General features: G+C 34.2%; 6 protein-coding genes across 6 annotated transcripts; 4 read left to right on the top strand and 2 right to left on the bottom strand.

The window, feature by feature from the left end:
- Nucleotides 1-22,429: 22,429 nt before the first annotated feature.
- LOC123562781 (uncharacterized) lies at nucleotides 22,430-24,653 on the bottom strand. The gene is made up of 3 exons (XM_045355412.2): nucleotides 23,908-24,653; nucleotides 23,365-23,519; nucleotides 22,430-23,137 (listed from the first exon to the last, which is right to left on the bottom strand). The coding sequence occupies exons 1-3, from the start codon at nucleotides 24,014-24,016 to the stop codon at nucleotides 23,087-23,089; spliced, it is 315 nt and encodes a 104-aa protein (XP_045211347.2). The 5' UTR covers nucleotides 24,017-24,653; the 3' UTR covers nucleotides 22,430-23,086.
- Nucleotides 24,654-45,231: 20,578 nt separating this feature from the next.
- LOC123562881 (uncharacterized) lies at nucleotides 45,232-52,067 on the bottom strand. Its single transcript, XM_053524224.1, has 4 exons — nucleotides 51,919-52,067; nucleotides 47,058-47,141; nucleotides 46,624-46,838; nucleotides 45,232-45,383 (listed from the first exon to the last, which is right to left on the bottom strand). The coding sequence occupies exons 1-4, from the start codon at nucleotides 52,065-52,067 to the stop codon at nucleotides 45,346-45,348; spliced, it is 486 nt and encodes a 161-aa protein (XP_053380199.1). The 3' UTR covers nucleotides 45,232-45,345.
- A 5,889-nt stretch (nucleotides 52,068-57,956) lies between these two features.
- On the top strand, nucleotides 57,957-68,482 carry LOC123553733 (uncharacterized). Its single transcript, XM_045343336.2, has 5 exons — nucleotides 57,957-58,066; nucleotides 62,296-62,847; nucleotides 64,327-64,485; nucleotides 64,949-65,468; nucleotides 66,798-68,482. Exons 2-5 carry the CDS (start codon nucleotides 62,317-62,319, stop codon nucleotides 68,480-68,482), a joined length of 2,895 nt encoding a protein of 964 aa, XP_045199271.2. The 5' UTR covers nucleotides 57,957-58,066; nucleotides 62,296-62,316.
- Nucleotides 68,483-82,032: 13,550 nt separating this feature from the next.
- On the top strand, nucleotides 82,033-100,175 carry LOC123562987 (geranylgeranyl transferase type-2 subunit beta-like). Its single transcript, XM_053525167.1, has 9 exons — nucleotides 82,033-82,132; nucleotides 84,061-84,168; nucleotides 86,902-87,099; nucleotides 88,084-88,189; nucleotides 90,199-90,362; nucleotides 91,665-91,776; nucleotides 93,000-93,088; nucleotides 94,385-94,459; nucleotides 95,251-100,175. Exons 1-9 carry the CDS (start codon nucleotides 82,130-82,132, stop codon nucleotides 95,386-95,388), a joined length of 993 nt encoding a protein of 330 aa, XP_053381142.1. The 5' UTR covers nucleotides 82,033-82,129; the 3' UTR covers nucleotides 95,389-100,175.
- A 6,467-nt stretch (nucleotides 100,176-106,642) lies between these two features.
- On the top strand, nucleotides 106,643-120,129 carry LOC128549069 (monocarboxylate transporter 12-like). The gene is made up of 7 exons (XM_053525168.1): nucleotides 106,643-107,359; nucleotides 108,941-109,057; nucleotides 111,354-111,497; nucleotides 116,079-116,213; nucleotides 116,759-116,897; nucleotides 117,378-118,108; nucleotides 119,183-120,129. The coding sequence occupies exons 1-7, from the start codon at nucleotides 106,999-107,001 to the stop codon at nucleotides 119,344-119,346; spliced, it is 1,791 nt and encodes a 596-aa protein (XP_053381143.1). The 5' UTR covers nucleotides 106,643-106,998; the 3' UTR covers nucleotides 119,347-120,129.
- Nucleotides 120,130-131,458: 11,329 nt separating this feature from the next.
- On the top strand, nucleotides 131,459-137,142 carry LOC123561755 (perlucin-like protein). Its single transcript, XM_053524354.1, has 4 exons — nucleotides 131,459-132,332; nucleotides 134,035-134,111; nucleotides 135,561-135,651; nucleotides 135,945-137,142. Exons 1-4 carry the CDS (start codon nucleotides 132,020-132,022, stop codon nucleotides 136,166-136,168), a joined length of 705 nt encoding a protein of 234 aa, XP_053380329.1. The 5' UTR covers nucleotides 131,459-132,019; the 3' UTR covers nucleotides 136,169-137,142.
- The last annotated feature ends 7,037 nt before the right edge of the window (nucleotides 137,143-144,179 follow it).

Below are 144,179 nucleotides of genomic sequence, written 5' to 3' on the forward strand. Positions count from 1 at the left end.
GACATGTAATAGCTAAAAGTTCTACAGAAAGACAATATCGTGTTTTCGTCAACATTACTTATGGAAGCATTTTGCAACATCATAGGCAATACATGACTTTGACAATGATACATAAATAAGCGTAACGCGACGTTCTAGCACACTCTTAATTTAGCAACGTCAGAACGCTCACGGATGCCTCCTACGCCTTATCTTAATAAATAAATCTGAGCAAAATTAAAACCTGTTTGTGATCACACTTACTGTATCACAAGACTTTCTGCCTTAATGTCTCAGTTATTTATGCATATATGATCAATCTTAAAATTCGCAGAGACATTCAGGGAAAAATTATATCCAATATAATGCATTACGTCTTCATCTCGTACATACAGCTGAACATAGATATATCTCATTCAAAAGGATCGAGGTATCGTAAATTTAACTTAAATACGACTTAAAATGATTTTTTTCGGCGACGCCGTCTAAATTCGTTTTCGTTACCTATGCCACGTGACTTCAGTTTGCAAATCAAACTACTCGATAACGTATTCTAGATAATTTATCAAAATGGAAGATTTATGTAACGCTCTGCCTGATTGGACGAGAGTGTCAATTTCTTTCACTCTGTTGATTGTGCTACGCTGAGTGAAATGTAGACAAAGCGTTTATCCTAAACGACGCTGTTTACAGTTTTAAAGCTAACTTTGGCTCAGTATATTTAGCAAGAATATTGATATATCTCAAAATGATAAGTAAGTTTAATAAATATGATAAAAACCTGTTCAAATACCAACATATATCAAATTAAAGAAAGAGCTGAATACGGTCTGTGTATCACATGAATAAGGGTGTGATAAGAGTCTTTTATGTAGAGAAGTGTTTTTTAAAAGATTTTCCTTGTTACAATTGTCGTCTGTATATGAAAAGGTTTCTTGCTTTTGTGACTTATTCAGATTGCATATTAAAATGAGTACTTGTTTACTTTGATATATTTGTTATAAATTATTTAACTGATTTATTATATATGAATATTTTTCTTTAGTATGGTATGCAAATATTGAACTCAGTTGAAATCTGTTTTATTATATATATGCTATATAATGACTGAATCTCATTACACTGAAATGAAGGTACGCTGCATACAGTTTATCTATGTGATATGACTACGGTCAAACTTTGTTCAAGAAACGGAAATATTGAAATAATTACAATTGTATGTTTTGCTTGACCTTCAATTTTATAGGTGTGACGTCATTGTCCAAAGATTCATGAATAGCGAATATGCATTTGTTAAAACGGGATCAGTTGGCCTATTTTAGAAATAAATAAAAATAATAAATAAAACAATCCTTTAATTGATTTTTTCTCATGTATTCTAATCAAACTTGATTTGTAGCATCATTATTAGGCCCGCAGCCAACTTTGTTCAGCTGGGACATTTGACCCCTTTTAGGGGCAGTTAGAGCTAAAGTTAGAAATGCCTTTATACAGCGTCTCATGAACAGCTTGGTGGATCTTTGTCATACTTGGTCTGCAGCATCATTATAAGGTCCTCTTCCAAATTTATTTATATAGGAACTTGGGCCCTATTAGGGACCACTATAGCTAAAAGTAGATATGCCTCTCTTTGCATTAACAACTAAAATGTAATGGATTTTTATCAAATTCGATGTGTAACAATATCATAAGGTCTCCTGCTATTTTGTTACAAATGGGGATAGGGACCATATTAGCTAAAAATATAAACACGTTTAATGACCTCTTCTTTTGAACCGCTTCATGAATCTTCATCAAACTACTGCTGTAATTATTCGTCTAAGGATACACGAAACAAAATTGCAACCCTACGAAACCTTTGCGAAAAATTAAAAGAGAACCATTTAAATTGTTAAAGTGCGGTGTTTAGTTTTGTAATTTGAAAAATGTTAGATGAAAGATGAATGTTAGATGAAAAATTCATAAACTTCTTTCCTTATTACAATTCGCCGACCATCATTTTTAAAGATATTTCTTGTTGTGCACGTGTTTTCGGGACGGGACTTAAAATGTCTCCGAGATAGCCGGAAGTTTGAGATAAGCGTGTTCGAGATATAAAGGTTCAACTGTCCTCATTACTCTTACAGGTGAAAAATACAACTGCTATAGGTTGATAAAAGACATACTGACCCAATGACCAAATTACTTCTATATCCTGAAACGCCCATTGATTTTGATGCACAAAAAATCTGAAATAAAGTCGATCATGCTTGCATTACCTTCAACGAATATTTCAAGTAATCTCGAACAGTGTCTTGCCTAAGTCCCTCCCAGTCCAGATGCTCTAATGCCAGTCTAGGAATCGAAAGTAACACCTTCTTGGCACAAGCTGTAATGACCGGACGTTCCTAATGAAAACAGCAGTGCACATATATGATTTATAATATTAGTACTTTAAAAAGATATTACCGTAGTCTTTGCACTTCTTTTGTTCAACATACTTTTTAAATTATGTACAAACGGAAATTAAACCTTGAATAAAATTCATAAAATACTTTACAGTGACGTCTACAAATGTTTAATATAACTCGATAAGACAGTAAATCAAATTTTAAGTACATATATCTCTTTCATTCCTCAATCGTGTTTTACATGTAAAATTATTGGTGGACGTATGGTGTTACAGTCATAACGTATATGTAAAGGTTTGAAATGTTCCTGTCACTACACAAGCTCTGAAATTAAGTTTGATGTCTTGCATACTATATCATTATAATTTTATACGTAATTGCAAGGTATCATAACTGATCCTACATTACTACGGTAATAATGATTTCTACTTTACCTTGATATCAGTAGTTACTCCAGCTGTTGTCCTCGTTGGCTGAAACGTTAGTATATAACTTCCGTTAATATACCTCCTTATGGCTCTAACATGACGATTATAGTAGAAACTGTGCCTGGAAGATTGTTTGTTTATAGTGAAAAAGAAGCACAACTAGAATGTTTTTGCTGCTATCATTGCCTTTGTTTATGCTACTGAACAAAACTCAGGGGACGAAATAAACATAAGAATACACATGTTCTCAGACTTAGAATTGTATGCGATTCATTTCTCTTATAAACTTCTGGGGACAATGTTTCCTTAACTACAAAAGAAATCAGTGCCACTAAAAATTCAGAAAAAGGTCTGTTTTGCTAGACTAATTATACTATTAAAACATGACATTTGATACAACAAAGACTAACTTATCTTCTCCAGCGGTATAAAGTAATATAGCCCTACCTCCAAGTCAAGCGTAACATTAAAAAAAACAAAAACAAATAGAATACCCTACTTATCACTAGCTTGAAGGAATTGTCCAATCAACCCTTCAGGAAGAGCCTAGAGTCCCTTTTTCACAGTTTTCACAGCTTTACGGCCTGACTGCATGGACGGATTAATCGGACCACTACCTGCAGCAACATCTGGACTATGTCCGCTGAGGAAACTGCCACTGTCCCTGATATAATGTGTAGTTTCCGTGTCAAGATATTTTGCCATAAATAGATCTCGACTGAAAGAATGAATTACAAGTGAATCAAAACGGTGTGTTTGCATCTTGTTAAGATTAATAAAGCATTTTGAAAAGGAGAAATAATTACTCCATCTAAAAATCATCTTGTGAGAAATAAAAGTTTTTAAAAAAATGCAAAAGAAGTTTATGTGAAAAATACCGATTTCGAGGTAATAAATATGCCAGTTAATAACTTACTACTGACTGATATCATGATAGATTTACACTATCTATTAAGAGCTTTTGTTTAACCTCACCATGATTCTACAATTTTCATTGGTTAAAATGTGGTCACGTGGTGATCCCTATTATTTCTGTGGAGGGTCAGTAGATTTGAGGCTAAAATTAAGAGGTCGATAAAACAGTCAATAATAGGGTTTGTTAGTGTCCCTCCACGGAAAATGTGGGGTCAGTATGATAAATGGGGGCAAGACGTTAGCTGAGTCCCCATATAATATATATATAATAGGGTTTGTTAGTGTCCCTCCACGGAAAATGTGGGGTCAGTATGATAAATGGGGATAAGACGTTAGCTGAGTCCCCATATTTATCATACTGACTCCACATATTTCCATGGATGTGTCACTAACAAACCCGATAATTAATAACAGAGTTTGAGGGATCAACAGGTCCTGCTAAAAGGGCAATTTCCAAGACCATTATTGTCGGAAAACCTTTCATAAAAGAAAGTTTTTGCAAAAGAAATCTACCATTTACGGAATAAGTATATTTATTCTATACCTATTTTATCTATCCAATCGCGAACGTTCATTTGCAACACGTGACCAAACAATATATTACGGTATTTGGATGCACGTGCGTACAAAAAATTCTGTATTTTCTGTATTTGGACGCACGCGCGTACATTAATTCCTGTATTTTCTGTATTTGGACGGTTCAACAGTCCCATGTTAAACATACGATAAAGCCCGAAACGCGTGAAAATGTTCCGAATGTAAATCGGACGAAGTAGGCGCTCTATGTACAGAGTTTGATTATGCATCTTGAAATTTGGATTTAATTTGAGTTTTTGTTGTTTACAACACACAAACAATGCTATCTGATTTAGATATTAAAACGTTCGTTAATAATAAAAAACTTAAAAATACAGTAAAAAGGATCATCAGATGTTCGAATATTTGAAAAGTCGCTAAAAGAAGCCGTTCCGAACGAAACCTAGAAATTGGTATCAGCCCTGACTGTCTGAATAGCTACCTCAGCAGTTTTTATTAAACGGTTAAGAAACAAAATGGAGAAGATTATGAATGGCAGCGGACGGGCGGTCAGCATCCAGAACATGTCTGCTCTATAATTCAGTTTTCGTCGGATCTTCACTAAACTTGCTGACAATGTTTGTGGGTATTACATCTCGGCCAGTTTCGAAAACCAGCCAAATTGTACCAGGCACTCTTTGATTATAGTCCTTGAATTACTCGAAAAACGGGGAATTTAACATTGTCCGCCCTTTTAAGTCGAACAGTTTTCATCCGATCTTCACCAAACTTGCTGACAATGTTTGTGGGCATAATATCTCAGCCAAGTATTATTACCACCCAAATCGCCAAATGGCTGTTGTAGGGAGGTTGCACCATATACTTTTTTAATGATGATACGCTGAAAAAACAACATTCAATGAATTACGTATATTATGTATGAAGTGAAATAAATATAGAATAAAAAGGTTATTTAAGGTCTAACATTGTTCTGTATAATATATATTTGCACTCATACCAAGCTGGGAAAAACTAGAAAAGGCAGGAATACAATATTCAGTGAAACATTTTTAATTTAAACTATTATTATAGTAAGATAATACAGATACAGAATAAAAAGGTTATTTAACATTGTACTATATTTAGACTCGTACACAGTTGAGAAAACCATATTGAACTCGCCTAGCGGCTCGTCCAATATGGTTTTCTCAGCTGGGTACTCGTCCAAATATATCTCCGTTTTGTACAGAACAATGTTAAATAACCTGATATTAAAATAAGGTACTATTAAATTTTCATACTCATTAGAAACAAAAATTGTAACAAATAAATAGATAATTATGTGTTTTGTATGAATGTGTAGAGATAACACATATCTGATTTAGGAATTAGTTCATACTTTACATGTGTGACGTTACCATTTCTGTAAACTTCATTCATTTACCAATATGGTTTTAGAAAGAGTATAACATAATTCCTTAAAAAAAACACTTTGGTATAATGTCTGTGTTAATTGCTGATACACGTTTCAAATTGATTGATTGTGTATCAAACGTCATTTTTATCTTTAATTTATGTCTTCATATCAATTAATTCCTTGGAAAAGACTTTTATTAAAATTGTCTTGTGTCGTACATGTAAGTTGCAATACTTCATTCAAAATGTGAAACAATATTACTGTTATATTCGATTATCTTCTTGCCAATTAAAATTTATACAAGTTAAAAGCCAATGTGTCATTTGACAGATTAACAGATCGGCAGATCGAGAAGATGATCGGTCAACAGGTCAACATGTTGGCAGGTTGTCCTGCTGTCCTGCTAAAAGGAACATGAATTCCAGAAAACCAAGATATAAAGCGGCTTACAAGAGTAACTTTGAATAAACGTGTTTTATATCGTGTTAGACTGATTATCTAACAACATTTTCCCTGTCCTGTGGACAGGTCCACTGGTCAAAGATTTAACCTGCTAACTTCTGTCCTTTGTCAATGTTTGATAGCCTTAGAGACCTTTGTGACAAGTATATTCTTCAGAGTAGGTTATAAAGCAATATGTAATTAATGAAAGCTAACCAATGTTTGAAGTAATTCAGCAAGCGACTGACGAACTTAAGTTTGGACAAGATAGACTATATGTATAAAAATCAATTGGTTATAAGTTCAACTTATAACTCATTGAAACAATTATTCAACCGTATGCATGTATATATGTAACTTAGCTTGCTGCTGATCTCTTATGAAGTTTCAGATCCCAGGAATAGCACAGGAGAAGTAGTCCGGACAAATCTAATACAAAAATGACATTTACGGTGCAAAATCTCTGCACAAGTTATTTCAAGTGGGACGTGCAAACGAAATGCACAACTATGCTTCACGTCAATTACTCCTTTGAAGTGTTACTGAAATCCGGCCAGATGCGCAGACGAGGATCTCTATAGTATAGTATAGGAAAGTAGCCCGGAAAAGGTTTATTCAAAAGCTATATTTAAAGGACCAGAACTCAATAATCCGAGCGGGACGTGCCGACATATGCACAACTAGGGCTCCTAATCCGGTGGGAGGTATTTTAAGATAAATCGTGGACAAACTGATTTCCAACGGACCGGACAGACAGTCTGAAGGCGCATAAAATCTATAAAAGATACACAAATGTAGAACGCAACCAAATAAAATAATAGCGGAGTCGCTTTGATCGAGTCTGTTCACGAGAATAAATAAAATATGCAACACCCCTCCTGCCCCTAACACCGGCTTAAGCGGAATTCTGTTACGTAGAAGAATTGAATATATGCTATGAACCAAAAGACCAGAAAATATAATAACACTGAGTCAGAAGGCAAATATAAAATGTCTCACATGAAACGGCGAGGCATAGTTGGTCATTTGAGCGAATATGCAAATTTTCATGCATACTTTTGCCTATATAAGTCAACTCCATCAAGCGATTTAACGACGTCTCCAGTTTGTGATGAATCAGTGAAATTCGCAAACATAATTCTGTAACGATTTGAGAAACAAAATAGTGACAAAAATATTTAAAAATATCTTATATATCTAAAACTAAAACAGAAACTATATTGGAATATCAAAATAAATAATACCTTAAATATGGTGGCATATTTCTGCCACGAGATAGCTAGGTAGCCATCGCGATAAGTAAAAGAATTATCGTGAAAAGCGAAGATTTCTAAAATGATTATCTCAATAGTTGAACGTTTTCTGCAAATATTATTGCTATAATTTACATTATTACCTTAATACGTTTTGTGTCAGTGCCCAAAATTGCCATTTATTACATAGAAAAAGAAATCTTAATATTTCGAACTTTTCTGAAAAGTTTCCTGGAAATATTTTTGACCATATTTGTTTTGCATTTAGTGCCCAGAGCTGCCATTTTGATATCTATAAATAGAACCCTACTGAATGAATGGAACACTGTTGAACTCCTGTAATTTAACACTGAATATACCAGCATCATGCCGTATGAGATACTGTGGACTACGAACTTAAAAGTCTGGCGCCAATGATTGATATAATCGTGTTCTATTTATAGCCATGTAGCAGCTGTGGCGTTGCAGTAACGGAATTTTGCACTTAAAATTATTTGGAAAACAATAAAAATATCTGGAAAAAATAAATCATTGCGATAATATTTTCAGAAAATTGCACAACTTTCCTGGAAAGTTTAGAATATTATGGCAATTGCTACCACGCATCTCGTAGCAGTTTCGAGCATTTACGCGAAATTTTACCCTGAAATATTTTCACAAAATATTATTTATTGCGGAGTTTTTTTCAGAAAAAATAAAACACACATTTCCTCGAAAGTTTACATTATTATCGCGGTAGCTACCTAGCTATCTCGTGGCAGAAATATGCCACCATACTTAAGATTTAATAAAAATACAATGTGGTCATTTTCCGAGAGTGTGACTTTTACACAACCTGTCAAGTTCTTTAGGATCAATGCGGTTTTCTGGCGGAAGATTGTAAGGTGCTTGTGTCGGGAGCTCGTTGTATTTCATGTGCTTTCCTCTAAGATAGTACAACGAATCGTTACTCGGTCCTACCCCTAGTTCAAAATCCACCACTTCTAGTCCTATGTCGGGAATGGTCTTGTTTGTTAATGGATGCGCTGAAACATAAGGAAAATAATTCAAAGAGTAGTAAATTGAAATTTATGAAATTTCTAACGTCTTCTTTTGTCTTTGCGTTATGTGAACTGCTAGAAGGTGAGTGTGCTAGATATTCCATTGCGCTATATGAGCCGCTCGATCGCTACTTTGTAAGACTTACCTTTTTGCCTTTGCGTTATGTGAGAGGCAGGATCTTATTTGTATAAAGTATTTCTTTCTTGTGTTTGCGTTACATGAACCGCTCAACCTCTACTGTATAAGGTATTTTTTTCTTATCTTTGCCTTTTATGAGGCGCCTGGTGTCCTCTGTTTAAGCTTTTCCATCTTGTCTTTGCCTTATATAAGAATGGGGCACTCGAACTCCTTTGTATCTCTTTCTTGTCTTAGCGTTATATTAGCCGCTCAGTTTAAATTGAATAAGGTATTTCTTTCTTGTCTTTGCGTTATAAAATGTGCTTAACCTCATCTGTATAAGTTATTTTTTTCTGGTCTTTGCGTTATATGTTGCGTTCAATCGCATCTTTAAAAGTTATACCTTTCTGGTCTTTGCGTTACATGATGCGTTCAATCGCATCTTTATAAGTTATACCTTTCTGGTGTTTGCGTTATATGATGCCTTCAATCGCATCTTTATAAGTTATACCTTTCTGGTGTTTGCGTTACATGATGCGTTCAATCGCATCTTTATAAGTTATACCTTTCTGGACTTTGCGTTATATGATGCGTTCAATTGCATCTTTTTAAGTTATACCTTTCTGGTCTTTTAGAGACCGTACCGGAGATTTTTTCATACTTCGATTTTTCAAAATATAGTGGTTTTAACAAGTGCACCGGTTACGATTAAAAATATAAACAACGGACTCTGTCTATGGATCATTGGAATAAATGAATGACAGTCGATCTTAGTCATAATTCTGATTGACAGTGCATGCTAATGACCTCGTGTGTTGCTAAAAGGTATTTAGTTTGTAACTGACATTTCCTATCTATTGAAATTCTCTCGAAACTGGTACATGTAAAATGATTGCTTCAATTTGGACAAGGATCACTGTCTTTGCCGTTCGCCAGCTGCTAAAAGGGCAAATATAAAAGATTAAGTATATGTTATATTTCACCGGTACTACCAGTTATTAAACACGTCAGAGAAATTTGGGCAGTTTTGACGGATAAAATTGTTGGCAAAATTAGATTATATTTTTTCTTTACAAGAAAATTGTCAGCGAATACGCTGATTATCACATGTTATTGTAACAAAATTGTTCAAGTTTACGTAATAAAATCGGGAGGAGAATAGGGGTGCACTTAAACAACTGCATAGCTATAGCTAATGCTGTTATAGGAAAGTGGTAAAGTGCCTGCCTTAGGTGTGAGAGGTCCTGGGTTCGAATCCCGGTCAGAGCTTTTAAATATTTGCATTCTGCTACAGCATTTTTTGCTGTTATCAGACTGTGTCAGATATTCTATAATTTTAGCGAACAGTATCATTGATCATTATTCAGCAATCCAGATCTCAGCTGAATGTTAAATCAAATGCACCCAAATAGAAAATATTCAGCATATATTGTCCCTTTGGGGTTTCTGCTCTCCATGTTCAAGAAGAGTTACATTTCCTTGATCACAAAATTTTCTTTTATATGAAAATACTAAATGCTCATAACTCTACGCTTCTGGTTAAATATTGTCAATATATCTATTTTTGAGAAATATATGGACATTTGCCTCCATTTCAAAGCTTTTTAAATTCATACCTATGAATTGGAAAAATTAGGTTCTATTTCTAGGTCTTTGTGTTATCTGATGCGTTTAATCTCATCTTTATAAATTATTTCTTTCTTGTCATTGCCGTATATGAGATGCTCTTGAAAGATATATCCTTTAGCCTTAGCACTATTAGACACCCGATCCATCTCCTTCATGCCTTTAGGTTATATGAGCGTCTCGATCTACACTTTGCAAGATATCTTCTTCTTGTCTTTGTTTTATATGAAATGCTCGCTCTCCAATGTAAAGGTTATCGCCGTTCTGTCCGTTATATGAGCCGCTGTATCTGTACTGTTTACAATATTTACTCTATTCCGAATACAATACTAGTACTGTATAACAGCGGGTGTTCATTTGTAATATCAAAATTTAATGATTAATAATATCATTGTATAATATATGGTTATATACGCTGTGACATGTTTACATTGTAATGTTATGTTCTTTTAACAAGTACATGATGTGAGGCTATGAATAAGCCACAATTACAAATCTGAACTTTTTTCTTTTGGAATGAACGTCGCACCAACACAATTATGAATGGCTACTTTCCAGCTTTTATGGTGGAGGAAGACCCAAGGTGCCTCTCCGTGCATTTTTTCATCAAGGGCGGGCACCTGGGTAGAACCACCGACACTTCCGTAAGCTAGCTGGATGGCTCCCTCACATGAGGAATCACACCCCGAGTGAGGCTGGAACCCACATAGGTGAGGGGCAAATGATTCGAAGCCAGCGGCCTTAACCGCCCGTCCCCTAAATCTGAACTAGCAGGTACAACTAAATTCCAGGTCTACTATACTTACCGCTAATAAAATGTTCTTAATGTTTTTACATAAACTGCATACTACATTTTAATGGTCCCATGAATGAAGACTTCTCAGTTTCCAAACATGATACATGCATTTTTAGACATGTCCCCATGGAACTGATTTTCCAAAATATATTTTCCCCATTGGTTTCGGATTTCTTAGTCGTTCTTCTCTTGACTTAATCAAAAGAAATGTTTTCGGAAATAGACTGATACATATCTAGGTACAAAATGTCTGTACAAAGTAACGACAACATCGGAATCAGAATGTTTTCAAGTTGTTTCCTTTGATCACAAAAACAAGAAACGTAGCTTCACTTGACTATAGTTTGTTTACAAATGTTTTCTACAATAAACCAACACTTTAATTTGGCCTATAATCCATTTTGACATACACACTTTACATATGAACTAACAGTAATAAAATTGTCTTTTCACAACGTTTTCAGGGTTTTCTAACTTCATGTATGATATAAATGTAATGAAATTTTACGGATTTCTCTAAACAAAAATTAATGTTTATTTAATTGCTTTATTTCCATGTACACATTACAACAATACATCTTACACAGCAATGACACAGTAATGTTATGATACAGCTAATTATAGTTTTTGCTTTTTTAAGAGTTTCCGGTCAAAATAAAAAAAATCAATAAGATCTAAATCGGTCTAATTTTAAAGGGGAAAAATGAAAACACATCGAAAATAATTTAAAATTGTACCAAATGATAAACAAATATATTTCGCACGGTGCAAATCCACATTCAATCTCCAATGATCTCTCAATTTGTATTTTGGGATCTTATCCTTTCTCTACTTAAAAAATTAGCAATATAATAATATGCATATGCAAAGCTTCAATTGTTCTTTAAATTATTTTATATAGAACTTACCGTCTGGTAAAAACCTCATTGCTCCCATTTCAACATTCACATCCGGTATGCCCGGAAGTTGTACTGTGAAACAATGTCCGCCAATGCGATCCGAGTACTCGTACATTGATATTTTTAGATTCCTCTGACGTAGTCGCCACGCAGCATAACTTCCGGTAACCCCCGCTCCAATTATTGCGATATCATCACAGTGATCTCCTATAAACAGATAGAAGTATCAGGGTGGAATAAATGCAATTCTAATACGACTACCAAACAAAAAAAAGTTGAAAATTGTGTGTTATTAAACAATAATTTATTTTTCTGACGTCACAATTATTACGTCATAGCGTCAAACGGCATAGAGGCGCGCTGGAAAAGAAACCAACTGAAAACAGGCAAATATTTAATGGATGTCGTTAAGGATGTAGTTTGAAATCCTTGGTAACGTGTTAGAATCGAAATAATTTTTTTGAATAAAATCATTGTTTGTCGTTCAGATGCGTATTATTATATTACTCAGGTTGCGCCCTCGTGATATAATTCCTTCGCATCTGAACTCCAAAGAATGGTTTTATTCAGCGACAAATCACTAAATGAGATATTATTTCTTATATAAAGCACAATATTTGCCGTTGTTTTACATTCCAAGTGTCGTTTTTTTTTTCAATTATTTTTTTCTATTGATTGCACTCATTGTTTTGCGCACATGACCATCACTTTATACCAAAGTAAGAAAACAATGTAAAATAATACATAAACTTTAACCTGAATAGACTGGGATTCATATGAAAATATAATATACTGTAACAGTAGATGTATTGAAGGTGGCTGAAATATACCAGTCTACTAGACTGATGGATTATTTAAAAGGGGATTAAATACACCTAACGCTTTGGGTATGTAAGTCTTTTCTAAGATTTGGGAGACATTAAAAACGTAAACCTTACAAGAAATACAATATACCTTTGATAAAACAAGGAGTCTTAGACATTTCTACTGACCTTTCGGTCTTAACCTTTAGCCTGCTGGTGGCATATGAATTTGCCTTTTTGCTGGTGGCATATGATTTTGCACGTTCGTGCAGGCTGATCATGGTCTGCACTGTTTGCTATTCAATCATTAAAACTTTAGTAAACACCCTTTCTAATATTAAATGGCACTGTCCAAATTGAATGATAGACCAGTTCATTTTAGAAATTTAGGAGGGTAAATGTTTAAGAGAATCACACCCTACAGCGTTTCGGTCACGCAGAATCGATAAAAATATGTTTAAACTTTCACAAAAAAGTTATTGTTCTCATTGTTATTAAAAAAAAACACAACGTATAGCGGTTTTAAAATAATTAAATCAATTTAATGTTGTTAATATATGTGAGCATGTACAGGTTTAATTGTTACCGATTTGGAAAGTTTATAACATGCATGCACGGATTTAAATAATTCACCAATTATACAATATTGAAACGCGCTCGACCTTAAAACCAACTTAGATATTATAAGTGCGAGCTTACTGTTATATTTGAATATTAAATAAATCAAGTGTAATTTGATAGTAAAATTAATAAAATTCGTCTTCTACAAACGCTAAGCACTTTTATTCATTTTCTTTCGTTCTCGAAATTTCATACGCCTTACCTATGACCACCATGCCCAACAAAGACGTGTAATATTTCGCCATTACCCACACCGAAACTTTGTAAAACGTGTTGGAAATGGTTTGAATCAAGTTAGAGATATTACTTATTTTGATATTTTAAAATAGAACGAAATATTTTATAGTTTTATATGAAAATTAGATTGTTAGAAAGAATTTAAACATTCGTTACGGCGCGTCAAGTATGTTCCCTGTTGCAAAATTTTATCATCTAAATGATAAAAATGTAGTAATATTTTAGAATAATTAAAATCTTTATTGAATACTACTATTTTTTAAAAATGATTACCGACTTTGTAATCAATTAGTTAACCTTTCAGACATATCGACAACTTTCGTGTACGTTTCTATGAGTATTTACGAAATCACATTTTCGTATGTATTTGTGTACATGACAAGTTACGAACTGCTTTCTGTTATTTACGTCAGTTTCAAATCCGATAATCGAGCACGGGATGATTTCTTGGCCCATTCAGTTTTTTTTCGTGAAGGCATGTTAGGCACACTCTATAGAGATGCAAGATTAGCAATGACGCAACCCATACCTTGCACTTTGGATAAAAACCAAGCTATCCGGGTGACATTTCGAGATTGACTTAAGACTACAGTTATTTTAACTATATGCTCTGTGAAAAGATTGTACATTGTTGCAATTTTGCATTCTAAACAGAACTAAAAGACTTAGTATATCTGCATTAAAAGACATATTCAAGAGCAAAAACAGTAGCCACACTAACATTTAGTTTTCGGGCTCTTCTTTTCCATATCGGACCAAATAACACGCGTATGAAGAATTACCTCTAAACGGTCGCAAACAGGTAGAACTGGCTCTATCAGAAAGATATGATATGTATAAAATTATTGTGACATTCTTATTCTATCAAATTTTACATATACCTACCGTCTTCTGTCTCCTCTCATAAATTATGTCTTTTATTGCATATCTTTCACTTAAAACCCTTCAACATTCACAATCAAACAGATAAACTGTTTTCCGCATAACCACTTCCGTATTGTGGTAAACGAAGAGCAAATAGCTATGGTTCTGGCTGCATTTACTATCTGATATTTTTTTTATTTATTGTGCATGTTTAAACACTAGAATAATTGATTCTCGAATGTAAATACCGTTTCGTTTTTGAGACGATGCTAGAAATAATTAAGAAATAATCCATGTTTTGAGATATCGAAACAATACGATGAGGTTATTATAATGCCTGCGGAATAATTTCACGAGGGCGTAGACACATGTATGGCGCCAAATATAGCAGATCGACGTGACGCCAACGCGTAAACACGGGATGTAACACGTGCCGCTGAATAGTTTAGATGTATAGCTTAATATGTCTAGTGAGTTATTCTGCGCGACTAATAATCAATACAGTGTGTGTGAATGAAGTGTAACAAAATTCCGTTCATTTCGATTCTGAAACGTCTTTAATATAAAATAATAAGTGAAATATCGTAGAACTCTTTCTCGGCGCCTGCGTGTCTCCATATAATACTTCGATGTGACGTCAGACAGTTCTTATAATCATTGTACGACATCATATACACAACACATGTAGATTTCAAGGATATAACTCACATATAATATAGTATTGTAGAAACAAACAATGTACGACTCTGACTTCATATATATTTGAACTACTTTTTCCTAGCACTTTATTAATAGGTTTTCGTGATCAACAATTTTCCTGACATCGTAAATATGTACCATATTCTCCTAACAGTTCCTACCTTTCAGTGTCATGCTTTATACGATAATAAAATTTGAAAATAAATAATAATTTATTGCGGTATGAATACCTAATTATGTTGTTAAACCTCATGAATAATTTAAGTTACACAAATTGTAAAACTTTTGGGCGTTAATTGTAACTGTAAATCTGAAACGTCTGACGGTGTACGTAAGACATTAATTTTAAACTTTCAAATAGCAGTATGCGTTACCATATTCTTAGTCTGCACATATCTATGTCTTTTTGTTTGTTTGTTATTGTTAATTGATTATATAATTATAAAGCTTTGTTATGGTGGATTAATACATTCGACGAAATCTTATTCGCAAAACTATTCAAATCGAAACTGACTGTGTTGGATTTCCGTTTGCGATGATTAGGCTTCGACTCTTGAAGAAGGAAGAGTTTTTTTCCATATCGCTTATTATTCCTATACCTAGTCATTGTTGGCATTCTTTGAAGTTCTTTTATATCAAGCATAAAAAGGAATGTATTTTTTCTTTCAAAATAGACATAAAAGTCTTTTATATAAAAATTCAAAGACTAGTATTATTTTGTCTGGTATGTTTTAGTTAGGCCTAAAATTGTTTGTTTCTGGTATCCCGTCCTACCCTAAATTTTTGGCCCGACCCTAAATGTTTTAATGGCCTTGGAGATTTATTTTCACAATTTTTTAACAAAAAGTTGCAAAACTGCACTTTCTATGCTTTAAACATGATCATAGATGTATTTTATATGTATTCATTTTTGACACAAAAATAATTTCCGAAAAGTCCCACTTAATAAAAAAATTCCAAAACCAAAAATATTACCGACAATTTATATTACCCTAATTTTTTTTAGCATGTTACCTGAAACAAACATTTTTTTGGTTAGGCCTTAGAGTTGATGATGATGTTTTATCAAGCTCGTTTATCAACTATGTCTGCTTACGATACAGTACGAGCAATATTGATGATGATTTTTTGTTGTTGTTGTTGTTGGTGGTGGTGGTGGTGATGATGAGTGTGTATTTGATAAAACTTATAACAATACATATGTAAATGTTGTAACCGTTCGAATGCAATTATTTTGAATATGATATGTAGGTGTTTTACATTTGTTTTAACATAAAGCTGTATAACCTTCTTTCTTTTATATTTCAGCAGATTTTGTAAAAATATGTGGCATGGGTAAAGAAAACATACATATGGGCGAAAAATGTTTACATGTACTGGTATTTGTTATACATGTAAATAAGTTGTTTGGTAGCAATGCCTGAAGGTAAGTATACAGGTTAATAGTGAACAAAAAAAATATTTTGTTATTCAACTATTGACATTAGTTCGTTTAAAAGTTGTTGTTTTTGTCCTTTGATATACGGTAGGGTACAAACTATACATTTGTTTATGACCAAGGCATGTTTTGTTAATATGGACGTCAAGTCGTCAATGCTAGTGACAGAACTATCTTGCTGCAGCGTTTGTATACTACGGATAGAACCGAATTGAATGGCGTATTAGTTTATGTCGGGTTTATAATTTATGTTTTACGGCGACTTTTATTCCAGCTTTTAATTATGGAGGAAAGCACCTGGTGCCCTTTCGGGCATTACTTTAGGCGCAAGCGTGCACCTGGGTATAACCAAAGACCTTTCGTAAGTCAGTTAGATGGCTTCCTCACATGAAAAAATTATATACCACATGCGAAGTTTCGAACACACAGCATTGACAAGGGTCGAATGTGTTTGGGTCCGTTGAAATTTTAAGCGAGAACAAAAGGTTAGTTAAGACAAAATGGCGGATATAATCGAAAGTGAAAGTAGGTAAGTACACATTTTAACTATTTTATCTCAAGTCTGCTAATTTAAAGAATACAGTCGTCCGCACATCGTGCGACGGCTACATTGGAGAGTATGTTACAAGTTATAACAACGCGCGATGAAGCGACTTAGAAAAGTTATTGAACGCATAAGTTGTTGTGTTTGTAAACAACACGTGGACATGCCTTCTGAAATGAAATATTACCGTTAAATGACACATAGGGATTATGATTTAGTGAAGAAATGCTGCAATAAGCTGTAGGAATAACAAGCAAATAATTTACATTTCAACATATATCTGGTAATATCGTTTACCGTTTTAAATACTGATGCAGAATTTATATAAAAAAAACTCCCAAGTTTTATATCTAGCTCCCGTACTTCTCAAGAAAAAACTTAGTTTATGATATATATAGTTTATGATAATAAATACTAAAATGATAATAATACTATATATATGAAAACAAGACATTGTGTCTGAACTCATTCGTCCTCCACCTCTGATCCATGCGGAGATGCTAATAGTTACGTACAGGGAAAAGGAAGTACAGAATCCAGAAACACTGGTTAGGTTATCAGCCCGCCAAACTGTTGCATATATTTGTATAATTGTATACTAATCAGACTGCAATCATATCTCTTCTGTATATTTTATGTCCACACACTCGGCGGGCTTTTCAAACTAAAATGGTATTTTTGGTTGTGTGCATTTTAGAATTTTAATTTATATGATTACTCGCTTACCTGAAAATTTGATAATACAAATGGTAAAAATTGTTGGTAAATCTAAGGCCTTAATCGTTTTGTCAGTTGTATCATTTGTAATTGGGTTCAAATTTTTCCTAAAAGGCCAGTTGGTTTTGGAAATATTATTAACTACCTTTAAAGGTATACTAGACTCAAATTACATCTCTAAAAATACGGAAAATCACTATATAATGTTTATGCAGTTTATATGTATTAACGGTGTTATGAATTATGTTTAAAATAGTAGACACTCGGAAATCTATATAGCAAAACAAAGGCTAAATGTGCACTCACACTAAAAAGCGACGGTTTTTAACGATATACCATTTCTGCATAACATTTATTTATATAGAGGATATTGCATGAGTGTCTTTTCATACTGATTTTTCAACGAGTTAAATAAAAAAATAAAATGCGAGACTCTGTCGAGCATTTTATCAGTTTTATTCAACAAGTTTAATAAATTCAATGCGGATAGTCACAAATGTAATATTCTTTTATCACATGTTAGTTTTTCCTGCCGAATTTTTAAAAAAAATATCTTCTTTCTTTAGCTATTAAAACAAGTCAATTTGACCAACGTTTCCTATACTTTAAACGACATTGACGTGATGTATTTTAGATGAAGAAGATGAACTGTGTGTTGAGGAGATTTGTTTTAGCATAGACGTTTTGTTGGTTTAAATGGAGAAGTTTTTGAAGGTGAAGATGATAAGTCCTTTCATTTCCGTTGACTTTTCAAGTATAGTGTGACTCTAGACTTTTCTTGTAACGTGGCATATTTGAACTAAAAAAAGAAACAAACCAAAAACCATACAAAAAAATTACAAATAAAGTAAGAGGCAAAACTAAAACAGAATGGTATACATGTAACAAAGGAACATATAATTGAAGCTGACTCAATATAAATTGACTGTGGTATCATTCCACTTCCAATAGATGTTTTAAAATCCCACGAGTCTCAACAAATAAATATTCTCAATACGTAAAATAAACCCGGTAGTGCAAAATAAAAGTACACAATTAATCTAAAACCAACCCTTTTGAGCGTACATTAAGTTTTACTAAATATTTTGCATTCGTACGCCACATTTGTTTGGCGATGCGGCTGCTTAATGCATCTATGACTAATAAAATTAGGTCACACGCTTCCAGTTAAGTATTACATGATGTAAAATATAAAAAGCAAAGATTACCTCACTTTAGATGCTCGCTTAGATTTCCTTAAATAATAGAAAAGTCACAAACTAGTTTCGCCGTGAATGGCTCATCAGTGTAGCAACAATTATTTTCGTGCGAGAAAGTATCACTGTACGGTAATGGCCGTCATTTATAAGTGAGGTATGAATTTATTTTGCTTCATTGAAGCTAAAAAATTGTAGCTGTGAATAAGTAAAGATAATTCGAGAATTGGTCCAACGAGGTCATGTAGTCCGAATGTTTGTTTTGTTGGGTTTAACGTCGCACCGACACACTTATAGGTCATATGGCGACTTTCCAGCTTTGATGGTGAAGGAAGACCCCAGGTGTCCCTCCGTGCATTATTTCACCTTTTGACCTGGGTAGAACCACCGACCTTCCGAATGAATTAGCTGGTCAGCACTAAACAAATGCCATAAGTATTAGGCCAATTAAGCTTAAATAATGTTCATTACCATTTTACAAGAAAACGTGTTTTTTTTTTGTTTCAGATGAATGAAAACATGGACCATATAAATAATGGTTTAGATTTGAGAAGTGTTAGAACCTGTGCTTAGAGAGCCGCTGTGTGTTCCAGTGCTTGCATATTTCTTATTTAGCAGGGAATGTATGATGACGAGTAACAAAAGAGAAAGGTAAATCAATAATTTTAAACAATATCTCTAAGTAAACAAAACTTACCTGGAAGAAGAGAGATATTTTTGTTTGCCTCCAATACCATTGACTTTAGATACTGTGACATATACTTGAAATGGAACTAGCAGTCAGCTGAAGTGCATGTACATTGATTTTTTATATTCTCTTTAAAGAGAGTTTAATTTCAATTGTTGTGAATTGATGAAATAACTTTTAAGGGAATCGATTTTATTATTGTGAATACTTCTGTTGGATTTCAGCAGAATCAAAGCGTTTCCAGTTGCTCAGAAAGAAAATTACAGAAAGTTTGACAAATTTATGGGTATGTTTAGTCAATATTAGGACAAGGGTATTGAAATATTGCACTATTAATACTACATTTCAAACATGTAATTACATTTTACCCAAGTGATACATGCAGTTTTTGATGTCTCCTTAAAATCTGAATTTTCGCGTAGAGTAGGACAGAAGGAGGGGTAGTTTGTTGGGTAAATGTATAAAATTATTTTTAGGACATACTCAACTGGTTATGGTTCAATAAAGAGTTTTTGACAAGATGGGATAAAAACCATGAAATGACAGAGTGGTTATTGATGAAAACTAATAAAAGTAGGACATAATTTTTGCTTTGTTTGTTTGTTTTGGGTTTAACGCCGTTTTTCAACAATATTTCAGTTATGTTACTGTGGGTAGTTAACCAAACCATTGTTCCTGGTACCAGTACAAACCCGTTCTCCACAAGTAACTTCCAACTTCCAAACACAACCTTTGGCATCTTATATTGAAACTTTTTCTCTTTTCCTCGAAGGAACGAGAGTCTGCGGGACACCACTACTCCTTATACCTTTGTGACTACTAATAATACTTGATTAATTTCAGATGTTTAGCTACTGAGTCAGTTGCTCAAAAGCCCAACCGGAAGCAAAAATAACATTGATATTAAAATTTTAAAAAGGAATTTTTTAAAAAGTTTTTTGTTGAAATTAATTGTCAGAAACGTACATGAAAGAACACACGAGTTTGTACTTTAAGCTTAAGAAGGAAAACACTGCATTAGAATCACTAATTTAGAAAAATGGAGCTGTTTCTGTAGTTCAGTTTGAAGACATGAGTTATCTCACTTGAATCGTTTTAGTTATTCAGCCTCAAGTTTTATTATTTAAGCATTCTGAGGATCATTCAGTAGTCTATGGTGCACTGTTTTGTTGGATAGAGAAGGAAAAGCATTTGTCACAGAAAACAAAATTATTTCTGGATATGTTTATTCACATCTAATGTACTTTCCATTATAATGTATTATATGTTTTATATCATATTTTCAGCGCTGTTGTTATTCAGGTTTTCAGAAAGATGCCAAAAATTGAACCAAGGAATTATCAGAATTGAAACAGTGGAACATATTAGAAGTAAATTATTTCCCTTTTACTGTTTATAGTTCTTATATTTTAGTTTTTAAATGTTTTCAGTTAGGTATTTTGGGCTTGACAGTACAATTTTCATGCAAAGGTAGTTTGGCGGGCATTCGGAATTGCAATTTTATTTCTGGATATGTTCATATCTAAATTTTCTTTCTAGCATGATCATGATGTACATGTTTTATATCTTATTTTCAGTGTTGTTCTTAGTCCGTTTGTAAGGCAAAAGCCAAAATTGAACCAGGCAATTACCAGAAGTGAATTATTTCCCATTAATTATTTATCATTCTTGTATTTAAGTTTTTAACTGTTTTGCTTAGGTATTTTGGGATTGACAGTACTATTTTCATGCACGGGTAGTTTGACAGTCATTATCAATTGCAAAATATGTATTTAAGCTTTCATGAGTTAAAGTTTTGTACGTGGCCGAGTGTTTAAGGTCGTTGACTTCAAACCACTTGCCCCTCACCAATGTTGGTTCGAGTCTCACTCGGGGCGTTGAAATCTTCATGTGAGGAAGCAATCCAGGTGGCTTATGGACGGTCGGTGGTTCTACCCTGTTGCCCGTCCGTGATGAATTAATGCACGTATGAGCAGTTGGGGGTCTTCCCCCACCATCAAAGCTGGAAAATCGCCATATGACCTATAATTGTGTCGGTGTGACGTTAAACCCAACAAAAACAAAACTATAAGTTGTGTAAAAATGACCCCGAGATGTTTGACTGTCATTTCTTTAAGAGTAAATCATTTCTTAAGAGATTTTCTTGGCAAGCTTAGGCTTCCCCTTATTTACAGTTGTATAATATTTTTGGACGTTTTACTGTCTTTAATAGTAATAGAAGCTTGCATCTATGACCCAGTGGTAGAAATCTGATAAAAAAATGCAGAAGAACCAGTTAGATATTCGAAGTTTGTAATCTCTGTATAAATATAATTTTGTGTTTAGGTTCTGTCTATTTATGTCAAAGTCACTTTCAGTAATTCCCTAAGATGAGAAAATGTGAAAGACTTGTTTTGTGTTGAGTAATGTATGTAAACAGCACCCAGCTGCAGCATAATATTATATGCTTAATAGAGTATCTAATTAGTATTTCTTTAAAGAGGACATACGAAGTTATCACAAAAAGAGTTGTACACATGTTGCCTCAACATTGACTCCATTGTAGTCTTTTAATAAGGAAATACCGTTTTCTTTCATATTTGCAGCACTGTTGACGAAAGATACCGTGACATATTATACATGAAATAGAACAAGAGTCTTGGAATTTGGATGTGAGTAGAAATTACACATATGTTGATTTGGTGAGTGACTTAAAGAGACTTAAAGTTCAGTTGTGAATTAAAGAAAAATAACTGATAAAGAAAAAAGATTTTGAGATTTTACATTGTATAAATATATGTCTGAGTAATATGGCCGCCGTTATGCCTTAACGCCCTTATATGTTAATGAGTTATCATAAATAGGAACAATATGACGGCGATTACGTAAGATTACGTAATGTTTGTTTACCGTCATAGACACCCATGTACTACTGGAAATCAATAACAAAAAGAAATGAAAAAATATTCTTGACATTTTAAGTTTAAAAAGCTCTGGATAACACCATAATGTATTTAATCAGCATATTTGATGCATACATGTTTTGTTTCTGTAATACTCACAGGGGATATTAGATGAATGTCTTTTCACATTGAATTTATTAAACGAGTATGTTGAATAATATAACAAAATGCGAGTTTATTTCACTCCCGCGACGTCAAACATGTACATGTAATAAAAATAAATAAAAATACCTCAAAAGTAATGATCAATTATATTTTCCATCTATGAAATATAATTTTTCGAATCAAACTATTATATACTACTTTGTTTTAGAAAGAACATTAACATATACGTTTTAAGTGAAATATTCAAATCTTTTATTGTAGATACTTTAGAACTTTCTCGACTATTTCCATTCCGCCCTCTATCCATCCAGAACGCCCACTACTTGAGAAAACATTTGATGTAATATATATGTCATCACTCGCGGACGGTTTGATCATGCTTGATTCCACTTCGTCCCACTTGTACCCTGGTGCCTATGAGTACCACGAAACACCGATTGGATTCTGGTCCCAGACAGACATTACCTTAAATAGAAAATCGGAAGTATGTTAAGCGAACAAAACATCCTCAATTGCTTCTATTAAAAAGGTGTGGCTAAAAATGATCACGTTCTTCAGTTTGCAAGTAAGAATAAATTGTTCAGTACCAAAGCTATTTACATTGTTAACCCTCTGTATGAAAGATATCATAAATGGCATGACAGCTGCAACAAATTATACCATGCAAATTTGTATTACTCATATAGGCTTACAGCAGAATTTGGTTCCGGAACATCGGCTAAGTTGAATATTTCCGCGTAATATTTCCTTGCTAGATACACGCTCAGATTGGTCATAGCAATAGAGTTGTCACCGATTCCTGTTACTAGTTTTCCGGAACATAGTGCTTCCCGCCACAGTCTGGTATCTATGAATATACAACTGTATTTCTCTTATAATTCTCAAGAAATAATGAATGACTAAGTTGCATTTTCATTAAAACATCAAAAACAAGTAAATCCGTTCCTTGAGCGTAAAATATGCGCTTTTTAAAACTCCATTCATTAAAATTATGTCATAAAATAATTTTGATGGTTTAAAATGTATTTCTTTTTTCTTTGTAATGTAATCAAGTACATGTATATAACTGTATCATTATTTTATTAAATCCATAGCTACATGAGTTTTTGAGTATATGTTATTATGTACATAATACACTTGAAATATTTTAAAAATCTGTAACGTGACCCAGGTTTTCTGTACATATTGAAACATTCCTAAAATGGAAACTGTCTCTTAAATGTATACATTTGTACTTCCATCTGAGTATCCCGTATTCAAAACACCTTTTGAATTTGTTTTCGATACGCCAAAATCGTATGTTTGCATCAAAGGTGTCATCGACACAGCATATTTCGTTGCCATAGCAATGTTTCGCCACCAAGCATTGTCGTATCCAAAATAAATTTTAGCGGCATGGATTTCCTGTGAGAAAAGCCACAATTTTATAATACATTTTTGCTACACATATTTTAGTGATTTTTGTATGCAAACCAAACTGGATACTACATATAATAACAATTAAGTAAAAATTAAAAATTATGAAACAGGATATGAGCTTAGAATTCGAAACAGGATCTGCTTACAAGTGCATCAAGCTATACAACATTTACTTTACTTCTGTATTCACAGTTGTAATCGTATATGGCTAGTCTACTTACAATTTCTTATGAACTCACATAAATAGAGAGATGAAACTGTGAGGCTTAAGAAGCAGTATCCGAATTGTTAGTTTCATTAACTGGGATAAACAGTATCCAACAGATAATCAAACAACGGATTACCCATATTAAAAATCGTGAAGATAGATGTATTGCATGAAATACAATAATAATGTCTAACTTCATATTTGCAGAAAGGCACAACATGAAGATCTCTGTTTTTCACAACAATATAGAAATAAATCTGGAAAAAGGGGTGCACAATAAGATTTGTTCCAAGGAAATACTAATTACTTGTCTGAAAAATTCATTCCCAAAGCAGACATAAGTTTTTAGTCCCATCTCATACAATATTTGATGGGACTACAAACTTATTCACAACTCCAAATAGTGACATTTTTAAAACAAGAAAATTTAGAAACAAAAAGGTTTCATAAAATTTGGGCATACAAGAAAAATAGCTTTTCTCCCCAAACAAAAGAGGGCTTTATTTGGTTTTTTAAAGGGTCAGGGACGTCTTGACCAAAAAAAAGTTCCCCTTTTATTGGTTTTATGGTCAGACATCTTTAACCTAAAACAACGTTTTTTAAAAAAGCTTTTTAAAAGCCGCCAAAAAACTTTTGGGCCTATGAAAAACCTGCTTTTCCCTCCCTAAGTTTCAAATAACTTTAAAAACAAAAACCCTTTGGGAAAAAAAATTTTTGATAATTTAAGATATACCGGTTTTTTTGGTTGGGAAATTTAAAATAATTTCCTAACTTCAAAAATAAACGGGGGGAATTAAAAATTACAGGCATTTACTTTTAAAAAAATTTGATAAAAATGGAAAAAAAAATTTGAAAATTGATTTTTTTTTCTATTTCCCGAAAATTTTCCCAAATTTGGGGATTATTATTAATTGTTTTCTTTGGGCTTTTTTCAAAATTGTGTAAGGGTTTTTTAATAAGAATATTATTCATACATTTTAAAATACTAAAGGTTTAATGAAATTAAACTGAAATTTTTTTGGAAACATTTATTTTAAAAGTTTTGAAACCCATGGTAATTTGGGGTCTCTCTCTTTTTCAGGGATTATCAACTTTGCCGGGCCCGTATCCGGTTTTTTTGGCAAACCCCAAATTTTCATTTAATTTGAAGGGGTTTTAACTGAAGACGAACAAGTTATACTTTTTGTAAAAAAGGGTTTTGAAGAAAATGAGTAAAATTTTTTTTAAAACATTTTTTTAAACCCCAAATTTAATTTATATTATTCAATAAAAATTAAAATTTAAAAAAAGACGGCAAATTTAAAAAATTTTAAAAGGGGCCCCCGCGTTTTGGGTTCCCCCGTGCAAACTTTAAAAACCCCTTGCGTGGCACCATTCATAAACTTTTCCTTTTCCCCTTTGGGGTTAATCGTGCAGCCAATAAAATTATTTTAAAAACCGTGTAAGCGTGGGGAAAAGCGGGAGCAATTTTTTCCCCCTTTTATAGCATGCCCCCCCCCAAGCGTGTAGTTTTGGGATGGGAAAAACGCATGCTAAGCCGCGCCCCGTCTCCCATGATCCTGTTTTGTTCAAGGGAAAATTTTTTAATTTTTTGTTTTTTTTTTTTGGAAATTAAAACAAATTTTCAAATTTGGGTCTTAATAATTAGATTAAATTTTTGTTTTTAAAAAAACAATAAAAAAGGGTTTTTTTTTTTTTTTTTTTTAGTAAAATTCTTTTCCCTTTCAAACAAGTTTTAAAAATATTTTTTTAATTCCTTTCAGTGAATTTCCTATTTTTTCAAACCCGCTTTTTTTACGAAAGCCCTTAATTTGGAAAAGGGTAAAAATTAGTTTAAACAGTTTTTTTATAAAGGGCATAAAAGATACAATTTTTCTAAAGATAAAATGAGGATTAGGAAAAAAAGTTTTGAAAATTTAAATTGTGCCCCTTCCCCTCCTAAATTACTATACATATTAAAAACTTTTTAGACAGATGAACTTACAAGGCACAACAAAAATGAAATTTAAAAAGAAAACATACTGTAAAAACAGTTAATAAAAAGAAGTATAAGGTGAAATTACCCCCTTTTAATTTCCAAAGGGCCTCGGGAGGGATCTTTTTCTTTTTTAAAGGGTTTTTTCCTCCCTTTTTTTCCCCCCTGTTAAAAGGGATGAGTTATCCCAAGTTTTCATAATTTTTTTGTATAAATTTTTAAATAACTTTTGGGGTGAATAATTTTAAATTAAATTTTCGCCTGAGAGTAAACTCTGCCCCAACGAATACAGGTTGATTTAGGGGGGGTATGATTTGATTTGTTTGATTATTCCCATTGGGGGGCAAAATACAGTTTTTTTGGGGACGGCGTATATTAGAAAGAAACTTTTTCTTCCTAGAAAGTACTAAAAACTTCACTGTCTAAAAATCAACAAAAAAGAAGGGAAATGCGTAACTTTATAAATATGAAATTTTTATTATTCAACTAAAAATTTTAAAACGAAAATCAAAAATTTATCAAAAGGGAATGTCTCTAAAAATATCGTAAAAAAAAAAAAAACAAATTTTCTTTTCGCAAAATTTTTCATAAAAGATTTGAAAAGGGAATACTTATTTAAACAGCCCCAAAACACTCCCGTTTAAAAAATTAATAAAAACCCGGATGACACAATTCCTTTCCTGCCAGTCGGGTTCAAAGGGAAATTACCGTTTTGGCGGAAACGTTACGTGCTGTTTGGGGCTACCAAATTCAGAAGGAAGTCTCACAATTAGTATTTTTTTTGCCCTCAAATTTAGCTTGGGGCAATATCTCTAAAATCGCAAAAGGGGGGAAATTTGGAAAACTTTTCCGATAGGGCCAGCTGTTTAAAACTATCTTAAATGCATTTAAAAAATTGAACCCTTCTAATAGAAAAAACGCACTTTTTTTTTAAATAAAATTTAAAAAAAAAATTTTTTTTTGAAATTTAAAAGGGATGTTCATGCGGTGCACTCTGTCATTTATTTGGGGAAAGGAATGAATTATTGAAAGAATGGAAAATTTTGCGATAAGTCATGTCAAATCGGACCAAATATTTTTTTAAACTTTTTGTGTTCGTTTTAAAGGGGCCCCTTTTCATTCTCGTGTGGGGAAAAATTTTTATAAAAATCCCCTTTTTTTATTCGTGGGCCCACATTTATTTTATTAATGGTTTTAAATAAAAACGGTATATTTTCCTGTACTGAACTCGAAATTTAAAGGGGAAATTTTTTCTGACCTGATGCAATTGAAACTTGTTGGATCGTTTCCCGGGAAAAAAAAAGGGGGAAAAATTTTCCCCGAGGTCCGAAAAAGTCTTCTTTAAAAATTTCAAAAAAAATTGTTTTTTTTTGAGTTTTTTAACTTTTTATAAATTTTTCTTTTTTAAACTACAATAAAAATTTTTCTTCAAACATTATTTAAAACGGGGGGATAAGGGATTTTTCCCCGGTCAAAAAAGCTTTACGGGCTTAAAAAAATTTTAAACGTATTCCCACATTTTGACTTTTATATTTCCAAAAATTTTCAAATTTTTGGGTGGGCCCAAATTTCTGCAATACAGATTAATGTACTTTTTCCGTTTGATAAAAAAAATGGGGGGGGAACCGAAATAATTCGGCCACAGAAAATTCCCTTACCATTTGTTTTTTCCATCTAAATTCCCTTTTCAAAGTTCTGAAATTGGGCGCAAAAACGAAAAATTTTTCCCCAGAAACAAAAGGTTCGTTAAAAATTAGATTTCATTTTCCTTTGAGATTTCTTTTAGAATTTACGCCCTTAAAAAGATGTTATTGTGCAAAAAAAAAGGGCTAAATCAAATGATATGTACGTGGGGTTGCCCACCTGGAGAATATCTGTCTTTTTCCCCGGGGGGGCTTTCCCCTAAAAATTTCTACTTTTTGGGGTATCCCCAAAAGCATCATTTTTTGACGTCAACGACCAAACCCACTGGGCCACAAGCCCCCCCCCGCCCCTGCACAAAAATTCTGATAACCCAAAATTTATTGCACTAGGAAATTAAAATATTTTGTTTGGGTGATTTTAACTTGAATACTATTTTTCTTTGGTTTATCAAAAAATTTAAAGGGGCATAAAACTGTTTTTTTACCGGGTCAAGGGGGAAAAAATCGTATAAAAAATTGGGGGCTTTTAGCTTAAATACAATCCGCATTTTTAAACCCCCAAGACTGACACCCGGCGGGCAACCCCCCCAAAAACAATATTCTTCCCGTTTTTGGGAAAAACAAAAAAAAACGGGTTTCAGTTTTTGACCTAAATTGAGTAAAAGATTCTTTTGCAATTTACTTGTCTCAACGATTTCAACTTATTACCTTTTTTGGGAAAAATAAAGCATTGGACGGAAAAAAAGCCCAAAATGGAAAATTTTAAATGCATTCAACTTTGGAAATTTTTCTTGGGGGACTGCTCGCACCATGTAATTAAACTGTCCGAAATTTCTTATATTTTTTGGACAAAAAAAATTTTAGCACAAAAATTGGAAATAATCCGAAAAAATTTCCCAAACAGACATCGGGGTTCTTGAAAGGGGATGAAATTCTTTCCTCAACGATTTTAATGTGACTTTATTTAAATTTAAAAATGTCGGCTGTACATTACGAACTTTTTGTAACACGATCTGTCGGAAAATCGAAAAATTTTTGCCTATTAAGCAATTTTTTTTTTCTTATTTTTAAAATTTAAGCATAATTTTAAATTTTTTTTTAAAGGGGGGAAAAAATTGCGTTATTAGTTTTTTTTTAGTCCAAAGATTGCAAAAATTTTAAAAATTTAAAATTTTAAATTGAAATTTGTTTTAAAATTCCCCTTTGATTTTAATGTTTTTTAAAAAAATTTTTGCCTGGGGGTAAAAAAAATACCCGGGTCAGTGTTTTTCAAAGGGGGTCTTTAAAAAAAAATGTTACCCCCCAATTTCTTCAAGTGAAACTTTTGGGTTTTTTTTGGGTTTTTGCTTTTGAATGTTTATATTTCACTTTTTTTCTGTTTTTCTGTAGTTTTTTCCCCTTTCCAGGGGGATTTTATTTTTAAAATTTTCCCCCCTTTTTATTTTTTAATTATAAACCAGTGGGAAATTTAGAATTCCAGAAATTATTATACTTGCCCAAACTAAAAATTTTAGTTTATCCCTAAATCGTTAATAGATGGGTTCCGTAAAAATTTACTAATTTAAAGATCCGGGCCCCCCAAATTTCAAAAAAAAACTTAATAATTACATTTAACCCCCGCTATTCTAAAATTGGCAAATTGCTGAATTTTATTGTTATTTTTTGTTTTTTTTTTTTAATGTTTTTTGGGGTTTAAAAAAAACTATTTTTGGTATTTGCCCAGCAATTTTTCAAGTCACGTTTCACGCAGAATTGATTTTTTCTATTTAAGAACGATATAAAAAAATTTTAAAATCCTTACCATGCAAATTTTCATTTTGAATTTCCCCCTATCTTTAAATTTTTGCCCGTACTATAAATTTTAAAAAGGGGTGCTTCCAAAAAAATTTACGGGGCTGAAGGGCCAAACGGGGCTTTTTGATCAGTCTCCCAGGGTTGGGGCGGGCTGTCATCCCCACATGATCGTAAAATATGTGTTAGTTTTAAAAAAAATGTTTCCCTTTTTTTAAAATACTTTAGGGGCCATACAACGGGGAATTTTAAATTTTTTTTTTTCAACTGTTTCTTGGAGGGAATTTTTTCGGTTTTTTTTTTTTAAATATTTTATATTTTTTAAACATGAGGGTTTAAAGTTTTGAAAAAAGGGAAATTTTTTGTGTTTGATGTTAAAATTAACGATTTCTAATTTTTTAATAACATTTTCGTATTTTATTTATCACTTTTATTTGAAAAAAATGAAAAAGTTTTTTTTAAAAATTTTTTTCGACACATTAATTTATTAAAATTTCCATTCAAGTAAAACTTTCGCAAACCGCCCGCCAGAAAATGCTAAAAAAATTTTCCCCAAAGTGTTTTTTAAATTACCCCAATCCCCGTTTACTACAACAACAAAAATTAATAGGGAAATCGACGAATGCTTCTGGAAGCGCGGATACGGGAAATTAAATTTGTTTTCCCGTGATAGTTTTGACCCTGCCCCGTTTTAAATCGGTTTAGAGATGTTTCTAAAAGTTTAATGCATCTTAGCAAAACGTGAGAAAGGTCGAAAAAATAGAAAAAGCAGAAAAAAAATTTAAAATTAAACTTTAAAATTAAATAAACTTTTTTGGAAATATAAAATTTTATTAACCCAAAAAAGAAAATACAGTAAGAAGAAAAATTTTAAACGGAAAAAAATACCTTTAAAAATTTTTAAAAAACCCCGTAAAGGTGTTTTAAAAACCCGATGATCCCCTATCCAAAAAAACACAAAATTTTTTAAAAAGTTTTAATTTTTTAAAAAAAAAATTATTTTTTTTCGAAATAAAAACCCTAGGGGTTTGTTTTTTTAAATTTTACAAAAAAAAACCCGGGGGCCTGAGGGCCCTGTATCGCCACCGGGAGTACAATTGTCAAAATGATATGATCAAGTTTTGACAAAGGGGGCCCTTTTCCTTTTACATTATTTTATATATTTTTTTTACAAAAAAAATAAAGGGGGGTAAATTTTTTAAAAATTCGTAAAAATTACTACCCTGATTGTCCAAAGCCACTGAGGGGAAAAATTTTGACATTTCAAATCAGTGTCTTCAGGGGGTTCCCGAGATACAACCTTTTTAAAATTTGAAACAAATGGGGGAAATTTTTACAAAAAATCATCCAACTATTCCCTGGTTGCCTCACCCAAAATAAAAAACAATAATAAAATTTTCCAAATAGTTCCATAAAAAATCCATTTTTATTAAAATCGGGGGAAGGGTAAGATGAAATTGGGGTATGCTTTGTAAAATTACGATACAAGCCTTTTTACGAAATTATTAGTAAAAGTATTCATTTGTTTAAATGTTCTTTTAAAGAGTTCCCTTTTTTTCAAAATTTTTCTTACCAGAAAGACAAAAAATTAACTTTTTAAAAACAAATCTCATTTAAAGTTTTAAGGGTGAAAATTCTTTTTAGAAAAAAAAAAAGGGGGGTTTAATTTGGGCAAAAATTTTCAGTCAAAAAGATCTTCACTGATTTTTCCAAGGCCCTTCTTTTTGACAAAAATCCCAATTTTCAGATCATATCTTTCGGGGTTAGGGAAACATATATCCTTTAAAAATTTTTTTAAAAAGGAAGGAAATTTTAAAATCAGTCCATTTTTTCCCTCCCCGGGTTTTCCCTCGGGCCACTAAGGAAAAATTTTAAAATTTAAAAATTTAAGCCCTAAAAGTACTTACGATAAAAAATCCTTTTTTATTCCCTTTCAGATTTTAAAATTAAACTCTTTGGAATCCAAAAAATTTATTGTTGTTGAAGATTTTTGGAATTTTCCGTATAAAGTAAAACCATAAAAAAATCTCTATAGGTTTTGCAAGGGCCCAACAAACCCCAATTTTTTTGGAAATTTTGGGGGGCCCAAAAAACCTAAAAACCCATGAAGGTATGCCCGTTCAAAAAAAGGAAAAAAAACCAAGATCTTGTGGTATACTTTTTGGTCCCCAAATTTTTTGGGTTTACGTAAAAACAAAAAATGAACTGTATTGTGCAGACAAGGCCCAAAACAGCTTTTTTTTGGGCCCCTTTATCGGGGGCCTTTTTACTCCTGGGTCCCCCATAGGAATTTTGGAAATTCAAAAAAGGGACCCAAGATTTTTGGTTGGGGGATCCGGGGGTTGTGGTGCGCGCGGGGGAAAAAGTTAAATCATTAAATGGACCCTGTATTTGCTGACGGGGGGTAAAAAAAAGGGCCTAAAATTTTGGGCCTTTCAAGGGCCAAAAACCTCCAACCCTCAGGGGGATCGGGCCCAGTTAAAAAAAAAACCCAAAGACTTTAGGTGACAAAAGTTGTTGCAACTTGAAAAATTAAAAATTCATAAATAAAACTGCTTTTGGGCAGACAGGGTAAAAAAAAGCTAATTCGGGCCCTCTTTCGGGGGGCCATCACCGGGAAACCCCTTATCCCATTTGGGCCCCGGTTCAAGAAAGAAACTTTCACCTTAGGGTTTGATAAAAGTTTTGGGGCAAGTTTGTTTAAAAAAAAATTCAAAAATAAGCTCCAGGTCCAGAAAAGGGTAAAAAAAGCAAATTTTTGGGGTCCTTTTAAAGGGGCCAAAACTCTAAACCCTTTTAACGGTTTTGGGCCATTAAAGAAAGGAATCAGGGTTTTTAAAGGTTTTAAATTTTATGTCAAGTTTTTTTAAAATAAAATAAATTAATGAAACCTTTTCGTGCAATAAGAAATTGTTAAAGTACCACGGACGCAGGGACAAAATAAAAAAAAAAAAAAAGGGGGTGGGGGGGTGGATAAGGGGAAAAAAAAAAAAAAAAGGGGGGGAAAAAAAAAAAAAAAAAAAAAAAAAAAAAACGTTGAAAAAAAAAAAAAAAAAAAAAAAAAAAAAAAAAAAAAAAAAAGAAAAAACCAAAATTTAAAAAAAAGGGAAAAAAAAAAAAAACCAAAACAAGCCCCCCAAAAAAAAAAAAATTTGAAAAAAAAAAAACCAAAAAAAAAAAACAAAAAAAAAAACCAAAAAAATTCAAAAAAAAAAGTTTAAAAATTTCCCAAAACCCCAACAACAAAATTTTTAAAAAGGGAAAACAAACAAAAAAAAAAAAGAAACAAAAAAAAACCAAAAAAAAGAAAAACCCGAAAAAAAAAACTTAAAAAAAGTTAAATAAGTTTACGACCTTTTAAATGGCCCCCCGGTGTGTCATTGTTTTAAATGCGCGCTGCAGCAGCTCCCAAAAACCCCCTTTTTTTCATAAGGGTATTTTGAATCCAAAACCTCACAAAATGTCTCTTGGGTTTTCCTTAGCGCGAAGTGGGTATGTATTGTTTTTCTCGGGTTTTTGTCTCGCTTCCAATAAAATTGTCGTCTGCAGCCCGTGGGGGCCGGGGCCTTTTAAATTTTAAAAGAATTTAGTAAAAAGCTTTCTTTATAAAAACGCTAGTATGCCCACCGGTTTTCTGGGCCCTTTAAAGGCGTTTAAAAATTTTTTTAACATTTTTTTAAAATTTTGTTTTAAAATTTAACCAATCCCAAAAAAATGTTAAAAGGAAACGTGTGCCATGTAGCTCAGTCGTAGGGTCCCCCCAGGATCGAGAGCCCCGGAGGTTTTTGCAAACCCCCGGGGAGGGGACAGGAAAAAAAAAAGGTCCGTTTGCAAGTACCGGGCCCCGCGAAAAGACTTTACCGGAAAATACTATCTTTAGATGATTTGGGATAAAATGCAGCTGGGCCCGGGCCGTGCTTTCTTTTCCCGGGGTGTATTCCACAGCTTTTGGGTTTTACGCAAGGTTTTTTTCTTTAGCGGAAAAATCAAATCGAGTTTTTTCCTCCACAAGCGAGAATTTTGGGCTTTTTAAAGCGATTTTTGTTTAAAAAAAAACTATCGTAAAAACCGGCCCCCCAAAGCGGGGCCCAAAACCGTTTTAGGCTTCAAAAACTAATATAAAAGGGGTTTCCTGTTGGGGGTTCGCAGCTGCCCCCGAAAAAATGCTTTCAAAAAAAAACATTTTCCCCGTCATGCAGAAGTTAAAATTTCCTTTTTCACACTGCCAAAAGGGGTTGCTTCTTTTTGTTACCCGGGAAAAGCATCATTTGAATGCCCTACGTAAATAATTTTACACGTTCCTACAAGACACAACTTTTTACTTTGCCAAACAAAGAAATTCGCGTTTATTTTTCCCCGTTTTTTTAAATTATATCCTGAAGATTTTAAACTTCCCAAACGTCTGTGTCACATTTTGGGTGGGCCATTCGCAGGGCTTTTTGTTACGTTTACAGGGCCTGTAAAAAGAATAACAATGTCAAAAAATTGTTTTGTAGACCTGCCCCCGGAAATGAAATAAAAGAAAATTTAAAAAAAAGTAAATACAAACTTACACGAGATAATTAAAACATTTATAGGGCGAATTATTTAAATACTTTTTAAAAAAAACAACATGGTTTATATGACCGGGTCGGCCCCCCTAAGTAAAATGAGCCACATGTTTAAAAAAAGGCAAACTGATTTCTAAAGTTTTAAAAATTGGGCATAAGTTTACATTTAGGTCCCCTGAAATTTTTTTTAAGATCAGTTTTCAAAAAAAGTACATTTATCCAAATTTTAAGGGTGCATCTTTTAAAAAAAAAGGAATAGGGCAGTAAGTCAAGGCACTTCGTGACCCCCTTTAAACTCCGGGTTTATTGGAATTTTAAAATTAAAAAGTGTTGGGGAAAAATGATTGATAATTTTTTAAGTTCTATTCCTTTTAAAAAACTCATTAAAAAGTGACCCCATGGGGGTCCCCTTTTTAAACCCGGGGAAAAATTTTTAACAATTTTTGTTAGAGATCCCCTTGGAAATGCTTTCATACCAAAAATCAAAAAGGGGTAAGCCCTTTAAATTTTAAAAAAAAATTTTTTTGTCCCCTTTTTAAAATTTTATACTTTTTATTTTTAAAGCGGAAACAAATAATGCGCACTTTCATTTTTGGGGTTCGAGTTACAGCTTCGTTAAAATTTTAGAAATCTTTTCTTTCCGAAATTGGGGTACGACTTTTTGACATAAATTTTTTTAAATAAAAGTGGCAAATTGGGAAAATTTCACTAAATGTACAATTGGGATGAAAAATATCTTTATCTTTTTCAGTAAAAACTTAGCCGGGAAAAAATTTTCAAGTGGCCCTTCCCGTCGAACCCCCCCCGCAAGGGCCTTTGCAAAATTTATGTACTTTTTGGCGGCAAAATTACTGCTTTTGCGACCAATGCAGGCCCAAAACTCGGGCCGATCATGGGCGGGATTGTTTGCTTTTTGGGCCCGTAAATTTTGAGTGGTACACCCCCTTTTAAAAAAATGACACTCCCAAACTTTGACAGGAAAGTCCATTTTAGAATTTTTCAGGGGTAAAAGGGGTTTAAAAATATATTTTTAAAAACAGGGAAAAACCGCATAATTTTAAAAAAAAAGAAGGGCCCTTTGTTTTAAAGGCCCTTTTTTTTTGTACCATTGGGGGACTGACGTAATGAAATTAAAGATTTTTGGGTTTTAAATTTTCTTAATCCCAAAACCCAAATGGGTTTACACATTTCCTTAGTTTTTTAATGAGTTGACTAATTTTCCAAAACTGAAATTCCGAACTACGTATTCACGTATATTTTCTTTATTTTTGTAAAATCTATTTTCCGGGAGAAAAAAATAAATTTTAAAAAAACCAAAAAACGTTTTTAACATAATTTTGGTTTTAAAAGTCCGAATAAAAAATCCCAAATTTTCCAAAAAAGATTTCAAAACCCGAATTTTTTGGCTTTTCATTCTTTATATTCTTTAAGTTAAAGTCTTATTTTAGTTTTGCACAACTTTAACACCGCAAAAACCCATTAACATTATAAGGGGGTCCCGTTAAAATACACTTATTGGAAACTTGCAAGGGGTAACAGTCAAAGGTTTTTGCCCCAGGGCTCACTGGAAGAAACACAGTTTTTGACTATTACTGGGAAAATCAAATTTAGTAAATTTTATAAAAGCTTCAAAAACAAAGGCTCAAGCGGGCCTTTGTCGCTCAACGAAGCCCCAAAATTTTACCAATTTGATCTTCCCTTTTGACAAGGGATTTCATTTAAAAAAAGTTTTTAATTTAAAAAGCTGTCCCAAAACAGCGCGTCCACTATTCAGGATTTGCCGTAAAAAAAAAATATATTCTTAAAAAGAAACCCCCTACTTTTTAAAAAGGGAAATACATAAGGGGGATTTAAAATTTTGCCAAAACACAAATTTGGGCTTAATTTGGGTTGTTTTCCCCGACAGGGATATGACGATGGGAAAGATTATTTTGGGGTTTCAAAACTTTTCTTATAAAGTTTCCCAAAAATTTTCCCCGGGAAAACCAAAAATTTTTTTAAAAAAAATTTAAATATGAAAGGGGCATTAAAATTTGGGAAAAAAAAGCAAATTTAAGTTTTGGGGATTGGTTTCCACACATGCAGATGAGGAAAGATAAAAAACTTAAGTTTCAAATCTTTTTTCTTATGTTGAAGTAAAATTAAAATCCACAACGAAATTCCCCAAAAAACTGTAAAAAAAACAAAAAGCTATGAAGAATGGGAACTACACTGCAGATGATAATAATAAAAAAAATATTTTTTAAATTTTAAGCAACTAAAAAAATATACTATTAAAAGAACTTTTTAAAAAAATAACATGAAAAAAAACCCCGTTTTAACAAATTTTTACCTTGACCTTGGATAATGGGACCAGCCCCCGCCATCTTTGGGTTTTTTTGGGACAATTTTTAATGTTTAAATTTAAATAATTTAATAAAAGTTTTAAAAAAAATGACAGAAAAAAAAAAAATTGCCCCAAAACCCTTTTTCCTTAAAAAAAAAACTAAAACCCCTTTATGACCTTGACTTTGGGGCAAGGGGGCCGCTGTTTGTATCCCGTGTGCTAGCTATTTTTATTGAAAATTAAAGTTTAAATAAGTAACATTTAAAAAAGTTTTACAGAAAAACAAAGGCTGTCCCAAAAAATTTAACCTTAAAAAAACCTAAGTATAACCCTTGGTGACCTTGACCTTAGGATAATTGGGCCCAAAAACTGGACATACTTTTCTTGTATGTTGGAAAATGGTTTTGTAAGTTACGTAGATATAAAACAATAGTTTTTTTAAAAAATGACAGAAAAAAAAAAGGTTGCCAAAAAAATTTACCTTAAAAATAACCCAAGTATAACACCTTTGGGGACCTTGTCCTTATTTATAATGGTCCCTGTTCCCCTGCACAACTTTACTTTGCTTGCATGCTGGACAATTTTATGTTAAGTTACGTAAAAAAGCAGGATAAAATAAATAAAAAGATATATTATACCCTTTTTTAGTATGATGTCAGATTGAGGGCACAGCACAAGATCCATTTGAAAATTTTTCCCTTTTTTTTGCTGCCAGACCTTAAGTGCTCAAATGTGGATAGCACACCCCATCTGTAACAAAAAAAAACAACAACAAAAAAGGGACAAAAAATACATTTAACCCCTTGGTTTTTCCCAAAAATTTTTTTGTCAATACCAAAATGTTTTTTTATTCAGTCAAAAAAAATCACTGTTTCTCATGACTTTTAAAAGGTAGTTACAAAACCCTTAAAATGAGTTTTAGATTTTATCTATCATCTGTAACAAGTATTAGGCTTTAAAACAGAATTTTTTTATTTTCCTTTTTCACTGAAGGGCTTTTTTTTCTTTATTCAATTTTAAATTTTTTTCCCGTATAAATTTTTTATTTTTTAAATAACTTTTTTAAAACCCGAGCGAGAGCTAATGTTTTTTTGATGAAAAAAAATTTTTTAAAAAAAACCCGAATGCAATTCTATGAAACAGTCATAACTATTTCTATACAGCAATTACTTTAATTTTTGGGGTTTTTGGGAAACGGTCAAAAGGGGTTTGAAATAATGCAGTCAACCGGGATTTAAACCCAGAGCCTCGGAATACCCTTCAGATGCCTACCAACTGAGCAAACCCCCGGGCCCCACACTTTCTCCCGTTTTAAATTCAAGTCCCATACCGTGATATATTTCCCCACCATTTTGAAATTTTGGGGCCCGGGTTTTTTTTTGTTATAGGGTTCTTAAGTTTATATAAGCAATTACAGGGATAGGAGCCCAGCCGTGTAATACCACACCCTCCAAAGCGGGCGCCAATTTTCAAAGGGGAAAAAATGTCAGCCAGACCGGGGAACCCCAAAAACCCCCGGGGGCGTTAAAACGGGTTTTGTGCCTATTGACTGGCTTCCGGCCCCTCTACATAATTTTCCCTGTTTTAAAAATTCAAGGGCCTATTCCATGTATACAATTCCGGAATTCCGGTTTTAGAGTAGGGGATCCGGGGGTATCCAATTTGTTTTGATCCCTAGGGAAAAATTTTAGATACTTTTTGGGAAAAATTTGGGCGGTCACACAATTTAGCAATCTGCCCGGCCCCCTAAAGGTTTTTACCCAAAAGAAAATGAGTCACTCGACCTTTAAACTATTTCCGGAAGAAAAGAAAAGGGAAAAGGGGAAAAACTAAAATTGGGAAAAAAAACCAATTTATTCGTTTTGATAGTCAGGGGGCACGCGCAGGGGGCCCCCCCGCTGGCGTCATGGACTTTTGTTTTTTTTTTTTTTTTTTTTTGGGTATTGGGGATTTTAAATTTTTAACACTTTCTAACAAACTGGGAAAATGAGAAATACCTGAGCTTTAACACATGTCAGCTTTCATCTAAAAAAGGTATTGAGCTCCAAAAAAAAACAAATCCCAAATGGGTCTGTCACGAACCCAAGGGGCACTGAAAAAATTTTGGAACTTTTACAAATCCTCAAAGGTTTTTTTTTTGATTTGTCTGAGAGTTTTCAGTATATGCCTTGGATGAAAAAAAAAACCATATTTGAGGGAAATGCAGACCCAGACATTTTAGAAATTTTTCCAAAATTTAATTTTTTGTAATTTAAAGGGGTTTATTCAGGGGCGGGTGAAATGGGGCATAGATGCTAATATGTTTTTTTTACGTTAAAGGGTGTGGAAAAAGGGTATGGGCAAAACCCCCCTTTATTGTTTTTGTAAAATAAACTCATTAGCATATCTGTATTAAACCACATTCGCATGTTTTTTCAGTTTCAAATGCTTTAAAAAAGGGCAAAAAAACTTATTTTAACTAAATAGCGAAATTCTTTTTCCCTTTCTTTTCGGGGGTGAAGGTCCCCTGAATGACTGGTTTTCAACATGACATTCAATTTCTCACAGCTTTTTAAACTTAAAATAAATGATGGAAAAGTACCAAATCAACTTTAAAATCTTCCCGGGGAATTTTAAAGAAAGGCAAAAAAATGAATTGTCGACTTTTTTGGGGGGATATTTTAAACCCTTTAAAATACGGCACTTGTATATTCTTTGAAAACTTCCCCAAAGCAAAATTCGCAGCATTCGACGGGTTTAAACTTCAAAAAATTTTTGTGCTGGTGTAATCAAAAATAAACCCCCAGAAAGTGCGGTTTTTTAAAGGGGGTTTATTTGGGCTGTGAATTTTTTCTAAACCAAGGGGTCCAAAAATTTTTTTTTGGGCCCAAAGATATTTTCTCAACTTTTTTTTTGTGAATGATAAAAAGGTTTAAAAACTGAAACTGACTACAATAATTTTTCTCTTGAAAATTTTTTTAAAAGTGAAAAAACCCGAAATCAGTTTTATAAACATATTTATTGGGTGTAAACCCAGCATTTTTTTTGCAGTTTAGTTTTCAATTCATCATTTTAAATTAAAATTTTTTTTCTCTTTTTTCCCCGGGGTGGTTTTGGGTTTTACACTCGCTACCGAAAAAAAGAATATTCCCAAAAACCTTTTGCTTGTTTTGGGGGGTCAATTTTTTTTGGTTTAAAGGGAAAGCATAGAGTGTTTTTTCACTTTTTATAAATTTTTAAAATAGACATTTTTTTTATTCCCCACCGGAAATTTTTTATTTTAAATCGCAAACCCCTTTTTAAAAAACACTACCGTACCCTCAATATTAATTCCCAACTATTTTATATACACGATATTGAGTGTAAAAATAGTTTAACCAGGGTTTTAGAGTTTCCATTCCAATGCTTTTGTTTGTTCAATGTGGGGGGAATTGGGTGCCGACTGTGCTCTGTTACATAAAGATTTGGACGATTCGTAAATTTTTTTTTACGCCATTAAAAAATCTTTTTGGGGCGTTTCGGGGTTTTTTCATTAAATTAACGTTTTTTTTATCTTTAAAAAATTTTCAACATGCGCGGGTAGCATTTTTTCAAAGCGTAATTTAGCTAAAACACCCTCTATCTTGAGCCCGGGAAACAATTTTACTTATCGAAAAATTGATTAAAAAATGTGTTTGATATGAATTTTCAGGCGGGTATATGGGTTTAAAATATATTGTTAATTTTCTGTGAGTGCCCAATGGGTTAAGCTGTTTAAAAAAGGGTTCCCTTGACACTTTTGAAATTTTGGGGTATAAAATCTACGCCCCTGTTAGCACTGGTATTTCATTAGGGGGCTTAGCATAATGAAAAATTTGGGAAAACATACATTGAAAAAGAAAATGAGGTACAGTACCTACCGGAAAAATAGTAAAACCAAAAGAAATTTTCAATTTTTTAACAAAGGGTGACAACAAAAACATTCGTTGGGCAGCAAATGGTGGAAAAAATTTTTAAAGGGGAAATCACCATGTTTTGTCAGTTTGATTTAAACATTTGCGCCCACAATATAATCTTTTAAATGCGCAAATTATGAGAGATACAGTGAAATAATTTTTACTTTTTGGGGTTTTAAAAACAGGGCATAGTGCTCAATAAAACAAGCAACTATAGTAAAATTTTTAACCCCTTACTGAGGAAAGGGGAATCCAAATTACTCAGTGCGCCCCCTTTTTTATGCTGGGAACGGGCCCTCCCCTTTTTTTCTGTAGGGCAAAAATCTACTAGATCCTGGGCTGCCTACTTTTTCCGGGTATACTGTTTACAAAAAATTCTTTACGGAAATGATCAAAAAGTTAAATTTCAAATAAAAATAAAATTTGAAAGAAATATCATCTTTCAAACTAGAACCGTAAGACGATGAATCCATATACTTTTTAAAACACTTAAATCCATTGCACGCTGAGCATGCGCATTTAACCTGCTCGGGTTTGCACGCTGGGCATGCGCATTTAACCTTCTCGGTTTGGCACGCTGGGCATGCGCAGGAGAACATTTATATGCGCGGCAGCGCACGCTGCACGCTGAGCATGCGCAATAACTATTTCTCGTTTATGCACGCGTTTCTAACCGTGCAACACGTTTCACTTTTCGCCTTCAACACGCGAGTTGCTCGCGTTATCCCGCAAACTCGGGGAACAAACACGAAGGCGCCACTGTATATATTTTAACATCATTAGCTTGTTTTAAATCTGAATTTTTTAAACAAAATAAAATGTATCTCATACTTACAAAGTCAAAGAGGACATTTTAATCAGAAAATGTTGATAATAGTTTAAATGCTTCCATTAACTGTTTTATTAGTACTTTATTTATCAAAACTGTTTTTGCATTTTTATGTAATTAACGGGAAAATGATAAACACTTGAATTTAATATATTTCAGGTGATACCAGGTCCAGTGTTTTTGCCGTGATGGAGATTTTAACTAAGCTATTAAATTGTTTCTGACTTATTCGATTACCTATTGGACTTACTATGTTACTAAATGAAACACGATCACAGATATATGAAATAAAGATCAGAAAATACATGCTGATTACAAGTGCTAGATTAGCAAAAAAATCAATCCCTAAAATACTAGTTCTTTATCCGTTGGATGATGGTTGCAATTCACATCTCAAACAGATGATGTCTTATTTTTTTCTTTCATAAAGACATCATTATAATGCACGACAAAAATGTCTTTAAAGAGACGTCATAAAGACGTCTCTAAAAGACGTGATCGCACCTTTCAAAAACAACAGAAAAAGAACGGAAAAAAGCTGTCTCCAAAAGGACGTTAAAAGACGCCTCCAAAAAGACGACTTTAAGACGTCTCTTAAAGACTGAATGCACCTTTCAAAACAACAGAAAAAAGACGTCATAAAGACGTCTCAAAAGACGTCATAACAACCAAAAAGACGTTTTTTTGTTTGCTGGGCTCCCTGGCACCAACATACCCTTCCCCTATCCCCTCACCTTTTGGTTCTGAAAGCTTTGTTTTCAAAATAAACACTATAAATAGAGGTACAGATCTTTTTTTAAACCCATTTTGAAAAAAAGATATTTCAAAGTTTAATTGATTTGAAAAGAAATGTTTCTGCTGGTTGCTCAATCATTTCTGGGTCCTGATAAGCCTTTGATTCATGCCCAGCCCCCACCCCGCCCGATATAATATACGCTACGATGTCTGTGATGTTATAAGGAATACTAAGTACGTATCTACAAAACTATAACTTCAACATAACAAACCTCTATCAATTAATCAATATGGTAATTTTTAAATTACTATTTCCATTCAACGATTTACAAAAGCATTGTAGACCCGTATGCTTCCAGGTCAAATATTTATGCCTTAGCACTGCACGTGCACCAATGAAAAATAATTGCTAATATTTCATGCAAGAGCCAGAAGGACACATTCGTGATTTTGACAACTGACACACTCGTGATTTTGACAACAGACACACTCATGATATTGACAACGGTGCCTAAATAAGCGCAAGGCGTTACACTGGTTAGTCTCCGACGCCTGTAATTGCTTATATATAAAGTGCCCTCTGAAATTCGCGGACGAATTTCAAAATGGTAGGGATATATGTCACGATATATAACTTGAATATATAAACAGGGAGAAAGTGAATAGGCGGCCGGGTAGCTCAGTCGGTAGAGCACCGGAACGGTATTCCAATGCCCCGGGTTCGAGTCCCAGTCTGGTTGCACATTTTTCTCACCCTGTGTCATATGAAAAATCTCTAAATTCTTATAGTTATATCAAATATATGCATTATGCTCTCGGGTCGTATATAATTACTAACGATGATACACCTTCAATAGGGTTGAAAGAGTCTCCGTAGCCGAGTGGTTCAGTTAAAATCACTTCAAATCGCTTGCCCCTCATCGATGTGAATTCGATCCTCACTCGGGGCGTTGAGTTCTTCATATGAGGAAGCCATTCAGCTGGCTTACAGAAGGTTAGTTGCTCGCCAGTGATGAAATAATGTAAGGAGGGGCTTCTGGGATCTTCCTCCACCACCGAAGCAAATTTGCCATATGACCTAAAACTGTGTCGGTGCGACGTTAAACCCAACCAAACAAACAAATCAATAGGGTGGTAACAGACACTCTGTCCAATGCAGACAGAAACGTCGTTCTTTTTTTATATATTAAACTTTATGAACATGTTAAATCGGTCTAGATGGCTTTACCTTTAGCGAATGTTTCAGGTAATCAAGAACTATCTCCTCTCGAAGTCCCTCCCAGTCCAGATGTTCTAAAGCTAATCTAGGAATTGAAAGCACAAGTTTTAACGGCTGGACGTTTCTGTTGAAAAAGCAATTGCACTTGTTTCAATAGTTTACATGTACGTTTCAAAATATTAGTACTACCTAAGCACAGGGCATAATGCAAGAAGGGACTAAGTCACATTTTGACCAAAAGTGAGATATCGGTACCAATATTTTCTATGGAGAATTCCCTGTCTTGAATATATCACTAACGATATCACTAGATATCACAAGAATTTACAAAATCTCGTAGAATCCATAGTAAAACTCCTTTATAAACTATACATGATCCGGCAATGAAAAAAGTACGCTAAAATTCATCAAATATTTTTGTATATATTTAATCCCTTTATGGACAGCTATATTGAATTCAAAACCCCACTGCAATTAGGTAAAAATATGAATATTTTATGAACTTGACACCCTTCTAGTACATACTTGCATACACATAATTCTGAAAAATGGGTCTCTTGTAAAAACTATTCAAAACTTGACAGGCATTTAATTTCATATGAAATAAACACATTACTCCTCACTTTTGATATTCACATTACCGACGTGTAGTAGAAAATGTTCTGTATCTGTATAATATACGTAGTAGAAGTCCAATTCTGGCACATTAACTACGGGTTTGCGCGAAGGGAATTTAGTCCCTTTTCTGTACGGCACATTTAAAGCCGTTTAGTGTCTCTGCACGTATTTGATTGTCATTAAGGGCTTTCCAGTCGGGTATTGTTTTTAAAAAGAAACTATTTCTGTGTACTTCAGTTTTGGCAAGTTCAACTTTAGAGCACTGAGAGTTATTTGTTTGGAATTTGGTCACAATATTGCTGGTTTTCAAATCGTCAAATGTTTTCTCTTTGATTTGCCTTTTAGCTGGAATTGTTTGAAGGAACTCGTCAGCATTGATTGCTGGTACCATACCCCTAGCGATCTTGAATAGCATTATAAGTCGTATTCTTTCCTTCTATCTTGAATAGGTGGTAAATCAAGTTCATTTAGCATTTCAATTACACAACCATCGTGTCGAGATTTATAATCATTTTTAATAAACCTAGCTTCTTGTCGTTGATTTTTTTCAAGATTAGTAATATCACTTTGTTTATAAGGGTCCCATACAATAGCCGCATTTTCAAGCGTTGACCTAATTAATGCAACATATGCTAATCTTTTACTATCTTTAGGAGCATGCTTCAAGTTTCTTTTTAAGAACCCAAGGGTTGAATTTGCTTTCTTAGAGATGTTTCTTATATGTGTGCATCACTGTAAGTCATTTGAGATTGTAATTCCTAAATACGGGTTTGTTTCGACCTCTTTCAGAATTGTATTGTCAAGTTGATAGAAAAATGAAGAGAGTGACTTTACACTTAGTAAAGAGCACTTTTTAGCATTAAAACGCATTCCCCAATCTTTTGCCCAGTTCTCTAGGTTGGATAGATCGTTCTGTAGGGATATTATACGCTTGTCTTCCGAGGTTTTCTCAAATCAATCAAAATATGACATGACACCTTTCCTGCACTATGCCCTTCAAATGTTTTGTTTTTTTCTCCAATATTTCTTATTTACTAAATAAATAAAACTGATGTAAATGTACTTTTCAGTGTGATTAACACTGCAATATTTTAAATAACTTAATAAGACTTGATATCACACTGATTTATCCCTGAAATTTATAATTTCCTATAGATACACATTCTTCAACTGTGAAATTGTTATTGGACAAACAATCAAGTGTTGCGTATATGTAACTACATTCTATCTGTTTTAATCTTGTAATTAAATGAGCTGTTGAACTTTGAAGTGTTGCTTACAATGTCATTATACATATGGCATTGTAAAATATCATAACTTTTTTACCTGAAGGAATCACAATGCTACGGCATGAACATATCCAATTAACCTTGTCATCCGTAGTTACTCCAGCTGTTGTCACCGTTGGCTGAAACGTGAGTATATAATTTCCGTTAACATTCCTCCTTATGGCTTTAAGATGACGATTATAGTAGAAACTGTGTCTGAAAAATGGTACGCTTAAAGAAGAGAGGCAAACCAGAGTGATTTTGTTTTTTCTTTATGTACACTACTGAACAAACCTTAAGTGACCCAGTATTTTTTTAATATCTATAAGCTAAGAGCACAATTAATTTCTGTAATAAACTTCTTAGAATGAAATTTTCTTAACGAGAAGAGAAGTTAGCACAAAACTAGTACCGTTTAGCTAAATATCCGTTTAAAGTTATTAAATGATGTGGTATACACCCTCTTCGGGGTATACCAAAATCTATTGAAAACAAGTAATAATATTCATAGTACTTCTTGTATTAGTACTACTAAAAACTTCATTGTGCTTGGACTTTCAAGGATACAGTTTAAAACGAGCAGCCGCGTTTTCAAAACGCAAAAACATGCCCCAACGGGTGTATGAGCGAAGTTTTTTAAAAGGTTTTATAGTAATATCTATATAGTTCTTTTTAGTATCAATGAAAATCGAAAAATAGGTATAACAAATAAAACTGCAAATATTATTTGAAAAAATGTTTTGATTATTTACTTTGCACCCGCCTGTGATCCCCACAAAATCTGTCATCAACCATTTCCTTAACTTCAGCAAGCTATTTCAATAATAGCACTTACGCGCTGCAACCTTTTAAGGAATCATTCAAAAGGGAATATTCAGCAAATACAGGTTGCTCAAAAATAATTTAATTTCCGTATTAAAGCTACTAATCTAGCGCTGTAACTAAAACGTGACGTCATGACGTTAAATAAGCACAATTATGACCTTCCAAGGCGGTGCCTCACTGAGTTCTTTTATTTGTTCGTTTTGTCCTCGTGTGTTTGCTTTTTATGCGAGTGTTTGTGTGTTTGTAGTGTGCACGTCCGCGTGCTCTTGGTTTCGTTTGGGAAGGCTGCGTTTTTGGAACATGGCATTCCCTGTTTGATATTTGTCCTCGTATTTTTTATTTTGCCGACGGTAATTTATCAACTTTGTTCAGCGTTATTTCCCATATAGCAGCTACATTAGGTAGGAAAATGCAATTTCCCGGAAGGATGAATGTAAAAACATTTAGTTTGTCGTAAATGCTGTCGTAAGTTCTTAACCTCTGCTTCCGGTTGGACATGCACAAATTCAAACTTTATAGTATACCATTTCCTTAAAAGAAAAAAAATTCCCCGCGATGACAAATGATACATCTTTACCTTCATTCCTCTCAAGTCAAACATAACATTAACAACCAATCAAAAATAACTTACTTATCACAGGCTTGGAGAAATTGTCTAACCAGTCCCTCGGGAATAGACTGAAATCCTTTTTCACTGTTTTCACAACTGTTTTGCCAGAAGGCAAAAGCAGATCAACCGGATCACTATGAAGTGCTGCAACATCTGGTCCAAACTCGGCAAGGAAACTTGCACTATCTCTGAGATAATGTGTAGTTTCCGTGTCCAGGTATTTTGCCATAAATCGACTAAAAGAATACCAGAGATGTACAAGTGAAGCATATTATCGATAGAACACTTAAAGATGACACTTTGAGATGTTGATACGACCAAGATAAATAAACGATACAGGTAGAGTGTAGATTGTAGATAATGATTTTGTTCGTTTATTAAATATTTCTGTGTTTTGATAAAATACGCCTAAACCTTAAACTATCACACTCGAAAATGCATAATCTTAGACTTACCTTTGCATATACAGGTCCACACCATCAAGCGATTTAATGACGTCCCCTTTTTTAGAAGAAACAGTGAAATTCTCATACAAATACCTACAACGATTCAAGAACCAAAACAGTAAGAACTAGAGCTATCACTAAAGGTGATGAGTGTACCCTCAGCATGCACTGACACAGTACATTGCAATTTGACGCATACAAGATTGCATAATTATGTGGACTGTATGTATATAGACTGTATGTATACAATATAGTAACAAAAAACAAAGTCCCATAACTATGCAGAATATTTGTCTAAAAGAAAGTAACATGCACCATGCACAACTAGGGTTGGTACTGATCACTTGTGTGAAGTTTCATTAAATTGTGTGCAAGGGTTCGGAAGATTAGGCGCGCACAAGATTGCATATGCAGACTGTATGTACATAGTATGTTAACAAGAAACAAAGTCCCATAACTCTTTTTGTTGTTGAAAGAACCTAACATGCCCCATGCACAACTACTGTTGTTACTGATCACTTGTGTGAAGTTTCATTAAAACGTGTCAAAGGGGATGAGGAGAGATGGTGTGCACAAAATTGTGTCTATGTATATAGCATAGTAACAAAAAACAAAGTCCCGTAACTCTGCAATTTTTTCCTGAAAGAACCTAACATGCCCCATGCACAACTACTGTTGTTACTGATCACTTGTGTGAAGTTTCATTAAATTGTGTCAAGGGGATGAGGAGAGATGGTGCGCACAAAATTGGGTCTATGTATATAGTATAGTAACAAAAAACAAAGTCCCGTAACTCTGCAATTTTTTTTTTCTGAAAGAACCTAACATGCCCCATGCACAACTACTGTTGTTACTGATCACTTGTGTGAAGTTTCATTAAATTGTGTCAAGGGGATGAGGAGAGATGGTGCGCACAAGATTGTGTCTACGGACAGACGGACAGACAGACAGACAAACAACCTGAAACCAGTATACCCCCTCCCCCATACCCTTACAACTTTGTTGTCGTGGGGTACAAAAATATTTTAGCACGTCTTAAATATCTAAAACAAGAGAGGTACTATAATAATAGAATGTCAAAATACAAAAGAAATATTCGAAGATTTAATAGAAATATAATGAGGTCGTTATTCCGAGAAAAATTAGTCTTACAAAAATTTAAGCAACAAACCTATTAAGCGTTTTACGATCAATACGGTTTTCAGGTGAAAAGTTATAAGGTGCTTTTGTCGGCAGCTCACTGTATTTCATGTGCTTCCCTCTTATTAAATTAGATAGTACAAAGAGTCGCTACTAGGGTCCGCCCCAAGTTTAAAATCTACCATTTCTATTCCTAATTGGTGGACGGTCTTGACCACTAGAGGATGCTCTGAAACACAATGAAGAATATAGACTTCTCAAAAGAATATTTATTGAAATAGAGGTATATATTGTAACATTTCTTTTCTGTCTTTGCATTATGTAGGCCGCTACAGTCTGTGTATTAGATATTTTCTTCTTGTTTTTGCGTTTAATTAGCAAGTTCATCTCCACTGTATAAGATATTCCCATCTAGTCTTTGCATTATATGAGCTGCTGAATCATATCTGCAGAGTGTGTTACATTCTTTTCTTTGCGTTATATTAGGCCTTCGATGTTCTACTTTTTTCCCTTCTTGTCTTTGAGTTACAATTTATATGATCTGCTTGATCTTAAATGTAGACGGTATCTCTTTTTGTCTTTGCGTTAAGTCTTAACATGGCAACGGCTTATCTTAGAGTTATAGGCCTATGTGCCGCTGGTGCGCGCCTTTTTGTCGTTGCGTTACATGTGTCATTCGTTCTTCTCTTAATAAGGTACCTCATTGCCTTTGCGCTATATGAGGTTCTCTGTCTTCACTTAATATTTTAAGTATTTCCTTGTCTTTGCGTTTTATGTGCCACTCGTTCTTCATATACTAAGGCACCTCCTTGCTTTTGCTTTCAGCTGCTTGATCTTTACTGTTAAAGACATCTTCTTGTTTCTGCATTATGTGAACTGCTTGATCTCCATTTTATATGTTGCTGTCTCCTTCTTGCGTTTACAATATATGAATTTCTCAATATCGGCTGTTCAGTACCTACTTCTTGCCTTTGAGGTATATGAGACGTTCGAGGGCTAGAGCTGCAAGATCTTGCATTATGTCACATTGTGTTTTAGCACTTGTTTCTTCACTGGTTCAACCTTCCCTGTATAAGATATTGCATTTTGTCTTTCAATTTTATATCAGCTGCTGTGAAGAAGAGATCTTTTTCCTGTATTTGTGTTATATGAACTTCTCGGTCGCCATTGTACAGCATGTCTCGTTCTTGCCTTTGTGTTATTTGAGCCGATCGCTCTTCACTTTATAATCTTCTTCTAATCTTCTGCTCGAACTTCACTGTTCAAGATATTTTCCTGTCGTTCCGTTATATGAACTGCTCGATCTCCAATGTATAGGGAGGCTCCTTCTTGGCTTTTAGCTCTTTGAGACATTCGATCCTCATCTTACAAGATATTTGATTTAATTCGAACACAATACGGTGAAAGCAAGAGTTCATTTGAAATATATATGGCGGCAAAATAGTTTTGACATATTTTTTGTTTTTATGTCACTGGCCGTTCTTGAGCAGTGCCCTACGTATACTGTGTTGTTTAGTCCTACTTGTCTGTGGTTTGCTCTGTCTATGAGTGTGTGTGCGCGCGCATGCGTGTTTGTGTGCGTGCATGTATGTGTGTTGGTCCAGGGAGACTGCGTGCATATGCGTGCACATCTTGTGCGTGTGTGTGCGTGTGCGTGTGCGTGTGTGTGTTGGTCCAGGGAGGAGCGTGGCTTTAGCTACCATATACTCATTTTTGTATCTCGAATATAATTAAAATATACCTGCTGTTGGATTTTTAAAGCAAACTGTCTACTACGTCTCAGCTAATAAAACAAAACATATCCTTGCAAATTTTGGAAACAGATTTTCAAAAAATATTTATTACGTTCTGCATATAAAGAAAGGTTTACTGGTTTAGTTTTTGACTACATTTATTTGTCACCAATATAAAAAAAGGTAATTTTCAAATTCTCTAATGATATAAGGGGCTTCCCTAGGTGAGAAAGCCATCCAGCTTGCTTACGGATCGAAGGTCGGAGCATCTTCCAACGTACCAGCATGTGATGAAATAATACCAGGGGGTTGGGGGCATCTGGACTATTCCTTCAGCATCAAACATCGGAATGTCGCCTTTTAACCTTTAATTGTGTCGATATGACGTTAATCGCAACAAAACAAAACAAAATTCTAATACATGTACTTAAACATGTCTATCAGTTATTATTAATGCAAAAATAAGGAAATATATCTAAATGAAAAGAAATATTTACTGTTTATGAAAACAAATATATTTTGTTGTTAACGGTGTGAAATTTCAAATCTGATATAAAGAATACAACCAAATGTGAGACCGCATGACACAGTAGTCTCCGCCCCCCCCCCCCCCCTCATCACACACACACTACTATCACTGTACATGGTTTCATGACTCTAAGTGAAATATTTATTTAGATATATGAAACACGAATTTTTAATCACTTTATGGTTATTTTTCACTAAGTGAAGGACCCTAACTCTGATCTAGCTTGGGAAGATCCCAAAGAGAATACAAGGAGTACTACTTTACATGCTATTTAATAAACATTAATCGTTTCATGACTCTAGGTCAAGTACATTTTGAGATACATGGGGTACAAACTTTTATGTTTTTACTTAGTCAAGGACCATAACACTGACTATACAAAATGGAATGAAAACAGGTGCCCCAAATCACATGCAGGATAATATTCCTACATGGATTCATGTCTTTAGGTGAAATACTTCTTACGATATATGCAACACAAACTCTAGGCACTTTATGCGTATTTTTCACTAAGTCAAAAGACATAATTCTGGTCAGGTAGAGTGAAATCCAGCCACAAAAATCAGGTGCACAACTTTACATGATATATAACAATTCCCCAATTATTTATGATTCTAGGTCAAATGCTCTTTGGGACACTACTTATATGCCTCTAATGCCTATTTTTTACACTCAAGGGTCATAACCTTAGTCTGACTGACAGAAAGCTGGAAGAAAATCCCAGGTGCACAACTAATATTTCTATCATATTTCATGACCCTAGGTCTTTTTGAGATAGATATGTTCTACACAAACTTTTATGCACTTTTATGCATATTTTGACTAAGTCAAGGGCCATAACTCTAGTCTTGCTGAGAGATATCTCCAACAAAACCCAAGGTTCAAATTAACATGCTGAAATTAACATCCTGTAGTGTTTCATAATCCTGGGTCAAATACTTTTTGAGAGATTTGCGACAAAACCTTAGTACCTTTTTATGCATATTTTGACTAAGTAAATAGCCAAAACTCTGGTCTGGCTGTGTGAGCTCCCACTTAAAAGGTGCACAACCTTCCGTGCTGAATAACAATCATGTTAGGTTTAATGACTCTGGGTCAAGTACTTTCTGAGATAATTATGCATTACACAAATTCGGATTGACGTATTGGCGGACAGACAGACGAACGGACAAGGCCAACTCTAAGTGCCGCCCCCTACCCCAAAACAAAGAAATTTAGGGGTGGGGGCACAAATATCGTCTCTGCTAGAAATTTTAATAATAAATATGTGTGTTGTTTAAAAGTACAAAATATATACACGAAAACAACAGAATATCAATGTCAAATATCTATCTTTTGAGATGATAGGAGGAGTTTAGCACCGTATTAGCACATTACAATTTTTGTGTTACATCTAAATTACGAATGTGCTTGTCACAAGATCTGGCAGGCTTTTGTTTTTCTATAGACGTTTCTGATATTCGTTAGCCTGTTCTGCTTTCCAGCAGCTAAATAGTCCATCAAGCTAGCATAACTTGGGTCATCTCCACCTAAAGTATCTAAATATTTGAACCAAGTAACATTTCTTGAATCATCCCTGTCTGCAGCATCTATATGTTGTCTTGATACAGACTTCATTCTGGTATTCTTATAGTTATAGCTATCTTTTTATATCTGCAATAATCTTAATGTCTGGGTGAGTGATAAAAGGTTAGGCAATAGACAAAACGTTTCAGCGGGGAGAAGATCAAGATGATCAGTTGATTAGATGATCAATCATCATCCCATTCCCGGTAACTTTCTTCTATCATGTAAGCAGGAACGAGATCACATAGATATATCGTTTTTCGCCTGAAACGTTATGGTAAATGAATTGTAACATAGATGCTGAACCATGTTCATCCACATATCCATCAAAACGAAGTAGCCTATTCCGATGCAGATTTTCATTACGAGAAAAATACAATAAATTCCCACAGTTTCTATCAGTTGCAGTTCGAATAATAGCACGTGCAGTACCGTCTGGGTTGACATTCACATCTAAATCTGGTTTCTGTTTCGCTTGAAAAGGTAGAAAAATGAAGTCAAACTCGTCTGGGAAATAGTTCTTTGTTTCTGCGTAAAAGCTTCCGACTTTAATGATGGAATGTTTTGAAGTTTTCACGTCTGCAATTCCTATTAGTCTACATTCGATTTTTATTGGGAAATAAACTTCGACCAGAGACTTTTGAAGCTCTTTACTTCTTTGTTGTTATAGTGTAATAAAAGTTTTTCAACTTTTTTATTTACAGAAAAGTCCTCAAGTGCAAGATGAACTATTCTCTGAATAAGAGTTTCTATTCCTGTCTTAATAAAATCTATTTCCTCTTTTTCTGCTTTCATCACACACTCCCTTTCATATACATCATTCAAATATAATTCAAGATTATTTTTTGTGTAGTAATTCTGTCTTTCAACCTCTTGAAAATGATCGTCAAATTTGTCAGTCACCCCATCAAAGTTTAAATCTGTACTTTGTATTTTAGTCTCGGTTCTCACTCCTGCAAAACATCTTAATATATTCCCCATCGTTAATCCATGGCCGTTTCTAGTTTCGGAAAGAATGGTTTATGTCATAACAATTAAGTCATTCTACAATTCATAATCAGATTCCGTGTCTTAACTGAGCTTTTAACTATCATACTTTTAAGGAGACAAATCTTCATCATCTTTGATGTTTACATTAAATCCAGAGTATTATTTAATACCTGTGCGTATTTAGGTGATTGTCCCAAGTTTTACAAATCGAAGCATTGCTTCAAAGGGTTTAGTAGAAACATGTGAAATAACACCTTTTAGCTGTTTCCCGTGCAACTACGTGCAAAGTTTACATTGCCCGTTAGAATGATAATAAAGATAAAACAGTGCCCGGATAATCATGTAGAAAAGTCGGCCATATCTGTATCTGCATCTGTATCTAAGTCATGCCTCCTATAAAGGAAAACCGTCTATGTACTAGACGTCGTTGTATTTCCTTCCGATATGGAATAATATATAGACCCTTATCATCAGAGAAAAACTCCTGTCATAAAAGTTAGTCATTTATCGAAACAGTCTGTATTTCGATGCTGTAGTAGAAAGTAGCAAAACTAATATCTAATTCGGTCTCAAAACGTCAGCGTTTGGTGTCTGTACACTTTAAAAAGTAACTAGAGCTATCACTAAAGGTGACGATTGTATCCCCGCATGCACTGACACGGTACCTTGCAATTTGACGCACACAAGATTGCATAATTATGTGGACTACATGTATATAGACTGTATGTATACAGTAAAGTAACAAAAACAAAGTCCCATAACTATCCAGAATACTTATCTAAAAGAACGTAACATGCACCATTGGTTAGTATTGATCACTTGTGTGAAGTTTCATTAAATTGTGTGCAAGGGTTCGGAAGATTAGGCGCGCACAAGATTGCATATGCAGAATGTATGTAGATAGTGTGTTAACAAGAAACAAATCCCATAACACTGCAATTTTTGCTGTTGAAAGAACCTAACATGCCCCATGCACAACTACTGTTGTTACTGTTCACTTGTGTGAAGTTTCATTAAACTGTGTCAAGGGGATGAGGAGAGATGGTGCGCACAAGATTGTGTCTATGTATACAGTATAGTAACAAAAAAAAAAACAAAGTCCCGTAACTCTGCAATTTTTTTTTAAAGAACCTGACATGTCCCATGCACAACTACTGTTGTTACTGATCACTTGTGTGAAGTTTCATTAAATTGTGTTAAGGGGATGAGGAGAGATGGTGCGCACAAGATTGTGTCCACGGACAGACAGACAGACAATCTAAAACCAGTATACCCCCCCTCCCTTACAACTTTGTTGTCGGGGTACACAATATGACCACCTTGTCTCACCTCACAGCTTGACGTTCGTAGTTCCTAACCAGTAAACGAACAGGTAACTGAATAATAATGTTTCCTCGAGAGTCACTTAGTTATAATCACATTTATCACGATAGAAACAGTGTCATTTGTGTTCCAAGTTTACAATTTTAAGAAAAATCTAAGTACAAAGGTATTCCTCATATCACCGTGTTCCGCCTTCCACCAAGACTTGAATATTATTGAATATTACTCTTCTGTTAATTTTTAAACCATTTAAAGTTAAACCAGTTTAAAGCAGTTTAATTTTATAGAATTTGTAAAATTCTCACTACCATAAAAACACGTCAGCTCTTCCTCAACCTAACCAGTATTATACATAGCCTTTACCAGGGCGTAGCAATCCTTTGTTATCTTAAGTACACTGTGCGTTTCATCGTCGTAATAAAATTAAAATGGATATTTCAAGTGATATGACTAATGTCTATATATGCATTGAAAATATTTTCACTGTGGTTTACCTACTCGGACTTTTTTCGATCAAATCAGCGTACCCCGACTATTTATGATCAAGCGACGAAATATTTTTGATTTCTATTTAGCCGAACATTTGATAAGGTGTTGAAAAACGAAAACCTAATTTACCCAGTGTAAGTTTGCGAAATATGTAAGTCATGGAATGATGAAATATATCAGCAATTTGTACATGCCATGGTATACCGTTTTAGTTGAAGAATGAATGTATGATTCTGTGAAAAGGAAGATAGGTTTCAGTAATGTGTTGCAAGTGTGTCGACATTTCCCTCTATTGCAACAATACTACATCGATTTTCAAGGTTTTAACTATGTTGTGCTGTACAAATGTTTCATAACTTTGCCTCAGTAACTGTGTAAGCTTCCGATCTAAAATAATTGTTTTGGTCATTGCATTAGTTTTTACTGAAAAAGGACTATTTATGAATATAGGTTTTAACTCATTTTTCGGGCACAGGACAAATTTTGATCAAATATCACAGGACTGCATTACAAAAAAAAGAAACGCCATATAACATTTATCGCATATTACTTAAAGAACGTAGTTTGAGGATGGGAATAACAAGATGTAAATTTAATCAGTTTGGAATGATTAGCTTACTATTTCTTTGCATAAATAGATAATGGATTATAAAACGCTGTCTTTGTACTAACATTGTGAACAGACTGTTATGATTGTGCTCATACTTTTTCAGGGCGTGTGTCTGGGAAGAAAATCTTCCGGTTGATGAGAAAGCCGAACAATTAGATCAACGTCTGCTACAGAAATACAAACTCCATGTCGATAAGGAGGTTATACCAGGTCTGTTTTCATTGTCAGTCGGTTGGAAAGAAGAGTATTTCACATATATCTCGACATATCTGAACTGCTCTACTCCAAAAAGAAGCAGGCTGTCGTATCTTAAACGAGTACAGACAGGGAAAATTATTTTCTAGGTACTTTAAAAAGTGGGTAAAAGATATGTTTGTAAATGAAATTTGAGATAATAGTGACAACTGTATATTAAAGACCAGGTTGACTCCGTTTATGTCATTAAAAAGCAAGGCGTATGATGTATGGGCTGTTAAAAGGAAAAACACGCTGAAAACACCTGGTGGGGAAATACTGTCAGCGTATTGTGCATGCACTGCCGGAATGTTGCAGGAATGCTTTCCAAAGTTTAACATTCGACAAACAGCCGAACCGTCAAAGACATGTACAAACCATGACCGTGATGAGCGGCTAAATTATATTTATAACCGGAAGTAAAAAGAAATTGACCTTCACGGTCACGTTACTTCCATTAGAAGCACAATGCTCCAGTTTTCTCTTTCGATGCAAAGTCGGACGTTTTCGTATTCGGTCTTATTTTTATTTATTGTTTGGTGTTTGCAGATTGCAGGTGTTAGTGTTTCGTGTCTGAGGATGACTGAGTTATAGCTCAAACGTTGTAGGATGTAAATAACTCCTCGGAAACTGATACGCTGTCAGTACGGTATAAAAATGACAACATGTTCACAGAAGAATTTTCTAATGACAATCAGCAGTTGTCACGAACAACCAAACCGTATTTGTACTACTGGTTTGGCGAAAATGCTTCGGTCAAGGATAATGTCAAACAAGAGGGCATTTACCTTGATGCTTCTCAAAAGGAAGTGATAGAAAACAGCTATTTGTCAAAGACACCTGGATGTTTATCTTCGTTTGCAGTAGAAAACTATGAACTGTTTCTAGTTGACGAAGAAACAAAATGAATCTCTTCACGTGCTTCCTCTAGATTCCCTTATTGAAAGTTGTTTAGGTAAGCGGCGTGGACCTAAGGTTTCCTTCAGTAAATCTGAGTTTCGAGATGATTCCTTTGGCGAAAAAGCTATGAAATAAGTAAATGAAATAATCGCAATGACAACTATATTCCTAGATCAGATAGGCAGGTATTGTGCTTACCACCATGTTATTCGTCGTACTGTAGCCATGACGGATTCTGCTTTCTTTGAGTTAAAATATTCAAATGAGCTGGCAAATCTTCTTCTGTCAGGAAAATGTATCTCAGGTAAGTAAAATTCACGAGATTGCTGCATATTTTACACATATTTAGGTAATTAAACGTGTAAAATAATGTTATTAGTTTACAAATGTATAGATTTTAATAGGAATCAGAGCTTGAGAATATATTTTTGAAATTTCATGTCAATTTGTAGTTTCGTTTTCGTTTTATTTTGTATTACGTAATTCTTTTTTTCTATGGAGATGTTGGAGCTCCCTATGCAACTTTCTCATGTTGGATTTTTCAATAAACAGATGTTAACATTTCATTTGTAAAAGGTTATGTATTTCCAAATCTACATGTTCTTTGTCTAATTATTTATGAAGTAATATTCAGGAAGTGATACATATTACTTCGGGTATGATTTATCTTTTTTATTTGCACAGGAGTGTCGTAACTGCACACAATACAGTTGCACCTGCCTTAGCGACACCTGCATAAACTTAACTTTCCAAGCAGACGTTTTGTTTTAGTTTCATCTTTTCTTAAACAGACAACCTCTTAATACATGTTTAACTGAATAACAGACCGTCAGTTTTCATGCGATTTGAGGATTCATATATGACCAACTTCGTTTTAAAAGAATCTGTATAATTCACTTAATATTTTTTTTATTTATTTATTTATTTTTGTTGTTGTTGAAAGCAGCACAATATTTGGATCAAGGGTTAACACACAGTTCTGAAAACTTGCTGTGATGGTTCCCAAGAAAGAAAACAAAGAATTGCACTAGCAGTTTTGGATAAAACTTGGAAAAATTATGGGAATTGGACAGTCGTCTGTACTGAGAAATAACGAGAACATAGCAATATATGAGCCGTGCCATGAGAAAATCAACATAGTGGGTTTGCGACCAGCATGGATCCAGACCAGCCTGCGCATCCGCGCAGTCTGGTCAGGATCCATGCTGTTCGCTAATGGTTTCTCTAATTGCAGTAGGCTTTAAAAGCGAACAGCATGGAGCCTGACCAGACTGCGCGGATGCGCAGGCTGGTCTGCATCCATGCTGGTCGCACACCCACTATGTTGGTTTTCTCATGGCACGGCTATATATATAAAATTTTACACCCTGACAAAATGTATAGAATCTGATTCCTTTATCTTTATAGGTATAATCAAGTCAGACTAGCCATTCTGAATGCTGTACTTCTGACAATTCGTTTGGACCAGACAGCAGCTCTATATCAACACATTATAGCTATAATGGTAGGTACAGAACCTTACATTTTTTAAAGAAAGGCATGTGTCTTTAAATCTTATATTTAAAAACTGGTTATTTTTCAGCATGACTTCTTTGTTCGGTTTAATTCTTTCAATAAATATGTTATCCTTGTTAAGCAAAGTGGCCGTATTTCTCTGGATTTGTTGATTTTCGCTGCAGAAAATAAATGTCCCGAGAAAAACTACTTCATTGCTAGTATTTTTTTAATTTAAGTTGGAAAGAATGGCAGCAAATGTTAAAATCAAAATATCTTCCCACAAGAGAGCAATAATAGAATCTTGAGAGAAGACAATTTTAAACTTTAAGGAATTGTGAAAATATATGAATTTGTATATTAAACTGGTTAAACTTGTTAGCATTTTTTATTATTATACACTCTTTTTTATTTATGGAGAAGAAAATCGTAGGTATTGTTTAGAAACCCCTGCCCTTAATAATACAACTTAGGTAAACATTTACTTTTGAACATCTTGAGATCATGATCAGTTTATTCCAACAAAGTTCAAGCATCAATTTTAATTACTGGAGCCAGGACGTGTTCTACAGTTATAGATCAATTATAGTACGACAGGATGTAATCATTGCTCAAAACACATTAGTTCTAAATAATGATACAAAGCTTGAGCTCAATGGCAGTTCAAAGTCAGTTTACTCGATTTATTTCCAGCAATTCATTAAGGAAATTAATTGGTACTGACCTTAGAAATCTAAAATACTAGTAGTTGCATGGAGAAGTATTTAAAAATCCGATGAGTTTGGATTTTTAAGCCAATATAAAGTTAGGACTATGGTTCGATTTTGTCCATCTTTCTCCAATGAGTGGTCAAGAGATAATGTAACGGATCTTAAGTTATCAGAGAAAGTTCTATGCACCCTGTGCCTTTAGAAAAAAATGTGTACACCATTTTTTAATAAATTTCATAAAGAAAAAAGCTTTTAAATGGGGATCATACCTACATGATAAACAAGCCACATTCTACAATCTGCTGGCTTGTATAGGGTCTTTAGTCAAGTTTTGTAGTTGGCTTTTTCTAAACACCTTTTTTGTCATTTGTTTCAGAAGTTTCCCTATTTAAAATGCAAATGCTTCATAGCAAATCTGTTGTTCGAGATCTACTGAATTGAACATTTAAATATACCGCTATAGAATGACAGGATTTTAAATTCCTTTTTTCCCATTATTTTTGGAGACATTTTTGAGTTATATACATTGTATATCTTATGGTGGCTGATTTCGGCCATTTCGTGTCTTTAATATTTACGGCTTCATTATGTTGTGGGCCTACAAATGCGTGGCTCTGAGGCTGTGTTTGTGGTGCTCTGTGCTTCCGATTCCGAGAAATCTACCCTAACCTATTATCTTTTTAGCCAATGGCATCCTGGCATGGTTAAACATGGTTCATCTTTTTAGATGAAAAAGTAAAAACCAAATAACAACTTTTTTCTCATGAACTGCTCGATCTGTAGCATTATTATAAGGTACCTTCCATATCTTATTCAAATGGGGGCAGTTTGTTCCTTTAAGGGGTCGCTAGAGCTAAAATCAGATGTACCTTCAAACGACTTCATCTCATGATTTGCTATATGGATCTTCGTCAAACTTAGCCTGAAGCATCACTATAACGTTCTCAAGGACCGAATTTCCTTAAAATGGGAACATTTAGTCATTTAAGGTGCCGTAAGAACTAAAATCAGAAATAACTTTAATCGACTTCTTCTCATGAAACGCTTGACTGATCTTCATCAAACTGGGTCTGTAGCATCATGATAAGGTCCTCTTCCAATATTATGCAAATGGGGGATGTCGATCTAGGGGCCGATGGAGCTAAAATTAGTAAATTTGACTGTTATTCTAACGTCCTCTCCCAATTTTGTTCAAATTTGGGCACTTTGTCCCTTTTAGGGGGTGGTAGAGCTAAACTTAAAAGTATATTTAAACGACTTCTTTTCATGAATCGCTAAATGGACCTTCATCAAACTTGCTGGGTAGCATCATTATTTTGATTTAGTACAAATTGAGACTTTCGGTCTCTTTTAGGGGCAGTATGTGCTAAAATGTTAAAAACGACTTAAAGGACTTCTTTTAATGAACTGCTAGATAGATCTTCATCAAACTTAGTCTGTAGCATCATGATAAGGTCCTCTCCCAGCTTTATTCAGATTGAGGAACTTGGTCCCGTTAAGGAGCCATTTAAGGTGAAATTAGAAATACTGTTAAATGACTTCCTCTCTTGAACTACTAGATGGATTTTCATCAAACTTGGTCTGAATCATTATGAGATCTTCTCCTAAATTTGTTTCAGATAAGAGAGACATGCCCCTTGAAGAAGCGACTAGATTTAAAAATCGTAATACCAATAAACGACTTCTTCTCATTAACGGCTTAATAGAGCATCATCACACTCGGTTTGTTGTATCGTTATAATGGTTATTCTTTTTCCCTTTTATGGAATACCAACGCTAAAATCAGAACATTATCAACAACTTCCTCACATGAAATTTGTTCTACTGTTTACGCTTGTTTGGGCGTCAATAGGAAACGTAGAAATACCTTTAAATACTAGTATTATTTTCAATGAACTGCTTAAAAGGATTTTCACTAGCCTGTTAAGAAGCAAGGTCAGATAGTCAAGGTCCTCTCAGGTAAACGAATAAGGCTCATGTGGGCCTCTGGTTAAATTTAAGTTGGAAAGAATGTCGGCAAATGTTAACATCTCTTCCCCCCAAAAAACACAAAAAAATATTATAGCACAAGAAAATCCTTTAGTGTATGACGAAGAAAATTGGACGTATCATTTGCAAAACCCTGCAATGGGAGACATTCTCCTACTCGTTATATTGCAACTTAGGCAACGTTTTAGCTATGAACATAGGTCTTTTCCCAGCAAAATTCAAGCCCCAATTTAACCACTTGTTTCAGTACTTGTTCACCCGAAGCGGCTGTTGATTAAATTCAGTATCACAGTACAGAGATGTATATGATAATTTCTAAATTTCAACCACATTAGTTATAAAATATGGTATAAATATCGAGCTCTATGAACTTGATATCAAAAGCAGTGCTTCTCGCAATAATGACCATAGAGGGTCCGTAAAATTCATATACATTCCTTTAGTAACTCATTGTCTGACAAAAATACTTATTCTTCTGAAGTTGTTTCTTTCGAATTTATAGGAGCTGAAAATTTATTTAAATTTCAATAGAAGAAAAGGAGTAATAATTGAAAACACCTTCTATGCTTTTGAAGAAATTAAAAGAGGTCTTCGGCACAACAGTCCACATTTTGCAATAAGCGGTTAACAGATCGGTGAAGCAAAATATAAGTAAATAAGGAAAGAAAACTGTGTGGACCGTGTGCATGTGGGAAATATTTAAATAAAGCAAAATCACCAAAAATAAAAATATATTCATATGCATCAACCAGATTTTTGTGCTGTTTTTTTTCTCTCTCTCTTTTTTAATTATTGTTTTTGTGATTAAACAATTTTTAAAAGGAGCAGATCAATTGTTGGCAATTATACTTATGTGAAAAAAAGAAGTCATATCCCACAATAAGCTGTCATATATGGGTATCTATGTTTACTTTCAGTTAATTTTCTTTCGTCAAGTAATATTTCAGCATCTTCCTTAAGTCAGATATTTGGTCATTTGATAAAGGAAGTTCAAGAAGAAAGGTTATTAAACGCGTGTATGTTCGGGTTTAGCGTCTTTTTCAGCAACGGTTCGGTCATATAAACGACGGTGTCTACTTGTAGCAATGAACACAATACCCAGCTTAATAGTGCTGTCTCACTGGAAATTACCCCAAAGACACGTGACATGATATCCCAGCCAATCAAATCATACTGACATCGGGCTGACAAGTACTAGAAATATCCTCTTAATGTAGAGTGCCACGCAATGGAGCTACCATTACCATTGTCACGTCTTTTTATGACGCAGCCAGGGAGCGAACCCACGACTAACCGCACTCGGTGCGGGCTCTCTACCACGAAGCTAATACTGAATGCATTTTATGTATTTAGTATATTAATTTAGTGGATTGCGTTTAGGTATGATGAACTTCTTTCCACTCGGTTTCACTTATATTTTTCATAATGTTCATTCACCCATAAAATTGCATTACCCGATTCATACTTTTACAATTTTCTGTAATAGATATCGGTCATTGTTACTTATTAACGATTCCTTTATTGATTATTATTGTTTCAGTTCTACTGAAAAGAAAAAACAATGGACAACTTAGCAGATCCTCTGTACAGAAATTGGGTGAAGGGTTCTTTGGGACTGAAGTACTTGAAACAAGGTCTCCAATGTCCCGTGGATCGCCTTGTTCAGACGCAATATAACAAACTTCTACGCAAGGTTGAAATTTATACAGGGTCCCCAGCCATCAAGTGCACAGAGTGCACGCTAGACAATCTACTTCCAGAACATCCAAGAAAAAAATGCATTCATGGATACAAGTCTAAATGTTTATGTAATCAAAAACATGCTGGGCGTAGAAAATGCCCAAATAATTTCTGCAGTTATTTTTATGATCTGATTATTTTTGACCATGATGAGAGAAATCCAACTTGGTCTAACACTGACCCAAGGCGATGGCACAGTGATCATTGGTCTTTTGCACAGTGCTTTGTGTCAACAAGTGGGTATTTGGATAAACCTTCAGCAGCAGAGACTGACGCAGCTGGTCTTCTTTCAGTCATTCTCAATAACATAGAGATTAGAAGTTTTGTTGGCAATGTTGATAATTTCACAAAAGTAAGTGATACAAACAGTGGGTTTATTTGAAATTAGGGAAATTGAAACTTTTGAAAGTTCGTAATATTTTGTATTATTCATTAAGATCATTTGTACATGGGGATAGTGTATTGTTTTAGTTAAACACAGATTGGCAATTACATTTGAACCTGATAAAGGTGTTAAAAACGGTAAAAGGTGTATGCCATGCCAACATCATTATTCCATTTTAGTGATTGTGACGTCAAAACGTTCTTCTAATTATACTAACTGTATACTTTTGGGGAATTACATTGAATTTAATAGGTCTAATTTAATTTTTTTTTTACACATTTAGAGATACAATCTTAAAATCATAATAAAATCAAGTGGTACAAAGTCATCATCTCATTTATTTTTCTACCTCTATCCATTTTTCTCAAAATACTAAAAAAGATAAAGATACAAGTAGTGATTTTATAAAACAAACAAATATCATTTATAGGGATATATACATATGTACTTATTGACTTTTCAATGATATATAGTGGAATATCTACGGTGGTATGTTTAGGACATGCAATTATTTTTTTTAGGATTACATTATCTTGAGCGATCAACATCTTATCTCGTGAGCACGGCATCTTATCTTGAGCGATCAACATCTTATCTCGTGCGCACAACATCTTATCTTGAGCGATCAACATATCATCTCGAGCGATCAACATATTATCTTGAGCGATCAACATTTTATCTCGAGCGATCAACATATTATCAAGAGCGATCAACAACTTATCTTGAGCGATCAACATTTTATCTCGAGCGATCAACATATTATCAAGAGCGATCAACATCTTATCTCGAGCGATCAATATATTATCTTGAGCGATCAGCATCGTATTCCCGCCCGAGTGTATAAATAGTGTTAAAACCCGGGTTTTCTATAAACTATTTCGATTCTAATACGCCTTCTTAATCTAAAACAGTAGATAAAATATAGTTGCGCTCTTTCTTGATCGCAACAAAAACATAACGTCACCGCACGTTAATGTGACGTCATTTTAGCGTTATTGTGTTTTAACAGAGACAATCATATTAGAATCTATAATAAATGGCATTTCCCCGTTGAGAAATCTGTGTACATGTGTAGTTTTGTAACATTTTGAAAATTGGTAAACTCGAAAAATGAGTAAAGTGATGTCTGGATAAATGCCTTAGCAATGGCATAACTGTACTTGTCTTGTATTCTTTAATTATAATAACGTAAATTTTGATATTTGGAGAAATTCTTTTTAGATTCATTAACCTATTTCCTGTGTTTTCATTTTGCATTGGCCGTTAAAATGTTAAAATCGATAAACGCAATGACAACTTAAGATTTTAATACCAAACATACATATCTCTCTCAATTTTTGAATACTTTGAAGTATGTCAAGAAAACAAGTTTACTAATTTGTATGAATTATTAGCAGTAAGCATATTCTACTAGCATTATGTATCTAAACCTACTTAAAATTTCAGGCACGTGATTGTCGTAACGCTCTCATGCATTCTACCAATTTTGAGGTTCAAGATGATCAGTTGGAGCAATATATTGATACAATGATACAAGTGCTTAAGGATGCGACTTTACTAGCGCAAGAGTCAGAAGCTAAAGCTGCTGTAGAGGAACTAAATAAGGTAAGACATGAATTCTTGGTTTAATGTATGACCACGACACTGAAGACTGCTTTCGTCATCTACACATGTAAACAAAACTATATCCCAGTCGTTTTATCTTGATGTCTAAGAAAACAGCTACACTTTTCAGAATTATCTAAAACCGTTTGCAACAGTCTCTGTCATTTTAGAGCTTTAAAATATGAAAATAAACTAAATGTTGATCTGTGACCACTTGCTATGTCCAGAATACAGATTCATATCATAGTACAATTTATGATTACTTTATGATACATGTATATGTTATAGTCTTGCAGTATATATGCAATCTATTGTGCACATGAGTAAGTGATGATTTTCAGATAAGCACCCAGCATTTCTGATTTAATTTATAAAAAGAAAACAAATAAATAAAAAGAGAAAATATTTAATTTGTTACTGATCTGACCAGGTTCACTGTTTACTAATTTCCTTTTCTTCACAGCTGAAAGAAAATCACTTAATAATTACTACTGGAGATATCACAAGTGTCCTGAAACGTGTCATTGAAGAGAACACGAGAAGAGCTCAATCTGAAATTGAAAAGAGTAAACAACAAGTTATTCAAACATGTATAGAACGGCTGAAAATCTTTAAGGACTCGATATCTACAGTGGAAAGTACATGCATCAGTTCAATAATGCAGACAAACAATAACGCAGTTGTCGATATCAATGATACTGCAAGGTCTGCTCAAAATCAATTAATAGCTCTGGCAAGAAGTCAGGAGGAAAAAATGGTGGCTGGAGCAAAGCATCAACTTGATTGTCACACAAGTGGTAATGGACGGAGACTTGCGAAAAGAGCAAAACAGCTGGAAAAAGGAATGATTCAGAAAGCAAAAAGGTGTCGCTCGGACATTGCCGAGGCCGCAAGTAAAGAGGTTATAAACATACAGACATCAAGTACAGAGAGTGACAATGTGCACTCTTATTCTTCTGAAAAATATGAACAGATGAAAACAGGTAGGCTGTTAAAGCAGATATAATAAGCATATATGTTAAAATTTTACATTATGAAATACATTAAAAGTAGGTTTGGTATCAAGGAATCCATTCAATATATATATATAAAATCCACTTAAGCTGAATGCTATTTGGTATGAGGGGTGTTGCATATTTTATTACCAACCGAGTGTTCCTTTATTCAGCTTGGTTACATTCCTTGCTTCCAAAGTATGTTTAAAGAATTTATTAACTTTCACAACATTAGTCATTAAGTGCCGCGTGGTGGCCGTAAAAAAGTCACCCCGTACTTAGACACTGCGTTGTTATATTTTCTGGTCCTTTGGAATCATGGTGTCCATTCAATATATGTTTATGATACAGTTCGCTCAAGCCAGTTCTAGAAGGTATGAAAGGTGTTTCACATTTCATTATGTCTCATGTACAGACGGATTTGGTCAAACTGAGTCTACCATTATTCTGCCTTGTTGCGTTCATTACTTTCAAATGATGTTCTTATAGATTTATTTAACTGTTATAACAGCAGATTTTATGTTCTATTTTCTGGTCCTTTGGAATTATGGAGTTTATCCGATATACATGTACATGTATGAGTTACACTTGATCCCGTGCTAGGAAGCGTTAGTGGTGTTGTACATTCTATTACCTCTCATTAACAGACACGTTCTTGAAAACCGTTTGCATTTTATGCTTCCAGAGGATCTTCGTATAGACTTTATTTCGTATCTTCATTTCTTTTACTGAAATTGCTTTTACAGAAATGAATGGTTGCAAAAATTTCATTCACCTGTACGTATCATTTGATTTCTATATGAAAAGCGTCTGTGACACCTTTGAATTGATAACGAAAATAAATATTCTATTCTTCACCTGCTTTCAGAAATATTTAATACCATTTTTACTTTTTTGATTACTAAAACACATTTCATGAAGCATCCTAAGTGCGAATCAACGCCTCAACTCCTGCAGCAGATGAAGTTACATCATTTTCAGGGTGTGATGTTGATATACCTGTATTATGAATATAGTCCATATGGAGTGAGGCTGTCACTTATAATGATGATTTATAAATATCATTTTTATTCGTCGATAGTAATGCAAACAGTATCGTTCAATTATACAGAACTGAACATTAAACAAAAGACTCAAAATAAGTTTTCTTTTGAACGTATATTCCTGGTATCGGTATATGTTCAAAAAGATTTATATATATTTCTATTACTGTAGAGTTCACAAATCGAACGAGAGAATACAGTGCGATCCACGCCAATCCATACGATTTTAAGTCGATTTACTACTAGTATTATGATTTTCTGTTTTTTATTTCAGATTTACGGTCTGATTTGATTACATTCTATCGAAAAAGACATAGTTCACTGCCACTGTCTCCACTTCAAGAAGAGCAAGATGCTCCGCTAATTGATTTCTATGTATCACCAACGTTGAAAGCTGTACACGGCAAAACGAGAGGGACAGAATACAAAACCACAGTATCATACCCGGGTGTATTTACTCATGATTCGAGAAAGTGCATGGATATATATTTGACGTCACCCGTTGGAACAGGAAAGACTGCCTTTACCAAACGTATGGCTATTACATGGTGTCAAGCTCAACAACCTACAGATGATTTCAAGGAATATTTTTCAGAGTTTCAAACAGACATTGATGTTATGAAAACATTTCCATTCCTTTTTCTTATTATGTTAAGGGACGTCAGAAAAGAACACTGTGACGTTGACTCAATGATTCGTAATGAAATTCTCACAGACTTGTCTGGAAAGTATACAGATGAGTTTATGATACGCCTACTTCGGGATGAAAAAGTTGTGATTATTCTTGATGGTCTAGATGAGTGGTCACACACAACCGCGGATAATGCAATATGCAAAAAGATATCGGATATTCCACACAGAAAAGCAAGAGAAAATTGCACCATTTTAACAACGACAAGATCTTGGAAGCTTGATGTGTTGCGAATATCATCTAGCCAGATGGATCATAAAATCGAAATTTTACCACTTGACAGAGTAGATTCTAAATGCTTAGTGAAACGAGCTACTAACTATTTTAATAACAAATACAAGGAGAAAAAATGTTATGAAGACTTTAGGGAAATAAGTGAAAAGAAACCTTTAGATAGACTTATACGTATTCCCTTGATTTTGATGCAATTACTTTGTTTGTGGTATGACGGGGAACCAATTGGTCAGTCTCTTTGTCAAATTTTCACCAACATTTTAGAATTCTTGTTCAAAAGAGCTGTTAAAAAGTCGCCAAGAATTGGAAGTAGCTCGACTCATAGAAGGACTATTCATTTACAGCTTCCAAAATGCTTTGAACAAACGGTACTCTGTAAGGAACATGAGCAGCTTCTTTTATCTCTAGGAAAGTTGGCTTTCAAGCAATTGTTTTGTGCCGATCGAAGTTCAATGTTAGCATTTGACTACATCGATGCAGAAAATATCTTATCCAAACAGGACTTAAATGTTGCATTAGAAACCGGGATCTTAACAGGGAATAAGGTACAAACTTTAACCTCCAGACGTTACGTTTTATCATTTATTCACAAAACATACCAGGAGTTTCTGGCAGCTTTATATATTTCTGCATACGACGTGTTCCCAACTGAAATATTTACTTTCTGCGAATCCGTCACTAGGCTTCTTGATATATCCTACATGTTTGTGTTTCTTAGTGGATTAAACGGATCGAAAATGAACGAAATGTGCCCTGCCATTACTGATGTTATCTCCGACGATATTGAAAAGTACAGACGAACATATAAAATTAAATCTCCTATAAAACAAATACAGCGTATCTTTATTGATTGCTTTGACGAAAACAATAAATGCGGAGGTCAAGGACTTCAACTTCCTCTTGCGGATATTCTAGTTGACGACTGGTGTGACGACTTTGATAAATTAAATGCACATTTATTAAGGGATGAGTTAAGAAATATAAATCATTACATCTTGCATGCTTTCCGGAAAATGACATTTCAGCACTTCTAAAGAAATTGCAGACTCTGTATAATTTACAAAAGTTAAGTGTACATTATGCAGATCCCCGTGAAGTAGACAGTATGATAAGGGGGTCCTCTGAAACATTAAGCGTGCTCAATATTCACCATGTTGAACGACTAAGTGACAAAACGTTAAATACGTTAACCCATATTGAAAACCTACATGCCCTGTCATTAAAGGGAATAAAACTAACCTGTATACAAATATCAAAGCTTTATGCGTACATTTCTCGATGTACTTTTATGAAAGAGCTGAGGTTAGAGAAACTTTCATGTCCAGATGACTTTGATGTATTGCCTTGTCTGAATTTAACTGACCTTACGAAGCTTGAGATATTGAGAATAGTAAACCTACCAGCGAGCATTGAAATATCTCAAAGGAATGTGTCTTGTCTAAAAGAAGTAAAATGTGATATCTCTGTAGATTTTAGATTCCTTTTAGGTTCAAAACAACTACAAATGTTGCATATCACTGGATGCACTGATTATGGAAATGCTGATAATCTGGATCATCTTACCAAGGTATTACTGCAGTTGCCATCTTTGAAAAATCTAAAAATTAAACACTGTTCCCTGAAGAAACTGCATTTTGAACGATGTTCTAAACGTCTTGAATTGATCGAGCTTAAATTTGTCAAAATGAGCAGTGCATCATTTAAAAAAACTGTTCTCTCACTGACACACCTGCCACAAGCTATTCAGGTGCGTTTAATAGCAGCTCATACATGTATGTCCAAGGCTACTGAAGAATATTTCAGAAAGTCGAAACTTTTTCTTGTGTACGGGATAATACCTGTGGTCATATTGAAGAAGAGTATAACGTAAACTATACAGCAACCAAAACAGGCAACATGAATTTTCATTTGTTATTCATACAAGGAATTCATTACAAGACTTTTCCAATTGATAAAAAACCTCTGTTTAGAATTGAGCTAAAACTTCATGTGGCACAGAAAAAAATGATTGTGTAATTTGAGCAAAATCTACCACTAGTATTAATATCGTATTAAGAAGAAACTTTTAAAAGGATATCTTTTGTTGAATGTTGTATCTTTTATTTATCTTTTCCGAAATTTAAAGCAGGCTGTTTGTTATAAAAGCACAAACTTCGCCGGTTTATATTTCTTATTCATACCATCAGATACTTTGAAACCATCATGGAGGCTAATTTTCATAGATCACATGGTTGTATAAATCCCAACGAAAGAGCAAACATTTTATTAATTTACTTTGACAAGTGGAAATGCATTAATTCTTATCCCCACGAAAAAGTCATTTTGAGCGATACCAAGAAACTGTATTACCACGAAATTAAATGATTTCACAGTAATTGTTTTATTTTTAACCAATTTATGACTATTGAAGGCTACTGATGACCAAACAGAGTAGATAAAATATTAAACAATTGTTTGGATACATCTATTATTACTTTTATGGCTATAAAAATCTTTCTTATCGTCTGAAAACATTTAATTGATAACTTTCAATATTGTGGAATAATTTGCAATATTTATAGATTTACAATACAATATATGCAATGAATGTAGTCGATTTTTTATGAACGATCACTTACATAATTTACATATTTTTTTTTATTCACTAAACATGCGAGACATACAAGATATTCTCTCGAAATAATTTTACTCATCCTATGTTATTGTTTTCAGCACCAGTTATGACAAATAATAACACATAATATTGCAATGAAAAAAAATAATCCCTGACGTACCCCATTTCCATCGTGGTAAATTACATATAGACGATAAACCACAAGAAAGCCTTTATTGATTTCATTTTGACATGCTCACTGAAATATTTCAAATAAAATATTTCCGAGCAGTACTGAGCCTGACGTAATGTGGCAATTTGAAGTCATTTATATTATGTTTTAAAAAATGATAACTCAATATTATTTTACATGCACTATATAATATTTGTTTTAACTCTGGTACTTTACCATCTATTTGGAGCAAATGCATCATAACTCCAATACCTAAGTCTTCTACAACATCTAAGAGACCTTCGTTCATACAAAAAAATAGCTGTAGCCCCTGCTATGTACAAGCTGTTTTGTTTTATATTAAATGATAGATTGACTTCTTGGTGTAATGTAAATGACAAGATTGTGGATGAACAGAATGGCTTTAGGAAGAATCGTAGTACAGTTAATCAAATTTATCGTCCCTTACGTCAATTATTGAGACTCATAAGGCTCTCGGGTAATCGACGTTCTGTGCGTTCATTGATTTTCGTAAGGCGTTCTTTCGCCACTTTTATTTAATCTGTATATAAATGACCTTGCTACATATATAAAAGCTTTGAATGTTGGTGTAACTATTGATAATGAGAAAGTTTGCCTACTTATGTATGCTGATGATATAATTCTTATGGCAGAGTCAGTCAATGATTTGCAACTTTTATTGAATGTCTTGCATGATTGGTGTGGTACAAATGATATGGCTATCAATGTTAACAAAGTAATGTTGTGCATTTAAGAAAACAATCTGTTAAGAGGTCTTCTCTCAATTTTATGTGTGGTAATCAAACATTAGATATAGTTCATAGATACACTTACCTTGGTTTAGTTAATTGGCAGGCGGTTTCCCACGTTTGTTTTTTCAAGAAATTATATGATTCATTGGTGCGGCCTGTTATTGAGTATGGTTCTAGCATTTGGGGCGTCAAGGCCCGCTCCTGTATAAACACAGTCCAGAATAGGACAATGCGCTTTTTCTGGGAGTAGGCAAGTACTCACCTACTATGGGTTTATACGGTGAGCTTGCTTGGGATTCTCCGCAGGTCCGTCAGTTAGTCTCTGTTTACCGGCTTTTGGTGCGTCTTTCCCGCACCAATGAATCTCGTTTGAATAAACGAGTTGCGCTTTGGTCTATGGCCTTGGCTGGCAGTCGTTGTAAGAACTGGTTCTTTACTGGTATGTTAAATACATGCATAAATTCACCAATTATATCTTCCAATGTACAGAAACTTAAAGATCTTGCTATGTGTAAATTTAAACAAGATTGGTTAACAAAAATAAATAGTAATACTGGTCCATCTAGAAATGGTGGTAACAAATTTCGTACTTATTGCACTTTTAAATCAGAATATGTTGCAGAAAAATATTGTTCAATGATTTTACCGCCTTCACATACATCAGCATTTTGTACATTTAGACTAGATGTTGCTCCTCTCAGAATAGAAACTATGCGCTATGAAGGTCTCAGATATAGTGATAGAATTTGTCCTTTCTGTAATGTTAATCTGTTCATTTCAGATCTGATCTGAGGTGATACTTGGTTTCTTAATTCCATTTTTTTTTCTAGCGCGTTAGTGTATAACTTCCTTGTCAGTGTCCTAGTTCTAGAATTCTTTTGTGGCAGATTTTAGTCTTGATTAGCAGTGATAGTCTACATTTTATCATGTAGATATTAATACTCAATGATATTGTTGAAATGTATAATATGTTTGACATCATGTAGTCTCTTGTAGTTCTTTGTAATTATATATTAAGTAAGGTGTCATATGTTAAACTGTTCTAATATTTGATTTAATGTCTATTACAAATCTTTAAAGATTGGCCATGCATGTATTTTATTGAATTTGTTTCATGTATTATATATAAGCATGTGATTGGATAGACAATAAACTTTGATAAACTAAACTAAACTTTATAAGTGACGTCATGATGCTCTCTTACTGCTCAACATGTCAGCTTTAAAAATTTGTTTATCGCATCTTGATTTATTCTTTGTTTAACAGGCAATTAAATCGAACCTATTAGACTGTCAGGCTAAGGATTTTGGAGCTTGGTTCAGGCACATTTTGTTGAATGAAAAAAATTACATTTAACCAAAATTTTAAAGATACTCTTCAAGGGTTAGAACAGATTAAGACTGGAAACAAGACGGGGCTCATTTTTTTCTTTTTTTCCTTTTAGTAAGGACCTTTGTCTTTCCATGTGCAAGGAACGGACCTAGCGATGACAGCTTTTATTTACATTAACCCGTAGCTTTGGCTTTGGAACCTGTTAGAATTTATATACCAATAACTCTCCAGGGGTGTTAATGACATCGGTTTTTCTCTATGTTCTTATAAATGTTTGTCTTCATGTTTACATTGTCCATTGTTAAACATGTACACATCCTTACATATATGAACAGTGCTAAACTGCTGTGGTTAGGTTTGAAGTGGATGGCTGCTTTCTTGGGAAATGGCTGTTCCTGAAGGATTTTATCATTGTCCTTTTATACATTCGAAAAACAACAAAATACCAATTTTAACGTCTGGAATTAATACAGTTCAGCCTATCCAGAGCAGTCATCTCTTAAGCAAAAACTTCTCTATAACAACATCCTCAAAATTTCCCTATGCTGAAATATACTATCAAATTTACCTCTCAAGAAAAGCAACCTCTATATAACAGTCAATACATGTATTTGTATATCCCAAAGGGTGTTGCTCTACAGAGATTACACCAGTTGTATTATGATAATTTTGACTTAGAACAAAATTTAAACATTACTTAATAAAAGGGAGTTAAATCAAATTATTTGTCGCTAATACTAAAATGCTACCTCATGTAGTAGTAATTTAAATACCTTTTTATGTTCTATAAATCCTATTATAGGACTATATAGAACATACAAATGATTTAGTTACTAGCACCTGTGGTTCTCCTAGTCTATGAAATATACATACGTCACTCACTACGTGTTCCTTTGATAAATACAAGGAAAGAAGACTTAATACTATTATTAGCAAAGCAATTTGGTGAAAACCCCAAAATATGAACATCAACTTAGTGCCGATACTTTCCTGATATTGTTTGTTTGCCAGTTGCCGACTGACACACCAAATTGTCTCTTTTTAATGTTCGGGACATATAAATGTAACTGTTTTATTTACAAGTTTCCTTCTTTAAGTCACTATGACTTTAATTAATAGCAGCTATTGCTTAACTTCTGAAATAGGCCGTGAAAATGTAAGGATGAATTTATTATTATCTGTAATGTAACTTCAGACATATATTTTATTATCATTTCGAAAAGGTTAATAAACATGGAGCAGACACGATCGTGTGACAGACGAACGACTGGACCAGCACTATTCCCTCACTTCATCTGAAGAAACATCAGTATCATATTATAATGCAAACATCCGTGATTAACTAGAAACACGTGCGGGTACTTTGGACCGGACGTCATTTTCAAATCGTTATCAATTAAGAATTTGCAAGTTAATTGTCTTAGTCTACCTGCTCAGCGTTGAAAGTGTTATGATTAAAAAGAATGCCGTATCGGGAAGTAGGCCTATTGCGCGCACATTCTTTTGATGTGTATTAGCGCCCCTAAACATGGCGCAACATCAAAAATTTTAATTCGATTGATTCTTTTATGTAATTAACGTATAGAAGTCAATGCAATGCAATACCCTTTTTATGTCATGGACAATTTACGATGCTTATTGTACACAATAAACGTTGAAACATTTAATATGTATTATAAGAACTATCAGATGCTTCACAAGGGACGTAAATTAGACCTGTTTTTAATTTTAATCCATATTTATAAATTACATCTTGGAAAATATTACATTACGTACGATTATTCGAAGAGGCCTGTGTCTTCTACCGTGTTTTATTGCGTTGGAAAAGAAACGAGCAAAAAGCAGACATACAGATCTATTTAATAGATGGTGTCTAGGATGTACTTTAAAATCCTTGGTAACGTGTTAGAATCGAAATAATATATTCGTTTAGTGATTTGCTCTTGAATAAAATCATTGTTCGTCGTTCAGATGCGTATTATTATATCACTTGGGCTGCACTTCCTTCGCATCTGAACTCCAAACAATAATTTTATTCAGTGACAAATCACTGAATGAGATAGATCTACATTATTTCTTAATTAATAAATTAGGCGAATGAGCAACGGCCTATGGAATGAGATTTCAACCTGCAAATGCGACATGATTGTCCTATCAAGAAATCAACTCTTACCCATCAGTATTGCTTAAATATAAAAAACACCAATGGAACTACAATATGCATGTATTAACTTCAATAAACATTCATATGACCTCAACTAAAAAGACATATTTTGGAAACTGCTCGTAAAACAGCTTTCAGAATTTCAATTGTTTTTGAAAATACATGCTTGTTAAAGATTGAGCAACTGTAAATTAAGGTTAAATAACACTGCTTCAGTGTCTGGCAGTCACTTTAAAATTATTGTCAGACTTAACGGATTGATATGCTCAACCCAATACAATACAGGATTGGAACTCAATATATCTTTACCTAATCCAATGCAACTATAATTCCGAACATGCAGTGAGCACATTCAATATTGGATGAATAGTCCAAAACATATTTGATGTGTAACCGCGTATAACAATCATAACCATCAATATCAGGGTGAAAAGGAGTCTGTTTCCCGTCTTTCTGTAGTGTAAAACTATTTTACTAATTTGATTAAGGGCCATGTAATCCAGACCAGATGAAAATACATGCTGATCCCTACCAAATCAAACGTAAGGATATGCAGGTCTTGTCAAAATAGTCCAAATATAAATACTCCTAATCTTTCTTCCTTTCCTCGTGCCATTTCTCAATAGGACTATGTTCTGTTTTACTCTGCTGCGTTTCAGTATGCACGTGTAGCATTCCGTCTTAATCGGCGTGCACCTATATCGTATGCTAGATGAAAATGGCGACGTGACAATTTTATGTCTCGAAAAGAGACATTGAAAAAATAGCTAAAACGAGTAAATTCATAGGGCTGTATGAAGTTAGCTTTCTAACATTAATGTTAATACCCATTTTTCTTTTTCTGTTTTTTCTATAGTAGCGCTATAGGTCTTTGGAAATATTAGTCTTTGAAAATGTAGTGTTCTAGAAAATGACGAAATAACGTTGTTCGTAATTTTTACATGCCCTAAGCATTGCGAAATGTTGCCAATTTCACTTGGGAAATGGTTACTTTTTGCTCCGACTTTGTCATAAACTCCATCTGCTAAATCTCGAACTTTAAATGAAAATCTAATTCTAACACGATCCGATTCATTTTCCTATTAAACAAAGAAGGCAGAAAACAGTGAATTATTATGCAACAAATCACTGTTCTGACGTCTCTGCGCCCTCGTGATATAATTCCTTCGCATCTGAACTCCAACCAATGACTTATTCAACGACAAATCGCTGGATGAGATATATTATTTCTTAAGTGTTACATCCTTGTAATATTCAAAAGAAACTTTGAAGCTTTGTAGTTATTATAATAATAGCATCCTCTAGGACATAAGCGGTGGAAAAACTGAAGTAAATTTCTGAAATAGTGTGACATTTATTTCTAAATTTCCTATGTATTCATTGTAAAAATGCCTAGTTTTAGCTAAGTAGAAACGGCATGTACTTGAAAATGCAGCAGAAAAGGAAGCGGACTAATATCTAAGGATTAACGTGCGTTTTATTTCCTCAGGATAGCTAAGTAGATCAGTTTTAGTTCTGATATTTTTCTGCTGATATATATAATTATAAGCTACAGCTAAAAGTTTATAGCGTAACACTTTATATCATCTAGTAAGTATAGATCATGACAAAAAGAACTAATAATAAAAAACCACCAGTTCAGTTTTCAACGTTTCTTTTCTAAATATATCTCTAAGATGCAAGGTGACCCTTACATTTTTTTTCTTTCCATTTTGAAGCATTTGTGTGTCGTTAAAATAGCAAAATATTTATTTTTAAATTCTTAACAGCAGAATATGTTGGGTTTTTTAGTTTTAAAAACATTTTCCACTGAAAAATAAGTGGGTCGGGTAATTATGCCAATATGTAAAACTGAAAGAGATTTGTAGGTGAAACTTTAATTAATTAAATATGATATCACCTTGTATTCTTCAAACTCACAGAGTATGAAAAACTTCTTAACTATAGAAAAAAAGAGACCCTATCCTTCAGTAAATTTGATAAAAATCTTTCTGACTAAACTGGGAAAAATCAATCAAACTTTACATTACAGCATAGTTAAATACGATTATTGTTTTAGTTTGTTTTATAGGCATGAAGGGGGCAATTAGCCGGATATGCCTCCGTGGTCCACTCGAATGTAGTCCATATCAATATATAGTGCAATTTTCCCGCCTAGTAAAGGCCATTTTCATGCCAGATATAAGCTTTATTGATGCTTGATTGTAAAAAGGAATGTCCGCAGATGATTTTAAGCTACGTTATATGCTTCAAAAGTTGAGTTGAAGCTGCCTTGTAAAATGAAAGTGAAAGTAGGTATTTCCTGATGTCTACATACGCAATACACGTGTCTCAGTCACGTGACCATGGTTTTACTGCATTATGGTCAACCCCATATTTTTGGGGTATATTTTGATTGCCTAAAGACAGACCTTCAAGACAAGGGTAGTCTCGCAGGAAGTGAAAGGCTAGAAATCTTGATAAAAATATGTTATAAGTTGTTAATTTTATATAGAAAATAGTAGCGAAGGCATTTAATACCATCATACCTAAAATGAAAAATTCGCACTTCGTGAAAATTGCTTCAACCGATGTAAAACTGGTACTTTCTGATCAGAATTGAGCAATAAGCACCATTTTAAGACAAACGTGGCATATCATTTGCATATTTTGGGCAAATCTGAGATTTTTTCGGAAAGTAGGCAAAATTCTGATTTTTAAGGTGCTTCCCCACATCTCCGTTTTGCATCAGCGACACCATTTTAGGTAAGAATGATAAAAAATCGATTATTTTTCGTGTACTTCTAGCTGTTTCTTGCAAACGAATTCTAGAAATAAGAAAAGTAAGGCCGTATGATACTATATTTAATGGAAAATTGACATTATCTATGCCCCTGACACGTTTTTTGCAGATGTGGACTGTCTGTTTGAATGAGGCATAATTCCGACAGTAGCCATTCTTTCAAACTGATAGTTGGCAGAATTGTTGACAATTGAATTACGTACAATAATTGACTGCAACAGAACGATTTTGAAAACTTTGGTATTTCTTATAGGCATGAAGGGGGCAATTAGCCGGATATGCCTCCGTGGTCCACTCGAATGTAGTCCATATCAATATATAGTGCAATTTTCCCGCCTAGTAAAGGCCATTTTCATGCCAGATATAAGCTTTATTGATGCTTGATTGTAAAAAGGAATGTCCGCAGATGATTTTAACCTATGTTATATGCTTCAAAAGTTGAGTTGAAGCTGCCTTGTAAAATGAAAGTGAAAGTAGGTATTTCCTGATGTCTACATACGCAATATTAGCGTTTTCATCACGTGTCTCAGTCACGTGACCATGGTTTTACTGCATTATGGTCAACCCCATATTTTTGGGGTATATTTTGATTGCCTAAAGACAGACCTTCAAGACAAGGGTAGTCTCGCAGGAAGTGAAAGGCTAGAAATCTTGATAAAAATATGTTATGTTGTTAATTTTATATAGAAAATAGTAGCGAAGGCATTTAATACCATCATACCTTATAAGTCACGGCAAGCCTTTTTTGCAGCACGGATTTTAATGGGCCTGTATAAAACGCAGACGAATAACGCAGACCATATAGTTATAGAGGGAAAACGCAGACGACTTTTTGGAAAACGCAGACAGGCTAATAAAACAATATTTAATTGCACGAAAGAGATTTTTTTTAAAAAGTAAGTTCAACAAAATGATAATAATCGATAAAATTATTAATTCATTTTGTTTATATATTAACTGAGAAAAGATAATTAGACATACAAAGATTCGTGGGAATTTTTAAGGGGGTAATTTGGACATGGACTTCGTTTTCTCCTGAAGCAACGTTGTATATTGTATTTCGAATGCAAAAATAAATAGAAATCTAGCGTTTATTTAAAAAAAGAAATAACAAAACATGAAATATGAATTTTTAATAACACAGGCCTATGTTTGAATGTACAAATATTAATCAAATGAACTTGCGGAAAATATATATAATTTCTAGTCAGCGTGTTATCGTCTGCGTTCTCCCTAAATAACTATATTGTCTGCGGTTTCTAACAACATAAAAACATCTACTTACTCACTTACTTATATATGCATAGATTCTATCGTCAGCGTTTTCTCTATATAAATATTTTGTCTGCGTTTTCTAACTTACATGAAACATTGACTTACTAACTTATTTACTGATATATGCACATCATCTGTGTTTTCACTATGTAACTATTGCCTGCATTTTTAACTGACATATAACTTTTAGTTACTAACTTACTTACTTACTTACTTACTTACTTACTTACTTACTGATATATTCACTAAATTGTCTGCGTTTTTTAAAGGTCCATTACTAAGGGAAAGTGAGTTGGCAATTTTTTTCATAGCCAGTGCATAGACTTCTGCAAGACACTAAATAATGAAGATTGGCAGAAGGTCTTTGGAACTCAAAGAAATATATGTGTATTATGTTGAAATTTCAATGAATCGACAGAATGACCCCCCAGGTCTTTTTAACTTTCTTCATACTTCATAGAAAAATTATTGTACATATACTGCGATTTATTTCGAATTTCTACATACCAACTTTCATTTTCCAATAAAATGAAATAGTTTCTGTGCTTTTTAAAAGAAATTAAAATGTTCACTTTCCTTAGTATTGGACCTTTAAGTTACATAAAACACTTACTTACTTACTTACTTACTTACTTACTTACTTATATATGCACATACTCTATCGTCTGCGTTTTCACTATGTAACTATATCGTCTGCGTTTTATAACATACATAAAAAAACATTTACTTACTCACTCACTTACTTACTTAGTTACTTATATATGCACATAGTCTAGGCCTATCGTCTGCGTTTTCCCTATATAACTATATTGTCTGTGTTTTCTAACATACATAAAAACATTTACTTACGCACTTGCCTACTTACCTATATATGAACATACTCTATCGTCTGCGTTTTCCCTATATAACTATATTGTCTGCGTTTTCTAACATACATAAAAAACATTTACTTACTAAAATTTATTTATTCATGATTTTATAAAATCAACTGTCTCCTCTTCTCACTTATCGGTACAATATAAAGTAGACCGACTTTCCAATAAACAATGACTCCTGTTTATTGGGACCCTACTGTGAAAGTCATCGTCCCCCAAGATCTGAAAAAAAAGGTGCGAATGACCTGCAGATAATGGGATTATGAAGAATAACATATAATAATTAGATGTATCCTACTAATTCATAATTGATTTTTTTAACAACAGAATCTATTTATTCCACACTTATGCATACTCTGCGGAAAAATGTACAGAAGACACCAGTAAAGTTATTGAATAGTATAATAGTCATTTTTTTAAAAAAGAAAAAACTTACTAGAAAAACGGAATATGAAGAAAAAAATTGTCCTGGTAGATATCTGATTTTTCTATAAAATTAATCTAGTGCATTTGAAAAATATGTCATCCAAATTACTATATATTTATGGTATTGATCAAAGTCTGTTTTTTTTCAATGATATTCAGATTAAGACTACCCACGTTTACATTAGCTAGAAGTGAAATGGTGAAATGAACTTTTACACATTTTTTGCGACGGGACGGTCGCTAATCGTTTCTGCTAAATTTCAAATTGGTAAAAAAAGTAAAAACAAACAACCAAAGACCCAAATAAATATATGAGCCGTGCCATGGGAAAACCAACAGTCTGGTCAGGATCCATGCTGTTAGCTAACGGTTTTTCTAATTGCAGTAGACTTTAAAAGCGAACATGCGCAGGCTGGTCTGGATCCTTGCTGGTCGCAAACCCACTATGTTGGTTTTCTCATGGCACGGCTCATATATTATTTCAATAAGATAAGTGGCAGTATGGCAGTTTGTTTTTGAAGTATAGTATGATTATTTGATACAAAACATAATTCAATATATAAATGATATGTAGAGTGGGTATCCTATAGACTATAGTATTCATTTTCTGCTTCTTTTTTTTTTATTATTTCTTTTTATTAATTTATTATTATTATTGTCAAGTGAAAAAAGTCAAGCGCTATTACATTTTTAATCAGTCAAAACCCATATTACTTTGATATTACCGGTATAGCTCTTTTATGACAGACATTAAAATGATCGAGACACAAGCGCGTGCCACTGTGTTTCCATCATCTCCGTTCTTTAATGAGGTGATAAAAGGATTAGCGCATTTTTGTGATTATATATGATCACGTCTACTGTTCATTCCATACGTTATTCATTATTATGTTATGTTTAAACAAAATACGGAACACAAATGAATCCAGATCATACGAATCACTGATAAAATAATAATTTTTAAGCACGTGCGTACAAATATATGAATATTCAAGCCAATATCAAACGTTTTTTTTTTCAGTTATAAATGAAAATAGAAATGCATGACATATATATTTGCATTAATTATCAGGTTGCAAAACTTCACAAAAGCTTCGATAAAGAAAATTACTCAATACGAGTTTGAAGTTATGAAAATAAGCCAATTATTTATATTGTAATAATTGGGTGATCAAAGGCATCAATAATAATAATACAACAAGTTTGTTGCTTGATCTGTTAACATTCTACTATTGAATTTAATGACTTGCAAAAGAGATGTTCTGTTCTTCTGATCTGAAGTGCAGTTAAGGAATAAATTATGATAAACATATTCTTCTTTTGAAATGACGGTTCTAATTTATCAAGGAAGTTGTAAGAATTAAAGAAATGCTGAAATCTTTTATGTTTACCGCTAACTTATTGATTTAATTTCTTAATAACTCTACACAATATCGAGTATCTAATAAAAAAAGTAAAAATAAGACCTATGTAAAATTGATGTTTATGCCAAATAAGTATAGAATACATTTTATATTTGTAGTTCTTTATTTTGATAAATACCAATTCAAAATGTCTAATTTACTTTGATAATAACCTGTTGAAATACATTGCATCAGCTGCGTTATAGTTTCTCCTATATGTTGTATATTGTCTGCGTTTTCACACTACCCGTCTGCGTTTTCCCTCTATATCTATATTGTCTGCGTTATTCGTCTGCGTTTTAATCCGTGCCCGATTTTTAAGGCTGATCACTACCAAATAGTAGTCACAAGTAGTCCAAATATAAATAGTACTAATCTTTTTTCCTTTCCTAGTGCATTTTCTCGGCAGCAACGTGCTTACTTTTACCCTACCGCGTTTCAGTATGTATCACTTTGCATTCTAATGAAATCGGCATGTTCCTATCGCATGCTACATAAAAATGGCGGCGTAAGAATTTAATGTCACGAAAAGAGAAATTGAAAGAAGCGAAAAGTAGTAAATTCAGCGGGTTGTATTTAACGAACTGTAGTTTTCTTATATAAAAGTTAACACCCCCTTTTCTTTTTGTTTTTCTAAAGTAGCGATCTAGTTCTTTATGGGAATATAAGTCTCTGAAAATCTGATATGCTAGAAAATGTCGAAAAACCGTTATGAAGTGAGTGGATTTTATATGAAATAAAGAACAGCTGGATTTAGTGGTGTTCAGCCTTTAATCCACCTCGCCTGGACGCTTTAAAGGTGTTTTCAAGCGTCTAATCTTTTATTTTTTTCCGACGAGATTTTTGACAACTTTCTTTCATATAATCGTTAAGGGTAACATTAAACATGGTAAGATTTTATTTCATACCATTTTACGTTTAGATATTGATGAATATACCAAACAATTGCTTAGCCTTAAAATAATCATCTTTTTTGAAGTGTGGCATCTTTCGGATACGCCCGGGCGAGTTCAAGCCTCTACATAGTCTGCAGTATGCATCTACGTACTACGTACTGTACACAGTCAATGAACGATTATAAAGCAAAGTCTCAAATCATGTGATCAGTTGTTAAAAGTGAGAAAGTTTTCATAATTTGTGTATTGTACATGGCCGGATAAATCTCAGAAAATTTACCCACACCTATTTCGACATCATTTTGGTTTTGACCTTCTTTTAAGTTAATTTGCATTTCCAATGACATAGTTACGCCGTGATTTGACAGACAAACATCAGAGTTCATTTCATTGGTAAACAAATACGAAACTTCAAGATTTGAAGATGTTTATCAACTTTATTTAAAAAACACCGAAGTGTAGTGTAATCACACAACCAAAGCAGGTTAAGTTTGTCTATTTTTAATAAAAGACCGACGTTTCGGCTTCTACAGATCTTTCTTCAAGGTACAGATATCATATACAATATTTCTGAAGTATAAAAATCCGGCGTTTTAGTCATGTGACCATAAGGCTTAGCTAAAAATAGAATCCAGTGTTTTTCTAAAATAAAGTAGAAAGTTATGTACAATGGTTGGATCCGTAAACTGATCAATAAACTCTGCCCCTTAGTTACTGTTGCTATACTTCCCACAAGCTTCTTTCAAAATGGCGGATTAATGTGCATTAGCAATTGACTCGCTAGAAAGTATTTAAGATGATTTTTCTGTGAAATACGTACCAAATTGTGAACCAAAATGCACCAAGATAGCTGTCAAGTAATTGTTTTACTAAAGGTTATTTACATGACAAGCAACTGATTCACATTTTTTGCCTATAGCTGGGAAGGAAGCCTATAGAAGAGTTTATGTTTATATTTAAATCCTTTTGAGCTATTGTTGAAAATATAATTCTTCGTTTGTCTGCAAATTAAAAAAAAATGATAATATCTAAATATATTAAGTATAAACCAACTCATAAAATTTAAAGTATAGAAACTTTGACTCTCATATGTCTATAATATTTTCACACGCCGCCATGAGTATATCGTTTAAGATTATACTAACCCAAAATGACTGATCGATAACACAAAATAATAAGAACGCAATGAAGAAAACGCTATTTTAAGTGAAATAAGTAAGTTTACAACATCATTTATGCATGTCCTAACATACATTTGATGCCTCTTAAATTCTTCCGTAATCCTAGCCTATCCTCAAAGGGTTGTCTAGGAATACGGAACTTCCATAATCCTAGAATCGGAGGCTAGGATTACGGTACCGTAATCGTAGCCACTGCCAATAATGACATCCCTAGTCTCTGAAAGAGCGGGGCATATTATGTGAACACCCGCAGCGAGGATGGCGGTCAGCTACCAAAGCATGTCTGCTCTCTTAAGTCGAACAGTTTTCTTTCGATATTCACCAAACTTGCTGACAATGTTTGTGGGCATAATATCTCGGGCAAGTTTGATAACCAGCCAAATCACAACCCCCACCCCCACCCCATCCTCCCCCCAGGCACTATTGAATTACTCGAAAAACTGCTAATTTAGCCTTGTCCACTCTCTGAGTCGAACAGTTTTCATCCGACCTTCACCAAACTTGCTGACAATGTATGTGGGCATAATATCTTGGCCAAGTTCGGTAACCACTCAAATCGCCTCAGGCACTCTTGGATTATGGCCCTTGAATTACTGCTATTTAGACCGGCGTATTAAAGTTATTAAGGTTATGACAGTCTGGCATGATGTAATGTTTAGACTTAGCAATGGTTATAACTACTGGCATAGACCATGCACTGACATCTACATGTATCATGAAATGTTGTTGTTAAATTTCAGGGGACACCACTGAAAGATGTTACAATATCTGAGAATGCTCCAAAGACATTGTTACTTCAGAAACATGCTGACTACATTGCTGCCTATAGCTCAAAAAAGGAGGATTATGTAAGATACTTTTTGTATAATAATAAAATATGTACAGAAATAATAAGACAATGATGATAATAATAAAAGCTTGATAAGAAGTATTTATTTTAAAGGGTTGTTCATCTTTAAAATTTAAATGGTGTATAATATATATATATACGAGCCTAAGTCTGAGAAAAGGGAGCTAATGAATAAATTTTCAATTTTGGAAAATGTTTTAAGAATACTTCTTTAAGAGTGTGTGTATGTAAGCTTATTTATAGTTGCCACTGGTAACCTATATGGGTAACTCTTCCAGAAGACTGTAAGTATTGTTAGTAGCAGGATAGTGCAAGATACAGAAGACGCTCCAATTCCAGAAGCTTCCATGGTTCTTTAGCGTGTCAGGTGTAAAGCACCCATACACTGGACTCTTATCCCATTGGCAATGTTAGTCATTTTTAGTTGGAGGACTGCTGGACCATTGCGTCTGCTCTAATTTCTGTAGAATTTCTCATACATACGTTCAGTATTCACAAGGATGAAAAACTTTTAAAGCACAATACCGTCACCATGATTAAGCTGAACAAAAGAAGTTATTTACAACCAGTAGAAAGTACCCTTTTATATGATTCCAAGAGAAATTTACATTTTAAGCTTTTACTGTTTGTTATCTTTCAAAATTGTTTTATTTAGATTTCCACATGTACTTAAAAGTATTTGTTTAATGTAAAAGATTAGCTGAAATGTACGTCTTATTACTCAAAATATTTTCATAAAAAAAAAACATACCTATGTCCTTTCCAAATAAGTTTTTTTTTAGAATAAATGTTACCATGGAAACAAAATTTCTTATTGTTAAGAACATAATAATTATTTTTCCAAAACATGTCTTTGAAACAATACCTTTGTTGTCTTTTTTAAAACATGCAATTTTTCTTCATTTTTAGCTCATATGTCACAAAGTGACAATGTGAGCTTTTGTGATCATGCAGTGTCCGTCGTCCGTCCGTGCGTACATGCGTCCGTGTGTGCGTAAACTTTTGCTTGTGACCACTCTAGAGGTCACATTTTTCATGGGATCTTTATGAAAGTTGGTCAGAATGTTTATCTTGATGATATCTAGGTCAAGTTCGAAACTGGGTCAACTGCGATCAAAAACTAGGTCAGTAGGTCTAAAAATAGAAAAACCTTGTGACCTCTCTAGAGACCATACTTTTCAATGGATCTTCATGAAAGTTATTCAGAATGTTCACCTTAATTATATCTAGGTCAAGTTGAAACTGGGTCACATGCCATAAAAACTAGGTCAGTAGGTCAAATAATAAAAAACCTTGTGACCTCTCTAGAGGCCATATTTTTCATGGGATCTGTATGAAAGTTGGTCAGAATGTTCATCTTGAAGATATATAGGTCTTGTTCAAAACTGGGTCAACTGCGGTCAAAAACTAGGTCAGTAGGTCTAAAAATAGAAAAGCCTTGTGACCTCTCTAGAGGCCATACTTGTGAATGGATTTTCATGAAAATTGGTCAGAATGTTAACCTTGATGATATCTAGGTCATATTTGAAACTGGGTCACATGCCTTCATTAACTAGGTCAGTAGGTCAAATAACAAAAAAACCGTATGACCTCTCTAGAGGCCATATTTTTCATGGGATCTGTATGAAAATTGGTCAGAATTTTTATCTTGATGATATCTAGGTCAAGTTCGAAACTGGTTCAACTGCGGTCAAAAACTAGGTCAGTAGGTCTAAAATTATAAAACCTTGTGACCTCTCTAGAGGCCATACTTTTCATTGGATCTTCATGAAAATAAGCCAGAATGTTCACCTTGATGATATCTAGGTCTTGTTCGAAACTTGGTCACGTGTTTTTAATAACTAGGTCAGTAGGTTTGAAACTGGGTCATCTGCAGTCAAAAACTAGGTCAGTAGGTGTAAAAATAGAAAAACCTTGTGACCTCTCTAGAGGCCATACTTTTCAATGGATCTTCATGAAAATTGGTCAGAATGTTCACCTTGATGATATCTAGGTCAGTTTTGAAACTGGGTCACGTGCCATCAATAACTAGGTCAGTAGATCAAATAATAGAAAATCTTGTGACCTCTCTAGAGGCCATTTTTTTCAGTGGATCTTCATGAAAATTGGTTAGAATTTTTATCTTGATGATATCTAGTTCAGATTCAACACTGGCTCACATGAGCTCATAAAACTAGGTCACAGTGTCAAATAATAGAAAAAAACGACATCATACTCGGTTTAAAACTGGGTCATGTGGGGACAGGTGAGCGATTCAGGACCATCATGGTCCTCTTGTTTGAAAAGTCTTTGAAAAATACTTTTAGGTTCCTTTTCATAGTCTTCAGCCAATATTGTTACTACTTGTAGTTTCTGTCTCTATTTAGATAACTTAAAATTCCATGGACTTCCTTATCACAAATTATTGTTTAGCTAAATTACACATTATTTATAAGCTGGTACATTTAGAGTAAGTACTCAGGTTTCTTAACAGTCATGGTTTAACTGCCTTAGTACATCCATACTTTTTGTTTTGGTTGAAATTGCAAACAAAACATTTAGACAATGTAATAAAACTAAGCTGTCTTTTTTTAAACACTAAAAGTATCGCCCTAATATGCATTTTTCTGTTAGAATTGTGAAAAACTGGAGGATTACATCACAGATTTGCTATTTAATGGTTAAGTAAGGTCATTCTTTTTGAAGAATATGTTTAATATTATGGATTTATAAATGCTTTAAATGATTTCAGGAATACTGTATGACAGAATATCTCCGTATCAGTGGCATGTACTGGGGCTTGACAGCAATGGACTTAATGGGGCAGCTGTCTCGTATGAGCAAGGATGAGGTGATAGAGTTTGTGCAGCAGTGTCAGCACGAGTGTGGAGGTATCGGAGCAAGTGTGGGGCATGACCCGCATTTACTCTATACCCTTAGTGCAGTTCAGGTAATTTAGGTCCATAAATGTGTTTACTTCACTTTCTTAACAGGTCAAACTTTTAACCAGGTTTTTTTCCCACCTGATTGCATGGAAATCTGGGTCCTCTGTTCTGGCCGAGTGTTTAATGTTGCTGACTTCATATCACTTGCCCCACATTGATGTGGGCTCGGGTCTCACTCAGGGTGTTGAATTCTTCATGTGAGAAAGCAATCCAGCTGGCTTTTGGAAGGTTGGTGGTTCTACCCAGGTTCCGGTCCATTATGAAATAATACACAGAGGGGCACTTGAGTCTTCCTCCACCACCAATGCTGGAGACACCATATGACTAATGCATGGGAACCTATTTTAATGTAATATTTTTTCAAGGTAAGTGATGCAAGTTTTCTCGTCATGAAACAGTGGTATTGATGTAGTGGACTGAGTATATCAGACAAACAAAAGTATAAGAAAACAGTACCTTTTAACATAAAAAAATGTTTGAAATGTGCTGAGAATTTTCTTTTATTTAAGATTGTTGGTTTTGAAAAATAAGCTTCAAACTTACTGTAATTACTACCTGGAAAGTCAGTAATATTCATTCATAGATGCAGATGTTACCCAGCTGGGCTTGAACCTCTGGCCTACACAGCACACTTTTATTCAGGGCTGACTTCAAGTCACTTGCCCCTCACTGATGTGGGTTCGAGCCTCAATCTGGGTATTGAATTTATCATGTAGGAAGCCATCCAGCTGGCTTACAGAAGGTCTGTGGTTCTACCCAGTTGCTTGCTCGTGATGAAATAATGCACAGAGAGGCACATGGGGTCTTTCTCCACCATTAAAGCTGGAAAGTGGCCATATGACCTATGATTGTGTTGGTGTGATGTTAAACCCAACAGATAAAAAGACACTCCTTTATTTACTGGACCTTGATGGCTTATGATTAAAAGGATTAATCCCATTTATTTTTTGTTAGTAACCAAGATTTTGTGTCTTGTTTTAAATCTGTAGATATTAACCCTGTATGACTGCCAGAACTGTATAAATGTGGACAAAGTAGTGGAGTATGTGAAAAACCTACAACAAGATGATGGAAGTTTCTACGGAGATAAATGGGGTAACGATAAATCACTTTCACTCTCTACAAGATCTTATGGTTGGATTTGTAGAAACATGTGATGGTTGTTCAAATGATCATTTTAGATTTTCTAAGAAAACTGTTAATTTTATGTGAGATGCTCTATGAATTATGAGGAAGTTTTTCCAAAATTAGATGGCACAGGAATTGTAATAAAATTGAATTTTGTTATCCACTTGCCTTGAAAGCCAGCTTAAACCATTGCTAAAAATATGGGTTTTTTAACTGTTGAAAAGGAAGGGATTTCATTGATAACAGTCTAAGTTGGTAAGTTAATGATGTGGACATTTTTAAGATATTTTGAAAATGGGAAATATTTGCAAGTACCTAACCTACTAGTCCCTTGTTCACATAAAAGCTCAAATATAACCATGTCATTAGTAATATTAGCAACCTGGGCTGGTATTCATAAAGCTAAGGGAAAATTTTCTCTAAGGGACTTAACTAACTTAAAGGCAAAAGTTCCAAAGTATTTTTTGGACAATCGTCAAGATAGCTGGAATATCTAAAAATATTGTGACATAGAGTCTGGCATAGTAATGAAGATTATCAACAAATCTTATAAAATCTACACTTTCTTTTGTGGTATCTTGATTCGGAAATTGTACAAAGTTAAGGACTTTCCGAAGTTTTCTCCTTAGGACCTTTACGCATATGGGCCCTGGTCTGTTTAAAACAATAACTTCAATAATCATATAGTTCAATCTTTATAGTTCAATTTTGAAGATATTTCTTTCAAACTTGGTCCATTTATTAAGCATAACATATGATGCTTATTAAGATAGAAATAACGTTGTTGCCTTCAGTTTTGTTAGAATTACTTCCCTTTTTCAGATTTTTATGATGCATAATTTTTGAAGTCCAAAATATTTATGTTTTAATGCAATGTTTAAAACAGAAAAGGGTTCATTGGCTTTCTATTGCTCCAAACTTGTGCGCCAATACCTTTATTCAATATATTTAGGGTAAATACTTTGTTTTTAGTGCAGATGTATGAACAATTTTTTTAGAACTAACATTTCTCTATAATGTTGTAAGTGAAAGCACAGTAAAATGTATACATTCATGTACTGGCGCAATAATTAAGAGCATTAGAAAGCCATTGAACCCTTTTTTGTTTTAAACTTAGCATTAGAACATATTTTTTTTTGGACTTCAAAGATTATGCATATTAAAAATCTGAAAAGGGGAAATAATTCTATCTAAACTGAAGGCAAGCAAGATATTTTTATTCTAATTTATATCACTTGTTATGCTTTATAAATGGACCAAGTTTGAAAGAAATATCTTCATTATTTTTCAAGAAATATTACTTTTTATGTTTTAAGCTCGATCGGGCAATGTTACCAGCCTGCTAAAATTCTAGGAATGTCAAAAAGACCTGCAGATTATTCACTGGATACTATTTTCCTCTGCTTATTAAAAGATAATAATTGAATAAATTTAAATCAAGTCTTTTTTGAAAAAAATGTTTAAACCCTTACCCTGCTAAATTTCTATAATGAACTTGCCCATCTTTCAATTTGGACAGTACCATTAACTGTTAAAAGAGGTGACTGACTGAATGGCATACAGTGCAGATCATGATCAGACTTCAGGTATGTGCAGGCTGATCATGATCTGCACTGGTCGCAAAGGCCGAATTAATAGTGTCCAGCATAATAAGGATAAAATGCAAATTACAACCCCTGAAACCTTACCAAATCAATTAATCAAGTCAGAAAGGATATGGTTTAGATCTAATCTGTTTTACAGTTTTATGTTCGACCTACAATTTCCTAAAAAATGCCGGTCGATAAAACTCCTGGATTTTCATCAAATCTCCTGGATTTTCAACTGATATCTCCTGGAAAATTGTCCTTGGAACTTGACATGTATGTCTTATTTATTTTGTTTCCTGTCTGACTCTGGTTTATAATTGTCTGTTTTCGGGTGAAGTAGAATACTAAATAGCATTTTACAGCCTGGATTAATGTTGTTTATTTCAGGTGAAGTTGATACTAGATTTTCGTTCTGTGCTGTAGCATGTTTGGCTCTGCTAGGGCGCCTGGATGAAATTAACACAGACAAGGCTGTAGAGTTTGTTTTATCCTGTATGAACTTTGATGGAGGGTTTGGGTGCAGACCTGGGTCTGAATCTCATTCCGGTCAGGTGAGACCCATAACATTTGTTGAATAACCTGAAATGAGATCAAAGACATTATAGTATAGAGTGAAGTAGGTCGCAGAGATGCTTGTCTGTTTACACACCGCAGAAATGCTTATTCTGTTTACACACTGCAGAAATGCTTGTTCTGTTTACATACCGCAGAGATGTTTGTCTGTTTACACACTGCCGAAATGCTTGTTCTATTTACACACCGCTGAAATGCTTGTTCTGTTTACACGCTGCAGAAATGCTTGTTCTGTTTACACACCCCAGAAATGCTCGTTCTGATTACACACTGCAAAAATGCTCGTTCTGTTTACACACTGCAGAAATGCTCATTCTGTTTACACACTGCAGAGATACTCTTTCTGTTTACACACTGCAGAGATGCTTGTTCTGTTTACACACCCCAGAAATGCTCGTTCTGATTACACACTGCAAAAATGCTCGTTCTGTTTACACACTGCAGAAATGCTCGTTCTGTTTACACACTGCAGAGATACTCTTTCTGTTTACACACTGCAGAGATGCTTGTTCTGTTTACACACCGCAGAAATGCTTGTTATGTTTACACAACAAATTTCAAGCAGTTTTTGTGGGTATGTCCCTCTTTTCTGAAAGGTTGAGCCATTCTGCGATTGAACTCTATGGTTGTAAAAAGCTTCAGCTCAGTTGATTTAGGCCAGCGGGTCACCATCACAGTTCTACCTGTCTTAATTACTTTAACAGGACTGTTATGATATTCCTGCTTTAGTAAAGCTAGAACAGTGCTGTGAAATCATCAATATTTGTAGGGGACTAATTTTTGTGCATTTTGTAGTTACTGTAACTGTTGTTTCAATCCACAAATTCAACCTCAATGAACAAGTGAAATTCTTTTGAATTGATCTGCAAAAGTATAAATCAAGGAATTCATATCTGCACGAAATAGCCATTCTTGCCTGAACAACGAAATTTTGTGCCCACAAAATTAAATCATTTTACAGTATACCTAAAACTGTAGTAACTTTTGCCTCTTAATCTTATCTGACTTGCTACAGTTAACTAAGATATCATGACTGCAAAAGATTTTTTTAAAAAACTGTTGAGCGGGAGGAGGTCCTACCTTCAGTGAAAATTATATGTTACTGTAAAATCATTTAATTTTGAGGGCACAAATTTTAGCCAGGTGCTCATCCATGTTGACAATAATTCCCATAGTTTACTCTACCACCAAAGGCTAGAATGTTGCCATATGAGCAGTTATTGTGTTTGTGTAATGTTAAACCCAACAAAAATGACCAAAATATTTTATCTCGATTTTAGATATACTGTTGTGTTGGTATGTTAGCAATACTGGGAAGACTACACAATGTGAATGCAGACATGTTGGGCTGGTGGCTGTGTGAGAGACAGCTGCCCTCGGGTGGACTCAATGGTATGGTTATCAGTGGTTGCAACAAGTTTGATATACAGATATTTAACCCTTAGCATGCTGGACAGAATTGGTTCTGCCTTTGCAACCAGTGTAGATCTTGATCAGCCTGCACATCTGTGCAGTCTGATCAAGATCTGCACTGTTCGCTATTCAGTCAGCATCTTTTTGGTAAGCACCCCTTTTAATAGTTAATGGTACTGTCCAAATTCAAAGATGGACAAGTCCATTATAGAAATTTAGCAGGGTAAGGGTGAATTACTTTAATGTCTAGTCATTGGTAATACCGTTAGTGTGTTTTAACACTAAAAATTACTTAGAATTTTAGAACTTGCTGATATTCAGTATTTTATTCAGATGATTACACAAGTTGATGTAATTTAGTATTTCTTATAACACTGCGTTAACATTTACCCTGCTAAATCTCTAAAATGAACTGGTCCATCGTTCAATTTGGGCAATACCATTTATTATTCAAAGGGGTGTTCATTGAAAATTTACTGACTGAAAAGCAAACAGTGCAAACCATGGTCAGCCTGCATGGATATGCAGGCTTATCTTGGTCTGCACTGGTTGCAAAGGCAGAAAAAATCACAGCAAGGAGGCTAAGGGTTAAGGTATTGGTTTGTTCACAAAATCATTCTTTGCCCATATACTTGTACTTCATTGCCAAGGAATAGATATAGGAATTGAATATAAAGATAGTTTGATGTGTCTAATTGTATCCAAATAAATTGTTTTCTGTTATACTTCGCTGAGTAAAGATTAAGTGCTAGAATTACAAAAAAATATACACGACAACTATCAAATTTCTGCAATTGTTTCTACTGTTCTTTGATATGGAGTAAAACTGTATTAGCCATATTAGTTCCAGACAAAAGTGGTTACTTAACTTGAATAGCAAGAATCAAACTCCCAGTGGTGATTACCTCCCCTAGCATTCTTTACTGTAAAGGGAGACTACTGTGTAGGAGATAGGGCAAGAATAGGAAAATACCACATACATTCCATGCTCATAGAAAGTATATTCTTCATTTGCTTGGTAACAGAAAAATTGTCATGCAGTCATGAATATTCTAGTAAATGATTTAAACTTATCATTTTGTTTTTGACATTTTTATCAAACCAAACTGATAAAGAGAATAGATTGATTGAATTTGAAGGTTTTTTCAGCCCCGTTGTTGCAAACTGTTGAATGACATTGGTAAAACTTGTATAATTTGCAGGCAGGCCGGAGAAGTTACCAGACGTTTGCTACTCCTGGTGGGTGTTATCATCTTTGAAAATCATCGGCAAACTGCACTGGATAAATAAAGTATAAATTATGGGATATACATAATACTGTTATTTATGTACTTATTTTTATTTCTGTAAAATGACTTGAGAGAATTGTTACATTGTGGCTGGATTACTATGTTTACATGGAGTTATTCAATAAGGACTACTTTTCGCGGTTATTCAATAAGAACTATTTTTCGTAGCAATCCACAAAATTAAAGACTAACAAGCTAACAAAATTCCTTTTCATTTCATCATCAGAAATTGAATATTACAAATTTAAATGCCAAAAAGAGCTGTTTTTGCCAAAACCACAAAATTTCTTGCCCGTGAAATTAAATGATTTCACAGTAATTTAAAAATATTCTGGACATAGCGTTTTTGTTCAAATTACCTTTGGTGTCAACTTATTGACTCTGTTCCATTTGTAAAGTATTTTTAAATAGTACACTTGACAGTTAACGTCGCCTTAATTCCAGAGTGCTGTAAGTCTATTTTTGGCAAAATTTAGATTTTAGTGCCATTAGATACATCTCTATGATATCTGTTGGATGGTAAATTTGTGGCCTTGTAGAACAAACATTAACAAGCTAAATTTTAGTTCAACAAGTCTGTAAGTAGTGTGAAGTCATTGACACTCAAATCTTTAAACGTCGTTTCCCAAAACTATCAAAAAGCAAGTTACGGCATTATGGAAATAAGGCGATGAGTATACTCAACAGGTTGAGAAATATTGTAGTTCTATAAAAGACTTGATCTTGTAACGTAATGGCATTTTAGCCATCTCATTATGACTCAGTAGTGTTAGTGCTTGGCTACATGCCTCCCCTGGCTACCAGGGAGGGTAGAAATGAGACCGTGAAATATCATCCAGTGAACTTGAAACTTGTCATTTGGTGGTGACAGTCCCTCTTATGTGTTCACACATGATACTGGTACTGTAGTCAGGTGTATGTCCACACAAGAGACCAGTACTTTAGTCATGAGTTTGTCCACACAAAAGAGAGTAGTTCTGTAGTCAGTAGTGTGTCCACACATGAGCTGGGAACTGTAGTCAGTAGAAACTGGTTCTGAAGTCAGGACTGTGTCTGCAAAGGAGACTGGTACCTGTTTTCAAGAGACTGGTAGTGTATTCAGGAGTGTGTCCACACAAGAGACTGGTTCCTGTAGTCAGGTGTCTACACAAGAGACTGGTAGTTAGGAGTGTATTCCACACAAGAGACTGATAGAATAGTGAGCAGTGTGTCCACACAAGAGCCTTGTACTGTATTCAGGAGTATGTTTTAGTTGTCTAAATATTTGATTTTGTTATTTTGTGTTGTGTTATTTTCAGGAGAAGATGGTAAAGTTTATGTTAGCATGCCAGGATGAGGAGACAGGAGGGTTTGCAGACAGACCTGGAGATATGGTAGATATTCACAGAAAACGTTTTCTTAAATGTTTGAAATAATTTGTTTATGTTATCAAAAGTTTTCGATGTTCCCTTTTGAAATACAGAGGGAATATATTAGCATGTCGTTCAGTATGAACAACTTAACTAAGAACGTTTTAGTTTAAAGAAAAAAGACTTGGATTGTATCATTGAAAGTTGATTTCAATTGTGTATTTGTTATAATATCAGTCAGTTTTAATTTACAAAAGTGCTCATTTCTACATTGTATTTTTAAAGTGAACATAGTTTTAGTTAATAAGTTTAAGTCTAATCTTTGTTATTTAATAAGCTCTTTTAGGCTAATCAGTGATTGGAAGGAATAATATTTTTATGAAAAAAAGGTTATAAAGCTGTTTTGTTTATCAAATAAGCAAGGTCTTTGAGTGGTTTGTTGTCTAATTTATCATGGTTCAGAGTTAAGATGTGCAGTAATTTAACCATGAGGGCGTTAGCCAGAGTAGTTAAATATCTAAGTATCTGAACGATGAACTGTGGTAAATTAGATGATAAACCATGAGAAGGCCTTGATTCATTCTTACATGATCATTGAAATATTTTGAAACCATGCTGGGCTTCATTTATATGAGTAGTAATGAACAGGACGTCATACGATTTAACGTCATAATTGACATCATGATGCTCTCTTAGTGGTCCTCGAATCAACAATTGTTTATCATAGAATATACAGAGCTTGATTTTCTTTGTTTAAATGACAATCAAATTAAGCCGTGTTAGAATATAGACCTATTTACATTGCCCTCTTGCAGGTTGATCCATTCCACACATTATTTGGTATTGCTGGACTTTCATTAATGGGAGAGGAATCTATCAAACCCGTCAATCCAGTGTTCTGTATGCCAGAGGAGGTAATCAGAAGAGCTGGGATAAAAATGGAACTTTTGTGATAGGGAGGTGATCAGAAGAGCTGGAATAAAAATGGAACTTTTGTGATAGGGAGGTGATCAGAAGAGCCAGGAAATTATAATGCTGTGTGGTGGTTAGACTATTCAAAGAAAACCAAACTGTGATATTATAGAGATTTCTGCAAGAAAGTCAAACATCTTTATGGATTTTGTGTATTAAGCTAATTAGCAGTTTCGAAACAGGTTTATATCTGCACTTGCACAAGTGACCAGATATTTTTATATTGTTTTGAAGACAAGTTTTTACATACTCCGCTTTTCTTTCAGAATGTTAAAATGTTAGAGGGATCATTGCTTTTTCTGTGAAGATAGTACATAAACTTTCTTAGATCATGATAACTATGTAAAACATGGACTTAATTATTTCACATGCAGGATGTATCTTTAATTATGAAATTTCTTACACTTGTAATTTTCAAGTTGTACTGAACAAAGAGCTATAAAAATAAATAGATCGGCATCTTGAAAGGCATATAGAGCAAATCTCGCCAAGCGTTCTCCACGTGCCATTTTGTATGCGAAAGCGATTATTCATCGGTAAATTAATTATCACCGTATGACCACGCTTCTTTGATGGTACAAATTTAAAGGTACAAATTGTAACTCCATGCTCGCAGATTCACACTCTGACACGAGATCATGCGAGATTACAGCCAGTTGCCATTCTGTGTATTTTATACTTCTTTGAACTGAATGAGAACAGCAAAAAGGGTGTTTATGCTGTGGACTGCTTTAAGACCTGCTGTCTTGCTGCTGTCACAACAGGGAGATCAACCCGCTATATTTACATTCTCCATTTTCATTCCATTGAAGTTTATGATGTTTCTTGAGCGAGAAAGGGAAAGTTGCCAAAATTATGATACTGCTGCTTAGTGATAACATATAACTGTTTTTACAATGCCCTGCATGTAGTCAGGGAGACTGTTATGAAGATGATGTGATAGTTGTTCTGTCTAGTGAACTGTATAACCAGGAATCTGATTCTAATGTTATGTCTGTTTAGGTTTTTCTTTTCAAAAAGAAATGTTAACAAAATTTTATGGAAAGGAAATATGATATGAATATATGGAATAACATTTATTTTTTTAGTTAATGTGAAATGAACTACAGAATATGGTCGGCAAATTTTGTTTGTTTTGGGTTTAAAGCCATTTTTCAATAGTATTTCAGTTATATAATGGGGGAGGCATATAATCTAACCAGTGTTCCTGGATTCTGTAGATCTACCTGGACTCCACAAGTAAGTACCAACTTTCCCACATTAATAAGAGGTGGAGGACGAATGATTTCAGACACTATGTCTTATTACAAATAATCACGAAGAACATATGCCTGGCTCGGGGTACGAACTCACAACCTTGCGATCAGCAGATTTGCGCTCTTCCTATTGAGCTAAGCTGGTTGGCGTGTTGTACTACTTCAGGATGATTATGGGATGTTTATACTGTGGACTGCTTTTAGCAGGTCTTATACAGTTTACAGTAACATTTTACTATAGGCAGGCCTTCCGGCTTTCCTACTTTTTCCTACATTTTCCTACTTTTTTAAATGCCGTAAAAGCAAAAAGGCAGTGGCTACGATTACGGTACCGTAATCCTAGCCTCCGATTCTAGGATTACGGAAGTTCCGTATTCCTAGACAACCCTATGAGGACAGGCTAGGATTACGGAAGTATTTAAGAGGCATCAAACATATGTTAGGACATGTATAAATGATGTTGTAAACTTACTAATTTCACTTAAAATAACGATTTTTGATGCCTGCCATATTATTTTGTGTTATCGATCCGCCATTTTGCATCTATTAATACTTCCTTAATATTAAGCTCTATAGAAGAAAATACCTACTAAAATACACTTGAAGTCTTTATAAATGCGTATTTAACTGCCAATTAACATAGATCATATACGCATAAAACCTATCACAGGCAACCACATTTTTTTTCGTTTTACATGTCGACTATAACCATATCGTATGTTATTAAAGACTATGTGTGTTGACTTGATGCGTGTACATATGCAAAATTGTAGAGTCTGCATAAAAACCAACTTCCGTTGCTACTACGAACACAACAGGGAATGGTACATTAGTAAGAATTTTGTACAGTTTTGAAAAAATTGCAGGTATATATATATGAAACATAGATAATTCTATAATATTTCCGCGCACCGCCATTAATATATCGTTTAAGATTATACTAACCCACAATGGCGGATCGATAACACGAAATCATACGACAGGTATGAAAAATCTCTATTTCAAGTGAAATAAGTAAGTTTACAACATCATTTATGCATGTCCTAACATATATTTGATGCCTCTTAAATACTTCCGTAATCCTAGCCTATCCTCATAGGGTTGTCTAGGAATACGGAACTTCCGTAATCCTAGAATCGGAGGCTAGGATTACGGTACCTTAATCGTAGCCACTGCCTTTTTGCTTGACATAAAAAAGGAAAAAAATAAACAGCCTTTACAGTAGTTATATTGCAGATGATGGACTCTTGATGTGTTGCTGGCAGTTTCTGGAGCCATTTCAAGATGAAATACTCTGTAGATACACTCCCCTATAATAGGGATGTCTACAGGCATTTTCATTTCAATCTGTTGATTCCAGTATATAATAATAGATATAAAAAGGAATTCTTTTACATCCGTGTTTAAATGAAAATGCAAGAAGTATACATATTTAATCCTGTTGTGGTTTAATTTTATATGAAACTAGGAAGAGGGTATTTTAGTGGTATGTGCCTAGAACTGACAGCTTTCTTGTATACTGGACATGACTTTCCAGTGTTTTCACCGGTACTGAAAAACACCATCCCAGGGTGTAAGATGACTATCTAGCTGTTAATGAAGTATAACAAAGCTACATCTATGCTTAAGATTTGTGCAGTATTTTTTTTTCTGTAAAAATGGATAAAATTAAATACCCTGATAGTTCCTCTTTGTTCCGTATAGTATTGTCAATTCAAAAAACCATTATTTTACAGTAGATGATAAACAAACTGGAACTTATACATTGTTTCTTGCCTTTAAATTCAAGATTTATTGCCTGTTTGCAGACGTAAATTCCCTGTACATCATTCAAAACACAGCTGTTAGAAAATAGTGCTATTAGAAAGTAATTTGTTTTATTATATTTTTACTACTATTTGTTGAATATGGCTTGCAAGAAAAAAAGATTGTATCACTGGTTGTATGTGCAAAGTGGAATAGCAAGCTCAGGATGAAAGGAGGCTCTGACGAGCTACTGCATGAACAAGTTACCTGAGAGCTTGATATTCCCATCTGCACATGCAACAAGTGAAAGAATCTTGCTGTAAAAGCAAGTACCACTTCCCAAGGTCTCGGTCATTCATTTGTTTGAAATGATATTTAGTATGATATGATATTTGCATTTATTGTACCCCCCAACAACAAAGTTGTAAGGGGAGTTATACTGGTTTCAGTCTGTCTGTCCATAGACACAATCTTGTGCGCACCATCTCTCCTCATCCCCTTGACACAATTTAATGAAACTTCACACAAATGATAAGTAACAACAGTAGTTGTGCATGGGGCATGTTAGGTTCTTTCAGAAAAAAAAATTTCAGAGTTACGGGACTTAGTTTTTTGTTACTATACTATATACATAGACACAATCTTGTGCGCACCATCTCTTCTCATGCCCTTGACACAATTTCATGAAACTTCTCACAAGTGATCAGTAACAACAGTAGTTGTGCATGGGGCATGTTCGGTTCTTTCAGAAAAAAAAATTGCAGAGTTACGGGACTTTGTTTTTTGTTACTGTACTATATACATAGACACGATCTTGTGCGCACCATCTCTCCTCATCCCCTTGACACAATTTCATGAAACTTCACACAAGTGATCAGTAACAACAGTAGTTGTGCATGGGGCATGTTCGGTTCTTTCAGAAAAAAAAATTGCAGAGTTACGGGACTTTGTTTTTTGTTACTGTACTATATACATAGACACGATCTTGTGCGCACCATCTCTCCTCATCCCCTTGACACAATTTAATGAAACTTCACACAAGTGATCAGTAACAACAGTAGTTGTGCATGGGGCATGTTAGGTTCTTTCAGAAAAAAAAATTGCAGAGTTATGGGACTTTGGTTTTTGTTACTTTACTATATACATAGACACAATCTTGTGCGCACCATCTCTCCTCGTCCCCTTGACACAATTTAATGAAACTTCACACAAGTGATCAGTAACAACAGTAGTTGTGCACTGGGCATGTTAGGTTCTTTCAACAACAAAAGTGGCAGAGTTATGGGACTTGTTTCTTGTTAACATATTATGTACATACAGTCTGCATATGCAATCTTGTGCGCGCCTAATCTTCCGAACCCTTGCACACAATTTAATGAAACTTCACACAAGTGATCAGTACTAACCCTAGTTGTGCATGGTGCATGTTACGTTCTTTTAGATAAATATTCTGCATAGTTATGGGACTTTGTTTTTTGTTACTTTACTGTATACATACAGTCTATATACATACAGTCCACATAATTATGCAATCTTGTGTGCATCAAATTGCAATGTACTGTGTCAGTGCATGCGGGATTCATTACCTTTAGTGATAGCTCTAGTTTTGTTTTGATAGCAGTAACTTGTGTGAAGGGTTGATGAGTTTAAATGATGTTTAACTATGCATTTATACACTTATTTAGTGTTAATATGGTAACGATACTGCTGCGAGGTTTGATAATTCATGTGAAATGTGCAATATACATGTGACTTATACATAAAAATGTTTCGTTTTCATTTGCTCAGGGGCCTCCATTGCCAAATGGTTAAGGTCACTTGGCTTTGTATCATTTGCCTGTCCCTGCTGCATGTTTGAAAATCTCTGTTGCAGTGTAGAGATCTCCTGCATCAGAAAGCCATCCAGCTGGCATGCTGGGGGTCAGTGGTTCTACCCAGGTGCCTATCCCTGCTTGAAATAATGCTCAGAGGGACACCTTAGGGTCTTCCTCCACCACGTAAAGCTGAAAAGTTGCCTTCTGACATGTTATTTGGTCAGTGTGATGTTAAACCCTGTGTCGGTCAGTTTATGGAGCAAAGTTTGCTGGGTTGTTTAAAATCTCATACAATGTTGTGATTGCCGGCTATTACATCTTAAAAATGTGAATTCCAAAAATTCATGTCCTTGTGAAAAATGTTTTTTTACTGAAACCAAAAACATTTATGTTCCCAAAACTAAATGATATCACATTAGTGCATCCGCGCAGTCTGGTCAGGATCCATGCTGTTCGCTTTCAAAGCCTATTGCAATTAGAGAAACTGTTAGCGAACAGCATGGATTCTGACCAGACTGCGCGGATGCGCAGGCTGGTCTGGATCCATGCTGGTCGCAAAGCCACTATGTTGGTTTTCTCATGGCGTGGCTCAATAGATATTGTGAATAAAATACAAAATGTTTGTCCTTCCAGCTAAACTGCAAATCAGCTTTGATAGACTCAAGAAACTCAGTTTTGGCCAAAATATGTGTCCAGATTTTTCCATAGGCTACCTACAAGAGAAAGTTTTTTTTTTTATAGGGGAAAGTTCTGCATTTGTTGGTACATGAAATTACTTCCTTTTTATATGATAGAATACAATACAGTCATTTTTATTAGCTCACCTGAGCCAAAGGCTCGAGGTGAGTTTTTGTGACCGCTTGATGCGTCGTGCGTCTGTCAGCAATTTCTAAAGAAATATTCTTCTTGAAAACCACTGGGCAGAATTACATCAAACTTCACAGGCATGATCCTTTGGTGACCCCCTTTCGAAATTGCCCAAAGAATTGAAATCATGCAGAACTCTGGTTGGCATGGCAACCGAAAGGAAAAACTTTAAAAATCTTCTTGTCCAAAACTGCCAGGTATTGAGCCTTGATCTTTGGCATGTGACATCATCTAAAAGTCCTCTTTGAAGATTGTTCAAATTGTGCCCCTGAGGTGAAAAGAGGCCCCACCCCGGGGGTCCCAAATTTTACATACACATATATAGGAAAAATCTTCTTGTCTGAAACCACAAGGCCTTTGATATTTGGTATGTTGCATTGCCTAGTGATCCTCTACCAAGATTATTCAAATTATGCCTCTGAGTTGAAAAGAGGCCCAACCCAGGGGTCCCACGTTTTACATAGACATATATAAGAAAAATACTTGAAAAATAATCTTGCCTGAAACTGCAAGGCATAGGCTTTTGATATTTGGTATGTTGCATTGCCTAGTGTTCCTCTACCTAAATTGTTCAAATTATGCCCCTGGAATGAAAAGAGGCCCTTCCCTAGGGTCCAAAGTTCAACATAGACTTATATAGGACAAAAAATCTTCTTGTCTGAAAGTTAAAGGCCTAGGCCTTTGATATTTGGTATGTAGCATTGCCTAGTGGATCTCTAACAAGATTGTTCAAATTATGCCCTTGGGGTGAAAAGAGGCCCACCCTGGGGGTCACTTGTTATATGAGTTATATAGGAAAAAATACTTCAAAAATTATCAGATCATACTTCCTAGACTGTTTAATTATAAAATACCTGATGACCCCAAGTGATTATTGGGACACCTGACTGTGACTTTGACCTACTGACCTACTTTCTTGTTTTTTAAGATACAGCCTTGAAATTTGGATGCCATGTACAGTGTTGCACACCAATCTTTAAACTGATTTTCAGTGACCATGAATGTGACCTGCTGACCTATTTACTTAATATTTTAGCATGAGTTTGACATTTGAAACAAGTAGCTCATATTACTCGGGTGAGCGATCCAGGGTCATCATGACCCTCTTGTATCAGTTTTCAGACTAATTTAAAAACGAAATTATGTTTAAAGTAAGATGATTGGTATTGATAGATATAAAAAGCTATTAACAATTGTAGCCACCCAATCACCAGTTATAACTTAATGGTATATACAGGTAAATACAGAATTGATATGTAGTGCAGCTCTGCATTGACCAACACTGGTATGAACTTTCAATAGTGTAATTTAAAAACAAGTTTCAGTAGTATCATATAAATTGTTTATTAATTGCCTTAAAGTCTACCCTTTAATATGATAAAAATTTTCATTATTTTTTAATTTATTTTTTCTTACCAATTTAAAAATAAATTTTTAAACCAAATGTTTTTTTTTTTTAAATTCAAATATTAACATTCGAAAGCATTCATCAATTAGATGTTTCAAGACATTTTCAAACTAGATAACTTCTTCATAAATTATATGATATATAGTGATGGTTTATATACATTGTAAGTATGTTGCTTCCTTACTTAGAAGAAGATGTTTCATTGGCATGTAATATGTGAAAAATGTTCCTAGGCAGGGGATGTTGGTATTAACTCTGTTACAAATTCTTGTATAAATAATAACTACTAAATGACAGCTCTGCCTACATATTGAAAAAAAAGTGATATTAAAATAAGAGGTGTGCCCCTTTAAAGTATGGTAGTTTTAAATCTATTCTCCCCCAATAACTTCCTGTTATATAAATACCAACGTTTTATCAATATGTATTTTGACTCTGTCTGGCCCATTGTTTACATAGTTTATCAATTTATCAACTGCTATTTTTTCACATTCAAATACTACTATTAGTACACATGAAATACTTTACTTATTACACTTTGATATCATTCACTGTCTGAATGATTAGTACAATTAATATAAACCAGGTTATCATAAAACAAGATAATTTTGTCATTTTATCATTAAATGAGGATGAGTTGTCGGCAAAAGTATATTTAAAGCTATTTATAGGTTAGACACTAACCTCTGATCCTATTTATTAGTCAGTTATTATTAGACTACTAGTTTGTATCAAAATATCTTCTAGACGCTCTCCTGCCTCTCCTTTTCCAATAGCAGTAACTGCATGTACCACACAATGTGACTGTAAATTTATATATTATATATTGCCTACAGTGCATTGATAATTTATGAATATTTGCATTATACTAAATATATACGTTCGATATTTATTTCACTTACGTTGATATATTTTCCATAAATAGTATGTCGCTCTTCCGTCTACGGAAGAGCATTAGTGCCAGGTGTATGTTATTTATTAAGTCGAAATTTCAAGTTACTAACTCGAAATGTCTAGGGAAGAGTATTAGTGCCAGGTGTATGTTATTTATTAAGTCGAAATTTCGAGTTACTAACTCGAAATTTCTAGTTACGAAGTAGAAGTTTCGAGTTACTATGTCGAAATTTTGAGTAACTTAGTTACTAAGTCGAAATTTTTAGTTGCTATGTCGAAACTTTGAGCTATTAAGTCGAAATTTCGAGTTTCAAAGTTTGGAGTTACTTCGTCGAAAGTTCGAGTTACTATGTTGAAATTTCGAGTTAATAACTACAATAGGTTGTGCTTTGATATATGAACATAAGACTTTGTAGCATGATTGTCTATAATCAGTAGATGACTTCATGCTTTTGGGGTCAAGGTCACAGTGTACTTGAGACGGAAAAATATACACCAAGTTACCTCAGACATGCCCGGCATATGTGTTTCATGATATTCAGTTTTAGTTATTACTCAGCTTTAACATGATGTATATTATCCGACCATGCTTGAAGTACACGTGATATTATGTCGTTTTGATAACATTTTTGTCACTGAAATTAATGAAAATTTTCGGAGTACATAGAGTTACGTAATATGCACGTGATGGACATGTACGTCTTCGATTCAAAGTTCAACAAACGAAAAAATACTTGAAAAAAGCAATACAAATAATTATTGTACAACATAAGGTGATCAGAGCGCTTAAATGTTAGTAACCTAGGCCTCATTTGGATAATTTCATTCAGGCTGTTCTGCGTGGCAATGTAAGAATCCTTTTTCACAAATCTTGCTTTTTTATTATAAAAGTATTTACCTATTGGAACAAACCAATAATAGACAGATTGTGATTGAAAGAAACGCTATTGTCCGTTTGCATGCCTTTATATATTTATTAAAAGCAACTTCTTCTGCAATTGTCACACAGTGTGTCTCGTCTGGACTAGAGTTATTTATGAGATATTCTTTGTTTTTGAATTCTTATTCACAAATGTGTTTTCCGTCTGTAAATGTTGTTATGTTATTGAACAATAAAATACCATTGTACTGATTTTGTTTTTAATGGATAGGATTGAAAGTACAGTTTGACTTTTTTGAAATACAAGTTAACAGCGAAAATAATAATTGAGAGTTATTTGATCGACGCATTTAACAAAGTTTTTTAAAATAAGGCAGAGACGGTAGGAAAATATATACGTAGAAAAATATTGAACTTTGTACTAAGAAACTTAGAATATTGTTTTATTGGCCTAAATCACCTTCACCTTGTGGGGACATCTGATTGACAAATGGTGTCGACAAATGGTATATACAAGATAAGCTTTGTCCTTAAATTATTACATCTTTTCTCATCAATGACCTAAAATTGTCTTAAGCCTGATAACCGACATAAACTATCTTTTAGTTAATTTAAGTAGAAGTAGCGTTAACTCGTTCTTGTTGAAATTACATTTTGATATGATAAGTAGTAACCAACTACAGAAATTGTCTTAAAACTGGCATAAACTTACAGTCAATTTAAACAGAAATATCAATTACTCGCTCCTGATGAAATTACACTTGAATAAAAAAACAGTTAGGAATCTTCATATTCTAAGATAATTAATACTTATATTATGGGCGACTTCTCAAAAAAAAAGAATAGCTGACTCATTAACTTAAAAGTGCCAATGTTCTGCAAGTAGATATACTGTAAAAGCTGAATTTTTCGCGAGGGTTTAAATTTCGATATATTCGCGAGTTCGTTCATGTCGCGAAAATTAATCCTCGCATAATTATTCACCATTAGTATAACCCAAGTTCAAGCAGGGTACCATTTTTACAATTTCGCGAATATTAAACCTCGCGAACATGTTCACAGTTTCAAACTGGCGAAATTTTGATCCAGCGAAATTATGTGTTTTTACAATACCATTTAAATAACTTTTGTGTTCCTGTCAACTTCGTGCGTAAAAAACACTAAATATTTCCTTTTTATGTTATGTAATCCATATAAATACACGCCATTGTATGCGATTAAATTGATATAGGTCAAATATTGAGGTTAAAAAATAGACAGAAAATAATGTCTTAAGTTGTGCTGATTAGGCGTAGATTACACGGATTCGCGGTCCTTTTAGGACAATATGACTTGCGTTCGTTATATTTCTATTATTTTGCCAACTGTCAAGAGCATTTTGCGTGTCACCACCAATTAATTTAGACTAATTTATATATTTTTAGCATAGTACGAGTTTGTTGTTTAATTCTAGCGTCGCTTATTTCTGTTTCTGTTTCTTTAGCAAGTTGATTTTAATGGTTTAGTTTTGGCCATTATAATTTCATACATAATGTTACAGACCACACCGAAAGTAGATACTCGCGATCGGTCAATGACTTTTCGAACATTAGTTTAGACATTGTACTTTTGAGTAACACTGATAATTAAACTTTAATCTTGCTTATATACATGATCTCTTGTAAGTTTGCGAAAAAAAACAAAAAAAACTTTTTTAGAAGCCTAGCATGAGTGATGGTGGATAATGATCATGTTTAATAAAAGTATAGCATTAACTTCATTTTTTTAAAGTTATATTATAATTGTATGTTAAAATAGCGAGCATAACATAGCTAATATATGGTTCTACAAAACAAAGATTTTAAGACTGAATCGTTTATATCGGTAACATAGATGATATTTAATGAGAAACAAAATGCATTTTAAAAATGAAGTAATCCTTAGTGACGCGAAAACATCGTTCAAATAGTATTTAGTAAAATGAAAGGAGTTAGATACCTGGTCAATAGATTTCTATAAAAGTTTATCAGTCTGATTCAATTTAAAGTGTACAGTGTAAGTTTACATAAATATACGCTGTTAAAAGCTTTAAATGCATTTTTTTTTTCATCTCAAATTAAAGGGGCATACCTCCAAATAAATACAATCACGTCGACCATTTTAACCAGGTAAGTGTGTCAGACCTCTTCTGAAAGCGATTATGCAATGCCATGCGAAGACAGCATGCGCAAATCGATATTCCCGGAAATAACTGTCTGCAGCCATTGAGTTTCCATAACAGCAATGCAGACAGTTATTTGAACATTCGACACGTAGCTATATAAATTTTCTTTCTATATATTTGTCGTGTAAACTTTCACGTTTGCTACAAATTTCTGCTGATGTAATTGCATTCGACGTGCTTTTCAATACGTACTCACGCGTAGAAATGAAGCGCCATCTGTTGAAGTTGAGAAAGCATATATCTGTCGCGTGACAGTGTGATCTGGGATCAACCGACTTAAATATAAAGAAATAAAAGGCCTTGTCAATTAACGGTGTTATCTTCAATATAGACCACATTAGTTGAACTTGGCTTTATTAAAATTTGATGCACTCGGACCGTAAAACATAACTACATTTATGGAGTGGATAGGCGAGAAATGGCATGGATATATTTTAGAAGAAAAGAGAAAATTATTAGGCTGCTAACTATTTATTTCACTCTAGCATCTCGTTAACAGCTCCGGATTACTTTAAAAACAAGAATGACAGTGCCAGAGGACCGGGATTCAAACGGAAGCAGGGATGGTGGAAAAATTATCCCCGAAGACGCGGATGGCATGGAAAGTGAAATGTTGATAAGTGCTAAAAATAGTCAATCTGAAAATATTGAAACTGAAAAACAAAATGGGAGTCCAGCTGTTGCGAGCTCAGTAACAGAATCTCAAGAGAAACGTGTCGAGTTCGAACTTCAGGAAACGGACAAAAAAGATGACAGTAAAGAGACGAAGCCGGAAGAGGCTGCATTAATGTCCATAGAAATGTCCCAGCAGGCAAGCTGGATGCCGGATGGGGGGTGGGGTTGGGCTGTTGTGATTGGAGGTGTCATTGTGCACATTTATGTAGGTAAGTAAAAACTTTTAGTACTTATTTTATGCCAGTGAGCGAGCTTATGATGTATTCTTTGATATAAAGTGTGTATTAGTTACACTCATAGTCTGTGTCATGTATACCGTTTATTTCAAACTTAAATCATGATCATTCGAAAACTTGCAGTAAAATACACGTATGTCAGTGCAAAATCATTGCTTAGTTCTCGGAGTCGCAAACTGAAATGTATGTTTCTTTTTTTCTGTGAGATCCCCGTTAAAACTAGCATTCCCTCAGGGTCAGCCACATTGAAGATGAGGAATTTATGGAGCAATCTTTATGATATAACACAGTTAGAATATGTATTTCATGCGACGTAGATTAAGAAATATATTTTGAGAATCATATGTTCAAGGAGGCAGTGTAGATAGACTGGGTGACCTTTATCATATTATATTTCAACCACTAACACAATCACCTGATCAATAAAATTCTAGATATTGACCGTTTGAGGCTGACACACTTAACACAAGTATTGCCTTATTTAAAACACCGAACCTTACCACGATTAACATTTGAACCTTAAAATATGATAGCAAAGTTAAAGACCCATCACAGCCTAGTGACCTATTTTTTTCTTTCGCATGAACATGAAATACTGTTGTAATACATGACAGTTGGACAATTTAAGGCCCTTCCTGAGTATTTGTGTTTTCGCAGGACTGATTAGATTTGTTTTGTTCAGTGAAATCTTTTTTTTTTTTTTATTTTCAGTATAATTTAAAACTTTAAAACGCAGCTTGTTAAACACCCGTAGACAGTAGAAATAAAATGTGGTCTTTACTTTACTAAATATAACAAACACACTCCATACTGCAACATTGATTTAATAAAATGTCGGATTAGTTAATGAGTCGCACCATGAGAAAACCAACATAGTGCATTTGCGACCAGCATTGATCCAGATCAGCCTGCGCATCCACGCAGTCTGGTCAGGATCCATGCTGTTCGCTTTCAAAGCCTATTGCAATTAGAGAAACCGTTAGCGAACAGCATGGATCCTGACCAGACTGGGCGGATGCGCAGGCTGGTCTTGATCCATGCTGGTCGCAAATGCACTATGTTGGTTTTCTCATGGCGCGGCTCATTTAATAATCCGACATCTTATTAAATAAAAGTTGCAGTATGGAGAGTGTTTGTTATATTTAATAAAGTAAAGACCACATTTTATTTCTACTGTTTACGGCTATAAATGTCACTCAATTTGTAGCCGATACTTGTATTTCGATGCCACTCGTGTTTAATCACTATCATGGGAGAACAAACGAATATGGTTATTCTGTCGTGGGTCTTTAATGCAAAATCGTAACGGAAATTAATGTCCCAAAATATTTTAACAGTAATCTAAAAAACGTCCTGGTAAATACAATATGTCCCCGTAAGTGTACCGTCATGAGCAACTGTCTCAATATAGTCGTAAATGTATAATGTTTAATTTTCGCATTCGATAACGATATTCTCAGAAGTCTCAAGACCATAGTACCGTATTTCTGTTCCGTTAATTTTTACCCATTATATAGTACATAGTCAAACAGCTAAAAGATGACGGTGTTTCAGGTGGCTTGATGAAGGCGAGCGGCGTTATGTACATGAAACTGAGGGACAAATTCAACCAGAGTGCCGTGGCTACAGCTTGGGTCTTCTCATTGTTCACTACATTTTTACTCATTATGGGTATGTATATAGACAAACCTTTCACAGCAATTTTACTATTAATTGGTATGTATAATGTTCACAACGTTCTATCTCTTCATGTGCTTACGTATTGGTAAACTGTCCACAGCGTTCTTTCTCAACTGTTAACGATATTCCTACCTTTAATGGGTGCGTGTAGGTAAACTGTTTATAATGTCCCTACCTTTAATAGGTATGTTTGGTTAAAGTGTTCACAATATTCCTACTTTTAATGGGCACGTATAGGTAAACTGTTTACAATGTCCCTACCTTTAATGGGTATGTTTAGTCAAAGTGTTACCTTTAATGGGCACGTAAAGGTGAACCGGTCACAATATTCCTACCTTTAATGGGCACGTATAGGTAAATTGGTCACAATATTCTTACCTTTAAAGGGAATGTAAAGGAAAACTGGTCACAATATTCCTACCTTTAATGAGTGCGTATAGGTAAACTGTTTACAATGTTCCTACCTTTAATGAGTGCGTATAGGTAAACTGTTTACAATGTTCCTACCTTTAATGAGTGCGTATAGGTAAACTGTTTACAATGTTCCTACCTTTAATGGGAACGTAAAGGTAAACTGGTCACAATATTCCTACCTTTAATGAGTGTGTATAGGTAAACTGGTCATAATATTCCTACCTTTAATTAATGAGTGCGTATAGGTAAACTGGTCATAATATTCCTACCTTTAATGAGTGCGTATAGGTAAAGTGTTTACAATGTTACTACCTTTAATGGGTATGTTTAGTTACAGTGTTCACAGTATGTCTACTTTTTACTTTTAAAGGTGGTCAAGCACATTTAATCAACATTTAATGACATTTTTTACTTTTTGTATATTCTGGTAGAGAATTATTTAAAGAACAAAAAGACCGATTACATAGAGTTAGATTCCTATTTGAAATGTATATTTTATTAGTTTTATAAAATTTTGTAATTACATCCCTTTAATATGAAAGTATATAAAAAGCTGGGTATTTCTTTTTATTTCGATACAATGTCTAGTTTTACATTTGCATTTGATAGACATATCAACTATTGAACAATCTGAACCAAAATGTAAGTTTTAAAGCTGTGTGTAGCTTCTGAATTCATTTATTTCCAATCTATCTTGGTTGCGCAACCAATATAGGCAAAGGGAGATAATAATAATTTTTCAAACTTGCGTTTCTAATGAATTCCATCTAAATACATAATTTTTAATGCAAATATTTTACAAATATTTTACAATATGTCTAATGTTTATACAATTCCTTAGGCAAAGTATGTTTATCAAATTTATACTTATGATAAAATAACTCTATCTTGGTTGGGCAACCAGGATAGGAAAATGAAATTTTAAAAATACCTCCAGTGAAAATCTAATTTGTATTAAGTGTTAAGTGAACAGAAATCATGGTAAATGATCAGATGCTAAAGTTTCGAATAAATCCGTTACATGGCCAAAATCTGATTATCCACCTTTAATGGGTATGTGTATTCCATCATATTTCTGCTCGTAATGGCTACGTATAGATAAAATGCTCAAAACATTCCTTCACGTAATAGCTATGTTAAGATAACTGTCTCGTAATGTATACGTACAGAAAAACATGTTCACAATATTTCTACTTTTATAGATAAAATGTTCAAAACATTCCTTCACGTAATAGCTATGTTAAGATAACTGTCTCGTAATGTATACGTACAGAAAAACATGTACACAATATTTCTACTTTCAATGGCTACAAACCAATAGTTTTTAATATTTACACTCTTAAAGGCTACGTACAAATAAACTACATGTTTACAACATTCATACTCTTAATGAACTGTTCACAAAATTCTTAACCTTTATGGCTTCGTAGATCAATGTACAAAGGAAATAAAAATGATCTAACTTTCTGGACACGTACAGATATAAGTGCTATTTTTTCTGGTATACAAATATAGTATTTTAAAAGGAAGGATACGATATTAAGCAAGATTGTACGAGCGTACGTCAACATACCTCTTTTTTTAATTAGTGGACAATGTTTTAAAATGTTATCTAAAACAGCATGAAGGATTGAAAATGTGTAGAATACGGCATTGACATAACTAGATCTATGCATAATAACAATAATAATAAGAAGAATAAGTTTTGTAATTATGATTAGAATAATTTCTTCTGTACACGCAAAACTATAATAGTTCTACAAATTGATAACAATGGTCAACCATATAATTTAACAATGTTTAAAAATTATGAAACTAGCACTGTTCACATGTATAGCAAATTGATAAACTGATTGAATATGATTAATTTCAGGACCAGTAGCAAGTGCCTTATGTCATCGCTTTTCGTGTCGGAGTGTTGTGTTCTGGGGGAGCATACTGTGTTTTATAGGAATTCTTATTTCTGCCTTTGCCCCAAACCTGGAATTTCTCTACTTCAGTTACTGTGTGGTAGGCGGTAAGTATTAAAATTAATATCGATGTTGCTCAATATAGACCTTGCTGGAGCGTTCGTTCTGCGCATGTCACAAAATCATTATCATCGGAGCGCACGGCAAAAATACGCAATTTATGCATGTTCGCAAACATTTAGTGTACAATATATAAATGATATGCTGACTTAAGGTTAGGGCTAGGATTACCACGGTTACAGAATATATACATTAAAGATACCCGTCATTCCAGTTCCCAGCTAGCAAGCATACACGGGACCCATATGGGACCCATATGGGTTCCCATATGGGACCTATATGGGCTACCCATATGGGACCCAGATGGGTTTTGCAAACCATTTTGGCATGGGTCCCATATGGGATATACTATATGGGACCAATGTGGGCCCCTTATGGGTCCCAGATCTTATAACCCATGTGGGACCTTTCTGGGTCCCATGTCCCCATGTCGTATATATAGTATGGGCCATTTAGAGGCGTTCTGGAATTGTATGGGTCTTATTGATTGATTGATATTGTCAACTGTCCGAAACATTGTAGCTGCCCATGTAGTTGTTTCAGAATCATTGTGGACCTTTTTATTTTGAGCTATTGCATTTCCAACTCACTTCATCAGATTCTTTGTAAAGGCATTCTGTAAAGTAAAAAAAAATTAATGTCAGTCTGAGCATTTGTCCATGAAAATTAAGACTATTTGCAAAAAAAGTAAGTCGTAATTTATAGCTTTAATATCACCTGAAATATATTAAATTCGAGTTTTTTCATAATTATCATTCATCATTTTCCCGTAAATTAAATAGAAATGCAAAAACAGTTTTGATAAATAAGGTACTGATTAAACATTTAATGGAATCATTTAAACTATTATCAACATTTTCTGAGATGTCCTCTCTAAGTTTATAGTATGAGATATTTTTAAGGAAATAGAATGCAGATTTAAAAAAAAGCTAATGATGTTAAAATAGATATCTTATAAGTACGTCAAGTTATTGACGAATAATTATATAATTATTATGTTATAATAATGTTTAAAGTATTGTACTCACTTTTTCTGCATCGGTACCTTCTGTACATAATGAATAAGCTTGTTCTGTATTGCAGTTTAAACCTCCATCCAATTAACTGAATAGTGTGTAAACCATTGGCGTGACTAATAGATAACATGTGTAGAGAGAGATGGACCCTTAGTTACCATGGTTACAAACATGTATTATAAATGTTCCATATGTCCAGTATAGCTTTCCTGAATATTTTGAAATGAATGAATGTTATTATTAAAAAGTAATTACACAATTTCGAAATAGTTTAGACAACAGTCGAATTTTAATAACAATTAGGAATAATTTCGGAAATGCAAAAAATCATTTACTAGTATTAGTCCATTTTCATGATTTTGTAACCCTAGTAATTCTATTTTGAAAATACAATAAAAATGCTATACCCGTCCTTTCTATTATGAAGTAAGAAAATTATCAAACCTTCGATCCAACATTCCGGTATGTCTAATAGCATAGTTTTTTTTTTCTAACAGTTTATATTGTAAATGTTATTGCAGCTAAGAAGAACGAAACCTTGCATTTTCTTATAGACAGAGACGGCTTTAAAACGTCTTTTAAAAGTCGTCTTTATTTCGTAGGTAAAACAACGGAAAAGAACGTTTTTTTTCTGTTCACAGATGACATGACCATAAAACAAACAAATAAAGACGTCTACAAGACGTCTTTTGTTTGCTGGGATGGGACCCATATGGGACCCTTCTGGGAAACATATTTTTTGAGACCAAAGAAATGTACATGTATTAGAATTCAAAGAAAACATAGAAAAAAGGATTGTTATACTAGTGACAACACTTATGGTCTTAAAGTCAAGACGTTGCTGTATCACTTCAATGGGTCCCATATGGCTCTGATGTGTGCAAATCTTACAATATGGGACCCAGATGGGACCATTCTGGGAAACGTGTTTCTTTTTGAGAGAAAAGAAAACGTAGAGACATTTAGAGAAACCATAAAAAACTATTTTCTATGCTAGATACATCACTTTTAAACTTAAAATGAATGCATTGGTATATCCATCGCTGAGTTATTGTATATGGGTCCCATATGGGTCCAATGTGGGCAAATACTTACAATATGGGACCCAGATGGGACCCTTCTTGGAAACATGTTTCTTCTGATACTTCAAAAAATATACAAATTTTTGAAGAAAACTTAAAATATGAACTTATATACTGGTGACACCACATATAAACTTAAAATGAATACATTTGTAAATTACATCACTGGGACATTATATATGGGTCCCATATGGGACCAATATGGGCCAATACTTACAATAAGGGTCCCATGTGGGACCCATATGGTACATTTGCCCAGATATAGCCCATATGGGCCCCATATAGGCTTGCGTGCTGGGTTGTTTGAATCCGGTATATACCGGAGTCTGTAATATATAACAGGCGCTCCAGGTAGCGGAAGGACGGCCCAACAGGAGACTGTATTTATAAACTAAATACAAATTAATACGAAGGTATAGTAGTCGCAACTTGACCGCGATGGTTGACCTTAGGCTGATTATTCATATCGATTATTTCATTATAGAAATCAAGGGTGCTTAGGGTAGCCGTGTATATTTATATGGAATTAGTTTGTATACAATGCAGTATCAAAGTATATATACTTACATTTGATCAGTTAAAACCTTCCAATACACTTATTCATATTCACACAAATTTATATTTCCTCTTTCTCGTGCAGCTCCTGTTTTACGTACACTCCTTTTCAATAATAGGTTGTGCTTCATTATGTATTATAATGCAAAGGTCAACCATCGGGGTCAAGTTGCGTCCACTATACTATGTCCCAACGATAACTTGATATTTACAAACATGACTATAAATAAATTAAAATGGAACATAGGGAATTCAACATTTTTCTAACATGTTACAATCTAAATATTTCTATATTTTGTACCAATGACAAATTAGCTCAGGGGTAAAGCATACTGTCCATGTTCAACAGATCTTTTGCCGTGTGGGTTCGAAACTCAACATCGACAGTCAATTTTTATTTAATTCCTTCAAGAGCTCTGTGACAACACGACAGAGAGGTATCTAAAGGCGACATTGCAGATCAGAATAGTTTAGTATATATAAAAGATGATGTTGATTAAATGCATGTACTTTAGCCATGCAAACTCTGAAGATACTAAATGTGTTATATAAAGTCATATATACAAAAACAAACCATCAAAGAAAGAAACAAAAATACGGAAGCACAAATGAAAACGAATAGGAAAAAGCAAAAATGAAAACTAATAGGAAAACAAACAAAAACATCTGAAAAAAAACCCCTCATGAGGATTCGAACCCACACAACGATTCGCTTATATCCAATTCTTGTCTGCATTTTACCCAACTAAGCTATGTTGCCACATACTGGATATTTAAAATGGAAGAAATACTAATATTTACTTGTCAAGTAATGTGCAAGCATTATGAACTGCTATTTCATCAGTTATCATGAATTAGACTCGTCCTCGCGTTTCGGCGGGAATCACGTTATCATTGGGGATTAGTATGAGCGTGAGTAGGAACACTTAGATTTTTATTGTCCGTACTCCGTATATCTGGATGTCCGTCCGTCCGTCTGAACTTGTGTCGTGCATTGCTCTATAAGTATTTCACACAGAGCCATAAAATATCATAGAATTGTTATTCAGCAAGTGAAGTTGTGCAAATAGGGTTTTGATTTGACTTTCACTAAGTAAGATCACTAAGTAAGATCAGAGTAAAGGGCCTGAAAATTTTGGTCGCATATATCTCAACATATTTAAACTGGAGTTAGTAAATATTACAGGATTGTTGTTCAGCATGTGAAATTATGCACCTCGGGTATTTTGTTTAGGACTTCATTCAGCCAGGCTGAGTTATGGCCCTTGACTTAGTGAAAAAATGCATAAAAGTTCTTGATGTTTGTGTCGCATGTTATTCAAAAAATGTTTGACCTAGATCCATAAAACATTATAGGAAAGTTATTCAGCATTCGATGTTATGCACATGTTTTGTTGGGGGATTTCACTCAGCTAGACAAGAGTTACAGCCCTTTACTTAGTTAAATATACATAAAGGGTCTAAAAGTTCCTGACACTTGTAACTCAGAAAGTTTTGTCGTAGAGTCTTGAAACATTGAAGGATTTTTATATAACATGTGAAGTGGTATACCTTGGCTTTTTGTTTAGGATTTCACTCTGCCAGACCAGGGTTGTAGACATTTACTTGGTAAAATATATGCACACTGGGCTTCAAAGTTCGTGTGCACTTGTCCCAGAAAGGAGTCGCGAAACCGTATATATATCAATCAGCATGTGAAGACATGTACTTGTGGTTTTATTTTAAATTTATACCCCCACTTTTGCGACTTCTACGTCTCCCCGCCCCCGTCCCCGTCTCCCTGCCAACTTCCTCTCTAAAAGTATCTTTTACTGTGTCAGTTTCTCTTGATGTTTTGTTAAGTCATAAATAAGAAACTGTAATAATACTGCACTTATTTCAATAGTTTATTAAATCTTGCTTACTGATGTTACAGGGTTTGGTCGGTGTTTAACCTACACACCGAGTCTCATACTTGTTAACAACTACTTTAACAAACGACGTGGCCTTGCCGTCGGTATAACCACCGCCGGCGTCGGGCTAGGAATGTTCACGTTCCCTCCACTTATTGGTAAGTAAATTTTAACAATTACACATCGCTTTTCTGTGCCTTTATATGAAATGGTACATTTGACAGTTTTTCCGTGTTGGCTGGCGAGACTACGACAATTGATCGGATTTAATTTTTAACACTACGACACTTGATCTTATTGATTTTAACGATTTATCAGCATCCGAATGTATATTAATCATCTTAAGTATATTTAATGACAGAATAATTGCGTTATAACACGTTTCAGATTACTCAAACTTATATGTCTATTGATTCTTTTTTATTTTCACAAATTATCAGTTTCCAAATGTATATTAACCATCTTCGGTATATTGAAATGACGGACTAATCGCATCATAACAAGTTTCATTTTGCTCAAAATTACGTCTATTGATTCTTCTTGATTTTAACGATTTATCAATTTTCAAATGTATATTAATTAGCTTTAGTATATTGAATGATTAATTTAAGTCCGCCACTATAACTTCTTTGGATTACCATGCAGCATCAGTGTTGGGAGTTCTACGACAAGTTTATTATTTTTATTTACATGCTTTTTGCAGAGGGGATATTTGGTCACTATGGTTACCAAGGTGCGATGCTTTTGTTGTCTGCCATCAGTCTACAGACGTTTGTTTGTGCAGCTCTGTTCAGACCAAAGGATCTACATCAGAAGATCTCCAAAACTCAGCGAATAAATGAGTGAGTATAATTATACAATATGTATATAGGTATGTTGCACCAACTTTTTTTTCAATGCCAGCGCTGCAAATGCCTTAATCATAAAGATTTAATTGTGCGAAAAAATAATACTGTTAATAGTAGGAAAAGGAGGATTTTGAATCCATGAAAGAGGACAAATATCAGGGACGACTATAAATGTGTGAGATTGATTTTTTTTTTCATTTTAATAGATGACAAAACTACATTTTGCATGTACTTAATGTCGTGTTTTAACTTTATCCAGTAGTCGGCAAATACGTACATTCATTATATACCCACTTACTGTAGCGTACAATTATGTATATGTTAAAAGACCTTTGAAAGCTTTCAAATCGAAGTTATATCAAGACTGCTAAATTATTTATTGAAGCGTTAAACATTTTGAATATGTCTCTTTAAATGAATGTCTTTGTAAGTTGATAGAAAAAAAAGCGAGAGATGATTATTTTTTCTCTACAGTCTGGTAAAAATGGCACGTCGTGGAAGTGTTGATGCTAAAATGATTGTTCAGCAGTTTAATCCACAAAAGCCGCGAAATAAACAATTTGACGCTGTTGAGGGCGATGACACATGGCATGGAAGCAGTGAATTTTCCTCTACATTAGAATTCACGTACATACCGGAACCGCCAACGAGAAGAAGATCCGTATTCTTTGACAAAATGTCGCAAGTTAAACAAGTTTTTAAAAGCACACCGACGGAAGAGCGTAGACCATTTCTAGAATTGTCTCTCCTGAAAGACTTTCCGTTTTTGACTCTATGTTTGTCAGTTTTATTGTTTACGTCATCCATGATGTCCGTATTTGTGTTTTTCCCGCCTCTTGCAAGATCAAAAGGCGTGTCTCAGATGCAGTCGTCATTCCTCGTGTCAATAATTGGCGCCAGTGACTCCGTCGCTCGTTTTACTTCCGGTGTCGTGTTGGACATGAAAAAGATAAAACCATACCGGTTGTTAGTGTATAATGGCGTCATGTTTGGGGTTGGAATCGTATGTATGATTATGCCATCCATCGAAGGATTTGGAGGGTTCGCTGCAATTGCGGCTTGCTATGGAATTTTTACGGGTACTTACGTTGCACAGAAATCTGTAGTAGTGGTGGATGTTTTAGGCTTGGAGAAAATGACAAGTTCATTCGGATTACTTCTTGGATTTCAAGGAATTGGATCGCTTGTTGGTCCGACGGTCTCAGGTAATGAATAATTTTACGTATTGATTAGAAAATAGTGAAATTACATGTACATATACATCGGATAGTAAATGGAGCTTAGATGGAAATCTTTGTGCAAAAGAAAAATTCTAGAACTCTTACAAAAAGTCAGGTTTAGTCATTAAGCTTCCGGTTGTAAACAAGTAACTTATGACAGACACTGACACTGACGCAATCCTTAAAACATCTAATAAATATCTGTTCACACCCTGAACAAGGAGCTAGAAAGATGATTATAAAAGTAGACAAGCGGTTTCCATACTTTTCCCCAGTTCTCCGCCCACGCTGATTCTGATTATTCTACGGTATATATATGTCCAGTGCGGTTATTACGACAACCAATATAGGCTCAACAAAGAGTTTTTCTTTAAAGGCACAAGACAAAACTGTCTTTGGCTTTTGCTAAGTAACAGCTAGTCTACTAAATATTCATATGCTTTTCTAAGACAAACGCAACATTGCCGATTATTCCTGATTTCTTTTCTTGATTTATGATCATGTAATGATGTACTAATATTTTGCACATACAGATGGAGCAGTAGTGCCAGGTGTGTTTGAAATTTCGAGAAACTATTAAACTCGAAACTTCGAGATACTTACTCGAAATTTTGACTTAATAACTCGAAATATCGAGATACGTAACTCGAAAGGTCGCTTTCGAAATTTTGACAGAGTAACTCGAAATTTCGAGATATGCAAGTCTAAATTTTGATTGATTCGGTCGAAATTTCGATTTACGTATTTACTTAATATGTTAAAATTTCGAGATAATTACTACTATAGTATACGTATATGTATGGGTACTGGGTCTCACAATAACAAGGAACAGCTTTGACGCAGTAAAAACGGCCTCATTTAATTTTGCTGCAGTTTTTTTTTTATCATTTTTATGGTCTGTACTATTCAATCATAATGAAAATGTCAAGACTGAAGCCTTAAATTGTTTCTAAAATATTCAGAGGTGGCCTTATGTGTGGTTCTATATTTCACCAATATCTTCATTTAGTTTACTAATGTAAATAATTCTGTAGAAATGTTTTTTTTTTTATGTTACAGGACTATTTCGGGACATTTTTGGCTCGTACAATGAAGCATTTTATTTCGGTGGATTGGGGATATTTTTTGGTGGCTTAGTTTTAATGTGCGGTAATACATGGAAAATCATCAGAGACAGACGTGCGAAACGAAAGGAGAAGAAAACAGATACAGCTGATGTTTAATGTGTAGTGTGATGTTGAAATGTAATAAACAGTAAATTGTTTGTGTACATTTCTTACATGCTAGTGTTGTCTATGAGTGAAAATGATTATTTTACACATATATGCGTGCATTAATTCTAGGTGGACCTTCGTTCTTCAAAGTTTTAAAAAAATTTCTGCAGCAGCTCAGAGGTCCTAAAAAGACGTGACCAGCTTCAGGTATGGTGTTGGCGGTATGATAAACATTATAATGCATTTTCGACACTTACGTTGTAGTAAATAATTAAAGGAAACATAGACATCAGAAATGACACAGAGGTTGTGATTAAGGTAACGGGCTCGTAGTTATTATATATTTTTGTAAAATTTTCGGCATCCGTTGGTACTAACATACATTTTTCAATAGCTACCGGAAAGTGCCGAAATCTGGTACGAAGAGAATATACGTCACCACACGGAAAATGCCGACCATTACCGTAAGTTTACAATTACAAATAAGTGCTGTGATAATTCTATTATTACTCGTTCTATAGGCTATTTTATTGAAGTCGTATAAGATGTTAACACAGTGAAACATCTAAAGAGCAACTTTTCTGCGATGTCTGAAATTGACTGATTGAACAGATGCTGATTCGCTGGAGAGCATGTTTAGACTTTGGAAAGTTGGTTAAAAGGGAAGCCTATGGAAACAACAGATAATGTCGATTTAACATTTTTGTCGCACGATGTCGTGAATTTTGTGAACAAGTAAACGTTTTGGCCTCTAGAAAAGGTAGAATAGTTGAAATAAAGTATATAGTATTACGTGTCATCCAAATAACTAAACTCCTACGCGGTGATATCTCTTGCCGCTTCGCTCATCAATTAGTGAAGCGGCAATAGAGATCACTGCATAGGAGTTTGCCAAACAAAGTGCTGAACCTGGATCTTATCTAAGGGCGGCGTATTATAATCACTGACCCAAAATAGAAGTAGGTTCACCCGAATGGCGGTTTGTAAAATACCTTTACCCAAATGGCTTGGCAATTTCCGAAGTCACAACGATTTTCTACATTAATCAAGGAGTCTGTATCGCAGCGGTTAGCAGGACTACAGTGCAGGCGACCAGGATTCGACTCCCGGTAGCATCTGATATCTCAACTTGCGTTCAGTTTTGGGTGACTTATTTAATCGGTACTCTTTCCTGAACAATAGGCCTTAACTGGACTCTTGCTAGGAAAATATGACACGGTGACGTTCTCTATTCTTACAATTGCCGTATTTTTATCATTCGGTACGGAAGCTTTGAGATCATAGGATTTTTTTTATCTCGTGACATTTTCATGAGTTAATATTTCGAAGCTACGAGACAAAAACGCATTTATCTTCCCTTCGTGCATGTAATAACCTTCCTGAGCATACGTTTGAAATATCTATTCTTATGCCCGTTGTCTTTTTGACAAAATGTGTCATGACCTTTTGAAACAACGCCGTATTTTTTATTTCAAAATCCGAAAGCGGACAAAAGATGACATTATATCAGTACCCTCATTTGTAAATGTACACTTGCGGATTTTAAATATTAACCACACTGAAACAAAAGTTGAAATGCAAAATCCAGCTATGCCCCATAATGTGTAAATTGAAAGCGTTGTTCCTAGGAGTTTTGACGCCGGGGTGTGTGTGTGTGGGGGGGGGGGGGGCAGATGTCTGTAAAACTATCCCTATTTCATGCAATATTTATCCGATCCGTGGGCCGTTTGAAAGCCACATTAAGTACCTGTGGATTTGAAGCAAGTAGCAGAATATGTCCAGTTTGGTTGTTTAGAGGTACAACGATTGCGCGAAGAGAAAAGGCGCCATAATTCCGGGTAATATTGTACCAAGAATACGAGTTTTCGATAAAAGAAAAGTCCAAATTACCAATATTTCTATGTCGTAAAACTGTTATACCGTAGACATGGAAATGTGAGTCGTTATGAAATCCTTGAAATTTAAAGAGACAAAATGTTTCTTGTGCCAATTACGTTATTTGTTCGATACTAGTGACTGTCACCATTCTGAGGTTTAATAACACTGTATTATCAAACATAAAATAAAATCAAACAGAAACATGAATTATGTGAATTGCCAAAATACTTTTTTTCGGGGATTCTTGGCTCAAAATGCATGACAGAGGCTCGTCTTAAATCATTTCTTCCTGTGACGAACATCCCTAGACGTATTGTTAATAAGCATAAAATATTATCAAAGGTATTATCCGAATTTTCTTGAAGTTTAGAACAAAATCAGCAATATTAATATTTCCCGCTATTCGATGAAACACGTAAAATTAATAGTCTTAACTACACTAACTATAAATCAAACATCTTACTGCATGACCAGACAACAGAAGAACGGGCTGGTGAGACGAACTATGGCAAAACAATCTTACAAAGCTAATTCCTAGAAGCATCAAATCTCCTAAGGATCTTTCCTGCTGTTTTCATTTTCTATCTACCATGACGTTTTAAGCATCTGTCACTCGAGCTAAGTAATAACTAACTGGGTTGAACCTATTCTTGACAAATATTGTATAGTGCAACACTCCTCAAGTCTCCTATCACCGACTGAAGAGGACTTCTATTGCGTAGATATTGAATGGACTCCATGATTTCAAAGGACCACACTGAATCCAAGTACTGTGCGACTTTTTCGGCCGCCACAAGGCACTTACTGATTGTTTTTGTGTTTGTTATAAATATAAAATCTTTAAGAAGATCCTTTTGAAGCATAGAAGGCACACAATAGGAGACTCGGTTTGATTGAGTTTATTCATGAGAGGTAATAGTGCGACGCATCTGTTGCCCCATAGCACATGCTTAAGCGGACAACATGGTTATTGAATGGACTCAATGATCCCAAAGGAAAAAAAGTATAAGAGCTCTAAATCCAAGTACGGGAAAAAGCAAGGATACATTCCCAGAAGAAAATGCCACGTTCCAAAAACACAGCCTCCCGTTTTGCAACTTACAGCCAGCGGACGTGCACACGATCAATCCACCACACTCCCGCACATAAAAAAAACAAAAACACAAAGACAAAACGTACTCATAAAGAAATACATTGGGGCACCGCCTTGCAACGGTCAGTGGCAAGAACACCACTGGGGTGCTGAAACCGGATTATGGTGCGCACCTAACCTCACACTTGCCCACACACCACGTTACATACCACATGCCCACACAAAGGTCTTTTTCTGACTACAAAAACGTATGTTCTGCTTAAATGTTTAGAGCAGCATTACTCAGTATGTTCGTAGTAACTGGTTCTTTCTTGTACATTGGTTTGAAAATAGATTAAGTCTTGCAGCATCTACTAAATTTTTCACGAACATACATTCTTTTGGGTACGGCAAGACTTTCAATAAATGGGCCTATCTAAGCATCTAAACAGTAGCAGAAAAGTGTTTTTGTCTGTTAAGCCTGTAAGACATAGTGATGCTGGAATGGCTGAATAACCTTTCGGTATTATAAAAACATCACTTTTAAAATACGAAAAATACCTTTAAATGGCACTGCCACTCTTTGATTTTATAAGTTGATCAGCTGTTTTGAAGCCAAATCCTTCAAGGTTGGTTGACAAATGTCAGGGTTCAAAACATGATGGTCTGTAGTCTGCTTGAGCTTCAGGCATGCATAAAGAATAGCAAATACGTATTCACTGTACTATTCTAATAGCCACGAAGGAAAATTTCGCGTGTCTGCCGTCAAATACACCATTTTTTTTGCTCCTACCTCGCTTCGTCAATACATCTGAACAGTCACAAATAACGTGAAGTATATTTAAACCCTCAGGACATGTAACAGACCAAAAAGGAGAAGTACACCATATATGTACAATAAGTGTACATGTACACTTGTCTTTCTGAACTTTGTTTAAACACTGCATAACTAGCCTTGATTGATACCAGCCAATTGTTTTCAACGGGCAACATTTGAGTAAATACGTCTTTTCCCGTGGTAGCTGAACACCAGAATCTGGAGTTGAACTTTTTGTATTAAACATTATAACCAAATGCAGAACGGTCAAGGGTATGCAAATCACATTTGTCTTTGAGTAATTTAAAAACCCAGTCTAAAACCGATCAGCAATCACTATCAGCACACCTTCTGAGAAAATCATTCTTGCAAATATTTGTCCTTGGAACCAAATGTGAGATCAACGAAATCTCGTTTTGTCTACACGTGTCATGTATCTGAATAGCATTGTCATGCAAATATGCTTTTCGAATACCTGTTTTTAAAATTAAACATACATTCTTATTATTACAATTAAAAAAAAAAACAGTATGCATACCGTATTACCGGCACCAGTGGTGACGACTGATCACTGCCTGGATGACAGACACCAAATTTGGAAGACAGTTACTATGTTGGTTAGTCGTTTAGTTGTGATAATGGTATAATTAAAACAAGGTCACTTTCGTATTCGCGAACCTCTTGTCCATCACTAGAGATATCATTAGGTAATTTTGGACTCGATTTTCCAATTGTTAAAATAATTAGGTTCATGAATACGAAAATGTCATTGCTTTAATTATAATACCATTATCACAACCAAATAACTTACCAACGTATTAATTGTTTGTAACGTACGGTGTCTGTCATCCAGACATGGATCTGTCATCACTGGCGCCGGTAATACGGTATGCCCTTCAAGACTGATAATCAGAAGACAAAACTATTCCTCAGATAGCCTACAGAACTCAAAATGTTGACTTTAAATCATTGACTGGCCTCAGATACATCTCCTACGATTTGGCTGCGCTCAGAACCTTCTGTATAGCCTTCAAGTGCAGTTCCATTGGCGTCAACAAAGACGTTGACATTCTTATTTACGTCAACAGAGAATCTGCATTTTCTATGCTTGATATCTAATCGACTGAACACAAAATAATTATTGTATATCATGTGCACAATATTAGCTTCAAAGATATACTGTCAATGACAGGGAGGGACAAGTATATCAGTCACAGTAGCCCGATATTAAAACAGTCTTGTAATGCGATTTTCGTTCCTGCGTTTAGTCGTATACGGATGCGTTTTGTGAGAGCTAAAAAAAGAAGTAGTGACATATATCTAAGGTCACAGTAGCATGAATTTCTAAGGCTTTTGATATCGTGTTAGGTCACCATTTACGTTGAGACCTATAAAAAAATTGATAAAAGGCCAAAGTAATCACCCGGTACAATACATTTTTTTTTCATACGCAACGTATAGAAATTAATTGCTCTGTAAATATATAATTTTACTCCGAATTGAAACCGCCGCCCTGTCCTAACCAATGCACCGAATCGGCGATATAACCCCTCAAAATGTAGATCACAAAATTAACTTTAAAGACATACCTTCAATGATAGGGAGGAAAATCACATAAGTCACAGTAGCCCAATATCAAAACAGTCTTGTAACGCGATTTTCATTCCTGCTTTGAGTCGTTTACGGATGCGTTTTGTGAGAGCTGAAAAAAAAGAACTAGTGACATATATCTAAGGTCACAGTAGCATGAATTACTAAGGTTTTTGTTATCATGTGAGGTCCTCATTTACGTTGAGCCCTATACGAATAAGTTTTATGAAAGGTCAAAGTAATCACCTAGTACCATATATTGTCTTCATACGCAACGTATAGAACACATTTGCTCTGTAAATATAAAATTTTACTCCGAATTGAAACCGCCCACCTGTCCTTACCAATGCGTCGAATCGGCGATGCAACCCCTCAAAATGTAGATCTTATATTTACTTCAAAGATATATCTTCAATAATATGGGGGACAAGCACATAAGTCACAGTAGCCCGATATTTAAACAGTCTTGTAATGCGATTTTCGTTCCTGCGTTTCTTCGTATACGGATGCGTTTTGTGGGAGCTGGAAAAAAGAACTGGTGATATATATTTAAGGTCATAGTAGCATGAATTACTAAGGCCTTTGATATCGTGAGAAGTCCTCATTTACGTTTAGCCCTATACAAAAAATAAAATCTTTAAAAAGATCCTTTGGAAGCAAAAAATGCAACCAAGAAGAATAATAGCAGACTCGGTTTGAATGAGTCTGTTCATGAGAGGTAATGAAATGAGCAACACCTCTCACGCCCTTAGCAGCGGCTTAACCGGAACTCTATTACTGTACACATATGTTGAATGAACTCAATGAACCCAAAGGACCAAAAAATATAACAACACTGAATCCAAGTACAGGGAGACTTTTTACAGCCGCCACACGGCACTTAAAGATTGCTGTTGTGATAGTTAATAAAATCTGTAAAAATATCCTTTGGAAGTTTTATGAAAGGTCAAAGTAATCACCCGGTACAATATATTTTTTTTCATTTGCTCTGTAAACATATAATTTTACACCGAATTGGAAACCACTGCCCTGTCCTAACCAATGCACCGAATCGTCGATGTAACCCCTCAAAATGTAGATCGTAATATGAACTTCAAAGATATACCTTCAGTGATAGGGAGGGTCTAGCACATAAGGCTCAGTATCCCGATATTAAAACAGTCTTATAATGCGATTTTCGCTCCTGAGTTGAGTCGTATATGGATGCGTTTTGTGAGAGCTGAAAAAAGAACTAGTGACATACATCTAAGGTCACAGTAGCATGAATTACTTAGGCCTTTGATATCGTGTGAGGTGCACAATTACGTTTAGCCCTATACGATTAATGTTTTATGAAAGGTCAACGTAATCACCCTGTACCATATATATTTTTTTCATACTCAACGTTTAGAAAATATTTGCTCTGTATATTTCTATTCTATTCTATTCTATTCTATTTTATGAAAAGTCAATGTAATCACGATGTACCATATATTTATTTTCATACTCAACGTATGGAAAATATTTGCTCTGTAAAGTTATAGTTTTTCTCCGAATTGAAACCGCCGCCCAGTCCTAGCTAATGCACCGATGTAACCCCTCAAAATGTAGATCGCATTATTAACTTTAAAGATAAACCTTCAATGATAGGGAGGGACTAGCACATAAGTCACAGTAACCCGATATTACAACAGTTTGTAATGCGATTTTCGTTCCTGCGTTTCGTCGTATACGGATGCGTTTTGTGAGAGCTGAAAAAAAGAACTAGTGACATGTATTTAATGTTACAGTAGCATGACTCATTAAGGCTTTTGATATCGTGTGAGGTCCTCCTTTACGTTGAGCCCTATACAAATAAGTTTTATGAAAGGTCAAAGTTATCACCCGGTACCATATAGTTTTTTCATACGCAAAGGATAGAAATCATTCGCTCTGTAAATATATAGTTTTACTCCGAATTGAAACCGCCGCCCTGTCCTAACCTATGCACCGAATCGGCGATGAATTACTAAGGCTTTTGATGTCGTGAGAGGTCCTTATTTACCCTGAGGCCCATACGAATAAGTTTTATGAAAGGTCAAAGTAATCACCCGGTACCATATTTTTTTTTTCATACGGAACGTATAGAAAACATTGGCTCTATAAATATATATTTTACCCCGAACTAAAACCGCCGCCCTGTCCTAACCAATGCACCGAATCGGCGATGTAACCCCTTAAAATATAGATCACAATATTAACTTCAAAGATATACCATCATTGGTAGGGAGGGACAAGCACATAAGTCACAGTCGCCCGATATTACAACAGTCTTGTAATGCGATTTTCGTTCCTGCGTTGAGTCGTATACGGATGCTTTCGTGAGACCTAAAAAAGAAGTAGTGACATATGTCTGAGGTCACAGTAGCATGAATTACTAAGGCTTTTGTTATCGTGTGAGGTCCTCATTTACATTGGGCCATATTCGAATAAGTTTTATGAAAGGTCAAAGTAATCACCCGGTACCATACATTTTTTTCATACGCAACGGATAGAAGACATTTGCTCTGTAAATATATAATTATACTCCGAATTGAAACCGCCGCCCTTTCCTAACCAATGCATCGAATCGATGTAACCCCTCAAAATGTAGATCACAATACTACCTTCAATGATATACCTTCAATGATTCAATGATAGGAAATGACGAGCACATAAGTCACAGTAGCCCAATATTAAAACTGTCTTGTAACGCGATTTTTGTTCCTGCGATGAGTCGTATACGGATGCGTTTCGTGAGAGCTGAAAGAAGAACTAGTGACATATATCTGAGGTTACAGTAGCAGGAATAACTAAGGCTTTTGATATCGTGAGAGCTCCTCATTTTCGTTGAGACCTATCAAATATGTTTTATGAAAGGTCAAAGTAATCACCCGGTACCATATATGTTTTTCATTAGCAACTTATAGAAAACATTTGCTCTGTAAATAATATAATTTTACTCCGATTTGAAACCGCCGCCCTGTCCTAACCTATGCACCGAATCAGCGATTTAACCCCTCAAAATGTAGATCACAATATTACCTTCAATGATATACCTTCAGTATAGGGAGGAACAAGCACATAAGTCACAGTAGCCCGATATTAAAACAGTCTTGTAATGAGATTTTCGTTCCTGTGTTGAGTCGTATACGGATGCGTTTTGTGAGAGCTGAAAATGAACTAGTGACATATCTAAGGTTACAGTAGCATGAATTTCTAAGGCTTTTGATATCGTGTGAGGTCCTCATTTACGTTTTGAGCCCTATACGAATTAGTTTTTTGGAAGGTCAAATTAATCACCCGGTACCATATTTATTTTTTCATACGCAACGGATAGAAAACATTTGCTCTGTAAATAATATAATTTTACTCCGAATTGAAACCGCCGCCCTGTCCTAACCAATGCGCCGAATCGACGATGTAACCCCTCAAAATGTATATCACAGTATTTACCTGAAATATATATCTTCAGTAATAGGGATGGACAAGCATACAAGTCACAGTAGCCCAATATTAAAACAGTCTTGTAATGCGATTTTCGTTCCAGCGTTGAATCGTATACGGAAGCATTTTGTGAGAGCTGAAAAAAAAGAAGAACTAGTGACATATATCTAAGGTCACAGTTGCATGAATTACTAAGGCTTTTGATATCGTGTGAGGTCCTCATTTACGCTGAGCCCTATACCAATACATTTTATGAAAGGTCAAAGTAATCACTCGGTACCATATTTTTTTTTCATACGCAACGTATAGAAAACATTTGCACTATAATTATATAATTTTTCTCCGAAGTGAAATCGCCGCCCTGTCCTAACCAATGCACCGAATCGGCGATGTAACCCCTCAAAATGAAGATCACAATATTAACTTAAACGATATCCATTCAATGATAGGGAGGGAGATGCAAATAAGTCACAATTGCCCGATATTAAAACTGACTTGTAATGCGATTTTCGTTCCTGCGTTGAGTCATATACGGATGTTTTTGTGAGAGCTGAAAAAGGAAGTAGTGACATATGTCTAAGGTCACAGTAGCATGAATTACTAAGGCTTTTGATATCGTGTGAGGTCCTCGTTTACGTTGAGCCCTATACGAATAAGTTTTATTAAAGGTCAAAGTTTTCTTCCTGGATCATGTATTTTTTCATACGCAACGTATAGAAAACATTTGCTCTGTAAATATATAATTTTACTCCATATTTAAACCGCCGCCCTGTCCTAGCCTATGCACCGAACCGGCAGTGCAACCCCTCAAAATGTAGATCACAATTTTAACTTTAACAATATACCTTCATTGATAGGGAGGGACAAGCACATAAGTCACAGTAGCCCGATATTACAACATATAAATAATGTAAAACACTTGCTTTGCCAAGAAATATGATACTCCTTATCTTACAGTAAAAGTTTCCTTCGGTAATGTTATCCCTTTATTACTAGGCCTACAACAGCATCAGATTCTTTTCATACGAATAAATAATGTTTTCTCCGTGTGTTCTGTTCATTTTCAAATCGCAAAAAGGTGTCTTGTGAAAAAAGGTTTTAATCCTAGTGCCAGAACGAGTATATTATGTCCTACGTGTTTTAAAACACACGAAGAAAGTAAAACACCATTGTCAATGTTTGCAACATGTTACTATATATATACACAGTTTTCACGTTTGACGTCGCTTGAGTGAAATAAAGCCATTACACAAATTTGTTAATTCACTAGTGTAATAAAGCGTTGGCGTCGACGTCGTTTAAAGTATAGGAGACATTGATCGAATTAACGTATTTATAAAAAGTAATGTAAGTAAAAATTCAGATGTTTCGACAAAAAAGCTAATATGTGATGAAAAGAATATTACATTTGTGACTTTCCACATTGAATTTTTTAAACTCTTTGAATAAAATTGATAAAATGCTCGACAGAGCCTCGCATTGTATTATTTTATTAAAATGATATAATTTTATTCAACTCGTTTATTAAGTTCAATATGAGAAGACACTCATGTAATATCCTCTGTTACTACATACACAGCATGTCTATATTTTGATGACGTATTTTAAGGGACGTCATCTCTTAACTTACAGGTTTCATGTTCAAAACGATGCGATTCAGGTCATTTTCGGTTGCCTCTTGACAATACAAGACATAAGCATTAAAATCATTAATTAATGTTTGATTGTCAGGTGCGATAATGGCTATATTGATTTAAAGGGAATAAGAAAAGTTACATATATGGATTTAATCTTCTGTTATTCTTTTGTTTGTTTACATTTCAAGACGCCATAATACGCCGATACCTACAGTGAATTTAATTTAAAAATGTTGATATGATTACGTATGTGTAAAAGATATTTACTAATAATTATCTAATTATGGCATCAAATTCGTATAAATTAAATGCACAAACAATGTATTCTTTGCCGAATAATTTCATTTCCGTGTACAGATGTAAAGAAAATTGAAAATATTGACACTGATTGAAAATAAGTTTTTCCGTTAACTATGCCCAAGATAAGCTGGGTAACTTTGTAGTATTTCACACTCAAGAAATACTTTAATACGCACATGATTATATTTCTTTTACAACTACGTTTCAAAAATATGCAAAGCCGGAAAATTACAAGCGTATTTCTGAACAGCTGATTTTCACCTTGAAGTTCGGCAACTCTTGCTTGGACTGCAATTTTATAAAACTATCCGCCTAATGTTTGGAAGATCTTAACATGTTTATGTCCACTAATTTTGGCATAGAATTTATATATGACATTTTAAAATGGTAAATAGAATGGAAATAAATGCTACATATTGGTAAAAAGGCAGGAAAATATTGATTTTCTCCATTAGTTGAAAAGTGTCGCACAATATTTTGGCTATTTATTACGAGTTTTTGCAAAATCACATTTCAAAACATTTGTACCACTGCCCATTTTCATAGTTACTGTTCCAATATGCTATGGATATTTGAGATAAAACCCTCTCCTTAAAAATATGTCGTTTCTGTGGTGGCATATTTCTGCCACGAGATAGCTATGTAGCCATCGCGATACTTCAAAAAAAAAAATTGTCGTGATAAAGCGAGATTATCTCAGTAGCCGAAGATTTCCTTAAAATATTATTGTGATAATTTACATAACAATCTCGATACCATTTGTGGAAGCGCCCAAAGCTGCCATTACCAGCGAGGTAGTTATTTCGATATTGTCAGAATTTTTCTTGATATTTCGAACTTTTTTGGAACTGGAAAGGTAACATCCTAAAGTTTCCTGAAAATATGAAGCATATCTAGAAAAAAAAGATGTATCGGGAAAACATTGTCAGAAAAAATGGAAAATGAAAAATGTTGCCGGAATTTTTAAATATTACTGTAATAGCTACCAAATACATGTATCTCGAGGCAGTTACAAGCATTAACGCGAAAGTTTTCAGGAAATATCAAAAATATGTTAAAATATCTAGAAATTATTATTTGTTGCCTAAATGAATTCAGAAAAATGCACACCCTTCGTGAAAAATGTACAAAATTATCGTGATAACTACGTAGCTATCTCGTGGCAGAAATATGCCGCCGTACGATTTAAATGCAATTATATTTATACATGTATAAGATATTCCAGTGTTATAGTTGGTGGCGAAATAGGGTTGCGGCCAAATATGATTAAGCAATGGTAATGTGTCTTCAGTTACTGGAACCGTTGCCATAACCAGCCTAATTTATCAATATGTGTATTTCGAAATGTACTATATAATTTTATGTAAACTAATTCCAAATGAATGTCACTTAAATAAACAATAAATAAAAAAAAACAAATTATAGTTTTTGTTCCTCGTAAAGCCATTACAGTTTGTCAAAGATCAAAAATGATATTCCGTCTGAACTGCGTTTATCACTTTCATTTACTCAGTTGTTAAAGGATTGATTTTAAGTCAGTTAATGAGCGTGCAAAACGATTATTGTTATTTCATAACAGAAACTGAAGTTAAAAACACATATATCAAGTTAATGTTTAGCTTTTTAATTAGTGAACTGAATGGAGATAAAAAAATACGCAATGTTAAAAAAAAACGGAAATACAATATAAAAAATGTAAAAATCAAGTAAATCATTGGACAAACTATTATTTTCTATGTCATTTGTAATGTCTTTGATCTTTTTTACGTTGAGCTTTATTTGAAATTACGGAGATCAATTGTTCATTACAACTGTTTGTCTTCATATCTAATCAGCCGTAAACAATTGTCAAGCTGTTATAAAATCACTGGTAATCATATAATTGCAGCGTTGTCTTTGATTTGTGTTGGCAACACGTTTGGGTTGAGTTCTTGAGAAATAAGAATGCATTTTATACTTATTTTATTATCTACTGTAACCGTTACATACGCAAGCATACCGGTAAATCCTTTCGCTAGGTTTGAACGATATACTGCTTTGAATGATCGTACATGTAACGTCGATGAAGAACTGTTTTCATATGACCTCACAAGTGGTGTCCAGTGCGCTCTTGCATGTCTGAATTCCGACAAGTGCTACTCGATGTTTCATGGAACAAACGCAGAAAAATGTTACGGATGTAACACTGTGTATAATGATTCGTTCCAAAACATTCTGCCGTCTGAACAAGGGAATTTATATTACCAAATATATCCACGTATGTATGTCTTTGATATATAGATAAATAAATGTTTTTTATTAAGAATAAATTGACACCATTAGTACTAAATTTTACAGTACAATTTTAGAACGCAATCATTTTTTTTCCAAATGTTATATTTACATCTTATTAATGAGCTTATTAATTTGGTAACTTATTCTGAGGAGTTTATATTATATATGAAACTATATAATTTGTTTGAACTTCTCTAAGAAATTGAATAATTTAAAAGTGAGTCCTGTTTTACGGGGAAAAACGTCTGTTGGCGCAGCATCAACGTCTTTCATTTAATCATTTTCTGCTTCTGGCATCGACGCTATTTAGTGCTACGTCAATCTCCAATGATTCTTGAAAACTGATACGAACTCTAAAATAAGGAATTTTATATCTTCATATTTTTTTTTTTTGGCTCGAAGTTTGTTTGAGAATGTTTTTAACGTTGTGAATGTTAGGTAGTTAGCATTATATTTTTAAGTCCGGTACGGCAGATCAAACGTTGCTAAACTGTACACCTGACTGGCGTGTCATTCTTGGTTAAACCCTAAATTATTTTATGTTAAATAATTTTATTCTTGTTGTATGTTTCACTTTCAAATTGTCAATATTTATATTCATGTTCCCTGTTTTACATTCTTTTGTTAATTACTTTCTGTTCGTATGGCATCTGTTTAGTACAAGAACTTGCAAATTGAAATGTGCTGCAAAATTCATTATGCATTGTTAATATAACTAGAACTGTCACAGGAGTGACGAATAATACCAGCACAATACGGCATTGCCGCAGAAGTATGGCAAATTGTAAGTTGGAAATGGGCCATAACTACATAAAAAAATTGGTGGTTTGTAGCCAATGTCGAACTTGACCTGTATTTTATGATGTTACACCTGTGTACCAAAAAATATTTAAATTTGTCAAGCTTTTCATGAGTTATTGTCCGGAAACCATGAGTTTGGCAAATCTTAAGATGGAAAGGGGTCATACCTACGTCAAACATGGTGCTTTGTAGGCAAAGTCGAACTTGACCTGTATGTTATAATGTTACACCTGTGTCAAGCCTTTCATGAGTTATTGTCCGGAAACCATGAAAACCACCGAACCGACAAACTCACTCCTATATAGCTCCAACCCCTCCCCCTGAAACTTCGTTTTGTTGAGGTATAAAGAGCATTATACACATTCGTGTTTTACATTCATATCGTTCAAATGGCATTGTGGGTAACGAATGAAATTCGGGAAATCCGTCGCCTTCGTAACATAACTAGTTATGCTATAAGTCTAATTTTCCCAGTCTTGTGTTAAACTTGTACAACAAAAAATAGAACAATTTTGACAATAACGATATTACACAAACAAAAACGTAAAAACGCAAACAAAGATTTGATAATAAAAGTGTAAACCAGAGCATGTGATTCCAAAAAAAAACAACAACATAAAAACAATAATACAAATGTTAAATCGTAGAAAGAAATACAAATAAGAAACACAACAACAATAAGAATATTTGATTAGAACTAAGATGTTCAAGAGTAAAATGTATACAATTAAGCAGCGTTTGGCTTGTCATAGTTAGGGTCATTTGCATGTTTGAAATATTGAAATACACATATTATTTAAGTTAAATGAAAATTTCATTTCTTTTAATTAATTAACAGTACCATTTTATGCAGTTAGAATTGTCATTAATGTTATACATTTTAGCATGTGAACAGGGTTGGACCGGTTACATGAGATCTTGCTACAAACTGAGTTCCCCAGCTGGGTTCCCAAATGGAGCGGTAATATTTTATTTTCCTATATATATGTGTGTCATAGCTTAAAAATGTATATGACTTGTATATTTGTTCAATAATTTATTCATTTTGTCGTCGTAGTTAAATTACTAATTTTGCCGTTGAATGCTCTATGTCACTGGGAAAATTGTGGTTTTAAATTCATGTTATATCTTGAATGTCTTGTACTGTATTGTTGTGACGGTCCTTTATCCATGTTATATCTTGAATGTCTTGTATTGTATTGTTGTGACGGTCCTTTATCCATGTTATATCTTGAATGTCTTGTATTGTATTGTTGTGACGGTTCTTTATCTATGTTATAACATGAATTTCTTATAGTGTCTTCTATTGACTGTCCTTTATACCTATCTCGTAAAAGACTTAATATTTTAGTATACATCGTATATATAACTTGATTACTTGCTTTTTACATGAATTGCCTACAATAAATCTTTTGGTATGTCTTAAAGTTTTAGTTGTAAAGTAGATTTCAAAGACATAAGCCATATACTGTTTAATGTACCTATACGTGCGGCCATTAAACAAGGACGATATTCACATATTTTGTTTTGATATTCAAGAAACAATTATAACACGTCATGATTGTATATTTCCTTCCTTTATTGTTTATTTAGCATTGCTATTACGAGGGGTGTTCAATTTATATTTGAAAATATTACAACATACATATATATTCAATGATCAGTATTCTACTGGAACAAATGTTCGATTTAATATCCATTGCATAATAAATCATTCTGCGACCCTTACATCAAGACTGCAAAGTTGCATTAAAGATTATTGATGTAGGTACTTTCACGACTTTAAGTCGTTTTAGAGCATTTATAGAACATTGCTGTTGTCATCTTTTCGGGATTCCATAAGTATACAATAATACGACAAACTATTTTGACTGCATATAGAGACTTTGGAATCCAATTATCGGGAGCTAAGAAATTGAATTTTTTAGTTTAATTTTTATTTGTTAGTTACTTTTCGGCCTTTTAACCCAATTTTATGTCAAACATTGTGTAATCAGCTTACGGAAATGTTATATCCTTGCTCAGTTATCATTTTCATTGTTCTCTTTTATGAATGTTTAGTTTTCAGAAGCATACACACTCTGCACTCTAATTTTTCACCTAATTTCGCGTGTACATTTACAAATGTTTCGAACTAAAGTACATGTATCTTCCAGATATTGTAATGAAGAAAAAAAGTGCAATGCATAATTTCGAAATGCCTGGGCATGCCTCTCAGAGATTTAAATTTCGAAGTGTTCAGTTATAACACCTCAAGTAGTTGCAGTTACTCTGTATGATGAGTCATTTCAGAATTTATTCCAGAAAGTCTTGAATCTATTATATTGTTGCAAATTCGTCTGAAGTCAAACTTTGTTTCTTTGTATACTAATAAAGGCACAATTCTGAAAGACTGCATGTATCTTTGTAGGATGAATGCGTTTTGGAAGGGGGTCATGCGGTATACATAGAGTCGTCTGTCGAGAATGAATTCCTGAAAACATTCGTGAAGTCCGACTCATGTAAGTAATGTAATTGAGATGATTTATAAATATACTTTGCGTTAACTCGTTAACTCTCCGTATTTCAAAATTTTAACCTTTAGCCCGCTAGCGGCAAATGTTCTGCCTTTGCGACAAGTGCAGACCAAGACCAGCCTGCACATCAAAGTCTGCACTGTTCGCTATTCAGTCAGTAAATTTTCAGTGAACACCCCTTTAAATAATAAATAGTATTGCCCAAACTGAATGATAGACCAGTCCATTTTAGAAATTTAGCAGGCTAAAGGTTAAGCATAATTATATATATATTTCAGCGACCTGGGCGTGGTATATTGGTGTTACTGAATGTGCTGTGCAAGATGAATGGAGGTATTACGGCACGGATGAGCTCGTGCAGTTCACAGATTTCAAAATTCCTGATCTATCGAGTACTTGTTGCGCTCTCTTCTTTGAAGGCTATGACTACCAGTGGGCAAGGTTCGAATGTGAACACCAAGATTTTGGCTTTCCTACAATCTGCGAAATTAATGTTTTATAATTTATTTAGATAAATATTAACGATAATAATCGTGTTTTTTTGAAATACCTAGATTCAGTTGATTAATTCATTTGGATTAATTGTTAAAATAATTTTATATTTAAGATGAAATTTATTGTCACTTAATCGTTTTTAAAGTATTCTTTCTAGCTTTATTGTCTTATTTTTAAAGACAGAAATCTCCTGTTTTGGTTTTTAATATAAAAATAAACTCTAAACATATAGTATAATAACTAAAGGCGTGATTAAGTACTTAAGTTGCTTAGGAAATTTATCTTAAAAAATGTCATTATTTACCAAGAAAGGCTGACTTTTCATCAAATTCTTTACTAAAAACTGATCGCTGTTCGCCGATCATTTTATAGGAAAAAAGTGTTTCTCGCCAATTTTATATACGTTACATATATTGCTTTTTTAAAAGCTGCTTTAATGAATAAGGTGACATATTATTCCCAGTGGTGTGCCAATACCTGAACAAATGTATGTAGCTAAATTTATTGTTTGAATACAGTAAATGCATAGTGAACATAACTAAAATGTTCATCTTTGCTATTAGATACCAACCTTTTGTCTGACTAAATTGGTGTAAGTGCGAGGCTTATGATCGATTGCATTTCTTTTCGAACGTTCCTCATAGAGCATTACTATTGGTTGAAACAGCTAAACGATCGAATATTCTACTTTCCATTCATGCAGAAAAAAACATTTGAGTAAAATTCAATAAAACGTTATTATAAATATTAGTATTAATTCCGTTGTAAACAATACACAGTGTATGGCAATTATCTTAAATCCATTTGTCAATAAAATTAATTAAAATACAAAAAACTCAGAGTGTGCTTTATTTGAATTGATTGTCATCTAGTGTTTATAAACAGGCACCATTTTTAATTGTAACGGCATTGATTGAAAACAATTTTCCATTACAATCGAAGTTAGAATTGCATTTATATATACTGACAGAAGACAGCACGGACAACTGCACTGCAGCATTACTAGACAAAGGGTGAATGAACCGGAACGTTAGTGTAAGGCAAACGACCGAGTGTATCACAGTTCAAACTGACGATCTAGCTAGAGTGCTTAAAGGGCTAAATTAGCCGAATCGTTCAGATAATTCTACAAGCAAACCGCCTTGCATGCTGAAAGTTTGATACCTTGCCTTTAATTTTGATCGAGACCCCAATCTCAAAATCAATATGACGGCCAAAATTCAAGATGGCCGCCGCATGGCCACCAAAATTTATGAAAAATACACGCTTTTATAAGGAATGTCTCAGAATTTACCTTATGAGTTGGCTTTTGTTTCAATGTTTGAACATGCTCCTAATATGTTTAACTGCATAGGTCAAAAGAGTTTATGCATGAAATATCTACATTAAACAAAATATATTGCTTTAAAAGGAGAAAATCGGTACAAAATGACATTTTTTCTCTTATAAACACGTTTCATTGACTATTATTTAGTTTAAGGCCAATAAACATCTACCCATAACTTTTTACAGCCTGAACTGATTTGTTCTTTAATGCTTTAAAGGTAATGTGGACAGGTAATGGCAAAATTATGCCAAAATAGCTTGGCCAGGTGGGTGGGGTAAATTATTCCTCTTTCAAAGGATAATCAGCATGTACCTAAATTCTCTGTAATTTTATGTATGCTTTAAATACTGTTTTTGAAATATTATGACATATGTTGAAAGTAAATGGCTGATAACTAACATATTTTTGGCATGTACAAGATTAAGCCTTGGTCAGTTACTAAAGTTTAGATATAAATAATATGTAATATAATGGAGAGACTGCATAATATTATGAAATATTAATTCTGAAATGTCTATTATTTGTAGTTTATTATGTTATGAAACATTCCTTTGGTAAACATTTGCACCAGCAAAAATTGCACTGAAGAGTTTACAAATGATCATATATCAAATCATTAAGTTACTTCCCTTTAATATAACTTTCCCACAGTAACGTCCCTTTGATTAAAAGTGCCATTAAAAGTTTAGCTTGGTGGCTAAATTTGAAAATCAAAGCAATAAGCAAAAGTCATATCATAAAACTGTTTTGTATGTAAGTATTGTCAGTTGGCCAAATCATTTAACATAATCACATCTCAAATATTGTAATGATCTGCAACAGCCAAATATAAATTTATATGAGGGCAAACAAATGTGAATAGTACCTGGATGCAGCAATATTCGGATGCTCAGTGTAAACGAAGATATTATGACTTTTAAATAAAAGGTATTCATTGATTTTACAAAGAGAATGATACAAATGATATTTTTCTGTGTCAGACATTTTAAAATGATAAAGATTTAAGATAAAATAAATCATATCCCTCCTCAAAGTTTTTTTTTTTAATTTAAAGTTTTAAAGACATATTTTTTATTTCAGGTAGGGTGCATGGTGTTGATGTGTTAATGTGTACATTACTAACATAATATAAAATCTAGACTAGAATTAACAATACTAACAATGTCATCAAATGAAATAAATGTGAAACAGTCAGAAAGTACTTTTACTCCTATAAAGCCAGGCAACAAAGATGTTAGAGATATTGACTGGGGAAAATGTATTTTATGCCAGCAAAAATCTAGTGAGGCATTGGTCTGCCCATTTAATAGCACACAGAAGAACGTAGATAAATGTACTGGTTATGAAACTATATCGCAAGATATTGAAAGGTTCTCAATGTCAGGACTTTGTCCTTTTAAACTGCATGACTGCTTAACTGGCGGCACTGAACCAGTTGTAAAACTGCTGTCTGACAGAAGTGCAAAATGGCACAAACTATGTAGAAATAAAATTGATTGTTATAAATATGAAAGAGCCATAAAACGTAATGTTCAGGTAATTCAAACATTATCGAAGAAACACCAAAAAATGATAACTCGTTCAAATAGTGGTGATGCTGCAGCTCAAGTGGCAAATAGATGTTTCTTTTGCAACAGCGACAAAGGCCAACTACGGAGTGTTAGCACATTTGAAATTGACCAAAAAATAAGAAAATGTGCTCTTGAAGTTAATGATACTGTACTTCTTGCCAAGATTAGTTCTGGAGATTTGATATCACAAGAAGCGCAATACCACCTTGATTGTCTATCAGCATTGTATTATAAGGCATCAGCTTTGAACAAGGTATCTGTTTCTGATACAGATCAATCACAAGCACATGGAATAGCTCTAGGTGAAATCATTTCATACATAGAAGATGCCCATCATGAGTCAGATTCTAAAGCTTTTCCAGTTCACAAGCTATCTGATGTGTCGAAATTATATATTGCTAGAGTCAATAGTATTCATAAAGATGCTGTATGTAAAGTGAATTCAACACATTTAAAAGATCGAATCCTGTCCCGAAAACCATATCTCGAGGCACATCGACAAGGAAGAGATGTTTTACTTGTTCACAAGGACAGTATTGGTGACATGATTAAAAATGCCTCAGATTCTTCTTATGATGATGAAGGAGTTCTGTTGACCAAAGCAGCTAAACTTATCCGCAGGGATATTCTAAATAATACCACAAAACCATTCAATGGTACATTCGATATGTCAACAACAACCGATTCACTACCTCAGTCTCTTGCATTTTTAGTGCAAATGATTCTCGCTGGTCCAAGCATTGGTTGAAATACAGATGATCAAATGCAAAAATCACAGAAAGTCTTAAATGTGTCACAAGTAATTGTTTACAATGTTTCTGAAAGTAAAAATGCACTCACTTGCAAATCAAGGCATTCAAGAAGGAGGGAAACGCCATTAGCAGTTTACTTAGGGATGTTGATTCATGCAGAAACGCGCAAGAGATCCATAATTGACAAGTTCCATGCATTAGGTGTATGCATTTCATATCACAGGTTACTAGAAATATCGACCAACATTGGAAACTATGTTTCCGAGTGTTATGACTCTGAGGGTATAGTATGTCCTCTGACTTTAAAAACTGGTATCTTTACTACATCAGCAGTGGACAACATTGATCACAATCCCACCTCTGTGACAGCTAAGGGGTCTTTTCATGGTACGGGTATCTCGATATTTCAGCATAGAGAGTATACTAAACCTGGTGTAGAACGACGTCATCCTTCATGGAGCGAACCAAATACATCTGCGAAGTTCAAAATCGTTGAACTTACTGATGATTACAGTAAAGTCCCTCCTGTTTCCGGAAAGCTCCAGAAAGACTTCCCAAATCTATGGAAGCCACTAGCAGCCAACAGCAACATACAACAAGCATTAGACATGGAAAAAAGGTTTGTTTTAAGCTCATCTGAGCAAACTGTTGTAATCTCTTCCTGTCTGGCCATTTTCTGTTTACAATTTCTTCCAATATATTTAAGTTGTGGCTAATACTTCACCTTTAGGGAACGCTACCAATGCCTGGTAACTCTGGTGAACGATATAGAACTATCATGACCTTCTTGTTATAAGTTATCTATACAGAGAAACATAAAAGTAAAAGTAAAATGTAGTTGAAATATTTTTTTGGTAGTAATAAAAATTTAATACGGTCTGAAAAATTAATTCACGATTTGTACCTGAACATGTACTGGCAACTCAAACTTTGTACATAAAAATGGTTGACACTAAGTTATTTTATCTGAATAGGTGGTTAGAACATGTGTACTCTGGTCTCGAAAATGAAGTTTTGGAATATACCAATCAATCATGGCCAGCATTCCATGCACAAAGACTTGCAGATGCAGGGCTTTTATTGTCCACAGCTGATATTGGTATAAGTGCCTTATTACCACTCTTTCCAGATCAAGCAAAGTCTGCTGCAATGATTCGGCACTCCATAAAGAAAACTGTCAGTTATTTGAACCCAGGACATGTTCCAGTCATGGCAGCAGATCAGCCATTATATGCACTGGCAAAACAAATACAGTGGACATGGCCTAATGTGTTTGATAAAGAAAAGTTTGTTGTTATGTTCGGTGGTCTCCACATAGAATTAGCAGCTCTGAAAACTGTTGGAGATTTGCTCCAGGACAGTGGTTGGAGTTCGGCAGTGACACAAGCCAATATTGCTTCGCCTGGCAGTGCTGACTCGTTTGTTAAGGCTACCAACATCATGAGAACAAAGCATGCTCATCAAATAACAGCAGCCGCTCTGTACACTCTAATGAAACAACAGTATGACAAATATGTTGAAGTCTCAACGGAACAAATAGGTCCTGAAATGAGTCTTGAAAGGTGGTGTGAAATGAGACAAAATGAAAGCCCAATGTTTATGTTCTGGTCTTTAGTTTTAAATTTAGAGATCACTATTCTCATCTTTGTTCGATCACTCAGAGAAGGAAATTTTCAGCTGTATGTTCACTCCTTATTAGCTTTGGTACCCTGGTTTTTGCACTTGATCATAATAACTATGCTCGATGGATCCCTGTGCATATCATGGATATGCAGCAACTTACAATGAATGCATCAGATGTTGCTTTGGAGTTTGAAAAGGGTCATTTCTGCCTGAAAAAAACACTGAACAGTTTTTCTGCAATACCACTCGACCAAGCACACGAGCAAAACAACAAGTTGATCAAGGATGATGGAGGAGCAGTTGGGTTACTTGAAAATCCTTCACAACTACTACGATGGATGGTATGTGGTCCAGAAATTGCTCGGCTTATCAATGAATTTGAAGATCTCAGTATTCCATCCACAGCTGAAAGCACCATGAACAAACAAAAAGCACTCAAGTCACATTTCAAAAACAAGTGAATGATCTTAAATCTGTAATTCAGGACTTAGGCAGTCCGTTTGCAGAAAAGTCTAAAGACCTTCTTGTTCTTGACACCCGTGACATTGTTGATTCTAGTGTAGCAGAGAGTATTAAATCCATGAAAGCACTAGGTAAACATCAATATGATACATTTGTGCATGAGAGGCTTACAACACGCACAAAATCAGTGATGGACACAATAAAGCAAAATAAACTACCTCTATTTAGTCGCCCACCAGTGAGAAAACCTTCTAAGCAGAAACTTGCAGTGTCCTCTCTAAAAGAAAACTGTGCGCTCTTTTCGCAGCTGTATGTCTCCTGTCAAATACGTAAAGGCAGTCTTGACGAGTTTTTCTCTCACGAAAACAGCAGTTATCCGCCATCCCACTCACAGTTTGGTGACTTGCGCTCTGGTAAGAAATCAGATTTGATGCCCTGCTTAGAAAAGCTCTGCAACGAGCCATCTCATGAAAAACCGAATGTAGAAGCAATATTAATAGATGGTGCAGCTATCATCAACATGCTTAAACCACTGAAATGCAAAACATTTGATGATTACGCAGAAAACATATTTCTGCCATAATTATATACTCTCCCAATTGGTAAATGTTCAAAGAGTTGATGTAGTTTGGGATAGATATCTTCCCAACAGCTTGAAAGCAGGAACACGTCAGAAACGAGGTGTTCGCAGACGTGTTTCGCCTGAAACGACAATTCCATCAAACTGGGAAGCCTTTTTAAGAAATGATGACAACAAAAGTGAGTTGTTTCACTTTTTGGCTACCAAATGTAGTACCATACCTGTTCCGGAGGGGAAATGTATTATCTCTACAAAAGACGTTGACGTTGTTGGTACCGCAACTATAAACAATGTAGGTTCAATATCACCCTGTACACATGAAGAAGCTGACACCAGATTGATCCTCCACACAGCTCATGTTGGAAAATCTGGCTTGACTAAAGCATCAATCAAAACAGTTGATACTGATGTTGTGGTATTAGCTATCGCAATGTTTCAGTATTGTTGCCTTGTGGAACTGTGGATAGAGTTTGGCAGCGGAAAAACACTACGTTACTTACCAATACATGCCTTAGTTAAACACATTGGAGAAGATATTGCTAAGGCATTGCCAGCCTTCCATGCTTTTACTGGCTGTGACCAAGTGTCTGCATTTGCCGGTAAGGGCAAACGTACAGCATGGAACACCTTAGCACCCTTTCCTGAGGCAGTACAGGGATTCAGAAAATTAAGCAATATACCCAATGAGGGTAATATTGAAAGCTGCATCCCTGCTGTTGAACGCTTTGTTGAACTAATGTATGACAGGTCAAGTGAGTGTGAAACAACAAATGAAGCTGTTTACATGTTAATCTCGCTCAATAGAATGCATACCTCCTACTTCTGATGCTCTATTTCAGCAATCTAAACGTGTAGTTTACCAGGCAGGCTACTGTTGGGGCCAGGCTCTTACTCCATCGCCGACATTACCCTCTCCAGTCGAGTATGGGTGGACAAAAGAAGCTAATCCACACTCACCATGGCAACTTGTATGGTCTACCCTTATGCCTGCAACCAAATCATGCCAAGAGTTGTTGAAACGTGGATGCGATTAGGAAAAGGGCTGTAGAGGGAGGTGCAAATGTGTAAAAGCCTATTTGCCATGCACAGCCCTATGCAAATGCAATGGCCTTTGTGATAGGTTATAAATCTGCGATGTTGTTCCAAAGCTTAAATATTATAATTGTATAGCCATAGGTTAAAACAGTTGTAATCAGTTTTAATATTCTGCCAATATAAAGTTTTTTTTTTTTTTCATTGTACTAATCATAGACATTCAACAAAAAAATGGAATATCAGTTTAACACTTGTTATTCTAAATCATGTAACATTTGGGAATATTTTAGGGATAAATTTGGATTTCATATGCATGTTTATGCCTATAAACAGTATACTGGATATATCAAAATGTGTATTAGTGTTGTCACATACTTGAATTTTATGATTTATGAATTCATCTGTCGTTATATTAAGAATAAATATATAAAAAATACATAGATTTGTCAATTTATGTAATGTTCAAATACAAATACAAATACATGGCATTTATATAGCGCAAAAATTATAAAATATTCTATTGCGCTTTACAATTACATAACACATATTTAACATATATACATACAAAATACAAAATATGAACTCAGATTTAAAGATTTGACATATATAAATACTATTTTACACCACTTCTGAATATTTTGTATTTTAACAAGACTACACTCAGTGTT

The sequence above is a fragment of the Mercenaria mercenaria genome, chromosome 15 (genome assembly GCF_021730395.1).
Source record: "Mercenaria mercenaria strain notata chromosome 15, MADL_Memer_1, whole genome shotgun sequence".
Taxonomy (NCBI): Eukaryota; Metazoa; Mollusca; class Bivalvia; order Venerida; family Veneridae; genus Mercenaria; species Mercenaria mercenaria.

Excerpts from the sequence above, each read along its gene's own strand:
- LOC123562781 (XM_045355412.2), bottom strand. The coding sequence starts at position 24,016 with ATGGCAACGAAATATGCTGTGTCGATGACACCTTTGATGCAAACATAC. Across the intron at positions 23,520-23,907 it reads TACGGGATACTCAGATGGAA|ATACCAGACTGTGGCGGGAA; the intron begins GTACAAATGTAT and ends GTATATTCATAG. Across the intron at positions 23,138-23,364 it reads TTCCGGAACCAAATTCTGCT|GTAATGTCTGTCTGGGACCA; the intron begins GTAAGCCTATAT and ends TTTCTATTTAAG.
- LOC123562881 (XM_053524224.1), bottom strand. The coding sequence starts at position 52,067 with ATGAAGTCTGTATCAAGACAACATATAGATGCTGCAGACAGGGATGAT. Across the intron at positions 46,839-47,057 it reads GTGGACCTGTATATGCAAAG|TCGATTTATGGCAAAATACC; the intron begins GTAAGTCTAAGA and ends GTATTCTTTTAG. Across the intron at positions 45,384-46,623 it reads TTTCTCCAAGCCTGTGATAA|ACACAGTTTCTACTATAATC; the intron begins GTAAGTTATTTT and ends ACCATTTTTCAG.
- LOC123553733 (XM_045343336.2), top strand. The coding sequence starts at position 62,317 with ATGGACAACTTAGCAGATCCTCTGTACAGAAATTGGGTGAAGGGTTCT. Across the intron at positions 62,848-64,326 it reads ATGTTGATAATTTCACAAAA|GCACGTGATTGTCGTAACGC; the intron begins GTAAGTGATACA and ends TTAAAATTTCAG. Across the intron at positions 65,469-66,797 it reads ATATGAACAGATGAAAACAG|ATTTACGGTCTGATTTGATT; the intron begins GTAGGCTGTTAA and ends TTTTTATTTCAG.
- LOC123562987 (XM_053525167.1), top strand. Across the intron at positions 90,363-91,664 it reads CTGAATCTCATTCCGGTCAG|ATATACTGTTGTGTTGGTAT; the intron begins GTGAGACCCATA and ends TCTCGATTTTAG. Across the intron at positions 91,777-92,999 it reads GCCCTCGGGTGGACTCAATG|GCAGGCCGGAGAAGTTACCA; the intron begins GTATGGTTATCA and ends TATAATTTGCAG.
- LOC128549069 (XM_053525168.1), top strand. The coding sequence starts at position 106,999 with ATGACAGTGCCAGAGGACCGGGATTCAAACGGAAGCAGGGATGGTGGA. Across the intron at positions 107,360-108,940 it reads CATTGTGCACATTTATGTAG|GTGGCTTGATGAAGGCGAGC; the intron begins GTAAGTAAAAAC and ends ACGGTGTTTCAG. Across the intron at positions 116,898-117,377 it reads AAAACTCAGCGAATAAATGA|TCTGGTAAAAATGGCACGTC; the intron begins GTGAGTATAATT and ends TTTTCTCTACAG.
- LOC123561755 (XM_053524354.1), top strand. The coding sequence starts at position 132,020 with ATGCATTTTATACTTATTTTATTATCTACTGTAACCGTTACATACGCA. Across the intron at positions 134,112-135,560 it reads CTGGGTTCCCAAATGGAGCG|GATGAATGCGTTTTGGAAGG; the intron begins GTAATATTTTAT and ends GTATCTTTGTAG. Across the intron at positions 135,652-135,944 it reads ATTCGTGAAGTCCGACTCAT|CGACCTGGGCGTGGTATATT; the intron begins GTAAGTAATGTA and ends TATATATTTCAG.